General features: G+C 41.2%; 1 protein-coding gene, 1 long non-coding RNA gene and 2 pseudogenes across 2 annotated transcripts; 1 reads left to right on the forward strand and 3 right to left on the reverse strand.

Annotated features, from left to right (window-relative positions):
* Positions 1-16085: 16085 nt before the first annotated feature.
* LOC125399890 (uncharacterized) lies at positions 16086-26872 on the reverse strand. The gene is made up of 3 exons (XR_007231806.3): positions 26650-26872; positions 17353-17574; positions 16086-16969 (listed from the first exon to the last, which is right to left on the reverse strand). It is a non-coding gene; the product is annotated as an uncharacterized LOC125399890 (long non-coding RNA).
* Positions 26873-26897: 25 nt separating this feature from the next.
* On the forward strand, positions 26898-82695 carry Orc5 (origin recognition complex subunit 5). The gene is made up of 14 exons (XM_048433507.3): positions 26898-27094; positions 29944-30036; positions 32204-32404; positions 35772-35846; positions 39936-40047; positions 42999-43129; positions 47566-47614; positions 47694-47784; positions 49587-49639; positions 50744-50856; positions 52124-52171; positions 57546-57656; positions 73395-73507; positions 81844-82695. Exons 1-14 carry the CDS (start codon positions 27023-27025, stop codon positions 81887-81889), a joined length of 1308 nt encoding a protein of 435 aa, XP_048289464.1. The 5' UTR covers positions 26898-27022; the 3' UTR covers positions 81890-82695.
* A 44858-nt stretch (positions 82696-127553) lies between these two features.
* LOC148117578 (glyceraldehyde-3-phosphate dehydrogenase pseudogene) lies at positions 127554-128330 on the reverse strand (annotated as a pseudogene).
* A 75-nt stretch (positions 128331-128405) lies between these two features.
* Positions 128406-128636, reverse strand: LOC148117579 (glyceraldehyde-3-phosphate dehydrogenase pseudogene; annotated as a pseudogene).
* Positions 128637-144179: the final 15543 nt, after the last annotated feature.

The following is a 144179-nucleotide window of genomic DNA, read 5'->3' on the forward strand; positions in this document are numbered from 1 at the left end:
CCATTCTGCCTGGAGTTGCTTCATTGGAGTGTTTCATTGCAGCGTCAGGAGCAGGTAAGACAGTAATGTGCCTTGTTTAAGCCGTTCTGTAACATTTACACAAGTGAAGATGGATCCCAACTGTGGAGTGGGTCTAAAGAGAAAACTATCCCATCAGCTTCACTGCAGAATTCAGGACCCATTTCTTCTGCTGGGTTTGCTGAAGCAAAGAACCCCCTGTTTTAAGGACAGAACATCTACTGTCTTCAATTTCCCCACCGTCTGACTGTTCTGACTTTATTAACCTTTCGTAATTGGCAGCGAGGTGCCTCCAAGTGAGACATATTTTGTATTTCTCTAATTATGGAGCTATCTTGACAATGACAGTCATTGCCTGTAATTACTCATCCTAGTTTCCCGGGAATCTGAAAAAAAAGAATAGTCAAGGCTGACAAGTTACAGTAATATTTAAAAAAATAGTTATTTCCTTGGGTGTAAAAATGTCCCTCAGTCCCCACCCCCGTCTAGACTGCCTGCTTAATTGTCCCCATGCTCCTGCCTCTTCTCTGCAAAGGTCTTTCCTAACTGTTCACCAACAGAGACTGCACATCTTTCTTGCCCCTGTGGCCACTGCCTCAGAGCCCTCAGTACCCAGAAGAGATGGGTGTGTGCACTTTGAGGGTAGTGTTTGTCTCTGTGGCTCTGCCGGAACTGCTGCAGTTTCCACTAGGGGAGCAGTAGAGGAAGCAGAATGACAATATATTCAGAAACCGTCTTCCAGACAAAGGGTTTCAAGTCTGCCTGTCGTGTTACTGTTCTAGTGAGAAAAAAATGAACACACTAGTAAAGCATACTGAAGCATATAAAGGGGGAGATAGTCACAGATCCGCAGGGGTAGTGAGACATCTCTGTAGGTTTTCTTAAATTAGTGACAGAAATATGTGATCTTTCATACACAATGAAAATTTGGGGGGGCTGGAGAGATGGCTCAGAGGTTAAGAGCATTGCCTGCTCTTCCAAAGGTCCTGAGTTCAATTCCCAGCAACCACATGGTGGCTCACAACCATCTGTAATGGGGTCTGGTGCCCTCTTCTGGCCTGCAGACATACACACAGACAGAATATTGTATACATAATAAATAAATAAATAAATAAATAAATAAATAAATAAATAAAAAAGAAAATTTGGGGCAGGAGAAAATTACTTAAGAAAGATCACCATGCTTTGTATTATCACTTGTCTTGTGTTTCTAATGTGCTTTTATGCTCTGACACAGAAATGTGACACATCTGGCTGCGATAAATCTTGGTAACACACAGCAAATGGAGCCATGCAAGTTCCCTGCACTTCCCCCTTTGCGTCTGCACCACTCTCGTTAAACAACCGTACTACTTGAATAAAGTTTGTTTTAGTGCAGACCATCCTACCGGTGGCTACCTACACTGAGAAATTTTAACTCATTTATTAATGTTTCTTTTCTAGAAGCCGAATTTGGTAGTGATGGCACATATCCTTATCAGCCATCATCCCCATCTCTACTGCAGAATGAAGCCAGTCAGCAAAAAGAGTTCATACTCTACAGGTGTTCATTCTGTCAGTTGCTAAGAACTCAACCAACTCTGTGGTCTCTAGGAATGCGGTACTGAGCATTATTAGATGCAAAAACTCAATAGAAATGATATAGCTCAGACTTGCCCAGCTTGGATATTGGTCAGAATCACCTAAAATCATTTTTAAAATTACAAGTGCCTGGATGGAGAGATGGCTCAGTGGTTAACAGCATGGATTCTCTTCCAGTCAGTTCAATTCTGGGTTCCATTCCAAGCACCTACATGGCGGTTGTCAACCATCTGCAACTCCAGTTCTAGGAGAGCCGCAAACTTCTTCTGGTCTCTAAGAGCAAAGGGCACACACATGGTACAGAGACATACATGTGAGAAAAACACCCACGTGTTTAAAATAAAAAAATTACTGTAGGAACTTGCTTTAGCTACACACACATAACTATTGATTCAGAAAAGGCTAATATGGGGGTCTACGTACCTCTGTTCTTCTCATCTTCATTTTGGTTTGACAGGTAACTCTGAGAATGAGGACAGCGTACTACCAGCCTGAGACACATCCCTTGTTTCAGACAAGAAATAAACGGAGGGTCACAAAGACTTTTCATGGGTCGTGTGTCCATTGCATGGCAGTTAGGCCTAAATCTAGATTTTTCAGCTCCTTCTTCCATGTTCTTCAGTTGCGAAGGGGAAAGGACCCAAAGTAAACCATGGGGAGGGAGGGAGGGAGAGAGAGAGAGAGAGAGAGAGAGAGAGAGAGAGAGAGAGAGAGAGAGAGAGAAGAAGAAGAAGAAGAAGAAGAAGAAGAAGAAGAAGAAGAAGAAGAAGAAGAAGAAGAAGAAGAAGAAGAAGAAGAAGAAGGAAGGGGAGGAGGAGAAAGAGGAGGAGGAGGATAATACTTAGGACATGAATTATCACCCTTCTTGCCAAAATCTCTCGAATATATTCATGAGTAGCCTTAAATTTAGCCTAAAACTCACGTGTTATCATCTAGGTCACTGGTGGAAGGAAGGGGTTGGTCCTAATCCTCTCGTACTCAAAGTACATGAAATCCGAAGAAGGATTCTGGCTGGACGGACTGGTGTCTCATGTGGCTTCCTCAGAAGATGATTATGGTCCACAGAAGTATGTTCATATGTGGTTCTATTGCCAGAAATAAAATAGGACAAGAAATTAGATATACAACGTGAACAAATGTCTACTTAATGTGTAATCAATGCTGCAATCTAATTCATGGCCTTTGTATTAGTAAGGGTTCCAGAGAAATGAAATTGATACAAGTGTAAACACACTTGTATAAGGGGGGGGGTGGTATTAGAATGGCTATAGTGACAGAGGCTAGGTAGCTTAACAATATCCTACCTACATTCTAGAAGATCTGAAACCTTAGAAGCTGCTTAGTCCAAAAAGCCAGATGTCTCAGCCACGCCAGCCTAAGACGGAAGACTTGGGAGAGGCCAGAGAGGCTGCTAGTGTTTGGTTCACATGAGAAAGCTGAAGAAACTGGAGTCTGATGTCTGCAAAGGGGAGCAGCAAAGACAGTAGCAACAATAGAGATAGATCATTCACCAAAAAAAAAAAAAAAAAAACCAATAAATGTCGGTAAGCAACGCTGCTCTTTTCTTGGAACTCTCCCTACCTCTATATCCCACCCATTTGGGGGTGTTTGTTTCTCAGGGAATTTTCTCCATTCAGTTTATCCTTTCTGCAAACCCTTGGACAACCACCCAGAGAAGCGCCTCTTAGCTGAAGACTGATTCCATCAAGTTGACAATCAAAATTAACTGTCACCGCCCTCAAAAGTTTCATTTATGATCTGCATTATTAAAAATAGTTCCATCCTATGACTCTCAACATTTGTCATGAGTTTCATAAAGTATTCTGTTTTATGATACATGGTAATATTTTTTCACTCCATCACATCCTACTTCATTTTGTTAAAAATAAAAATTCACAGCCCTCAATCATTTAAACATTTTCAATACCTGTAACTGGGAACAATGTGAAATCTGATTTGGCTGATAAGATTTTCAATTTGTCAAAAACTCACTGAGTTGTCTAATATGTATTATAAAGATTTTAAAATGAATTCTATGTCAGTCTCTGGTCTCTAGGTATATAAGTAAGTCAGGAGATATTGGGCAGGTGAGAACAGCATAGAAGGCTAATCAGAGAAAAACCTAAAATGCAGTATCTTTCAGAATGATGACCAGGGGGGCTGAGGTATACTTAATCTGTGGAGAGATGACCCTGGATAAGAATCAGGGTTGTAAGAGGGATGTAAGGTGTCCCATTGCCAGAGAGTAAAACACAAAACAGAGGTGGACAGCTACCTCACGGTCTAGACAGCCAAGAGTAACAGAACAGCTAGAAGCAGAAAGTAATGATGTTAGCAAGATGCTGGAAGTAGTGTCAGCTAAGAGACTTGGTGTGGAAGGTCCTTCTGTCTGTGTGTTGCTTTTATTGGTTAGTGAATAAAAAACTGGCTTGGTCTATAACATAGGAAGAGGAAGGCCGAGTTGGGGAGCCGCCTTGGAGCCACCCTGGAGATAGATGTGCTGGAACTTTAGCTGGAAAGCCACAACCATGTGGCAATGCACAGGTGACTAGAAATGCGATAAATTAAGATGTAAGAGTTAGCCAATAAGAAGCTAGAGCTAATGGGCCAAGCAGTGATTTAATTAATACAGTTTCTGTGTGATTATTTCGGGTCTAAGCTAGCCAGCCGGGAAGAACAAGCGGCCTTCTCCAACAGAGCCTAGCAGCATGAGAAAGTAGACCAAGGGCCCATTCTACAGCTTGTCCTGGAAACCTGTCCTCTGGGGAGCTGGTAGGGCAAACACATTCTAGGTAGGAAAACGGAAATCTTATCTAAGTCTTACTCTGATCTGTTTAGCAAGTAAGCCTGCAATGGTTCCACTTCTTTCTCTGCCTGTTTTCATGGGCATTGTGGAGCTCATTTAGAATATGGAATTAACAAGAATCCCTACAGGGCAGACAGATTTCCAGCACTAAATGGTGAGGAAAGACTCTAAGCTAGTCAACTCTGTGGTGAATTTTTACAGATCATAGCAATGTTGTTACATAAGAAACATACTGAAATTTTCCAGAATAAGTTTATGGTAGATATTTTAAAATAATATTTGTTATCTATTTATGTATCTCTTGTTCCACAGGGCCTTGGAGCCAGGGGAGCTAAAAACTTTCTCATAAAACAGTCTTCACATGGTACATGAATGCTCAGGTGTGAAACTAATCCCCAGACGTCTTTCCGTGTTGTGATACAGCCATGAGAAGGACCACTCTGTCAGCCTCTTTCTTCTTGATTTTCTTGAATTCTTGTCTACATCTTGAAACATCTCTCTGAATGTTAGCTCTAGTATTCTCTATAAAGAGTAAACCATTTCTGATTGAATTGCAATCCTACTCAATTTTCTTCACAGACTTTTTTTTCTTCTAACTACTACTTCTTCTTCATATATAGTAACCTGTGGTTTGCTCACTAAGAGGCTGTGTGGGAAGCTGCAGGACCTAGATTTTTGAAATATTACTTTCTACTAATAAGCTGCAGGCTGGTCACAGTGACTAAATACTTGCTTTTTCTACCCTTGCCTTCCTCTTAAAAGTCATGGAATATTACCTCGGTTTCCATTTCCATCCCCAGAGCATGGACACAGTCTAACAAACATGCAGTGACCACTCTTCTGAATATATTGCTTCCCTGGTTGGTGGATTTATATGCTCCCTAGAAAGTCCAGGTTGCCCAACAACATATTACTTCCTGTCACAAGCATTTGTCCCCAGCTTACAAATTAACTAACCGCCAGAGTGATGATCCTTCCCCTCTGCTTGTATGCTTTGTTTTCTCTAGTTGGAAATAATGGTTTAAGTTTATCTGGAAAAATTATTCTATGTGTGATCTAATATGATAAAAGTATGACTCCACAATCATCTTCCTAAAATCCTTACAGTTAAATCTTTGGGAATTTGTAATTTTGAAGATTTTATAAAGAAAATATAGGACATAAACCATACTTGATTTCATCCTCCTAGCAAGTCTGGGTGATAACAAAGCAGACTATTCTTTCTTCTCTTCAGCAAGATAGAAAATCAATCACATGCCATAAATCAAATAAAGAACATTAATTGCTTCAAGTCACATTATTTGTTGCAAATTACAGAAAGTTTCAGTTTTCAGAGCTTATTATTGTTGCTGCTGTGGTTGCTGCTGTTGTTACTGTCTGGCCTGTATTAAATCATGGTAGCTACTAAGGAGCTGCTCACCAGTGCCCCTTGTGGTGATGGGTGATGTCACTAGCTTTGACCAATTGTCTGCCAAGATCTTAGCATTACTAACACTGGTAACTGGGCATCTTCAGCAAGGGTCTTCACTTACCCTTCAGTGTTTTGGAGTCTGAGACACATGAGTACCTGTTCCTGTGTCGTCTGTCTGTGACTTATTTATGGTGTTGAATCTGAGTAGGTCCTGCAAGATTTCTTTGAATTTGATGTTAGTGGTATTTCTGAGTTGTTAATGTATAACTTTACCCCGAGTTTTTCTCCAGTCCAATTCCAGTAAGGCTGTCAGCCCCCACATGTTTTATTCTTCTATTATATTTTTTTCTAAAAGCTTCAAATCTTTGGTGCAGGGGTATGAATTGGAAATAAATGAAACATGATGGTTTTCCGCTTCTTTTTATTTCTTCCATTATAATAGTCTCTTTTCTTGATGAAGAAGAATCATTCCCACAAGGTACTAATATAGCCTAATAGGATAATGCTAAATGAATGTTCAGAAGCCAGTATTAACCTTTTATAGCAAGAAACAATCCAGTAAGGCACACTGTGTACATTTTTACTTGAGGCCACCAACTACTGTTTCCTTTCTCATGTGGAGTTCTGATTTGGCCCGGAATGTGGCTTCAAGAATTGAGTAAGAGAACGGGCAATGGGGTAATTAGCGATTCAGTGGCCTTGTTAAGAAAATGGAGTCATGATAGGGAGCAGACCACTCATACAGAAGTTGAATGGTATGAAAATTTGTTCAACTGGTCTTCCCGGTTAACCACTTTACTCTCAGCTCTAACAGACCCCCTAACAATCTTGCTGCCTGCTACTTACTCTTGGTCCCTGTCTCATCAATAGACTGATGGCTTTTGTTTGAGAAGGGGTCAATAGTATCAACTGATGGTTATTGAGGTTCCAGTATCACCCCTTGAGCTCCTGAATAGACAGGACCCTTGGCTGAGTCCTTGGTCCTTGTGAAGGGGGAAAAATGTAAGGCCCAGGGCAACTTGGTATACACCTACCAAGACAGGTTCTAGAGATCAACAGGAGGGTAAACCTGAGACTCTGTTTGCCTAGGGCAATGCTAGCTCTTAGCCTCCCTCCTATTCCCATTTCACCTTGGGACCTGTTCCTTGCTGGAGAGAGCATTAATAGATAGATACAAACTTGTTCTGTTTTCACCCTCAGAATGACGACTTCGGTTTCTTTATTAGCTGCAATTTAAAATCCTTACAGAATGTAAAGTACCAGTTTTATGAAAGCTGCTAACTTATTAGGAATTACAAGTTAGTCAGTCATCTTTAAAGTACTGATATAAATAATTACAGGAATAAGCCTTATTTAGTTTCCTGTATGTGTTTTCGAAGTCAAACTTAAAACAAGTAACTAAAAACAAAATTTGTCTAATCAGATATACCTAGGCAGTCCGCATACTTCAGAGATCTGCAGAATATGGCATTTAAAGTAATGATTTAAAAGTTTTTTATATTAGACAGAGACTCTGAGATCCTAGAAGTAACCCAAGGTCTTCAAAGAAGATCATGAAACACCATGATGTCTCCACCTGGATTATGACGACACTGACCACTGGGCAAGGCACCCCAGTGCGACACCTGCTGCCAGGACCCGGTCCAGACTATGGACAAACAGCAGGCCATTGGAGAATTGATTGTGCCACTTTTTCCTAGACAAAATAAGGTAAGTTTTTTCCATGTCCCTCTTCAGCAGGAAAAAAAATTCACTTGTGGGCCTGGCTAAGACTGGTAAGACTGCTGTCCTGGATACTTCTACCTCCAATGCTATGGACACCTGGGTATGGCTAACTGTATATGGACTCTTGTTCCTGTCATTTTTAATAGATTTAGAAACTACTTGGTCTGTTTACAGAATTTTTTTTTTATCTTTCTGGGATCTCTGATAGTGTTAATGGTTAGGGCAGTTATAATGCCAGTTTAGCAGCAAAGGGTATCCAGATCCTTCCACAAAGCTATAGTCAGCTTGTTAGCTCATTATAGATAGATGATAGATAAATAGATAGATAGTAGAAAGATAGATAGATGATAGATAGATAGCTGATAGATAGATAGTAGAAAGATAGATAGATAGATAGATAGATAGATAGATAGATAGATGATAGATGATAGATAGATAGATGATAGATAGATAGATGATAGATAGATAGTAGAAAGATAGATAGATAGATAGATAGATAGATGATAGATAGATAGTAGAAAGATAGATAAATGATAGATAGATAGATGATAGATAGATAGATAGATAGATAGATAGATAGATAGATGATAGATAGATAGATAGATAGATAGTAGAAAGATAGATAGATAGATGATAGATAGATAGATAAATAGATGATAGATAGATAGATAGATGATAGATAGATAGATAGTAGAAAGATAGATAGATGATAGATAGATAGATAGATAGATAGATAGATAGATAGATAGATAGATGATAGATAGATAGATAGATAGTAGAAAGATAGATAGATAGATGATAGATAGATAGATAGATAGATAGATAGATAGATAGATGATAGATAGATAGATGATAGATAGATAGATAGATAGATGATAGATAGATAGTAGAAAGATAGATAGATAGATAGATAGATAGATTGATAGATAGATAGATGATAGATAGATAGATGATAGATAGATAGATAGATAGATAGATAGATAGATAGATAGATAGATGATAGATAGATAGATAGTAGAAAGATAGATAGATAGATAGATGATAGATAGATGATAGATAGATAGATAGATAGATAGATAGATAGATAGATAGATAGATGATAGATAGATAGATAGTAGAAAGATAGATAGATAGATGATAGATAGATAAATAGATAGATAGATAGATAGATAGATGATTGATAGATAGATAGATAGATAGATGATAGATAGATAGATAGATAGATAGATAGATAGATGATAGATAGATAGTAGAAAGATAGATAGATGATAGATAGATGATAGAAAGATAGATCGATAGATAGATGATAGATAGATAGATGATAGAAAGATAGATAGATAGATAGATAGATAGATAGATAGATAGATAGATAGATAGATCAAGCTTTGTTTTTCCTATAGCTACTAAGTTTCTTGAAAAAAATATTTTAAGGTCTGAGGATATAAAAGTTCATAATTTTTGAGGGCCTGAAAATGACAAGCTATAAATACAGGTTAAGATATACAAAATGTTTCTAATTTCTTTTCCCTTCTATGGTATAGTTCTAATAGGCTGTTAGAGCACTAACTACTTACTGTTTGAGTCACGAGCTCAAGATTTTATATTTATTCTAGTTGCCATTTAAATATGAATTAAAAGGTATTTCTCATCAGGCCAAAAGAATCTCTGCCCAAACCATACATAATTCTCTGAACAGCAGAAAAATATGCATGCTACTAACCAAAATCTGTAGTTTTTTGCTAGGACTCAAATGTATGAATCTATTCCTTCTGTTTTCAGATACCCTTTATCTGGTCTTTTTCTACAATATGGATTTCAATCATATATTATTTTTCCTTAAGTACATAAATTTTAAAATCTGTTCCTAGTTTAAGCGTATCTCAATGGGCTTCCACTTGGCTGGCAGATGGATCTAAGCATCAGTTCCCGACTACAACCTTCCCTGAATGACTGTGAGCCCTGGGCTTCCTGAACACTGATGTGGACCAGTCCAGCTGATATGAACACCCCCCTGTCCCTTCAACAGAGTCTGATGAGCGACCCTTTGCCTGAATTTTCTCCCTACTTTTGGCTAGCCTTTCAACCTACTTGGGTCCTGATAACAATGCCCCAATGTCAGCTTGAAGTAGTTGCAGAAAGGAACAGATCATCCCATGCTCCCTGCCCAGAATAGGTTAAAAGGCTGGAACAAAGGCGAACTCCCAGGCATGGGAGACAAAATGACTACCTATAGTGCCTGTTAATATACCAGGAAAATAGGCTCAGAGTTGTAGATTAATGAATTTATTAACTAAAACAGTTCTTAGGTCCCAATAATACCTCCTTAAAACCATGGGCAAATGGGACCTATGCGTGGGTCCTGTCATCAGTGCTTTTGAAGGGGGAAGTGTAGGACTCAGCCAACCATGATAAGCTTAATAAAAACAGACCACCCAGAGGAAGTTCTTAACTTCCAGCCATTATCATCCGCCAGTGTAGAACTCAGCCATCAATAAGTTTAATGGAGGCCTGAGTCTCAGTAGTTTACCGTGGAGCAATACCTGGTTGCAGAAAGAACCACAAACTGAGATTACCTGAGCACCACCCAAGAACAGACCATCCAAAGGAAATGCCTAATGTTCCAACCATCGTAGATAGGATCACTTTCCAGCACACACTCACCAGGACACCCCTAGACAAATGTCAACCAATCAGGGGCCCTGAATCTTCGAAATTCTTCATCCCCACATTTACTACTATAAAAACCCAACTCTAACTGAGCTTAGGGCTCTCCGATTATTACAATTCGTTGGACACATGAAGAGACCGAGTTTGCAAACTTATATAAAATAAAGGCTCTATGCTTTTACATATGCGACTTAATCTTCTTGTTGGTTTTAGGGAGGGAGGACTTCATGGATCTGGGCATAACATTCACACGCTGGCTGTTTATAGATATCCTCTGAGAAGCCTAACTCTTTAAATGCTCTTTGGCCCAAAGACCTTTCCTCTCACGTTGGAGGTAGCTCCCGTTCAAACTGGGGCAGGTGAGACGGACAGATTCCCAGAGTCACAGCTAAGTACCATGCAGGATTTCCACTCGCTAACTTTTCTTGTCACATATCCGACTTAGGAAGAAAGAAAACAGTCATTTGCGTTTAGGATTTTCTCCTTCCAGGGGGTGAGCTTCCACTACCTTGTCTTGGAGTAAGGACAGCTTCCCGGATCCAGGAATTGTATTTTGATTCCAAGAGCGACATCTAGAGACGGAAAAGTGCAGCTGCGAGACTACTCAAGCGTAAACTCCTCTCCCAGGTGACACGGACGGCTGACCCACAGTGGCCAAGGACCAGTTTCTGACTTCTTCTCATTTCAGACTGCATTTCTTCCAGACTTGGCCCTCCGTTCTAACAGCCGTTGTCGAGGAACCACGGTGAGTGTCACAGTTCAGCTAAAGGACTCCAAACTAAAACCGCTTAGTGAAGTTAGTATTACTTCCAGGAAGAGAACATCAGGATCTTAGGGATGTAAGTGGGGAGGGCAGGCTACCAGGTCCCATCTTTGTCTTTCTCTAGTCTGAACAGACCTGAGCAAGTTACGAATCCTCTGGCTTCCTGCTAGGAGTAGTTTGCAAAAAAAAAAAAGCACATAAGATCAGGGGTGACTCATCTTCCTGGAGTAAGGGACAATTTCTTGGGAAGCCAGAACAATGTGCCCTCAGCCAAAGGGAACAGATTTTTTTCGGTCTCCTTGACCTCCTTTGTGAAGCTCTTTCTCGGGCTTGGCTTTCTTTCCTCCTTCTGAAGGGTTCATTTGCTTTCTAAAAACTATCTTTTCTCTCTCTCATTTCTCCAGTCCAGCAGCACCTGTGGATCTGCCCACAGACATCTCCCAACCCTTTCAAGCTTTCCTTCTCTTTGCTACAGCTGTAGCAGCCTGGAACTATCCAAGGAACTCGGGTCAAGGCCAGAAACTCACGACTGTTTTCAACAATCAGCTTTGCCAAGGGATTTTCCTCCTCCACAAGCTGCTGTGGTCTTCCAACCTCTGGCTGGAAAGTTCCTCTGCCCTAGCTTCAAAACAGGGAGGGTATGCCTGCAAGCCTGCTTTGGTCAATCTAACAATTTATGTTGTAATGGCACACTCTGAAATCAGTTGGTGCTAATCTATTAAGTACTTGTCAGATGGTTTTAATCTTTTAAAACCTTTCTTATTGTATGAGAGCTTATGGTATGTTGGTTCTGGGAATGGAGTTTGGGTCATTAGGCTTAGACAGCAAATGCCTCTACCTGTTGAGCCATCTTGCAGGCTTTGATTTCGAGAGGCTATCTACTCACTTCTAACTAGAATCAGACAGCATTATGGACTTGTGACCACTCACCACATTTGAGATTGCGTCACACAAAGCAGAAGTCCCAGGTTTAACTAACTGTCATATTGATTCCCATCCTGTCCTAACTTCTCTTTGCATCCACTCTCCTCGAGCTAATTAACCCGCATGAATTTAATAACCACCTAAATGTAAATGGCTCAGATCTGAGTGTTTAGTTTAAATGGCTCTCCCTGAGCTCCAGAACTATTTAGCCAAGGAAGCATTACCATTTGGATGTCGTCCAGGTCCCTAAAATTCTGCCTGCCAGAAACACTCTTCCAACCTTGTCTTCCCCAAAGACATTCGCTTGGCATCTGCTCATCCAGTGATAGCCACTGTTATGCCCAGACCGTGGGGACCCTGAAAGGCCACCAGAGAGACCGACTCACCGAAATGCAAAAGCAAGGTTTATTGTGTGCACAAGAGAAGCAGTCAGGGACCTCGTCAGTGCAGCAGTTCCAAGAGGAGGTACCCTGCCCTTTTAGAGGGCATTATTTAAAGGTAAAAAACAAGAAGATTACATTAGCAGGGTGTATGCTGGCAGGTGATCCTATCTACAATGGTTGGAACACTAGGAATTTCTTCTGGATGGTCTGTTACTGGGTGGTGCCTGGGTAGTCTCAGTTTGTGGTCTTTATGGGAACCAGGTATTGCCTCAGGGTAAACTATTAAGACTCAGGCCTCTGTTGAGCTTGTCACGGCTGGATTCTGCAGCCACTGTTCCTCTCAGAGTCCCAGACATCATTCTAGATTCCCCTCTAAATAAATCTGTCACTTCTGCATTTTAAATAGCTTTCTGAAATGCATTTTTTCTTCATCCCCAATCTCTCCCTGGTGCTGAATTTTTGAATAACAGCCACACGGCATGGCTGGCAGAGTGTGGAGCCCTAAGGAATTCCCACCTCTTTGACTGCTTGTCATGTAAGAATATTACCTTCGTGTGAGGCCAGCCAGAGGGTGTGTCAGGTGAAGTCGCTCGCTGTCAAGCCTGACAAGCAGGCCAGATCTCAGTTGGTGGAGGAGACCAATTCCTACAGGCTCTCCTCTGACCTCCAAAAGCACGGATGAGTGTGTTATATACTTGCATACACGCATACAGGAAATAAGCAAATGTAATTTAAAAGTTTTTTAAAAGAGAATTTTAGTTTTATCTGACAGCAAGATAACTTGATAGACCAAAACCTGAGATCAAAATCCTGAAGAGCCTGCGTTATCCTCTTCCCAAGAAATAATTGACAAATAAATGTAAGCAGAAGACAGTCCTACACGAATGTTCTTCAGAATCTTTTTAACCTGCTTAGCCATGGAACCTTTTTGTGCTCACCTATATTTTGTTTTTTACTTTTAAAAGGGTTGGGGGAAGAACCACTTCGGGGTCCCATTCCACATTCAGGTCTCACTCCTCCCATTCCAAACCTCTCAGTGCGCCAGGCTGCAGCCCCTCCTTAGGAGCTGCCCTCCTCAAACTCTGCCCCTGAGAAAGCCCACTAAAAGTCAATCATTGGAGCTGTTGATCCAGTGTTGATCCTGTTGATCCTGGGCATCAGAGTCCTTGGTGCGAGCTTTGTTATCATTCATGATGCAGGGTGATCTGAGGCCGGTCCCATGAGGGGCAGCAGCAGGTGACTCAAGGCCTCCGTGGGAGGCCTCAGGCCTGGGAGGGAGACAGACAGATAAATCATGCAGAGAGAGCTTGGGGAGTTTATTTAGTGGGTATTGGGAACAGCGTAAGAGTAAGGGAGGAGAAGTGGAGACAGAAAAGAGAGAGAAAGAGAAGAAGGGGAGAGGGCAGAAGGGGAGAGAGGCAGCTGCTGCCTTTCCAGAAGAAAGGCAGACAGACAGAGGGGGATGTGCTGTAGAGGTGGCAGTAGATCTGCTTGTCTGGGGCGGGGGAAGAAGGGGGAGCTGGGGGTGGGCAGGGTTTGTCTCTTAAGGGGCAGGGTACCCAGGTGACAGACCAGGCCAACAGATTACAAGTTTGACTTTCACCATTAATATATAATTGGGAGTTGCAGGCCTCTAGTTCTGTAGCTAGGGACTAGTATCCTCTAATAGCAACTTATTAGAAGTCTAGTTAGAAATCTCGACAAGAAATCTATAAGGCAGGGCGCTACCAGTAGGATTAAGAAAGCAGAGAAGGGAGGTTAAGAAAGGCAGCATCCGATTCCAAATTGGACTGTTAATGATCCACTGGTTAGCAGCAATGAGATACTTCCTATGTCTTTAAAGGTGCTTCTGAAGTTGTTGAATCTTGTCTTTTACTGTACCTGACTAGTTGACATAAAAGCAACATTGCTCCCCAAGGAAGAGGTAAATACCATCCTTCTCCTCTGTTAGTAAGTCTAATCCTCACCAGTTCTGTAACACTGTGGTGGAGAGTGAGACTCTTTGACCCTGGAGGGTAAGGATTGTCTGAGTCACCAATTAGAGATTCTGGATAAACTGGATGGAAAACTGAGAATAAATAGGGAAGCAGTCAGTCGTACCAGGCTTTTTCTTTTGGGCCACCAACCAGCTCCCAAATCATGACACAGAGACCTCCTATTAGTTATGAATGCTTGTCCTAGCTTAGGCTAATTTTTGGCTGGCTGTAACTTAAATTAACCTCTTTCTCTTCATCTACATTTTGCTTTGAGGCTTTTTCCCTCTCTTTCTTTAATCTTACTTTTCTCTTATCTCTATGTCTGGCTGACTGGTGGCTGCCTGAGTTCTGGTCCCAAGCATCTCCCTCATTCTCTCCTCTCTTCTTCTCTTAAGCCTAGATTTCTCTTCCTATTTATTGTCTGCCAACCCCTCCTAACCCTCTCCTGCCTAGCTATTGGCCATTCGGCCAATAGCTTTTTGTTAGACCAATCAGGTACCTTAGGCAGACAAGGTGAAACAGTAACACAACTTTACATAGTAAAACAAATGCAGCATCCACAAAAGTAACACATCTTTGCACTGTTAAAAAAAAACAACAGGCAGCAGAAACAAATATAACACACCTTTACATAGTTAAAGTAATATTCCACAGGATAAACCATAGTAACGCATCTTTCCATAGTTTAATATTCCACAACCGTCAGTCCCATCATGCCAATGGTGATGTCAGTGGGCATTACCACGGCCACAAGAAGGGGTCAGACCTGAAGCACTCATTTCTCATCCTGTGCCACTATAAGGCCTGTGATGGGAATTGGCAAGGGTTCCTTGTCAGGTACCACTTCTAATTTTAGGAGAAGGTACACCAGTACACACACAAGTACCAAACCACCCACAGGGTAGACATCAATAGAGGATCTAGGTAGGCACTGTGAACATTTGGACATAAGGGCCGGCTCAGAGTCAAGGTATTATTATAATCTGAGGAATCCTGTGTGCCCAAAGTGTGTCCCTGAGAAGTTAAAACAGCCTCCAACACCGAAGAAAGAGAGATGGGAGAGATAAAGGTGGCAGTGGAATTTGGCTCAGAGCAATTAATAAGCAGGGAGGTAAGGGAGTCTGGTAGTTCAGTGGGTGAGGATACAAATGGTGACGCGGGAGGGTCCCACAAACAGCACTCTCTTAAGTGGCCAAACAGAGTGTTGTTTAGGGATTGGTAATCAGAGCTTAAGGTCAGAAATAACAGATGGAGCGACCATGAAGACAGAGGTGTTGGGATTTATGTCATCTAATAAGAATGATGTTAGGGATGTAAGGACATTTGAGTGCTGTGGACCATTTCTTCTGCCTTGTCTATACCTAAGGGTTGAGAGAATGGGTCGTAAACCCATTGTGTTTTGATCAAGCCAGATGGATGACTGTGATAGATGCTAGAGTAAAACTAACCCGTGACCCCCATCTCCCAGCTGGGGAGCCATGGGTTCGTGATTAGGATGCAAAAACCACCCATTCTGCATAGAAGGTAGACCGCCTTCCTGAATACACATCTTGTCTCCTACAGGACCAATATCTCCCTGATTCTCGGGCCAACATTGACAGCAATCTCAAGTTTGATCTTAAAGAAAGCAAACAGAAGGCAGGTGTTTTGGAAATCAATGGAGATGTTTTAAGGATTGGTACCTCCTTTTGGCAACTTGCTGGAGAGCAGTTTCCAGGCTCCACCACGTACATGGTCTGGACAAATTGTTGAGTATAAGTTTCTTGAACCTCTAAGTTGCATACATCAATCCTGTCACTGATGGGAATGTTAGGGTCCAAGAATACAGGAATAATCCATACAAAAGACCAGGTTTGAGCCAACCAAAAATTTACTTAGAAAAACTGATATCAGAGAGGCAACAGGATTTGGGCTACAAACTGTACCACCAAGGCAGGGCATCCACCAGTTTTAAAGGGGAAAACCACAAAGAGACAGCTCCAATCTTAATGTAATATGGAGAAGCCATTAGGAACTTTCCACAGTGATACCCTTTTAGCCTTTCAGGGAGTTCTGTGGTTTGGTGATTTGAACGGGCTCTGGGCCAACCAATCAGAAGGGAGTGGAATGTTCATGGTTAACACCTGTGTGAGTAACCTCAGAAAATTGTGGGTAGCAGCTCAGGGCAAAATGGACAAAATACTGATAACTAGGATCTAACTTTCCCCCTCTTCTAGTAGGTCATCAAATCATTGATGTCAGGGGTCCGGGTTCTGTGAGGGACCATATTGGGTCTGCAGGACTAGGAGCTTAAGCACATTGATCCTCCTATGAATGAAGTGAGAGATAGAGTTCAACAGTAGGGTGCACATATTATGATTAGTAGAACTGCAACGAAAGGCCCCACCGTTCCCATTATCAAATTTGTCAGGGAGTTTTGTTAGGATTCAGCCTTTCTCAGCATGTCATGGGTACAGGGACGATGTACTTTCTTCTACAGCTGCTTCCAGCTGAATTAGGGCATCAATTGTCAGGGTCCAAGAAGGCTGAAAGACTGGTTAAGGCTGGGCCATGGGGCATTTATCAGAAGCATCCCGTTAGCTGATCCAGGTGAAGGGAAGGGGAGCAATCATATCAGCTGGACTGGTTCAGATCAGCTTTCAGCAAGTCCAGAACTCAGCAGCTTGACACTTGTATGCACTCCCTGGACAGTGTGTCTGTCAACCAAGTAGAAATCTGCTGAGATACAGACAAGAAATAGAGGTTAAGATTCAAGAACTTAAAATCATTACATTCAGAACTTTTCATTTGACTTGTGACAGGTGGACCTAAGCCTATGACTTTGATTCCTTGAATATTACATAAATTTTATTTTATCAAAGTAGATAAAAGTTCTAGATATATGAGCACTACAAATTCATGTAGGTGGAGGTTTCCTGTCCTGAGTGCCTACTCCCAAACAACCGGCAGCCGCTTCTCAAATAACTGACTCAGAGACTCAGTATAAATAATTATAAATGCTCCGCCAATAGCTCAGGCTTATTACTAGCTAACTTTTACATTTTAAATTAGCCCACATTTCTTAACTATGTTTTGCCATGGAGCTGATTGCTTGTTACCTCATTTTCTACACATCCTGCTCCCTCGGCAGCTGACTGACTTCCCCTCTGACTCTGCGCTTCTTCTTCCCATCATTCTTCTAGTTTGGTTGTCCCTCCATAATTCCTGCTTGGCTACCAGCCAATCAGGTTTAATCAAACCAATCTGAGTGACAAATCTTCACAGTATACAAAAGATTATCCCACAGCAGATTCACAGTAGAAGAGGCCATCAACAGGTATCTGTAAAACACAACAGATTTACACCACGGAGTCACAGTAAAGGCTCTAAGAAGTGTGAACATTTTTTGACACTCAGAATTTACTTAAGTGTTTACATTCTCAGACCTTTATATACCATCAACATTTTTTGCAACATCAGAGCTGGAACCTTGTATGGACTTTAATTATTTATCAGAGACATAAGCACTTATTAGAGAACAGTCATTGTAAAGCATGCTACACCTGAAACCTATTTCTCCTTTAACAAGGAGCCTGTGAACAAGGCAAACCTGTCTGTCCCTTTAAAAATGAGAAACCTTGTAGCTTTACTTAATAATGGACTAATGAGCTAATAAGGTGACTGCAGCCTCGGGAACGGAACTGTTAAGCCGGAGAAGCCATCACTAGTATAGTCATCAAACATCATCAGAGATCTGCAAAGAACCAACTCAAATGTCAGAGACCTACGGGCTACCTAGACAGCTATCCCAGGTTCCTTTGCGTCTGTTGGGCAGAGGTCTGAAGGTAGTATCAGTCCTTGGCTGCCAGGTCCAGAAGATCTTAGAGACTTTCCCATGGAGCAGGAACTTGCAGAAACTGGCCTACTTGTGTAAGTAAAATGGGGAATAAATTTCTCTAGTGTCCTGTTTGACCACAGTCTGGATAGGGTCTTGGCAGCAGTTGAGGTGAACAGCAGGTGACAGCCTTGCCGCATTTAAAGCAAACTCCAGGTGGAGGTTCTTCTGTGCCCATCATTTTCTTTGGAGGAGTTAGGAGCTCTTCCAGGAGCCAGCATGTTTATCATGAGAGGGTATTTTACTAAACATTTTCAATGACATAGTCTCAGATCTCTGAATAATCCTAGGACCATTATCTATTAAAAGTAGTTATGAACGCCCTGAAAACATATACAAGAAGCTACTCAGAACATATCAAAGAATTTGACCCTTTATAAGGTGACTGACTATTAGTACTAAGACACGATATTTTTTAGCTCATAAACATAGTCCATAAGGAGACTGGGAACTTTTCTGGTACTTACATAGTGTACCCCCTTAGAACATAACAGTCCCCTGTATGACCCAGTTACAGCCTAACAATGCTAGCAAAACAAAAGGGTTAGACATATACCTTTATGCTAATGGTTTTCAATTTTTTGTGGTGCACTGCTATGAATCATGATTCAAACAACTGACATGCAGGCAACCTTAGACTATTCCTGTAAAAATGTCTTTTAAAACCAAAAGTTTACGGCCTATAGGTTAAAAAACTGCTCCATGTCCTCTTACCAGACTGTTTAAGGTCACCATCTTACTGTATCATTAGATTGGAATATCTCAATTTCTGTTGCTTAATAGTTGGGGCCCTAAGTTTAGTTGGCCATGATATCACTGAGTGTTTGGGATTCCAATGCAATTTTGAACCTTTTCAGAGTAGGACTTTAACCCTAAAAAGCATGTTTTGGGTTGACATATTTTAGTAAAGGAAATCATTTCGAAGCAGAACAAAGTTAGCACATTTGAATATTTCCCTAGAACTATCAACACTGATAGATCGAGTCTTTTCCTAATATTGCCCATGTAACCCTTTGACTATTAACCCTGTGTTTAAGTTTTGAGTTATTTTTGTGGCAAATATTATAGATTTTTAACTATATCCAGAAAACTTACACTTTACTCTTGTTCTTTCTGCCCACCAGTTTTTGACACTGGCCATGAACATAGAGACTTTAAAATCAAGTCTGGGTCTGAAAAATAGTGAGTGAAAACCCCATCCCAGAGCCAGCTGTTCAATAAAGCAGAATAGTGTAAAACAATTTTAATACTACCTATATTCAATTAACATTTGAATATCTATTACATCAGAGCCAATGACCAAAGAACCCAGAGATAAATTCTGAGCCTGTGTGACTGGCTGTAACAGCAACCGCTGAGCTACAGTGAAGACACACAGAACAGAGTAAACTCATACATTCAAGACTAGTCAAAATCAAACATTCAATGGCCACGTCCATGCATTCAGGCCTAGAATATTTGGCAGACTTTCTGTGGAGCAGGATATTCTGAAGGACTGCTATGCCTTGTCCTGACAATGTTTGGCAGTCACTTGCTTTTGTGTTCTTTTTGTCCAATTAGGATAGCATTCTGTCAACAGTCAAGGCAAGGACATGTTCTTGCCCAGTAGTTTACATTCACCACAATGAAAGTAAACTCCCTGTGGAGTTTCTTCGATGTCCATCATCTTCTCTGAAGTACATTGATGTCTCATTGTTATTAAAGTATTAAGTATGTTATTAAAACATCTTAAATGCCATATTCTGTATATCACTGAAGTGTTTGAAGATGACCTGTCTATTTAAAATATGTCTATGTTTGACTGTGAAAGCATATCTAATGTGACTTCAAGTTTGATTGTAATAGGTGACTAATTACTAACCTGAATTTCCTTATTATCCTAAACAGTTGGTGATAATAACTTTCAAAAGCTAGAAATTTGCATTACATTGTTAAATGAGCTGTATAGGTGCACTACCTTGAACAAAATTAGAAATGTAAGTACGGTACATTTTTAAAAATTAATCTCAATTTTATATCACTATATAAAATTTGTATGCCATATACAAAAACTCAACCCAATGTAAAATATTTGAAAAACAGTTGCTTTCTAAAAGTAGATTCAATAATCTACCTTTTCTTATATCATATCTATATCCTCTCTTTTTTCTTTTCAGGGTAGATTCAATAATCTACCCTTTTATCCTATCATATCTGTATCCCCTTTTTTCTTTTCAGAACAAGAACTCTGAATCTAATCTCCTTTGTTGAACTTTCTTTTGCTGACCATAGCCAATAACAGCTTGTAATCAATCTCCCTAAACAATGACAAATACCCATTAACCCAATGAATGACAAAAAACCACCCACCCCACCTCTTGGGAATGAATGTGGGCCTCGTATTCTTAAATTTATTTCCTGCTCTCTGGGGGTGACAGCATCTTTAGGGGATTCTCAAAAGAAAAATTTGCGTTAATTGACAAGTCCTGGGAGAGGTAGCTGTATCATTTGCTGTCCAATCTCTGTGTGATGAGGAAGTGCAGGGTTTTGTCTCAAAACTGGCTAGAGTAGTCTGCTAGGTTGGATCATCTCAGCTAGCCACCTCAAAATTATTCTGAGCATTTTGTAGTCAAAAGCCGATCTTTAGGTGGTGTTTTTCAACTTTGTGGTGATATAATCCTGGAGGAATCATTGTTGTGAGGTCCCAATCTCTTTTTGGAGAAGTCAACGATCACAGTTAGGCATGCTCATGGTTCACTGCAGAAAACTGATAGAGACTCAAACCCGAAATAATTATGTACAGGAAGGTAGATGAAACCTTTTTCTAGAATTAGTTAGAAACTACATATATATGTGTGTAAATATATATGTATATATACATACATATATTAATATATCAATACATATATATTAATAAATATATATGTATTGATATATTAATATATATTAATCTTATGAAATTTATAGCATAAAAAAGCTATTAAAGAGTCAATATAAAACCATAAGATTATGAAATTAGTGGGAATAAAGTAGTCCCTAAATATTTGTTTTTCTTCTGTCCCATATCAAGTGGCTCTTCTTACTTTAAAAAGCATGCTTGGGTTTAGAGAAAGGAAGAGCCACACTCCAAGTCCAAAGCCAACTGTAATCTTTAACTGGACTGGGACAAAAAAAGGATTTACATTATATGTCTGTAGAGAACAGCAGAAACAAACATTGGGAAAGATTTATGAAACTTTACCCTGTTGGAAATATGATATAACAATAAGCCAATTTACTGTTTTTCTTGGAACTTTTTTTTCTGGATAATTTGTTCTTTCCTTCAAATGCTTTATTTGTCCAGTTGTCATCAGATTCTTTAGCTGGATACCTTTATTCTCCTGAAAAGACAGAAACAGAACCCTTCTCCATCCCTAATTTTGGGGAGATTGTCTTTTGGCAAGTTACTTCTGATCAAATGAAAAACTTTGTTAGTTTTATAGGTTTGTTTAGGTTAAAAGACCAGGATGTTTGATGAACTATCATCTCATCTAACTAAGAGGTTCAAAATCAAATCTTTATCAGTTTTGATGGTATCCATAGCTTTTCTTCTCCTCTGGAAACAAAATGAAAACCCCTTCCCCAAAGTAACACATGCCCTGGTTTTCATTCTGAGGTCAGTAAATCTTTGTTTTGTTTTGTTTTTGGTTTTTGATTCAGGGTTTCTCTACAGCTTTAGAGTCTATCCTGGAACTAGCTCTTGTAAATCAGGCTGGCCTTGAACTCATAGAGATCTGCCTGCCTCTGCCTCTTGAGTGCTGAGATTAAAGGTGTGAGCCATCACCACACAATCAGTCAGTATATCTTTAAAGTATACTGACTGATTTAATTTTGTAGGTTTTTCCTATTATTCAATGTCTCTCTGCAGTCTTTGTTCCTTTATCATTACCATTCATAAAAATTCCAAGTTAATAAAGCTTTATGCAATCTATTTCTGGAGGTCTTTATCATTACTTTCTGGTGCTTCATGCCACGTGTGTGGTTACAGCAGGAAGATTAACATGTGCATACACAATAGCGAATCGTGAAATTTGTTAGTTTCACCAGTAAATCTGACAAAACTGATGGAAAAACATAGTAAAAACTTGATTGTAGACCACAAGAAATAACCAAGTTTGAAAAACCATAGACTTGCGAGTGTAGTTGATGAGATTAAGGTGCCGAAATGGAACATATTAATTATATTAAATAGAATCATGGTAACTGAAATTTCAGGAGGGAAGAGAAAGAAAAATAGAACTCTTTGAAGAGAGAATTGAAATTACCTGGCGTGTGTAAGAAGAAAACATGGAACATGCAACAAACCTGCTTAGGCATTCATGGGGAAGGCTGTACAGGCCTGGTAAGGTTGGTGTGCAGAGAGAAAGAGAGAGAGCTGAAGATGGCGCATCCAGCTTTTTAGGACTTCCCGGTGCACGTGCACAGGTGGATGATGTGGTTACGTCATACGCAGGTGATGGAGTTCATGCATGCGCGCGAGGGCTCATACAGCTACGTCATATGTAGGTGATGCAACCATGCCGTACGTGGGTCACACTTGAGGGCTTCTCTGCACATGCGTAGCCCTGGAGCCTGGAAGTGTCAGCCATGTTGTGGCTGAATCACGACAAGAATGACTAAGAATTTCTTTTCAAACATTGAAAAATCGAATTAAAGATCCCATAGCCTCTGAGAAACACTAACAGGGAAACAGAATTAAAATAGAAGTTATGCTCATCATATCCAAAATGCTGAAAACCATATAAAAAGAATATTTTAAAGGTGGCTTAAAAATAAATAAATATAAATATATAAAAATATATAAATATGTGAAAGGTGAAAAAATAATTAAGCATATATAAAAATAATTATGATCGTCTGTCCAAAATCATTCAACCCAGAAGTCAATGAAATGGTAATGTTAAGTGCTGGGGAAACAAAAGTCCTCTTCTCAAAATTTTAGACTCAGCTAAAATATCTGCTAGAAAGGAAAGTGAAAATGAGTTTCTTCTCAAACAAAAGCCAAGGGAGTGTGACCAATACATCTGTATGAAAAGAGACGAACCAAGAAAAAACTCAGATTTGTACATGAAACTTGTTAGGATTATACTGGCCTGCCTGTCCGCTGGCAGGATGAACCCAAGCAGTAAGGACCCTAGCCAGCCCAGGGACCTGTGGCTACTAGGTCATTATGCAGGTGCAAAGACCCCTTTAAGAGATAAGCTCCACCCATTCCTGGTCTTTTTCCCCACTGCCATTCTTCTGAAGAGACAGACAGCTCTCTGCCTCTTCTCCCTTCTCATTCTCCCTCTCCCTCCCTCCCTCGCTCCCTCGCTCCCTCCCTCCCTTTCCCTCCCTCCCTCCCTCCCTCCCTTATTCCCTCCCTCCCTCTTCCTCCCCCCTCGGTGTCTATCTGCCCCCCCCCCGTCTATCTCTCTCTCTCTCTCTCTCTCTCTCTCTCTCTCTCTCTCTCTCTCTCTCTCTCCCATTCTCTCTACCCCCACCTTTCTCTCAATACCCTCCTTTAAATAAAACTTCACATTCAAGGTCTGCCTGTTGGCATATTTGTCTGTCCCTCACGCAACTGTGGTTTGGACCCACCCGCCATGGGACCTGCAAAGGTCTCAGGCATGCCGCTTTCCAGCAAAACTAGCTGTGGAAGTAGTTGCATAAAGGCTAGTATAAGTGCATTTAATGTTTTTATTGTAGCCATTCCAAGATATTTAACTTCCAAAATCTGTGATGTTCAATGTGACATGACTTGACATTCAGCATAGGGGTAGTAATACAATTTAATTATATTTTCAAACTAAAATTTTTGACTACCAGCATGATTACCAACATTTAGATAGGCAAATGGAACCCATGAGCTAACTAGATATTTTAATTGTCCTGATTACAGAAAGTTTTTCACTACTGACACCGCTGATTTTTTTCTTAGCAAAAACGGTAGCAATGTTTTTATAGTATATTTTAAAATGTACTACAATAAAAGTACAAAATATGAAAGGGAAGACTGAATTCTTACAGTGTTCTTCAACCAATAAATGTGCATAGCTTTTAGCTAGCCACGTTATAAACTCTACGGAAAAGGCCTAAACTACTTTAAAGTGGGTATAAATCGTAGGCAGGGGAGCAGAGAGAGGGCTATTAGTTAAGCACTTGCTATGTAACTAGAGCATTGAGTTTAGATTCCCCAGCACTTTTGTACAGTGAGACTTCATAGTCATAATATCTCCTCATCACCTGACATTTCTGCAGACTACAGACCACGTGTTTCAGGGCAGCCCACGGAAAAACCACTCATGACATTGATCTCTGACTGTGTAGACACAGAGGAAGGAAGCATGTCTTCCGGCGGCCTTGCAAAGCAACGTGTGTGACTGTAGGCTGGGCATTGACGCTGGGTGGTGAAGAGACAAGACTGACGCCATTTTAAACCAAGGCCCCATCTTTGTGAGCATTTAACCTAGCAGGCACCTCACCCCAGGTGCCCCACCCCATGTACCTGTAAATTCAGAGAAAAGCCACGACCAGCCCCAAAATTGCCTGGGCTGCCCAGAGATCTGAGGACAACCAATCAGAAGCTAGACAAACAAGATTTTTTACAGTTACCAGGCAGTTTTGTGGAAAGTTACAAAAATCCCCTTTTGACTTGAAACCAACTATTCCCCTACCCAATCCGGTAATGCCAAGGCATGTAACTTCCCTGCTTGGGGGATTTTCCCTTTGAAGACCCCCTGGACTGTGACAGAGGCCTTCCTCCCTCACCCTCTGTGTATGGGACAAAGCCCCTGCTTGCAAACCTGTAAAACAATAAACAAACCTTTGCGTGATTGCGTCAGTAAGTCTGCTCCATGGTGGTTTCATGGGGAGTCTCGTTACTCAGGTATAACAGGTGTCTTCCTCAAGCAAACTTACTTTTTTCAGGCAGGGTCTCTCACTACCTTACTTTTTTCAGGCAGGTCTCTCACTGAATCTGGAGCTCACGATTCAGCTAGACTGGTTAGTTGATCTCAGGTATCCTCTTGTTTCTACCTCCCCAGAACTGGGAGAAGCAAGAACCATCTGTATTAGGCATTTTACAGGAACATCTAAGAGCCAAAGCCTGGTCCTCAAACCTGCAGGGTTAACAATTTAAGGCCTATCTCCAGTTCCTGAACATCTTTTAATGTGCTTATATCAGTGTATATTTTTTTTTCATGAAATAGCTGTTGAATCTCCAGCAATCAGTTTTTACCAAAAGTAAATAAACAAGCAATTTTAGGGTTTCTATTGCTGTGAAAAGAAACCATGACAATGGCAACTCATAAAGGAAAACATTTAACTTGGGTTGGCTTACAGGTTTAGAGATTTTAGTTCACTATCATCATGGTGGGAAGCATGGTGGTACGCAGTCAGGCATGGTGCTGAAAAAAAAAAAAAAGGGCCCAGAGTTCTATAACCAAATAGGCAAGCAGCAGGAAGAGGTAGAAACTGGGCCTGACTTGAGCACTTGAAACCTAAAAGCCTACTTGTAGTGACACACTTCCTCCCACAGGGCACACCCCCTAATAGTGCCACTCCCTGAGTCTGTGGAGGACATTTTCAGTCAAGCAACAGAAAAAAAAAAAATGCCCCAAATACCAAAACCTCTATTATTTATTTATTTATTAAATCTGCATTATCATTTTGGGAAAACCAGGTTAATTTTAACAAACATAATTCTTACAATGCAGTACAGTTGTTTTTAGAAATGTCTTTTTTATTGTCATTCAGTATTTTTTGTGTGTGTGTGTGCAGGCCTTTTTATTTGGTCCATTTTATTGGGTCCATTTCATTCTTAAGTACTTCACAGTTCTTCGTTGCCACTGTGTGAGGACAGTTGTCTTACACCTGGAGGCCTTGCACGTTGACTTGTCAGAGCTAGGCTAGCGTCTCTTTTGAAGAAGCAACTAGATTATTTCCTCCGTAGGCAGCTGTACTGTTCAGTAATACATAGTGAGCCTCTTTCGAATCTGGGTGCACCTTTTTTTTTTATCTTTTTGCACTGGCTTTAACATCTATCTGTAGCAGACACCACTGTGAACGTTACCTTCTATTCTTAGAAATAATCTACCGCTGTCCTTATTTTATATATAAGGAAGTTTAAATGAAAGTTCAAAGATCCTCCTAGCGTCTCAACGTTCATAAATAGTTGAGTCAATGCTCCCAGACCAATTTTTTTTTTTTCAGGGCCCCAAAGCCCTGTCTTTTAAGACGCATTTTATTCTATTTCTATCCTTCCTTTAATTTCAAGGCTCTTCAAATATCTTGCTTCTAGGTGTCCTACAGATAAATACAAATGTAAAGAAGGCGTATGCTGAGGATAGCATTATGTTGACTCCCATTGCCCTAACCAACACTCTTACACTTCTACATCTCGTTCCAAGCTTGCACAAACAAACGAAACATTACTTTAAATTTATTAAATCCCACAGAGCTCCCTTTCGCGCCGAATGTCATTCAGTTTCTACCAGGGGGAAGCCTCTGGGTATTTTTTTACCGAAGCCACCCGAGGCGTGTCGTGAGAGGCCCCCGCCGTTCACCCCGTCCTCCCAGGATTAGGGCTGCACAGCTGTGCGTTTGCAGGGCGCCGAGCATTCGCTGGGCGCCGAGCATTCGCAGGGCGCCGAGCATTCGCAGGGCGCCGAGCATTCGCAGGGCGCCGAGCACTGAGAACCGCCGCCCGGGAGGCTAGAGCGGCGGCCTCGCTGCGCGGGCTTGTGACGTCACTGCATTGCGCCGGCGCCGCCTGCATCCCAGCCTCCGCGCTTCCGGGAGGGAAGCTGGTGGTTGAGCATCGTGAAATCGGCCGGAATAGACTGCCGGCTGACTGGCGGCTACCCACCCTGCGGTTTCGGGTGGGACCCGTCAGAATGTCCCACGTGGAGAGCCTGGTGCTCTGTCGAGAGGCTCAGGTGTCCACCTTGCAGTCCCTGTTTGGAGAGGTATTGTGGTCGCACCGTTTCCCCAATTCCCGAGTTCAGCGCGTCCTGGGTCTGTTGCAGGAGTAGTGTGTGGATGGCGAGTCGGCAGAACATCTTCTCTTACCCAGAGAAACTTCTCAGTCCATTTTAGAGACATCAGAGGCAGGGCTGGCCTGCTCCCCGGGACATTGCCTAAGAGGTCCTCCTTTCGATGGGGCCGTGCTTTGGCGAATGTGTGAGCCCCAGACAGCTTGTGCAGGTTGCTACTGCACAAGCTTTATGTAAGAAGTCTGTTTGCAGAGTGTTCATAAAGTGAAAGTTCACCCCTTGCAGTGAGGTATAGATTAAGTCAAATACAGAGAGGTGGTTGGCTTCAAGATCACTTAGGATAATGCTGTATTTTAGCCTTTAAAGTCCTGCAGCTTTTCCAGAATTATAAAAGCCAGGGGCGGTCTCATCTGGATTTCCCTCCCTGACTAGCAGATGAGATGCTTTAGGTGGGAGAACTCCACTGAAAGGAACACACCTAGAGATTGCTTTTCATAGACAGGGGTACCGTTCATTTCTCGTGTGCCTTTTGCATTGTTCTCATTAGTTAGAATTAATTTCACTTGAATCTTTGAAGCACGATTAAAAACTCAGAGAAATTGAGGTTCAACCTGAAGATCCAAAAAGCAAAGCAGCCAGCCACTGGCTCTTACCACGACCTCATTCCGAATTGGCGATCCAGACTCCAGGAATCTCATAATGAGACTGTGTCTGAGAGCTGTCTCCTCCTGTCTTCTAATCCTCTCTAGGGCTGGTATTAAAGGTGTGCACCTCTGGGATTAAAGGCATGCACTGCCCGTTTTCTGTGGTAACTAGTGTGGCTACTGGGATGAAAGATGTGCATTACTACTGCCTAGCTGTAAGGCTGACCAGGCTGCCTGTTTTATTTTCCCAATCCCCAGGCAAGCTTTATTAAAATCCAGTTGGAATGCCACTACAGATCTTATCTACATTTAATTGGCTTTTAAAAATGTATTTTCATCCAGCTGAGTGTTAAATTGAGTCTAAAGTGACCTATCAAAAGTACCTCCATCTAAAGGGGTCACATCAGTTAAGCTAGAGATCAGCTGCGTCGACTTTTCTAGTTTTAGTGCATTCAGTTAGAGTTACCCATATTATTGAAATACAAACTTGGTTGTGCCCTATACATTCCTTCACTCGACTTGATACACCCAGATTACTCCAACCAAAAGTACTCAGAAAGAGGAGTACTTTTAGCAAATTATGTTTAGCAAAAGCAGTGTTTTTCTTCAAGGAAGTTTGCGTGTGGAAAATACAAAGAGCCACTATAGCAAATAAATACCAAACAACAATAACAATCCCAAAATAACAACAATAAGCAACTAGCCCATGATGCTTAGACGATGATCATTTGTTTAGCAAGTGTATATTTTCTGAGCACCTTCTTTATGGAAGGCACTGTAGCAGATTCTGGCTTGTTATTTGGGAAGGTTTGTGAACGTGAAAAGTAACAGTGTAAGAGATCTTTTTAAACTCTAGGTAACAATATAAAAGTTGTTATTAAGGGGGAATGTATTGGTTACTGTTGTCATCTGGGAAGAGAGAACCTCAACTGAGAAAATGCCTGCAACAGATTGTAGGCAAGTCTTCAGGGCATTTTCTTAATTAGTGATTGATGTGTGAGGGTCCAGCCCACTGGGGAAGGTGGTCTGAGCCATAAAGAAATGAAACTGAGCAAGCTATGGGGAGCAATCCAGTAAGCAGCCTTCCTTCATGACTTCTGCATCCGTTCCTCCTCCCAGGTCCTTGCCTTGAGTTTCTGTCCTGACTTCTCTTCATGTTGAACTATGACTGAAGCTGAAATAAACCCTTTCCTCCCCAAGTTGCTTTTAGTCATGCTATAACAGCGATAGAAACCCGGTGGGGCAGGGAATATTGTATTAGGCACCAAATAGTAGATGTAAGCAAGTGTGGAAGCATAAAGGAGATTTCTTCTAGCTTTGAAAAAAACTGTTGAAGGTGGCCATAAGCTTCCTTTCTGCTTATGAAATGGTATCTGAAATAATTTCTAAAATTTAGATCTCCCCAGTAGATTTTAACCCTCCAGAGTCTCATCTGTCTTTAACTGTTCAGTATCTTATAGTTATCAGCAATTAATGGCTATCTCATAAATATTGATATTATTTGATAGTTTGCTTCTGACAAAGCCATCTCTGCATATGCGTTTTAACTTTTTCGTGGTGTTAGGGATCAAATCTAGGACCTTACACATTCTAAGCAAGGGATATACCATGGAACTATACACCTGTATCTGATATTACTATGTAGATTCCATCAATGTTTGATTTGAGGAAATATATACACTTATGCCAAGATAAATGATTATGCATAATCAGAAGTATTTGAGATTTCCTAGGAATAAGACTTCAAAAATGTCTCTTGTTTTCCATTGTTTTAGTTTTAAACAATAAAATGTATAATGAAATTGTAGCCGACAAAGACATTAGATTCTTTGAAAAATATTTAAAATATAGTATAGGTGAAATTGCCCGTGAAAAAAAATCTCTTAAATCTCTTAGAAAGTTGAGAATACAGGGGTTTGTATGTGCAAACCCATGTAATAATAAAATTACGGTTATATGATACATGGCTAATAATGGCCACATATAAATTTTCAAGATAATTTCATAAGGGAAAGTGTTTTGAGTTGAATTTAAGTTTAGAATACTAAGACTTTACCTGCGTGCATCATTGAAATAACTTGGGCTTAGTATTATACTGTACCAATAGAACTTTCTTACCGGCGGGTAAATGCTCATTTCTGGGTTCATCCAGACATAAACTGGGCCTTTCTTTCCTAGAGACATCATTTCAGCTTTCCATCTATCTTTATCTACGGACACACTGCCAGCGGGAAGACCTATGTGACACAAACTCTGTTGAAGGCATTGGAGGTAAGGACGCCCCTGAGCCTGATGTTAATGGGCCTTCATTCCTGCGCTGCTGGAGAGGGGTGGATCCGTGTGACTTACTCTGATTTTCCTTTCTCTAGAGTATCATCAGCTATAGAAAGCATGTCTACCCAAATCTTGTTGGAATACTTTGAACGTATATAAGCCTCAAAAGCTATTAGTTAGTAACATAAATCCTGATGGTAAAAAAGTTCTAAGTTGGGCAAGAACTCTCTTTGGTGCCTAGTAGTTAGTAGTTGGATAAACAAGTAATAGCTTTTAAAAATGTTAAAATTTACTTTTTAACATAAGATGCTTCCTTTTCACTCTTGACTTGTAGTATTGACTCTGATCTTTCTGATGTTCGCATATGTAAAGCCGCACATACCCTCCTCCTGCTCTTTTCCTATTTCCTGTCTGAATGACCTTCACCATTGACACTGGATTTAAAAACAAAAACTTCTTCTTATCCTTAAACAGTTGGATAAGTACATTCCCTTGTGAAGACAGGCCTTCGTCTGTGTTTACTCATGGCCATGGCTCTCTCAGTTCCACTTCCCTTTGTTGTTCCTAGGATTTCTGCACAGTGGCTTTCCTGTCTGTGAACTGGGGCAAGTAGACAACCTTTGGGATAGTAAATGTTAACCCATGAAAAACGCATTCCTGTATAGTATCATAAGCAGTTAGTAATGCTTAGATGCTGTTTATGAATATCATCACACAACTGTTCATTTCCTAAGCTAACAGTAAGCAGTATCTATTGGAATGGGCAAGGCTGTGATCTTCAGCAACTGAGTACAGAGAAACAGATGTGCAGGCCACAAGCTTTGGTCTTACCTCAGCTCCGAGGACACGTGTGAGATGGCCTGCTGAAATGCATAGGGTTCCTGCTCTGTTTCGGGCTTTGGCCTGTGTTGCTCTACTCCTTGGAACAACAGTCCTCTACTCACTCGCCCTCCTTCTAATGTGCTGTTGATTGACAAATGATTATTTAGCCGTGTTTTTTTCTACTTCTAGGAAGTACTTCCTGACTTCCAATGCTATGTTAAAATACACCCCTGTTTTGTGACTTCAACATTTTTTAGCTATAATTTCTTTTTTGTATTGTGTTTCCTGGATGTGATTTAAAAAAAAATACATGTACATACATATAGATACACACACACATGTGTATCGTCCTCACAAGCACAGTGCTTGGCACATTTTCAGTTGTAGATACTAGTCTTTGATCCCAGAGATCAGCTGGCATTTTAAACACAAAGATGTTGCATTTCATATCTGACTTCAGAATCTGAACATACAAGGTGTTTGGTCGCCATTTTTTTTTTTTTTTGAAAGCTTGTGTATGACGTATCCAGAGAATACATGTTGAATAAAAGCATGAAAATCCAGTAAGGAAGTTTTATGTTTAAGGAATGTATTATGTTTTTACCATTTTGTTACTTTCGCAATGACTTAATCAGTGTTAGGTATGACTATCACTGCTTCTGTTATAGATACCAAAATATGTGCTTAGAAAAAGAATGCTGTTATTTGAGTCAAGGATAGCACGGAAGTAAGCAAGATATTATGAGCGCTGTACCTAAGAAATAATGATGGCACCTCTCTAATAAATAAATGTGACCCACTAGGAAACAAATTCTTTAGTAAGGAAAATTCCCACTAGGAATTTTAACTTTTAAAAGTAATTTGTTTCTTTATACTAATACTTAAAGAGGAAAATACAAGTTTACTTTGGGTCTTAGAGGAAGACAAATGACAAACTCAAATCACAAAAGTGAGTGTAAGGATGTTTTAAGGGACAGCAATTCATCATGGCCTTTATCACCCCTGAGACCTCGAGGAACCTTAGAGAACACTGTTGCCAGAACCCAGCAAGAGCAGTAGCAGGAGCTCGGGCCTTTGGTAGCAGAATGTAGACACTGCCAGCGTGCAGTGTCAAGGGAAGAAATGCTGAACTTCTTTCCTCAGCAGCTCTGCTTCAGTCCCTAGCTGCCTCTTCCTGTTGGCTTTTCCAGCCACAGAGTGATGATGTCATTTATACTGGCCAGGAGGATCCTGGGGCCCAGGGTGGTGGAGAGCAGCAGGTGTAGAGTGATGGAGGTGATCAGGGACGATCAGTAGAAACTTTATATGCTTTTGTTTACTCTGTTTTGGTTTTGGTTTTCAGCTCCCACATGCCTTTGTGAACTGTGTTGAATGCTTTACTTTGAAGCTACTTTTGGAACAAATTCTAAACAAGTTGAGTCATCTCAATTCTTCAAAGGCAGAATGTCCTACAGAAATAACCTGTGAAACATTTAATGACTTTGTTCGATTGTTTAAGCAAGTGACCAGTACTGAAAATCTCAAGGATCAGACTGTATATATTGTAAGTAATTTAACGTGATTACATCATCTTTCATTTGAAAACTGATTGTGCCGTAGATCCACTTCCATGTATTTATTTTGAGTCTTATTTTGTGTAGTACTCCGTGGAAGGTGCTTTTGTGATACAAACATGTCTTAGAACTACTGCCAAAAGGGGCCTTTGCTTAACAGAATTGCATATCCAGAGGGCCATCTCTGTAGAAGTTGAAATATCGAAATGTAGTGTATAGAAGTTGTCTCAGGGAAGGGTGGCTACATGATGTAATTGATAGATGAAGGATTGGTTCCAGAATATACGGCTGCCTTTAGCAAACACAGAATTTGTAGGCTTAGTGAGATGGGGCGGGGGAGAGAGAGAGAGAGCGCAAGTGCTAGCCCATACTCTGAGGTAAGTACCCAAGAAGCATTTGTTATTGGCTAAACATTAGGGTAGAAAAGTATACAGATATTTGGTACAGAACAAGTTTAGACTGGTCTGTAACTAAAAATCTGAAAGCTTTACTCCTTAGAAAATAATGTAGAAAGTTGGTTAAGAATTTTTCTATTTATTAAAATTTTTCTGCTTATTGTGGCTTACAAATTGAGAATCTACTAGAATACCTTACTATAAATCATTAAGAATAATATTTACATCTCAGTTTTCCTTTTGAATCATAGTTGTCTGATAATAGCTTTTGAAGAAGGATCATAAATTAGAATAATGAAGTCATTAGTTATAACAGTTAATCTTTATCAGATTAAAACAATAGACTCTTAATTTGCTATTTCTGCTTTGTATTTTTTCACTGAAGTGGACCAATTCTTTTGAGTTAGTTTTCTAGCCTAGAGAGTTGTTTAAATGGAGATTGATGAGAAATTTCCTAATGAGAATGTATAGTCGAAAAACTACTTTATATCTTTATTGTAGTAAATTGTACCTTTAGTTTGTCAAAACTAAGAATTGAATATTTTAAATATAATTTTTCTCATACATTGTTGCAAGATAAAATATCTGGATTATTCAGGGAACCTATATATCCTGCATCTTAATTTTATTTCTAATTTAAATGATTATATAATTTGCAAGAAGATTTATTATTAAAGTGTGAATGTTTATGGTATTAAAATGGGTTCTTTTTTAGAGAAGAGGACTCTAGTTCCCACAGGTAATGCACTAGATAACACAGAACGTCTTGTCACATTTTAAAGTTAGGAGACTCTCACTGACTACTAGGGTTGTTATGGAGAGCGTGTTTGAAGAGGCTCATACTGCCCAGATGAGACAGTCTGACTACTTAAGGATGAGTTAAGTCATGCTGGTTCTGACCTGGAAGCTTCCCCTCTGCCTGGCTCTCAGTGTCACGTGCTGGCAGGCTGCTGGAGGAGAAAAGTCATCAACCATCTTACCTCGCTGTGAACCCTGTGAGCTCCAGTAACAAGTAGCCTGGCAGGATATGGCCATTGGTGTAATAGTAATGCCTCGGGGGGGGGGGGGAGAAGGTCCAGTCACCTTCTGGTTAGACTTAAGGCCTATTCCTTAGGAGGAAACTGCTGTAAGCGTGGTCAGAACCTGTGGCCAGAGAAGTCAAAGGCCCAAAGGGAAAACCTGGTGTTGTTCCTTTGCTTAATGGACATAGTATCAAACTGCCTTCTAAATAAATGCTTGTCTTCCTACCCATAGATTAGCATAGCTAAGAGCTCACTAGAGAAGCTTCCTTTTCCCCAGGAGATGGTTATGAATACAGACACGTAGAGTTGGTCAAAAGTACAGAGAATAAGTGACTGTGGAATCTCAGCCCTAAATAGAATCTGTATCAGTATACCCCCAGGCAAGCCTCAGAGAACAGTGGGAGAGAGGACAGAGATTGGGCAAACCAGGAGCAGACAGTGTCTTCTGGATCTAGGGGTATGAAGCCATGAACAAGAGCAGCTGTGGCTGTCTGCACAAGGAGGAGCTCATGAGGTCCCTACCCCTCATTGCGAGCTGTTGGCAGTTGGTGACCACTAAGGAAGGAAGGGTTGGTTTTCTGCAGGGTGTGGCCCCTGGGAGTTTGCCCATACTCTGGTGGATGCCCTCACTCTCATACACATACAGGCTGCCCTAACTGGGAGTTTGCCCTCACTCTCATACACATACAGGCAGCCCTAACTGTACTCAGTGAGTTAGTTAACAGGACAAGAAGAAAAAAAGACATGAAGTTAGAAGCAGGGTGTGGGTAAATGCAATCCAGGAGGGGTTTGAGACAAGTGGGGTGCCCATGGTTAAATACATTGTATACATATGTGAAGTTCTAAAAGAATTAACTCTAAAATTTTTCAATGAGTTGAATGAATAGGAACATATTAGATAAATAGTTAAAAAATATCAGTTTATTGATTACCTAGAGAATGTAATTTACTACTGCACTGCACTGCAGTATGCAAGTAATAGCCCCAAGAAGACACCAAGTCCTAACCCTGAGCCCTGGAAATACTACTTCATTTGGGAAAAGGCTTTTAAGGTGGAGAGATCCACCCAGATTATCTGGGAAGAAGCAGACTTTAATCCTAAATGTCAGTAGATAGAGATACCTAAGTGTGCCACACAGATGGACAAGACCAGACTGTAAAAGCTGCAGGAAATCAGAAGGTTGAGGATATTTGCCTTTAGGACTGGAACGATGTGGGTAACAAGCCTCGTTATTCCAGTACCACGGCTATCGAGGCTGCAGAAGACGGAAAGGGCAGGAGCCACTGTGCTTACCATAGTGCTGCTGGTAACTCTAAGTTTGGCTCGGTGAAACTGTCTTTAAGGTTTTGGCTTCCAAGAACTGTGAGAAAATGCATGTGTGAACACATGCATTCATGAATCTTGAACCATCCATGCTATTAATGAGGCATTTTTGGGGGAACAAGTATGGAAAATTTTGAGTATTGGCTATTTGATGATATTAAGAAATAATGCCAAATTTTAAAGTGTGTGATAATGTGACTGGTTATATTTTTTAAGGAGTACCCTTATGACTTCATTGGTCAGTTTTAATAGTTATTAACGTGACCAAACTCATCACCATTCGACTGTTCTATTTTACATGATGTTACTCATAAATGTCCACTGTATATATCTAGTGTCTGTATGTTTTAGGAAACATTATGGCAAAAGCATTATAACTTTGAACAAAACTTAATCTTAGAGTTATCTAGCAGTTTAAACAATTAGCAATCTGTTTTTAGCTTAATCTCTTTGAAACATGTTTTTAATTTGTAAATAGCCTTTTGAAAGTAAATTTAAGCTTACTTTAAAATGCTACTTTTTTTTCTTTGTAACATGGAAAGTTTAAAAATCTTACAGTATGTTATTCTTTATAAAATACGTTAAGAATTTATTTTCATGTAAACATCTTTTTAAGGTTCTGGATAAAGCTGAATATCTAAGAGACATGGAAGCAAATCTTTTGCCTGGGTTTCTTAGGTTACAAGAATTGGTAAGTAATATACAGAGTGGGTTTCCCTCAATAGATCATATGTTCCCTACCCAATATGTTGTATTGATGATTAAAGTTCAGTCTTTTCCCATAGTGGTATTTATTTATGATTTGGTAGACTTAATAAATTATTTTAGCTTTCAATTATAAAGTAATTTGCCATCTATTAAAGAATTTCAAGTATTTAGTCATTAATGAGAGGGGGCTAGACATTGAAATCTACAGCGTTCCTTCATTTTGATCTACAGAAGTCATGATGTAGTTACTCGGATCGTCTGGTTTGCTATCTGCCAGTCACTCTGTCAGCGTGCAGCTCTTCACTCGGCTATTATGGTCTATCTGCCAGCCACTCTGTCAGCGTGCAGCTCTTTACTCAGCTGTTGTGGTCTCACTGAACTGCCTTAATTAAGACAACTGCAGTTGTTGTGATAGTAGGAGAGATTGAGTATGCACATTATCAGTGATTACAGGGGGAAAGCACAGTGATTTGAATAGTTGGAAGAAAGAAAATTGATGAGAGAATTCAGTCCTCAGTAGTATCCATCCAGGAATGCAGGGTGGGGATAGTTATACATAACCCGTTAGGGTTTTACTCACCAAGACAAAGAACTGTCTGAGCAGAACAGTACCATTGTCTTCTTCAATTAAGAGTAATTCAGACCTCATTGATTTTTGTGGCTGATTATATGCTTATTTTGGTTTTATTATTTTATCAGTGATTAGAACATAATTAGATTATACTTTCTAGCTATATGTTCATTTGTACCAAAGTGTTTAGTAGCATTGTACTGAGAATCAAGGCAAAATCTCCCATAACCCTCCCAACTGTAAAACAGCCGGGGACCAGTTGTTCACAAACATGAGCCGACTGGGATAGTTACAGTGCTGCAAGTGTAAGAGACTTCGCAGTGCCGGTGAAGTCCCTGTGTCCCGCGAGAGAGCAGAGCTAGAGAGAGCAGTGCAGCGAGGCCGCCTTGGGGTCCGTGGCTCACTCTCAGTGATTACTGCTGTTACAAGGCGCCTGTCTGTTTTCAGTCCTCATTTTGGGTTTTGTTCATCTGTTTTGTTTTTGTTGGTGTTTGTGTGTTGTGGAATGCCCTTCTGTATATGTGTTACTGTTATTGATTGATGAATAAAGTTGTTTCAACCAATGGCTTTGCAGAGTAAAGGCAGGTGAGAAATCAGAACAGAGATACATAGGGAGAGTAGGCGGAGTCAGGGAGATGCCATGTAGCTACCAAAGGAGAAAGATGCCTCCTGGTAGGCCACAGCCTTGTGGGGATAGAAATGGGTTAATTTAAGAGGTAAGAGCTAGCTAGAAATATGCCTGAGACATGGGCCAAACAGTATTGTAATTAATATAGTTTCTGTGTGATTATTTGGGTCTGGGCGGCTGGGAACGAATGCACAGTCTCCGCTTACATTTGTGGTTTTTTGTAGGCCTTGACTCATTGTTTCCCACACTTGCTACCCTAGACTTTATTCTTACCCTTCCTGTTTTTCTCTTCATACCTACTACTGGTATTGAGTGACCGTGACAATAGTAAGGACTTTTACTTTTGTTTCAGTTATAGAAACTACTTGGAGAAAATTTGAAGTTTTATTACAATCTCTACTGGGAAAGGGAACCATCAGTTTAACATTTCTGAGAGGATACTTGATTTTGAATTGTATTCCATTTCAGAGGAACTTAATAAAAGCATTTCTATTTTTTACTTTAAGTGTCTGAGTCAAAGGAAATTTAAATTGTGATAAAACATTGTATACTAGAAGTATTTTAAGATAAACAGTTAAAAATACTACAGATTTCAAATTATTGATCTTGTTTTTTTTTTCCAACTTCTGGATATATGTTTAACTTTTTATAAAGTTATAAGCTGTCTTTTTGAGCTGGCAGGATGGCTCAGTGTTAAGCGCACCTGCCACCGAGCCGGGTGGTCCACATTCGCTGCCTGGAACCCTGATGATCACAGAGATTCAGCTCCAGCAAGTTGTCCTGTGGCCTCCACGCTCGTACTGTGGTGCTCAAGTGGACCCACGCATGTGAACACACTAGATAAATAAGTAAAAATAAATCTGACAATTTTTGCGTGAGCTTTATGATCAGGAATATGGATAGAGCATACTTTTAAGTCTAAATAAACTCAGAATTATTTTTTTTTAAATCAGTGAGTTTCTAAGATAAAGGCATTCAGAAAGTCTTCTTTGGGGCTGGTGTGTAGCTCAGTGGTAGAAACTTGGCCCTGCAGGTCTCCAGGCAGTGACACATTGGGAAGAGATCATGAAAACCTAGGTAGAGCAGCTTTCTCTACCAGATCAGACTTCAGGGAGTCTAATGAGGCGGCTCATTGTCAGCTTGTTTAAAACAGTACAGTCTGGGGAAAGGATTAGGTAACAAGAAGTCCAGTCCCTGTTTAAAGTGTCATGTAGCTTTCTTGTCAGACTATCCGTGGATCACCAGCCCCCATATAGTGACACAGAGACTTATCATTATTAATTATGAAAACTTGGCCTTTAGCTTAGGCTTGTCCTCAGCTAGCTCTTATAAGTCAAATTAACCTGTTTCTGTTAATGTATGGTCTGCCTCGTGGTGTGGTTACCTCTGCTCTGTTCCTTATGTGCAACTTCTCCCTGGCGTCTCTCTGGCATCCTGCTCCTCCTCTTCCTCTGTCTCCCAGAAGTCCTGCCTAGCTGTTGGCCTTTCAGCTCTCTATTAAACCAGTCACAGTGACACGTCTTCACAGTGTAAACTACAGAGAAACTCTTGCACAGTACGTGTGCCCAAGAGGGTGGGTTCTGTAACTACAAGGCCTAGAGTCTAGTGTGGTCTCTGACCGATAGCATGGAGGTAAGCAGGTCATAAAGTACTTGTGATGTCTACTCTCAGGGTGGGTAATGATCTCGGGAGGGAAGAGTCTGGGATAAGCATTCTGGGGAATTTGGGGGAGGTCTTCCTCCATGGATAGCAAAGGATCACCAGGTCTTAACAGAATCTACTCTCAGCTTTCTGGATGGAATGCAGGTATTTTATCTCTTGCACTGCGGAGACACCCTGTGTGGTTAACATTCCTGGTTCTTTTAGTGCTTCCCTGTGAGTACAGGACCTCTGTGCCCCCCATATTTTCCTTTCCTTCATAAAGATGACCAGTTTCTCTGTGGAATTATTTATCCATTAAATTCAGCTGTTTTTGTTAATCAAAGGAATTATATTTCTAAGTAATGCAAAAAGCACAGCATATAAGAAGCACACTTGCTAGAAATCAAATAGTAAATTATCCCCAAAATGTAGTACAACTTACATATGAAATTGGGTCCTAAGAATGCTTACAGACCAGAACAGATACCACATCTGCATTGTTAGCCAAAAAGAATATGGGAAAGTTAAGGAGCGTCAGGATGAAGTCTAGCTGGATGCACAGGCATTTGTGACGAGTCTGCTAAAGGATAAAGGGCACATTCAGCTTTTATTATTGCTTTTGGTCAACTAAGTGAAATTTTTAAATATGTTTGAAAAGATAACCTCTTTTACGTAGCATTGATGATTTAGAGGAATATTATTAGTCATAGTTATTTGCATTTTTAATATATAGTGGCCATTAATGTCTCTCAATAATTTGAAAACAAACAGAAAGCTTTAGTATTTCTTAATAATATGAAGTTATACAATATGACAGATCTACTTTTATCCAAATCCATGTTTCTTTTTCTCTGAGTTGCTGTAAATATTTTAATGATGGGAAATACCTATCAAGATTTTAAAAAATTCTCACAGGATTTTGTCTTAATTTTTCCAAGCAGATGTGTTTCTTAGTATCTACAGAATACGTTCTTGCGTGACTGCTCTGGTGCTCATGAATAACTGAAATGTTGATTAGCCTACAGTTTTATGGAAATTCCAAGCAATTATGTATGAAAATTTGCAAATGGTTGAGCTCTCTGATTAGGTTTTCTAAATACAGTTTATTAATATGCAAATAATTTATTGCATATGTTAAGCTTTGCTGAATTCAATTGAAGATAAATCTAAAGGGAATTACTGCCCTCAGATTCTTAAATACTAAGTTAACTTTTCTTCCCTTTTCTTTGCAGACTGACAGAAATGTGACTGTTATCTTTCTCAGTGAGATTATTTGGGAAAAGTTTCGTCCAAACACCGGATGCTTTGAACCATTTGTCTTGTATTTCCCTGATTATAGCATAGGTAAGTTTTAATTGTTTGAGCCTTGGTTAGCCTGAGATACTTTGGTATCGGTTTTGTTGCCAGTCTCAAAATGCCTGCATCTGCATTTTTTGAAAACCTGAAGGTACTGTTCTCATAATCACTAAATGAGCAGGTCTCATGTGTTTGCTGAGGGTAAGCTTTCATCATTAATTCGTTCATGTGTGTGTATACTGTGATTATAACATCCACACAAGAAAGAAGCAAACTAGATAGGTAACACATGTTATCACTGTAGAGAAATCTTTATCATATACCTGGATTCCATGTATCTTGGGTCTATAAAATTTTGTTGTTGCTGTAACTCTTACTGTGCCTACTGCTAGTTCTTTTATTTCTTGCAGTTTATAGTTAATCTTAGATTTTATAGGGTCTAATAATTTATTGCTTTGAAAGAACACAGTACTTTTGTATTGTTTAATGGCCTTGTAGGTTAATGAATTTGAGCTATGATTATACAGAGATGATACCGCTGACTCGGGTTGTAGCTGTGAAGCATAAGGTGCCATAGCTGTGAGAAAATAGCATCCCGTGATCTTGGCCTTATTAACACTGTTCTCTCGGCTCATGAGCTATAAACATTCATTGCCAAGAGCAACACAGTTTTGCCTGTTTTCACAAGAATGGAAACCAAATAACACCTCCTGCTTTAACTAATTGACTGTTTTTTTTATTTAAAGGAACTCAAAATAGATGAAAACCTTATTTCTAATAGCTTCTCATCCATACAAATCACAAAATAATAAAGGAAAGGCTTATTCGAAGGATTTTAGTAAACAGTTGCTTTTGGTCTGTCATTGCTGACCTGACCTTTCCTGTTTTCCATCTTAGTTTCAAATATTGGAAAACTGTTTCAAAGTTAAGAAAATTATGGAATTGCACAGGTTTTTCTGTATCATGAAGGTAAAAGTATGATATCATTGTAGAATCTGATTTTTTTAAGATACAAAGCAGCATGGATGGAATTTCAGGAGAATATTAAATATAGCAGTCTTTCTAATTTGTCATGTAGGAAAACAGACCTGTTAACCGTATGATAAATGGAGCCATGTTACATCTGTTTATTAAGTTCTAGGGCCTTTCTAAGCATAGCAGAAGTACTCTAATCATAATTTCTCTCTTCAAAACCGAAACATTAACTGGTAAACCAGATCATGTGCAGCTCGGAATGAAGGCAAAGGATTGGCAGCTGGCGGGCCTGTCGTGTCAGCCTGACAGCCGTGCGTTTCTAAGGACGTGGCTTTGGTTTCAAGGGCACCTTTCCAGTTGTAGCCACGGCTCCAGTTCCAAAGCCTTTATTACGTGCAGAAGATTGTCTTTTAGCAGGGGCTTGTTTGCTTTGTCCTCCCTCTGCTTAGGTGTGGCTCAGTTGTTGTCAGCATAGGTTAAGTCCTGCTCTGATAACAATATGAAAAAGTCAGGGACTTACAATTTCCTACTGCACAGACTGTGTGTTCCACATGTGTCTTGTGTTTCCCTTCCTCCTGTAAGCCCCTTGGTACTGTTTATTAGACACCTGCAATACTCTTTTTGTTTTAATAAAATAGAAAATAGCTTTTATTGTGTAGTCTAATGTGTTTTTGTTATTCTAGATCTATGAATTTATAGTTTCATCCAAGTCAGTTCTCAACCTTCCTAATGCTGTGAGCCTTTAATATAGTTCCTCATGTTATGTTGACCCCAACCGTAAAATTATTTTTATTGCTACTTCATAATTATAATTTTGCTACTATTATGAACCATAATGTAAATATGTGTGTTTTTTAACTAATGAAGAACATTTCCTAGATTGTTGCGAGTTTTTTTCTAGTTGATAATTCTTAATAGGCAAAAGCATAAACTAAACCCATATGGCGTTTCATCTTTGCTTTTCTTTGCCCACAGTGAAAGTCTCGTGCTTCGTTCTCTGCGTGTTATTGTTTTGTATTTGGTGTCATTATTTAGTGACTCTCCTTAAAACATTTATGGGATTTTTTTAGGTTCACTTACGTTACTCTTTCTGGATTATTTCTACTAAAAACACTTCTGATAACAAATGTTGTGGGCTTTGTTTTGTTTTTCTCCATCCAACAATCAGTTCTTTACTTGCTTAGTTCAGTTTGACAGTTGTTTGTCAATTCCGTTGAAGCTTCCAGAAGTTGGTGTGGAGACCTTACAGGCTAAAGTGTGTGTCTCACAGAGCTGCTTCTCCTGCAGATGCTAGCTCCAAGTACAGAACTGACTTCTGAAGACTCTGGGAAAAATGGGGTTCCCTTGGTCCTCTCTTCTGGATTAACAGTTTGCCTGTAGGGCTCACAGAACTCAAGAAATCATCATACTTTCTTACCACTGTGTTTGCTGCTGTCAGATCATTGTAAAAGGTTAAAAAAAAAAGGGGCAGATGTGAACAGTTGGATGAAGAGATGCAAACTGAGGTTCAGGGAGGCCCCAAGCCTAGGAACTTTTGTCCTGCAGAGTTGAGGCGTGTTCCAGCATGTGGACTCATTTACAGTCTGTGCTGTCTCTGAACGCCCATCATTTAGGGGAGTTGCTGAGGCTTCTTTTACATCAGTACAGCTGACTAAATCATCATGCATTGGGGATGAACTTGGCCCTCAACCTTTCTCTTCTCCCTGAAGGCCAAGAAGTAGGAGCTCTAGCAACTATCTCTCACCTGTTAGCCGTGGAGAGGCCCCAGTCAGATCACCTTATTAGTGTAAGCTCAGGTATGTTTTGGAGGGAATTAAGCCTCCATTTAAGAAGTTTTGTGCCATGAAGAAAAAGAAATACAAGTTAGTCTATCATAGAGTTATCCTTTTTTAACTAGTAATCACTTATTTTCGCTAATTATTGCTGGACCTAAATGTTTGTTTTCTTAAAAACTATAACATCCTGGAACATGGTGATTATGTTTCCATGCTGCTCATTTGAGTTAGTCTGTATTCTGTGAACAGGGAACCTTCAAAAGATCCTGTCCCACGACCATCCTCCAGAGTACTCGGCTGACTTTTATGCTGCCTATATTAATATTCTCCTTGGAGTTTTCTACACTGTGTGTCGAGATCTGAAAGAGCTCAGACATCTGGTAAGTGAGCCTTTGTGTCCTTTAATATTTTCCCATTTAGAAAATTTTAAGACAAGTCAGAAACTGAAAAAATATTTCAGAAATTTGGATAAGGCTTTTAAAAGGATGATGTCTGTGGGTTAGTGTGTACTAAACCTGACGAGAGAGCTTGCATCGATTGTCAGCTCCATGTTTCAATTGTTAGGAGTGTGTGTGTGTGTGTTGTATCTGTTGGTGCACATGTGTGTGGAGTTGTGCATGCAGAGGCTTGAGGAGGCTGATAGTGTCTTGCTCTGTCGCTTACTATTTTGAGGCAGGGTGTCTCAGGAACCTGGAGCTTACATTTTCCCTCTGGACTTACGGTGAGGAAACTCCTGTAATGCTCTTACCTCTTCCCTCCTCATCACTGGGGTACAGGTGTGTGGCACCCACCCTGGCTCCTTACATCGGAGCCAGCATTCAAGCTCTAGTCCTCAAAAGAGCAAGTACTTTTAGTTACTGCTTCTATCTCTAGTTGTAGAAGCTGCAGAAATCCATTAAAGTAAAAATGAAAAATAGCAGGGAGACATAATAACAGCGATTTAGTATCTTACTGCTAATTATATCACCTCCCTCCAGCTTTTATTTACATAGTGACTGGCCTAGGAACTTACCATCTGAGTATGGCAAGAAGCTTTAATTATAGACCTTCACTGGCCAGTTAGTGATTTTGTATAAAAGGCTTTAACTTTGACAAAGACTAGAATAGTTGTTTGTATTTTGCTAGAAGTTTGGGAAATGACCATGCCTAACTCTTTTCCCATTGCTTGGGTTTGGAGTTGTGAAAGGAAGAAGGCAGAAATGTCTGGTTTCCTTTTAGAACCCTCCAGTTAAGGGGCTGAGCGAGGCGGCTGAGCGGGTGCCGTGCGTGGCGCCCAACACTGAGCGGGTGCCGTGCGTGGCGCCCAACACAGAGCGGGTGCCGTGCGTGGCGCCCAACACAGAGCGGGTGCCGTGCGTGGCGCCCAACACTGAGCGGTGCCGTGCGTGGCGCCCAACACTGAGCGGGTGCCGTGCGTGGCGCCCAACACTGAGCGGGTGCCGTGCGTGGCGCCCAACACTGAGCGGGTGCCGTGAGTGGCGCCCAACACTGAGCGGGTGTCATGTGGTGCCCAACACTGAGCAGGTGTCGTGTGTGGTGGCCAACACCAAAGGTGGGGACAGGGCCTCCTCTGCCTTCCTTAGGAAGTGACCTGTGTTCTCTGTGCAGGAGGAAAAAGTCAAGGGAAAACCTTTAGGAAAGAAGGTGAAGCGTGGAATTATGGACCTAAAGATGGAAGTTTTAAATTCCCTTGTGCTTTCCTGGAGATTAATTTTTAAGAACATTACAACTTTTCTGAACATCGTTCATCAACTTTTGAAGTGTGGTTTCAGTCTTTACCACTGGCAGTGCTAGCACATGTAAAAAGTCCTCACACATTGAAGAAAATGTTGCACAAAACAAAGTGTTCTTATTTTCTTTCCATATCTAAAACATAAAGGAGTTGAGACACTTATTTTCCATCAGATGCATAGTGTTACTTATTTCAAAGTTTGTAAATGGTATATTTCTTGAAAATGTCATAAATAACCTACATAAAATTCTTTTCAAGCATTTTTTTCTGTGTGTGCATTTACATCTGCATTAGGAGTTTCTATTGTGTAAGTATGTTTTAGAGACTACCTATATAGGAAACAGAGACAGGAGGAAATAAAATACCATTCTGAATATTCATTTAGCTTTGCTTTCTCTGGAAATGGTAGTCCAAAAGTAATTATAATTGTTAGAAAAGCCAGCTAAAGAAGTATTTTATACTTACCTAAACACAGAATAGCCTATTTGCTTAACTGTAGCTTTGCATATTTTTAAACATGTCATACATTTTGAATTTCTTATATTTCAAACCTTTGCCCTTTAAAATAGCAAAATGAGACTTAGAATAATTAGAAATCACTCAGAGATGCTGAACTGTTAACCAGGAGGTGGATACCCTTTTAAAATGCAATACTAGTGTTTGCTTAGTCTGTCTTGTTTCCTTTGTCCCTTTGGGTAGTGGAAAGAGCTAGTGACTTAGTCAATAAGAGGGTACCAAAATAATAATTGGTAGAGGTGACCAGCTGTTGATAAAATGTAGTTCACGACTATGTTTGATGGTGTTGATATATGCTGTAATTATTTTACAAGATAAAGTATTCAATAATTTTAAATTTTAATTTATAGAAAAGTTGTAAGCCTTGGAAAATAACTCGCCCCTTTAGAGTAAGTGTTTACCTGATACCTTACCATTTCTGAATACTTTAGTGTTTCCCAACAGAGACATACTCCCACCTAACTATAATACCACAGTGCGTTCATCTGTTCCTTTGGGCTATAAGAATGAAGTTTCATGGTCCTGGCAACTGGATGGTATAGGTCTCCCTCAGGCCTCCTGGAGAAGCTCCATACCAGCAAGCGGCAGTGCCTGGGTTCCCTTGTGCCCACTGACTTCTGTGTCCAGCCAGAGGGAAGGCTCTCCCGCCTGACAGTCCTCCCTGTTGGGACTCTTTGGGTTGCACGGCACTGCCCAGATTAGTGTTTGGTTGAACTGGGAGAAGGTGTGGGCACCCTGCGGGACAATTTGGGGTCTCCTTAAAATTCTTACTACAGTTTACATGGCTCAGACTATCTTCCAGCAAATGATCTTGCCTGTCCCAGTGAAACCATGCTGGAAATCTCACTGAGGCAGAGTTGGAAAAGCGTCTTAACCTGGCAGCCCTACCTTCGCAGCCTTGTCAGTATTTATAATCAATGCTTTTACCACCTAAAGTAACAACCATGGGAAATATTCTCTTTAACTGAATTGGTTTAGAAATACTTTCTCCGCTCACCTCACAGATTGACAGTTACATTTTAGGTAAACAGAATCTTTTGTGCTTGTAGGCAGACTGTACTTGGCATCCTCAGCCACCAGAGGGCGTGCATTGTAAGTGCTCTTCTCCGCAGTCGGTCAGGAGAAGACCGACTTCAGGGAGCCCTGACAGTTGTGCTGATGCTCAGCTTCTCTTACTGTGGTGGACACGCATGTTCACTGAGCATGTCGTCAGTTCTTAATAAAGTTACACTTGATAACTGGCATCGGGGGCATGTGAGGAGAGATGCAAAACCAATTTAAAATGATTTTTGCTTGGTTTTGGAGCAGTTTTGTGGTTTTTATCAGCAGCCTTGTAGTTTTGTTTTTCTTGGAAACTAGCAATATTGCTTAAGGTACTAGTGAATTTGAATTCCTGTTATGCCATAGTGAATCTGTGATAGTTTGAATGAGAATGGCCCCAATGGGTTCATAAGTTTGAATATTTAGTCCCCAGTTGATGGAACTGTTTGGAAAGGATTAGGAGGTGTGTTCCTGTTGGAAGAGATTTGTTGCTGGGAGCAAGCTTTGAAGTTCTAAAAGGCCCACATTGCTCCCATAGCTCTCTCCGCCTTCTGCTTGCCTTAGCTCCCACTCCAGTGCCAGCCTCCCCACCATGATGGTCATGGACCCTCCACAGTTATGATCCCTAGGTTAAATGCTTCCAGCTGCCTGGATTATGGTGCGTTGTCACATTCATAGAAAGTTAACAGACAAAATTCTAATACAAATAGTAGAAGTGTACGGATATTTGAGAACTAAGGTAGGAGAATTGGGCACGATGCTGGAGAACACTGCGGAATCTGCCTAGGCTGGTAACTGGCCTTGTTAACGTGAGACTCTAAGTCAGTGTAAGAACTTGGGTCTCTCTGCAGTCACTTGCAATACTTAATATTGTCCTCTGAATTTGAATTTACACTATTATTATGTCTGTCTCTGCTCTGGACTCCAATATTAAATCATTTCATCATAAAATGCTTGAGATCAGATTCATGTTAGCAAATACACACATCTTACTAACGCTGCATTTCAGTAGGATTCTAGCATGGAAAATACTAAGTAGTTGGGTTTAGTTAGTTCTTCTCACACTTCCTTATGCATAGTATTCCTGGAGAGATTGTTAAAACATGTAATAGATTTCGGGAATTATTCTCTGATTTTAGTACACCCCAGATAATGCCAAGAACTCATGTGTAGCAACCAGTGCAAATACTTTAACTCATCCTTAATTAGGTGATGCTTAATTTATGGTGGTGTTCACATGCTGGAAAATAGCAGTATTGTCTGACTTCGATCTTTTTATTCATCATTATTGCCAAGTACAAATTATGCCTTATTATTTTATATGCACCTAATACATTAGGTAAGATTTAGCCAATAGTGTATATGCTACCGTTATTGATGTTTTGTTGATTTTTTTGCAGTAATAAGTTAGAATTACCCTGTACTTAAAAATCAATTTTAAAAAATTGCTTAATTTTTAATAAAAAGTTTATGTGAAAAATTCTTAACTAATATTTCTGCTTTTTGCTTGTCTTTTTAAATTCATAGGCAGTGCTTAATTTTCCCAAATACTGTGAACCTGTAGTTAAAGGAGAAGGTAACTAAATATAATCATTAATATTTATTGGAGAAAATTATACAAGATTTGAATTATTGAAATTTTCTCCTGGGAGTAGCAGGTGAACGTGATACTCGCAAACTATGGAGAAATATTGAGCCTCACCTGAAGAAGGCAATGCAAACTGTTTATCTCAGGGAGATATCAAGGTAAAATGTGTTTAACATGTTAGATATCACTTATCCAAAGTGTGTTACAGACATCAGGTTTTTTTGATTGTTTTGTTCTGTTTTGTTTTGTTTTGAATATATGTATAGGATTTACTGATTAAGCGCCCTAATTCAAAATCTAAATTCTCAAATACTTCAAATTTCTAAACGATTTAAACTTCATATTTACGCTTTTCTTCAATTAAACTAAAGTATACATGTTTTCCTCCCCTTCTTCATGTAAGAGAAGAGTCAGCATGTCTAACTGGACCTCACGGGATAGGAAACACTGAGTTGTGCAAAGGCCAACACTGGAGTAAAGAAAGCATGTCCGAAATAAAGAAAGCCCTGCTTTCCTGCACCAGAAGTGCTCACAGCCCCGGGTTATTCAGAAGGTTCATTTGAGACCCTGCTAGTATGCTATGTTCTAGTAAATCACCCCAGACTCAGAGATGTAGAACAATACAGTGTCTTAGAAATCTGCACCTTGCCAGTCTGAAACAGTTCACAGGGATGCGTTCTTGCAGGTCTGGCGGTTGCTGTCTTCATGAGACTGTGGCTCTTTACTGTATCCTAAGTCAGCAGCCAAGCACGGTCTCCTCCCTCTGGCCTCATCTGGAAGGGCTTGTTGGTTTTACCCAGAAACTTTCTGTCTCAGTATCTGGCTAGGCTGCATGTTTTTTTCCCACATAAGGCAACATGATTACTTGTTAGCAGCTTTGACAGAAGCATTATTAAGTCTACCATTGAGACGTGTAAACTAAAAATAAAAGAAAAGCATTTCTAGGCTTCCAAGTAAAAAGTTACTTACAAAAGAAAGTTTAATAAAACCTTAAAATTGATTGGCATTTTCAAAGAGAAGTAAAGCCAAATATTTATCTTTTCAACCTGTCAATCAAGTAATCAAAGCTGTAGAAAACAGATTAACCAGAATTGAACAGAAAACACTATTCATAAGGCGTCTATGAGTGATGACCCAGGAAACTAGCCAAAGGATTATTAGTAGACATTGAGATTAATTTTATGTTTAAATGAAAACAAAGGTGAGTGTAAGTGAACAGTATGTGAGTGTATATCTCTTGCTTGATAAACTGAAGATATAGCTTTGAAAAAAATAACAAGAGGGCCAGGCATGGTGGTACAAGGTTTGAATTTCAGCACTAAGGTGGCAGGAGCAGACACATGTCTGTGATTTTGAGAACAGCCTGGTCTATGTAGTAAGTTCCAGGCCAGTCAAGGCTACTTAGTGAGCTCCATCCCCTGAAAAAAAAGACACAAGAGAAGTGTGGGGGGTGGGTGGACACTTACTGCCCTGTAGGTAAGAGATGGAGACGAGAGATGAATGTGCATGCAAACGCCTTCCTTATCCTTCTAGCCTGTACCTAACCACCTGTACAGTTTCTGATTTTTCTTCCCTTTCTTTTTTGAAAAATATGAATTCATTTATTAGTTCTGCTTTTGACTGTGTGTTCTTGAAGGACTTAATCTTTGGGCCTCAGTGTTCTGATCATCAATCTTTCCAGAGTAGAGTTAATGTACAGTTGTATCCAGTGCAATGATTAGAACTATTGGGAGCTTTACTGAGTGGCTGGTGATATTTATTGTAATTAGAGTAAAAAAGGTAATTAAAGAATTAATGGGGAATTTTGTTACACTGTTGATATATATCAAATGTTTTTGTACAGGTACAACATGTGTGTATATATTATTTTTCTAATTCCTATTGAATGAAAATATGTTCTCTAGGGCTCTTTTGATTTCTTGTGTTTTCAGTCTAACTTTGCTGTCCTGTTTTACTTTAGTTCCCAGTGGGAAAAGTTACAGGAAGAGGACACAGACCCAGGACAGCTAAAAGGTATCAGAGAAAGCCCTGAGAACCAGGACACTGTTTAAACCATGATAGACAGCAAATGGAGTCTGAAAAGAGTTTGTTTAGCAAGATGGATATTTTCGCTAATGCTTTTCCTTCAACTGAATGTCAGTTTGGTGTTTCCTTAGATTCTTTCGTGATTGGCTTCTACCATGTGAAAAATCAATGAATATTCTTTAGTGTTTTCACCTAAGTAATCCAGGTTTATGGTACAACTTTAACTTAAAATAAAATCCAGCTTTATATTAATTTAAAGGGTCCTCTTCAGTACTTATATTGTCAAAGTATATTTGTTTCCTTTAAAGAAGGTATTATTTTTGCATTTTTATCAAACTGACTAGATTTTATTACTCAGAATATCTAAAATGTAATTTTTTTCTTTTCAAAAATGTAAAGATTTCTGTTTAAGCAAGGGAATGATGTGATGGTTTCCGAACACTTCAGCTGATTTACAGGTGACCTTCTGTAGTATACAGGAGAGAAGACAATGACCACAGTTGGAGAAGTGCTGTGGTTTATCTGTACTACTTCCTGTGTGTCTTCAAACTGAGCTCTTTATTTGTTTAAAAAGTGAGAAGTAGTAGTTAGCTTTAAATTACAGCAAAGAATATAAATAGTACTCATATAAGGCCTCTCACAATGTGTGACACACGTTCTTGTGTGCATAGAATTGTAGGCATGTAGTATGCTAGCTATGGTGTCTTCCATGGAGAGTGTCTGTCATTAGGGGTTATTATCTTTATCTATGTAGCTTTTAACACATGATATAATATTACATGTATGAGCTATGTATGTGAAAAATAAAGAATTAGAGTAGAAGTAAAATCTCCTATTTTGTGGTCATAGAAGACCTTCAGGGAAAGTTTAATGTAGAAAATAATCTTAAAAGTAAAAAATAATAGGGTTTGCACTTCAAATTGGGAGGAGCTGATCAAGTAGATCAAAGTATGTCATCAACAATATTCAGCTCTGTGGTGCCGGTGTCTGCAGCAGTAGCAGGGCACAGCTGTGCGTCAGAAGGTAGGGTGTAAAGTACACTTAACACCTAATGGTAGCCTGGTAGATAATATCGCGCTGTTCTGTGCACAGGTCTCTCGGCGTACACCCACGTGGAGCTTCCCTATTATTCTAAGTTTATTCTCATTGCTGCATACCTTGCCTCCTATAACCCGGCGAGAACTGACAGGAGGTTCTTCCTTAAGGTAACAGTAACTTCTTGTTCTTATGAAAATCCCAGGAGTACAGTTGGTCTTGTGGGTTCAAACATATGAGCTTCAAAAATATTGTATGTGTACTAAACATGTAAAGACATTTTTATGGTCATTATTCCATAAATAATATATTAATGAATTTTAGAGCATTTAAATTATGTTAGGTAATCTAAGATAATCCAAAGTTCAGAGTATATTATACAACTATCATACTTATTTTTTAGTGAGGAACTTGAATATCCATGGAGTTTGGTATTGTCTGAATGATCCTCAGTCCTCTGTGGATACAAGGAATGATTGCTTTGAAGTTTCTCCGTAAACTTCTGCAGGACACAGATTAAGATCACCAAGTACACAGTTAGGACCTGTTTGCTAAGGGCCCTACACACACAGTTGAACCTTGGGAGAAAGTAGCTGCTTTACAGAAGACAGGAAATCAGGAATAAATTGTTAGTCCAAAACCTTCCACTTTTTCTTTTCCATTTTCGTATGTCTATGAGCATCTTAATGTTTGTGTGCACATGTGTGTGGGCAAGGTGAGCATGCCTATGTCTGCACATGCATGTGGAGTTTGGTGTTGGAAATCATCTTGGGTCTGTCTCTCCATTGAGTCCTGAGCTCTCCAGTCTGGTTAGTTCGGCTAGCTGGCTTACTGTGGGCATTGCTGTCTCTTTCCAAGGCTGGAATTACAGGCAGGCTGCCACACCCATCTACATTCATGTAAGCTCTGGACGTTTGAACTCCAGCCCCCATGAAACCCTCCTTCATTCTCTGGGCAGAGAATATTTAGAAATCAGGTTTTGTTGCTGTTGTTTTGTTGTTTTCTTCTGTTACTAGTCTTTGAGGGGCAAGGACAACCCCATTCTGGCTTCTGAGTCTTGAGTGCTCAGATATTCTCAGCCAGTGTATAATCCATGAATTACTGTCCTCCTTTAAGGGACAAATACACATTTGTTTATCTTTGGAAGTTCTGTTTTTGTATCAGTGAATATGTGGTTTTAAGATCAATGTAACAAATTCTTTTAAGAATTATCACTATTGTCTATTGTATTTTATAAACTTTATGTGCAAAAGTAATCCTTCTTCCAGTCTAAGTCTACCCTAAAACATATCATAGTAAGTAAAATAACATTTCTGAAACTCATATTTATATATACAAAAGATGTATATAATTAGCATTATGTATGGCATCTTTTCAACAAATTGCCTTTTCTAATTGAAGCTTCTTAATCTAAAAACTTATTTTCCTTACTTGCAGCATCATGGGAAAATCAAGAAAACCAACTTTCTAAAGAAACATGAGAAGGTATTTATATTTTAAATTCCCTTAATTTTTAATTTAGACAAACTTATGATTTTAGGATAATTAAGGAAATGGATGAATGTGTAATTATGTTTGCATATGAGAACTTTTTCTGTTGATAATGTTACCTTTTAATGTAATGATGTTTTGTTAAGTACTCTGTCCAAAAGCAAACTGGAAGAAGTGGGGGCTAGAGATAAAACTGAGTTGACCGAGTTTTTAATAACTTACTTAATGAAAAAGCTCTTGCTGTATTGTTTAGTTAAACACAATGGATTCCACCTCCTCCCATTTTCCTCCTTTCCCCCCCACTCTCCCCCCTCCTCCAGTCCTAAGAGCAGTCAGGGTTCCCTGCCCTGTGGGAAGTCCAATGTCCTACCCCCTCCATCCAGGTCTAGGAAGGTGAGCTTCCAAACAGACTAAGCTCCCACAAAGCCAGTACATGCAGTAGAATCAAAACCCAGTGCCATTGTCCTTGGCTTCTCAGTCAGCCTTCATTGTCAGCCACGTTCAGAGAGTCCGGTTTGATCACATGCTCCATCACTCCTAGTCCAACTGGCCTTGGTGAGGTCCCGTTAAATCAGTCCCACTGTCTCAGTGGGTGGACGCACCCCTTGCATCCTGACTTCTTTGCTCATGTTCTCCCTCCTTCTGCTCCTCATTTGGACCTTGGGAACTCAGTCCAGTACTCCACTATGGGTCTCGGTCTCTTTCTCCATCCATCGCCAGATGAAGGTTCCCTCCGATGGATCTTCTGGTACCTGGATTAAACTCTTTTATCTTCTTCTTTTCCACTCTCAAATACCTACAAAAATTCTATTGATGAAATAGAGAAACCCATATACACTTAAGCAGGAAAGATTTTTCTACAATGAAACTTGAAGTGCTTATATAAAACTATGGGTCTTGACCCCATATGCCAATAATAAAAGATTTCTAAACATTCAAGAGCCAAAGTTAACTTAAAGTCAAGCATACATTGGCCTGAGGAGTCATGCCATCATGCTATGTGAAACACACATGTTGTTTGTTGTCAATCACCGTGTTTTTACTACACATACGAAGTTTCCTACTCTTAAAAAAATATAATAGATTAATTAAAGATAAATAAAATTATTACTATTTTTACCATTATTTTACCATTATCAGCATATAAATATCAACTTAGTTAATTTTTAGGTCATTTTATTTTAAAATACTTGATTTTCAGAATTACTATTTGACATTCTTGTTTGAGTTAAATGAAGGTTAGATTAGACATAGGACAGAATTTCAAGTAATCTTTGCAAATACCTTAAGCCTACTTATGCCATTCCGTCTGATGTGTATTTGCAAACTGATAATTCTCAGCACTGATCTGTGTAAAATCAAAATATTGATCAACTTTATAGAACATTGAAGCTGCTCTACATCTTGCTTCGAAAGATGTAGTTACTTATGTAAACAAATATATCTCATTAGTATACAAATTAACTTGCCTCTAATAAATGGCAAGATTTCAGCAAAGAATGCTTTTAGAATAAACTTATTTATGATTTGTGTACCTTTTTATATATTTAATCCCAGCACTCACGAGGCAGAGGCAGGGAGATTCTTTGAGTTCAAGGCCAGCCTGGTCTACAGGGTGAGTTCCAGGCCAGCCAGGGCTGCAGAGTGAGACCCTGCCGTCCATTGTGAAGAAGGGGATCACAGGTGGGAACATTTATGAAATTTCGCAGAATAGATGAATATTCAGGTCATTAAGCAGATGGAAGGATGGAAGTTCTGGAGAATCTAGAAAAGCTGTTATTATACTTACTGGGTACTTTTAAAGTAAGTTAGTGAGTCCAGGTTAAAATCAGTGCGTTTGGAAGGTAGACAGCTCCAGCTACGTGGTGTACCCAGCTGCTGCTGACTTTGAGCTGGAAGTGGAGAACTTTGGACTAGAGTCTACATTCTTAATGCTATGAGTGGTTTTTCAATCTTAAAAACAAGTCAGTATACACTTCTCAGTTACTGGTGTGTTTTCAGGACTTGAAGAAGCAAACACTTACTTTACTGTCTTTTGCCTTTTATTGTGACTGCTATAAAAAGTCTGTTCCCTTTTTCTGGTGTCTGTATGCTCTACTGTTCATCAGTTTGCTTCCTTTGTTATTGTTATAGTTGTGCTGGAGTGTATCTGGGATTAAATTTCTTTTTACCTTGAGTTAGTTTTGCTTCTGACCATTAACTTTTCCCATGTTGCCACTTCTCCCTTTATCTGTCTTCTTGAGACATTGAGTAGATACATTAGACATTATTGTCCTTTTCAAAGCCATTTGCATTCTTCATTACCTTTTGTCTTTTTATTCCAAGGGTATTTTTTTTTAGCTCCATCTTTTCTTTGGTTTTGAGGAAATTCAGTTATTTCCCCACCTCTTCATAGTTTATACCGTATCCGATTCTAGGCCTACACTAAAGCCTTCTGCTCCCTGCTCTATTGAACTCATAGGCAAGCGATTAGAATATGTGAGTATTTTTACAAATCAGTTACAAAACGACAAAAGAGTAAATGATGTAAAAAGAAACTTGAATACTAACAAGCGTGGTATAATTCCTGATTCACTAATGCGGTGCAGATTATAACAACAATGAGACATTTACACACCTGCACTGAAAACACTGACAGGAACTGATGATTGATTCTTAATACAGATGCCCCATAAATCAGGATAGAACAGAGTCTGCCGACTCTGTAGGTTGACAATATCTAATTAAATATGAGTGAAATTTGTATATTGGTCAAGGCTAAGGCTAGGCTTCATTGTAGAAGGAAACAAAACAAAATTAAAAGAAACTCTTGAATGACTTACCACAACAGAGTTTTGCTTGCATAATAGCTGAATATGAGTTGTACAGCTCCGTATATCCAACTGTGATGTCAGATGAAGCACAGTGACCTCTGAAGTTAACAATGGAGAGAGCAGTGGTTGGAAAAGTTCTTTCTTGGTGAAGTCCCTGTGTCACTTGTCCTCAGTTAAATGGCCTCTGTCCGTCTGTACCGATGGAACAGTCTTCCTGTGTGCCCAAGAACAAAACAAAACAGAAAGCACTGTTAACAAACTCCCAGCAGTGTCTTGTTCTCCTGCATAAATGCAGGTGTGCACAAGGAAAGATTGCAGGATTTCAGTCACAGCATATTTGTAGTAGTGATTGTTTTTGTAACTATCTGTGATAATGATATTGTCATAAAAATGGAGAGGTTAAAAATGGATTAGGGCTGCATTTAAAATATAAATAAATCTCAGAAAACATAATGTTAAAGGGAAAGGGGAATGTGGTAAAAGTTGCATCCAAAATAATATAATTAATATGGAATTTAAAGTCATAGTTCTGTACACTGCTGGTAGATATGTAACCTCTAATATTGGAGAAACCTGCGTGAGATAAAAGCATCACATTTTAGACTGGAATTCCTTCCAGGGGCAGAAAGGGATAGTAAGATGGGAAAGACTTCAGTGGGTTTCAGCTTTACTAGTAAAGTGGTCTCAGTTTTGTTTCTTTGCATATGTAACATCTGGATTTGATATAATTTGGTAGTTACTCTATTAAACCTCTGTACATTTCTAAATGTTTGAAGTATTTGATAGAAGAATCACACAAGATTTAAGAACAGGAAATGATCTCTGACCCATCTTTTAGCTGTAAATAACTAAGTGAATGCTGACTGCATTTTATACTTTGATCAGGTGTAGGCGGAGGCTGTTTGTTCGTTCCCAGCTGCCCAGACCCGAAATAATCACACAATACTGTATTAATTACAGTAGTTTGGCCAATAGCTTAAGTGTATTTCTAGCTAGCTCTTATATCTTAAATTAACCTGTTTCTATTATTTCGTATGTTGCCACAGGCCATGACTGACTAGGTAAAGTTCCAGCATTGGCTAGATCGCGTCTCTCTGACTCTGCCTTATTTCTCCCAGCATTCAGTTTAGTTTCCCACCTAGCTCTATTATGCACTGCCACAGGTCCAGAGCAACTTCTTTATTAACCGATGGTAACAGAACATATTCATAACATACAGAGGGGAATCCCACATCAATCAGGTCTGGGTTTTTTGCTTACAGTTATTCTTCTTTTAAATACTAAATATACTCCCCTGCATGCGCTTTCCTAGTTTACTTTCCACTGTTAATAGGAAGCCCTGAAATTCTTAACCTGCTTTTAAAATTATCTGCTAATAGAATGGAGTGTTGGTTATTGTGATTTCCTAATGACGTGATTATATGTTACGAATATGAACGTTTACAGTCTTTAAAGTTTTTATAAATATTAAATTATTTCAGGCTGGCAGCTTATTCACTAATTAGACAGTTTTATTTACTAAATTAAGATGGTATTTCTAATTATTGATCATTTAAAAACTATGTTGAACTTTTTAAAACTGTGTTGAACTCTTCTGAAACCATGTCAACTAAATGTTTAAATTTTCGAGGAATTAGTCTGAAGAGGAATGGTGGGAATTAAATAGTATACTCTAGTCCAGAAATTAAGACCCTGGATTGGAGGCTGAGATAGCTCAGCAGTTAAGAGCACTTGGTGCTCTTGCAGACCATGTGGGTTCCATTCTCAGAACCCGAATGGTACACACAACTGTCTGTAACACAGCTTCACAGAATTCAACGCCTGACGACCCTCTGCACACAGCTGCATGCCTCTCTCTGCTGCAAGTGCATTTATTCAGGCATGCACACACATGCACACACACACATTACACATAAAATTTAATTTAAACAAAGAAAAGTCTTAGCTGTGATTATACATTTTCTTGAAAAATCATTTGGCAAAGTCAGCAGCTCAAGACTGCAAATGGCTGAGTTCTTTCCTGTTTATTGGAACAGAGAAAACTTTAAGTCATTTAGAAAAGATTTGGGATTATCTGCACAAGATGGGCCCTTTAGTGTGGAGTTGTCAGCGATCTTGATTGTCTTGCCTGGGGACTTACAGTCAACCGATAGTTGCTGGAGGAGGGAGACGTTTCTTCAGTGGTGCAGCCACTGGACATTGCCTGTGCCTCTGCCACCCTTTGCCTGAGCTCCTGTCCCCAAGTAGTGACAGTGAGATTCACTGAGTTAGCACAATTGCAGCTGTAAAGGAAGCTAGATAGGAAGAGAGGTGTGTGTGTGTGGGGGGGGGGGGGGTGCGAAAATGATCAAAGTCATAACGAAACCCGTTATTGTGTATAGTTAATGGGTGCTAATAAACATGGCAAAAAGACAAATCATGATATTGGGCAGTGCTTAAGGCCCATAGGTTAAATTTGTTAGTATATTTGAGAGAAAAAGTATATTATTACTGGGAATTTATATTGTAGAAGGCATATGGTATGGTATAAAAAGAGTCTCATGTTCTCGTTACAGACAAGCAATCACCTCCTTGGACCCAAGCCATTTCCCCTGGACAGATTGTTAGCAATACTGTATAGCATCGTGGACAGCAGAGTGGCTCCCACTGCAAATATCTTCTCCCAGGTAGGCCTCATTCTGGGGTCTTCCTGCCATTAGTCAGTTCTTCAGGTGGTGTGGGTGGTGCAAATCTGTAGATGTTAGTATTTAACTGGACAGTGAGTATTGTTGTTAATAAGTACAGTTGGCCCCTTCGTATGGCTTGATTTGGAATTCACTGAATCAACCAGCTCCAGTCAGAAAAAGAAGAGTGACTTGTTCTGATTCAATACACAATGTAATGTAGTGTCTGATTGTTGCATTGACATTAAGTTATGTTTGATAAGGAATAGAGAGGAGATTTAAAGTATCCCGAAGATGGGTTCATTGTTTGTAAGTATATACTATTTCATACATGGGACTTGTGTGTCCTCAGCTTTGACAGCTATGGGGTCCTTCAGCCAAGCCTCCTGAGGAAGCTGAGGGGCAGCTGTATTGAAAATTCCAAGCCCAGCCTCCTTGGCGGGGGGGGGGGGTAACACAGAATTTACAAGTATAACTAATGTCAAAAGCAATTTAATGTTTCTGGTTCTTTTTCTGTTTTTAGTAAATTGTTTTTTTTAAAAAAATCACTGCTGATTAAACAAGTATCTGATTAAATTGATGAGTTATAATACATAAGCATGGTTTAATGAAAATGTTTTAAGTGTGTACAAAACTGTTCTATAATGTCTTTATTTCTCATAAGTATACTTTTCAGGTTGATATGCCCTTTTTGTTATTTGTTCTGATTTCCAGAATTAACTAAACTTTTAGTATTTCACTAGGTGGCAGAATAAGCCCAGAAGTAGAAGATGAGGATTTTGGTTTTAACTAGTTATAGTGTCTTTTTTCTTCTTTCCATTGACATTTAAAGAAAATTCCTAAGTATAGTCATACTAGATTTCTTAAATGATTCAAAAAGACTTGGCATGGGTCAGGAGTAGAAAAGGCGAGATAATGTAACTAGCATCCCGGCGTAGTCGTATCAGAGATGCGGTGGTCAGTTTGTGTTATGGCTGGTAATATGTAAATAATTATTTACATCAAAATTACTTCACTTTACCTCGGAATGGAGGTCACACTTTGGAACCTCTGATGATGGCTTTTAATTCATTAAAGAATAAAGTACCGGAGCTAGATAACAGTCTCCACACTCTTGACATTGGGTTTATAGCATTGTGATAAAGGCGGCATTTATAGACAGTTTGTGTGCATAGTGCGTGTGCAGTTGAAGAAAGGAATTCTAGCCGGCTGTGCGCTGTGGGTGTTACCAGGTGCTCATCATTTTAAAAGGCTGTGTCAGTGTCTCCCTGCTTGATCCTTCTGCTGAGACGAGGTCTTGCTGTGCTGTCTCCACTCCCAATCCTGAGTGCCACACATGTCCTGGTGCCCGCCACACGTGTCCTAGTGCCCGCCACACGTGTCCTAGTACCACACATGTCCTGGTGCCCGCCACACATGTCCTAGTACCACACATGTCCTGGTGCCACACGTGTCCTAGTGCCCACCACACGTGTCCTGGTGCCCGCCACACATGTCCTAGTACCACACATATCCTAGTACTACACATGTACTAGTACCACACATGTCCTAGTGCCCGCCACACATGTCCTAGTACCACACATGTCCTAGTACCACACATGTCCTAGTGCCCGCCACACATGTCCTAGTACCACACGTGTCCTAGTACCACACATGTCCTAGTACCACACATGTCCTGGTGCCACACATGTCCTATTACCACACATGTCCTGGTACCACACATGTCCTGGTGCCACACATGTCCTGGTGCCACACATGTCCTGTACCACACATGTCCTGGTGCCACACATGTCCTGGTACCACACATGTCCTGGTGCCACACATGTCCTAGTACCACACATGTCCTAGTGTCACACGTGTCCTGGTGTCACACATGCCCAGTCTTTCTTACTGCTGGTGACTGTCTGCATACAACACACAAGGTGCTACAGTGACTGAAATGAGCTGTTGCATTTTGAGAAAGATGACTCATGATGGTGTGTGTGTGATTATAATTCTTAGATGTCCCCAAATTACCTTTTGAAAAGTGAATAAGGATAATTAAGGGTGAATTTTAAAAGATTTGGGGGATTTGCAACTTTTTTCTTGGGGATGCATAAAATAGTATTAAAAGGCTGTGAGTACTTGGCTCTGCTTTTGAGAGGCTTAAAGCAGCAAACGATTACTTCTGCCCTGGGCAGGCTGCGGGAAAGACGTGGAGCTGCGTGCAGAGTGGAGCAGGCCTGGAAAGGGGAGCCAGGTTGTTGTTGTTGTTCTTGTTGTTGTCAGTGTGTCTCATTTACTTAAACAATAGTCATTGTGCACAAAGGAAAAGGAATGAAATCAGTTGAGATTTGGAATGGGTACAGCCTAGAGATGTAGAAAGAGGGGACAGTAGGGACGAAGTTATGGAACTAATCAAAACTAAACAGTGTCACTTGTTCTAGAAGCCTGATTGGCAGTGGGTGTGGCCGTGTCCTAATAGCAGTGTTCACTGTGGCCATCCCTGTAACCCTGGTGCGGTGTTCACAGTGCCACCCCGCCTCCCACATCCCTGTAACACTGGTGCTGCTGTTCACAGTGCCACCCCGTCTCCCACACTGCATACCTCATAGACTGTGCCTCAAGTTGCTGGGGCACCTTACTTGTTTAGAAATAGACTCTTCAAGAATTTTACTGTCTAAGGAAAAATAAAACAGTTACAGTTGGAGGTTTCTGATATAGAGATTTATCAACTTTTCTGGGTTTTGACTGTGCTAAACAGTGCACACCAGTCTTTGTGTGCATGTTACTGGGACTAATACAATTAGAAACAGCTTGGCCCAAGGTCTGTCTTTATTTAACAAGAAGTAAAATTCTTTTATTCTTAGCAGTAAAAGTAGTTAACCATCTTGTTATATCTTCTCATTAACGCTTGGTATTTACATTGTTTCAAATATTTAAAGCATATAATTGAATGTGCACATGGTTGCTTATAAACTCTTTTAGGAACTTGGTCATTGCAAATATTAGGATATAAAGGATGGAAGAGAGCATGGGATAGATATACCTTCACTTAGGATTTGACCTTTGCTTCTTAGTCAGTAGATTATCCAAGAAAAGAAAAGAAAAAAAAATGTGCTATATTTAAAAATCTGGCAGGTGGGAATCACAGCCCAAAGGAGGTTGTCTCACATTCCTCTCGCATTGGTCAGCAATGACTCTCAACGCCCTGTTCTGTTTTCCTTTCTCTTTTTATTCGTCTGTCAACTGTGCACAATTTAAAATGACCTGATACACAGGTAGTGTTCTTAGGACAGCTGTGCTGACTGTCTTGTTTGGTGTGAACACTAGGTGGCAGTGTTGTCGCACTGTAGCTATGTTGCAGTAGAAAACCAGCTGTAACTTAACATTGCTGCTGATACTTAAAAAAAAAGCGATTTTAAATTTTTCAACATTTGATTTGTTTGAGTGAAGGCAGAATGACTTGAAAAAATTTAGTATGTGGTGTGTGTACTCATGCATGTGAATACCCTTTCATGTAAAGTAATATGATTGGTAAGGAATTAGGTTGCTTGTCTATATGAAATGATACTACTTTTTGGTTTATTATCTTAAAGAGTTGTCTTACAGTAAGATGCTATTTTGTAGCTTGGTTTAACACTTTATATATAAAATGTTCATATAACAATTGATCATTTCTGGTGTATACATTTAAAGTTACCACAAAATTTATTTTTATTTTATTTCATTTAAATTATTTCTATATTGAAACTATAAATATAACGTCTTAAGGGACATATTTTTGATATATGAGAATAATTCATAATTCATGATCTGAGAATAAGTTATCTTGGGTATTCTGGGTCCACTCACTGATGCTTTTGTGTCTAGAGGAGCGGACAGTAGTAGCAACCCTTGGACGTCTTAGAACGTGTGAATGTTTAGCTTGACTGAACTTTAAGAACAGTTTAGATATTAGTCACACCTAATTTTTATCCTTATATACCTTTAATCCTTGTCATGAGTCCGTTTTTAAGTTTTCACTAAGGTCTGTGGGCTTTCCCCGGGTGAATGCTGTGGCCGACAGACTTACCCTGGGGTTTTCTTATGTTCTCCCTCTCTCTGCTGCACAAGTGTGTGAGTGTGTGCGTGTGTGAGTGTGTGTGTGAGTGTGTGCGTGTGTGTGTGCGCGCGCATGTGTGTGCCATACCACAGCAAACATGTAAAGTCTACCTACAGGCATCACCTTCACATTTTGAATTGGATGAGTAGGTGGTTTGAAAACCACCTTCAAAGATAAAATACAGTTATCTTTTTTTCCGAAGCATATTAAATCAACATTATGATTCTTTAATGTGCTTATTTTTTCCCCTTATTTGAGGAAAAATGATGAACTTGTTTGAAAAATTTTGAATACTTTGTTTTTAAAGCAGGAATTCAAGTGCAGGTCTCTGCGTTTGTCGCGTGTCCACTTATGTTAGAATATTAAGCCACGTTGCTTTATTTTTTCCACAAGGACGACATTGCTAGTTTATTTCTGAAATCGTTGATACCAAGCTGTAAGGTGATTTTTGAAGAGGAAATTTTTTAAGAAGTATCGAATTGTAAGCAACTTATTTTTATATTGTTTAACATGACAATTATTTTATCATTATAAAGATTTGCTAGAATAAATAGTGAGAAACTGTTGAAAGGTAAAGAAGCAAATGTAATTGTTATGAAATAGTTTCATGTACCATGCTGACAGTTGTATTTTCAGTTGTGTGCAATTTCTGAGTGATTTCATATTTAGTTATACAGAATTTAATAAAAATATTTAAAATCCCCTGTGCATTTATTTTACTTATGTGAAATATTAATGAAAACATTTTGGAGCGTAAGTTACTATACAAATTTTATTTTCTTAAAATAGATGTTTCTACTCTCTGTTTTTAATTGACATTATCCTATGTAATAGGATATATTTACATTTATTTGCTTTTTTATTAAAAGTTTAATCTTTTCTCTCACATGTTGGATTAATTGTATGTAAATAACCTTAAGATTTCTTCTCATCTGACTTGTTTTATTAGCTAGAAGGAGCTCAGGAAGCAAAGTGGTGTTTTCCTTCTCATCAGCAACGTATGTAAAGCAGGTGCTCCCTCCTCTGCTCACCATAACTGCAAGGAAGGACTCCGCTGCTTAGAGGAGCTAGCGTGTTGTTTTATTAAGCCCAGAGTTCTGACATTTTCCTTCAAAGACAGATAGACATACAATTACTTCACTTTCCATTTTTTAGAGATGGGAGTTGTTTAATACATTTTTCAGTCCTGAAGCATATAAAGTTTATTTTAATTGAATTAGATTTCAGAGTCAATACTTTCCCCTGCTTGTAATTGAATTTTTCTTTCTTTGTTTAAAATTCTGTCTTACAGATATTTGTAAGTGTCAGCTACACTTCACTGTGTTGTAGAAAACAATAGAGGAAATAAGTGCGTCTGTGGCTTGTGTGTGTCTGGTGGAGACGGACGTGTTTATCTGAGAGCACAGATATTATGTCTAACAAATTCCGTTGGTACTCAGGACTCTTAAATTATATATAATAAATTATAGACAATATAGACATACAAACAGTATGTTTTCCATGGTTTATTATGCACTTGATAGCTTTCCTTACAAAGCTGCATTGCTGTTTAACATAGCTTAGAATGAAATTTAGACCCTCAACCTCATTTGCAATGTTCCATATGTCTTTAAACTTAGCAGAAGGTCTTTAACCAAATAATTGACTTTTTATAAGTAATTTACTTTCCCTGAAAAATTAATTTATAGATTATATGGTGGGTCTTAGAATATTTCTACAAATAAATACATTTATTAAATGCTGGTCAGGTGACACTAGGAATAATTGATTAAAAGACCATCTAATACATATATTGGTTATATGAAATATGACCTTATACTTAACTATAACATCCTAAAATCTTGCTGTCAGATAGTCATATAAATTGTTTTGAGTGAGGGCACTATCTATTTAGACTTTAAGTGGAACTTGTCTTTAAGAAGTGATTCTGTTTGGTACTAGATGACTGTAAACCTCTCTTTGTCACTGTTCCACTTCACCCGACTTGTGCAGTATTCCGCGTCTCAGGAATAGCTCAGTGCTATTCAAGTGAATTTACGTAAATCACAAAAAATCTAAAGGGTACATTTCCTAATCTTACTATATCTTTTTCCCCCTCTCCTGAGCCCCAGCAGATTTGTGTGGCATTCCACTTCATTCAGGGTAATGGAGAGGCTTAGCAACTGTCCACTTTGCTGATGAATAGGTCAGCAGGGATGCTGTTTGAAAGAGGCTGGCTCCTCTGCCTCCTCTGGGGTCGCAGTTCTGAAACCACTGCTTCCCTGCTGTGACTGTGTTATCATCCCGCCACCCATCCCACCGCCCTGCAGTAGGTGCTCTTGTTTGGGTGCTGTGTGACCAGAAGGATGAAGCTGGTGCATGATTCCCGCTAATGCAACTAACCGTGTTCGTACCACCATGCTGCTGGGCAGGATAAAGGCTGCTTTTCTTGTCTTCATTTGTAAAATTGCATTTCACATTCCTTCAGCATGGCCACTTTAACCTTTGTGGATGTGGCAGTGTGACTCCAGGTGTTTTTCTGATCCTTGGAAAAGTAGAGCCGGAGCTTGGGGATGGCGTTTGAGATGCTGCCCGAGGGATGAGAAGCATCTCATCAATTAACACTCTCTGCTCTTTTGTAGTTAACCATTGGTACCTTGTTTCTTGTAACCGATAGTTTATGACTACTTTATCCAAAACATAGCATTACTTCTAATAAGCATGCCAAATATGTATCCATTATTTTTATCTGGTGGGAGAATGTATTCAACAATAATAGATGTTATTGATCATGATATATTTTTGGCCGAAAACATGAAGTTTGTATGGGTATTTTTTCGCAAATGCATATTTAGGAGATTCCACACTATTGCTATAGTGCCTGTATAGGCAAATCTACTTTAGAACTAGTCAGGGGAAAACTTACTGGTGATCATCTCTACTGTGGAAATGTGTGTTACACTTTAAAGTACTTGTAAGTATGTGATTGAAGAATTGGTGCTGCATAAGGGAGTTTCTCATGACAACTTAGAATACAGCTCAGCAGCATTCTTTCTTTGGAGGAGGGTGGCCGCACCAGGCATCTGTAGTCGACCACACGTGCTCATTCACCGCCTGCTGCTACCTGTTCGTAGACACGCGACTGCAGCGAAACCATCCTTTCCCCTGGACAGAAAGCTAGGTTCTGCCCAAGTCAGGTGTGGAGCGTGATTGCTGTCTCACCTTCAGACAGTTGGCATGTTGATAGTAACTTGAGTTCTTAGAATGGTAGCTAAACAAGTCCTGATTGTTCAGAATAAGAAAGACGACTTCTCCAGAACTGTCTTAATTATTCCCTGGTGTCAAATGCGGCTTGCACATTGATGGTGTACAGACTATGTATTTATACTCTTATCTTCTTATATGCCTGTGTCTCACGTTCTCCATCCAAATTGATGGCTGAATTTGAATTGATCTGGATATCCCAAATGTACCTTATACTGGTATAATAAATCTTTTCTGTGGAGTTTCAGCCTTAAATCTTAAAACTGGTCATAAAAAATAACCACATTTGCACGTTAAAAAAAAATAAAGTAAAACTAGTAATCTCTTTACTGTCTGTCTACTAAGTGTGTGTGTGTGTGTGTGTGTGTGTGTGTGTTAATGTGACACACAGCTAGGAAAAAAATTAATATATTTCTAGATTTTACTTTAGCAAATGGAGAAATAACTTTTGAGTTTTTCTTTTATCCTATTTAAATGACCATATGCAATATGCTTTTTCTCCTAAATATTAAATGTACGTTATTCTTTTTACCACTGCTACCATTGTCCTAGGTCGTTGGCTTCACCAGATCTTAGCCCTACACCAGCTCCTCTCTGGGCTCTCTGTCTCTAGGCTCTTTCTGATAAAGGCACCAGTTTGGTCTTTTCTTCTTCTTCTTTTTCTTTTCTTTTTAATGAGTTACATTATCTAACAAACCAACTCTCCATTGCATGGCCTTTCTTGTAAGGCCCTGCTCAGTCTAACCCAGGATCTGCTGCTTTGTTTCTCCTGCATTTCTCACTGTAAACTGTTTGGGATGTCACACTAACTTCCCGTCTTTGTCTTGCTGCACTGTTATCACTGCTGATTCCTCGTGGTCTGCCTCCTTACTTTGGGACATCCCAGTAAGTCCACACTGAGCCCCATTTGCTATTAGTTCAGTCCCTTCTCTAGAATCAGATCCTTGTGTTTATTCATATCCTTAAAAGAACACTCATCTCACACTTAATTGCTGCCATTTCTTGTGTATTTTTCTCCAGCTTCCCTGAATGTGTAGAATTTTTCATACCCAATGAATGACTTCCTATTCTCCTTTTCTGGACTTAGGATCTTTCCAGCTACTAAAGATTTCCAACCATTTCCAAAAATTCAAGCCATTTCTGTTAGTTCTTTTGTGTAAAAATACACCCCATTTTTTGGTTATCTGAGCATGCTTCTCCTTTTGGAGGTAAAACAAATAAAGAAGCAAAAATAGCAGCGGTGACAGTTTCCATCTGAACTGCTTTGCTAGCGTCTGCTGTCTGCCCATCTCTTTCTATTGCTCCCATCCACCTCCTCTCCCCACCCCTGTGTGTGTGTGTGTGTACGCGTGTGTGTGCGTGTATGTGTGCATGCATGTGTGTGCGTGTGTGTGTGTGTGCGTGTGTGGTGCGTGTGCGTGTATGTGTGCGTGCGTGTGTGTGCGTGCATGTGTGTGCGTGCGTGCGTGTGTGTGTGTGTGTGTGTGTGTGTAAAAGTCTAAGCCAAACAACCACCACAACGATTACGGTATTTGCTGAGTTGTGTGGAGCTCACATACTGGCACTTCGTGTTAAGTTTATTTAAATAATTTAATATGTTGTGGATCATACAGCTTTTCCAGAACAGTTAGAATAGGGAGTATTTCGTAAATCAGTTGACCTATATACCATCCTATAAAAGTACAAAAATAATGAGCCTGTTAAAAATTAATTACAGTTGTAAATTGATTTCCCTTTGTTGGCAGAAAGAAGAGTTTGTTAGCCCAGGAACAGGTTCACACTGTTTTTACATTAAGCATTTCCAGCTGAGGCTTGTTAGTGACTGCCTCTCGGATTATGAAAAAAAAAATCCTCACTGTGGTACATGAACTCCTATTGTTAAGATAGAAATAATCAGCTCATCTCCACCGTGGATGAGAACAAAGAACACAAGAATAACACAGTGAAGATGAACTACACAAATATTGTACAGCTCCATTTAAGATATAAGCCAGAAATAATTGTGTGTCTATATATATCTATGTATGTGCAGAGAGAGATTTTCATTTTTAAATTTTCTTTGTGAACGTATGCTATCATAGGAGCTAGTTAAAGGAAAAGAGTATATATTTTAGTTTTTTAATAGTAAATATTTTATGTTTAGTTGACACATAATTCTGCATATTTATGAGCTGTCGTGTAGTAATTTGTGTATACAATGTATAATCCAGGCAGTGAGCATCTGTTTCCTACGTGCTGGCATTAATCTGTGTTAGGACCCTGTGTGTACATCTCTTCCTGTCATCATGAATGGCCTGGTGAGATGATTAGATCTTGGTACTTGCTATGACTTTCTCTGGCCTTTTTTCCTAGGATCATGTGACTTTTATTCTACATTCCACTTCTCAAAAATCAAATTTCTAGCTTTTTTATATGATGAAGAACTTAACAGTATTTGTCTTTTTGAGCTTGTTCACCTAATATTCTTTAGTTCCACCATGACACAGCAAATAACAGACTACTTCAGTTTTTAATCAGATTACTTTAAGCTAATGTAAAATAAAGTAGAAACAGTGCCCAAATTCCAAAATAGGCATCTTATTAGCAAGATGCTTCTAATTTATAGAAATTTTTTTGTATCCCTGAACTGAGGGGAAAAGACAGAATTACTAGCCTAGCTGTTTCTGAATCTGGACAAAGGAGCTGTTTTTCGTACTTAATTAGTACTAAATTGTGTACTAAGTACTAAGGAAATTGTGAGGCCTAGAGAGATTTAGGTGCCTGGCACAGGGGCTGTAGAGAGCCTAGATAGGTGACACATCCTGTTTTCCACACTGATGTCACATGGTTGCTAGTGTTGGTGGGTAGTTGTCATAGCTCTTTCTGTGTCTTTATACATGACATGCCCTTGATTCGGCCCTGAGGGATGAGTCGTTTACTTTAGGAAGAGTGAAAGAGAAGAAAAGATGAAATGGGCTAACACAGGGCATTTTTTTCTTAATTTCTAACAAAGGTTGTATTTTTGTTTTATATGAACTAAAAATTGCAAGATTTTTAAGTCTATTCAGCATTTAACACTTCTAAATAAAGAGTATAAATTCTAATCACTCATAAATTATGTATATATTTCCCTTTTTTAATGGATAAGGAAAATGTGGTACATTTACACAATGGAATACTACACAGCAGAAAAATGATATCTTGAAATTTGCAGGCAAATGAATGGATCTAGAAAAATCATATTGAGTAAGGTAACCAAGACCCAGAAAGACAAATATAATATGTATTCACTCATATGTGGCATTTAGACATAAAGAAAAACCAGCCTACAATTCACCATCCCAGAGAACCCAGACAACAAAGAGCACCCTAAGAGAGACATCCATGGATCTAATCTACATGGGAAGTGTATAAGGGGAGGCCATTTGTTTGTTCCTGGCTGCGCAGAACCAAAGTAACCACACAGAAACTGTATTAATTAAATCACTGCTTAGCCTATTAGCTCTAGTTTCTAATTAGACTGGCTAGCTCTTAGATCCTAAACTAACCCATCTCCATTAATCTGTGTATCACCACGTGGCTGTGGCTTACCGGCAAGGCTCCATCACACCTGTCCCTCGTGGCCGCATGGCATCTCCCTGACTCCGCCTACTCTCTGTATTTATCTCTTCCAGCCTGGCTATATTCTGTTAAGCCATTGGGCAAAAACAGCTTCTTTATTAACCAATAAAAGCAACACATACTCAGAAGGACTTCCCCAGAAGTAGAAAAAGACTAGCTCTCCTGAGTAAATGGGGATCGTGGGAGAGGGTGGAAGGGGAGGGGAGAAGGGAGAGGAGCAGAGAAAAATATGTAGCTTAGTATAACAGGGCTCTTAAAAACAAACGTTAGGTGACTCACGAACCGTTCTTCAGTGGTCCCAGCACCTAGAGCCAGACATTGTTTTGGCGAAGCACTGGTAATATTTAAAGTGGTCTTGACATGAAATGCTCAATTTGAAATTTTGTTGTAAGAACTCTAAAAAGTTTCTAGTAAACCTCCAAGATGACACATTATGTAACTGTGAAACTTAAATACTAGTAAGCTTTGAGGGGCTGATTGGGGACTGAGAATACCCATCATCCTTTATGGTGTTCTGTCTAAGATTTCCATGTCCTGTGAGCTAGTTCAAATTTTTCTTTTGAAAGACTTATTTTGTGTGAATGCACACTGCTGTGCATACAGAAACTAGAAGAAAGAATATGGTCCCTATAGCCAGAGTCACAGGTTGCACATCGCCCAGTGTGGTCTTGGGAATTGAACTCCGGATCCTCTGTCAGAGTAGCAAGTACTCTGAACCTCCAAGCCATCTCTCTAGTGCTCAGAATTTTCTTTTTCAATTATTTTTACCCAAGAATTTTTTCTTTTATTATATACTTGAGTGTAAGTGGTGATTATAGCTCCTAAACAAAAATAAAATTTTTGTCATTTTGAAGGCTAGAAATAAAAGGTAAGAATTGAGGGGAAACCAGTCAGGGTGGGGTTGCGCTGTAATCCTCCTACAGTATGAAGAAATAATGTTTGGCCTGCTCCAGATCTCTGACAAATTTGTGCAGACAGTATGGGCTCACAGCATGGAACTGTTGACTTCCTACTTAAGGTTGTATTTCATCTGAATGTTCCAAGAATCCTGGTAAATATGGACACAGGATGTTGTAATTTTAAAAGATTTTTGTAGCTTCATAGATAATTTAAAAATTTTGAAATGAAGATAAGGGTTTTTAGAGTTTCTGAGCACCTTATTAGTATTTATCTTTACTTTGTTCAACTTTTTCTTTTCTGGATAATTATGCATTCACCTACAGTTGTAAAAGTTGAGCCAGACCCTGTGTTCCCATGTGTCCTTCATTAGCTTCCCCTGCCAGGAACATTTTACAAAATACCCAGCTAAAAGTATCACAATCCACCAAAACAAAACAAACAAAAAACAATAAAGGGCCAGGTGGTGGTGGTGCACGCCTTTAATCCTAGAACTTGAAAGACAGAGGTAGGCCCATCTCTGAGTTTGAGCCCAGCCTGATCAATAGAGTGAGTTCCAGGAAAGCTAGGGCTACAGAGAGAAACCTTGTCTCAAAAAAACAAACAAATCAAAAGTATTGCCATCAAGAAGTTGGCATTGATGCAAGTCTACTGATATTATTCCAGTTTCCTCACTGTATATATAATCATTTTCTGTGTATTTGGGTTGTTTTTGTTTGTTGCTGTTGTTTGAGGGGCAGGGGTCTTGCTCTTTAAAATATGTCTGTTTTGTTTTGGTACTAAGGATCAAACCTTGGGCACATTGCCACTAATCTACCCCTCCAACCCCCATCTCCATTCATCTTTATGTACATCTCTATCTCTGTATCTTTGGTTAAAGAAATTTTTCCCTCTGTAGCTTTGCAGTTTATCACCACAATCAAGGTACAAACCATGTTCATCGTCATAAGGATCGACCTCCCCGGTTTTCCACAGGTAGCTGTGAAGTCTTCCTTTTCGTCCCCACTCTTTGGGAGCAGAGGTTCCCTTCATGTTGCAGTCGTGTGTGCAGGTGTGTGTGCTTTTGCATATCTATGCAGATGTGCGTGCCAGAAGTTGATGTTAGGCATCTTCCTCTGTCAGTCTACCTTACTTTGAGGCAAGCTCTCTCTCCAGTTGACTGGACTGGCTGGCCGTCAAGCTCTTGGGGTCCACCTGTCTTTACATTCCCCAGAGATGGGATTGCAGATGCATATTGCAGTGCCGGCTTTTTTGTGGGTGCTGGAGAATACTAACTAGGTCTCAGGTCCCTTATGCTTGTTAAGCTTGTGTCCCCACTGAGCAGTCTCCCCAGCCCTTTGTTTTCATTGCTTAGTACTCTATGATGTGCCAGGACCATGGTTTAAATATCAGCCTATTGGGCATACAAGTTATTCAAATGTTTTAGTTTGGAAGTGGTTGGTGGAGGTTGTTGCTTTGGCTCTTATAAATGAAGCTACTCTAAAATTTGGTGTGCAGGTTTTATATTTGTAAATGGAGACTGTCCTTTCATTTCCCGGCCAGCTGCCCCACAGTGGGCACCATTACGTAAATGGAGACTGCCCTTTTGTTTCCTACCCACCCAGACCCAAATAATCACACAAAAACTATATTAATTACAGCACTGTTTGTCCAATGGCTCAGGCATGCTTCTTAAATTAACCCATTTGTATTCATCTGTGTATCGCCGTGAGGCTATGTCTTACAGGTAAGGGTCTGGTGTCTTTGTCCTTCGGCAGTTCCATGGCATCTCTCTGACTGCACCTTCTTTCCTTTTCTATTTCTGCTTGGATTTCCCCCCTTTCTGTAGTCTGCCGAGCCATAGGCCAAAGCAGCTTCTCTGTTAACAAATGATAATAAAAAGATGTTCACAGCATACAGAGGGGGATCCTACATTATATATGAAGCAGTTCACTTGCTCTTCTATGTAGGTCTTTATGTTTACACTTATTAAATAGCGTTGCCTTGAGCATATGATGTTGTTAAAATTTTGTTGTGGAATGGAATATTTGTTTAACTATGTAAAGATGTGTTGCATTTTGCCTGCCTAAGGCACCTGATTCATCTAAAAAAATGCTCTAAGCAGCCAATATCTAGGCAGGAGGTATAGGTGAGACTTCTGGGCAGTAGTAGAAGTAGGAGGAATCTAGGCTTGAGAGAGACAGAGGGAGATGGAGGGAGAGAGGAAAAGGCCAGGGTCTAGCGACCCAGACATGGAGGAAGCAAGAAAACAGGACATGGTGGAATGAAAGATTTTTTAAAAGCCTTGAGGCAAAATGTGTATGAGTAGAAACAGGTTAAATTAAGTTAAAAGTTAGTGGGACAAGCCTAAGCTAAGATCAAGCATTTATAATTAATAATAAGTTTCTATGTCATTATTTGGGAGCTGGTTGGCAGCCCAAAGAAAGTTCCAACTACACAACTTTAACCAATATCAGACTCACGAGGAGGTGCTGCATTTTCCGGCCCATCCGCTCTGTTGTTGTTTTTTCTTTCTGATGCTCAGTGCTTGTTTTAGACTTTTGTTTAAAGACTGTCCCTTGGCTTTCTTTAAAGGTAGGTCTCCCAGTGGAAGATTCTCTAATTCTCTCTTGTTTAAGAATGTCTATTTCCACTTCATTTGCAAATGATAGCTTTGCCAGACACAGACTTATCAGTTTATTTCTCACAGTTGTCTTCCATCCATGGGGAGATTAAGTCTGGCCATGAATCTTGTTCCTGGCTTGCACACCAGCTGTTCTAGACCTGACGTCCTTTCTACTGTGGAGACAAAGAATTCCCAACTTTGTCCCTCTGTGTTGCTCCTTGAGCCTGGTGTCCTTGCATGGTCCACGGTCCTTTCCCTTTCCCAGCCTCCTTGGTTGACCTCACATTATCTTCAGGAGGTTCGTTGTGCTCAGTCCAGAGAAGCAGTGCATCTGAATCTGCCATTTAGTTGAAACTGGAAGTTTCTTCTCCTGTGGTTATTTTCCAAACCTGTAAGACTTTGTTAGTATTTGATTCTGAAATATGTCCAGGGCAGTCCGAAACTCAACTGAATGACAAGCCTTCCATAAACCATACTGTGGCAAAAATAGCGGGCAGTGTTCAAGTCGAGTATGTGTTGTTGTTGTTGTTGTTGGAGCTTTTCTTCCACTAGATTAAATCCTTCTAAGATGTTAATTTATAGTCTACACCCTTTCCTCTTTTACTTTTCTTGCTATAAATCATTTTCTGCATCCAGGAGTGTAAGGATAGGAATGGCTCTCTTGTGTATCTCCTTCTTGGGTGTCAGATTTGTCACTGACTTCTGAAGAGCAGGATGGGAAGTCTGTTTTCCGCACACCTATATATGTATGCTGGAGCAGTCAGATACGCTTCCCCGTGTAGAAACGTCTGCCGTTTGCAGCTATCTCTTCCATGAAGACCTGGATTTGATCATCGTCACACACATAGAAAGCAGAGCTCGGTGACATACATTTGTGATCTCAGAGCCTAGGAGACAGAAACAGGTGGAACCGTGGAGCTCATTAGTCTACCAACCTAGCCAAACTGATGAGCCTTGGGTCTAAGAGGAGAGACCCTGTCGTAAAAACAAAACAGAACAAAAAGCTCTTGAATTTATCCTTGGCCTATGTATATACACACATACACATACACACGCAAATCTGCCCACACACAAATGATGTCTACATGAGAAAATACTATAAATATTTTGAATCATATCTTAACAAACTAGGCTCTTAGTGAGTACTCTTCATTGTAACTAGGTTTTTAAACATATGTACAAATTTGGGTATACAAATTTTAAATTACTTGTATTCATTGTGGATTCATTTATGTCTGTATTACTAGCATTGTAAATAAAGGTATCATTTAATGGCATTAAATTTCTCATAAAAATATCCTTTCAATTTTAGATTACTTCCCTGGTGACTCTGCAGCTGTTGACCCTGGTTGGTCATGACGATCAACTTGATGGACCAAAATACAAATGCACAGTTTCTCTAGATTTCATCAGAGCCATTGCGCGGTAAGTTTAGAGTATTTATTAATGCAAAATGTCACCATTATGCAGATGATATGCTAAATAAGAATGCCCTTTCTAATATAATGAAAAGTCATTTAAAAGAAAAGATCATTTAAGTGCCAAGAACGAATAAGCTCCACCATAACATCCTCTAGTGAGGTTACCAGTGATGTAGACTTAGAAGTAGTCAATAGGAAGTTAGATGGTCAGAAGTGAAATTATTGAAATACTTTGGAAGGTGGGATTTAAGAGATCACTGGGTATGAAAGCTCATATGTATGAAAGGTGACCTTTAAACTGTAAGCATATCCTCTTCCCACATCTGCGGTCTTTATTCTTGGGTAACATTTTTGTTTCTTTTATGCTGACTTGACCTGTTTCTCTCTCCATTCGTGTAAGACACCTGTCTTCCAGTTCTCTTCCTTACTTCCCTAATGTAAATGGAGACTGCACATTCGTATCCTGGCTCCCCAGACCCAAATAATTGCACCGAAACTATATTAATTCAACACTTTGGTCAATGGTACAGGCTTCTTATTAACCAACTCTTACGTCTTAAATTAACCCATGTCTATTAATCAGTGTATTGCCACGAGGCTGTGGCTTACCAGAAAGATTCTGGTGATGTTTTTCTCCTTCAGCAGCTACATGGCATCTCTCTGACTCTGCCTAAAAGCTGTGTTAAACTCTCTTCTTTTTAAGCCCTCTCAGGTTTTACGTGGAGTTAGTAGACCACGTTGGGTGCCACTCTGTTGTAAGGAGGAGCGGTGGGCTGCGTTCCCGCTGTCACCGGCAGCCTAAAGCGGAGCCAGAAGCAAGAGAGCAGCAGAGGGCTGCCGCTCTTTTTTTAAAGAGAGAGAGACCATGCCCCAGTGGGCTGGTATCTCAGCGGCTATTGACTGAAGGAGCAGAAGGAGCTCCCGCAGCAGCCTACTCTCTTTATGTATCTCTCTTTGGATTTTCCATCTGGCTTTACTCTGCTAAGCCTTTGACCAAAACAGCTTTATTCATTAGCCAATAAAAGTAACATATGTACAGAAGGACATCCCTCTCACCTTAACTAACACCTGCCTCTGGGTATATAACCACTGCCCCTGCAGCTGTGTAGTGGCAGCAATTTCTTCTCTCCAGACCAAGTCCTTCAAGACTGTTTTGTTTGACAAGATCATTTCAGCAGCCTCCGTGACACCACTTTCATACTGCACTGCCCCCAGCTTTGAAACTGGTTATCTACGTCTGCCTCTTTAGTCTCCCCAGGAATGATTACCCTCTTCCAGCTCCCAGCCATGACAGTTTAGCTGTTGAGGAGTAAAGCCTGCGGCTTATACCCCTCTCTTCTGCCTACTAGAGTCTTGATTTTATTTACACCACACATCCGAATGTCTGCGTTCCCTCTTCTGTGCTCCATTCCCCCCAGGCTGCTTGTTTCTCAGCGGCACTTGGCACCACCGACAATTCTTAAAGCTCTCTTCTCCTGGGTACCTGGATCCTGTGGTGCTGGTGTCTCTGTTCTCCGCTACCTTTGCTGAGGCTCCTTTGACCTTTAAATGGAGCTGTTCCTTGAGGCCTGATCCTGGCAGCTTTCCTCATCACACCCTTCCTTCCCAGGCAGTTCTAGCTGCACTGCTTCAGCCACCATCAATAACTCCCCATTGTTTAGGGCCATTTGTTTGTCATGTTCTGACCTTTATTGGACATAAACAGCCTAACTCGAGACTGAACTCAGAAATTCTAACTTGTTTCCACACACAAATAAGAAAAGAAGGATTCGGCTTTCCTTCCAGCGTTTCCTGTTTCAGCACTGGTCCTGTAGTCGGCCATGTTGCAGAGGTCTGGAATTTGAAGATGATCTTATCATTTGTCTCCTCTCTGCTGTCTTAGTTGAGTTTCTGTTGCTGTGACGGACACCATGACCACAAAGCAGGTTGGGGAGGAAAGGGTTTGTTTGGCTCACACTTCCGAGCACAGTTCATCACTGAAGGAAACCAAGTCAGGAACTCAAACAGGCAGGAACCTGGAGGCAGGAACTCATGCAGAGATGGAGGAAGGGTGTTTCTGCCTTCCATGAGTCATTTATTGCTTTTTATACCACCCAGGATCAATTAATCATTAGTCAAAAAAAATGACCCTACATACTTACCTATGGACCAATCTGATGGAAACTTTTGTCAGTTGAGTTTTCCTTTTCCCAGATCAGTCTAGTTTGTGTCAGTTGAGCAAAATAATGACAGCCAACCAGCAAAATAACAAATTATTAAATTGGTCAGTAATTTATTTTCTTAGGAAAATTACTGTGCAGTTATTAAGCATTTTATTTTCGAAGGAAAAAATGTGAGGAAGAGATCGTGGTAGAACAATCCCAGAGAACCTAGACAACAATGGGGACCCTACGTGGTAGAGTGAATGAGGTCGTTCTGTAGAGTTACACGTGAGGAACCTTCACATGGCTGTAAAACTAAGGAAGGGAGGGAGCAGTCAGAGCACACGAGGATCATAGTTGACACTTGCAGCTGTGCGGTGGGTGGAAGTCACCCCAGTCCATCTTGATAGTGTTGATAATAAAGACGCCGCTTCATAGCAGCTTTGCTTGTCATAGCCAAAGCCTGGGAACAACCTGAATGCCCCTCGACCAAAAAATGGATAAGGAAAATGTGGTACATTTACACAATGGAGTACTACACAGCAGTAGTACTGTTGCTCAAAATAATGGCATCTTGAGATTTGCAGGCAAATGGATGGATCTCGAAAATATATTGAGTGAGGTAACTCGGACCCAGAAAGACAAATATCACATGTACTCACTCATAAGTGGCGTAGACATAAAGCAAAGAAAACCAGCCTACAATTCACAATCCCAGAGAACCTAGACAACAATGAGGACCCTAAGAGAGACATCCATGGATCTAACCTACATGGAAAGTAGAAAAAGATAAGATCTCCTGAATAAATTGGGAGCATGGGGACCATGGGAGAGGTTGGGAGGGGAGCAGAGAAAAATGTATAGCTCAGTAAAATCAGTTAAAAAAAAAAAGTTTAAAAAAGAAGAAAGAAAAGAAACCATTTCCACCAGGAAAAAAAGGGATGGATGTGTAGACAAATAAACAGGTGTATTAATCAATAAAAATGAAGCCACAAGAGCATCCCAGCTTTTTTTTCATTTTGTTTCAAGACATACCCAAAGACTGGTGTATATACGCACATACATATATATAATTCTATAGTCTTATTAATTTAATTTCTCATATTATTTAATCCCTTCTGCTCTTTTTGCATAGAATTTGCCTCTGTTTACAGCCTTTATAATATAGATTATAGTGAATCAACTATTTTCTGCTATAATTATTTTTATTTGAAAAATCACTAGCATTTTATTAACAAAGTAATGGGTTTCATTTTGATATTTTCATATACATACCTTAATATATGTTATTATACGTGTTCTTATCCCCAACTCCCTCGCCACTCCCTTCTACTCCCTCCCCATTCCCCTGATTTGCTAGTCCCTCACCCCCCCACTCCTCCCACGTTGCCTTTGCCTTTGAGTCATATACACTCACATGCATTCAGTTGTCATCTCTTTCTTGTTCTTCCTTCTTTCTCCCACATTAGATGTCTTTCTCCTTTATCTTAGTCCCCTCACCGTGTGTGTGTGTGTGTGTGTGTGTGTGTGTGTGTGTGCATTTAGATGTTTGCTTATGTATACATAAAGTTAAACCATGATGTTGTGATGTTGCTACATGGGAAATAAAACATGCAGAAAGAAGGAAAGTGAGAGAGAGAGGTGGATGCCGCAAGCACAGGTTTAGCTTCTGCTCTTTATGCACTTAACATTCGTGATCCCACTGTCAGCAGACATTGTCTAGGCTCTTTAGAGATGCAGAAACAAGCATGGTGAAGCCGCCGCATGTGTGTTTATGTCGTCAGTGTGGTTTTGAAGATAGAAATATATTTAAATGCTGAGGGAAAGCAGAGGAAAGTTAATGACACAAAACAGAATAATTTGAAACACAAAAATCTTCTCAGTACTGTGTAAGGACGGGATGCCGAAGGCAGATGAAAGAGCCCATGATGGGGCAGCAGTGTGCTCTGGCCTCAGAGCCGATGGGGCAGCAGTGTGCTCTGGCCTCAGAGCAGAGCACCATGGGCTCGGCTGCTCTTTGGCAGCAGAAAGTTGAGGGATTCTCACCTGATTCTTCTGCTTTCTCCATGAAGGGGAGGCAGGAATTGTGACTGAAAGCAGAGCTAGAAGCAGCTTGAGAAAAGTGTGTGGTGTTGGAATCCACGGCCTGCACATGGCAGCCGGTGCCCCCTGGGAAAAGCAGCATGCTGAGAGGGCTTGAGATTCTTGACCTTGAGTTTACAGTGGCATCAGTTTGTGAGCCCTGCGATCTTTTCCAGCAGTATTCCATATGCTAGACTACCAGGGCTGGGAAGAATAGTAATTGAAATCACATAACATTGGGGTCTTGCCAGATGAGTTCAGTAGATGCTAACACATGAGCTTGTGATGAACCATGGAGTCTGAGCTGGACAGTAAGAAAGGCAGACCAGCCAGGAACCAAGAGTTTTTATCTAGCAATAAATACTCAATATTTGTAGGTCAAAATAAAATGAAGGGGTTTGTAGCCTAATTATCCCTAGTGTCCCAGATACCTGAAATGGAACGAATAATATCTCAGAGGGTATGTTCTGAGAGATAGAATATCTCTGAGTATATTTAGTAGAGATGAAAAGACCAATATGCAGACAATTTATTAGGTCACAGGGTGCAAAGCAAAGGAAACTAGGTCCTAAATTTATTCAGTGGCTAAAGGATGGTAACGAAGTAGAGAGAAGGCTGCTGTCTGGGATTGTCTGGGTCCCAAGGGCAGGGTTTTCACATAAGGACACTAACTTCACTTGACTGAACCGCCTGGCATACAGTAGAGAGATGGACCTTCATTAGCAAAGACTGAAAAGAAAACTGCCATTCATTGAGCGCCATGCTTTAGTCAATGCCCAGAATGAGAGAAAGGGAATTCATTGAAGACAGAGGACCAGAACAGTAGAAAGCTTTGCTTAGAAAAGCCAACTGCTTCCAAAAGGAATTAGAACGTGGAGTAGAAAATGAAGAGAACCAACCTGCACGGAGCCTGTGGGGGCCATCTCTGGAGTGACCTTACTAAGTGAGGTGAAAATAGGCTTTCCAGTTTCCATAGTGGGAGACACCGCAAGATACCTCAAGGTTGTAAAATAAAGTTGCCTTTTGGTTTTTGTTGTTGTTGTTGTTTTTCTTTTTTTTTTAAGAAACATATTTCTAAAGAAGCTGATTCAGAACTACCCACAAAGTATGAAATCATGAGTAAAAAGTCTTCTGTGAAAAAAGAATTGATAAAGTGAAATAAAAAGATACAGATAAAACTAAATTCTTATAATTAAATGTTATATGGTTTGATTCTGTTCTCAATTCTGACTTAAGAATTACCCCTAGGAAGGCGAGAGAGATGGCTCAGTAAATAAAACATTCCTATATAAGGTTAAGGACAAGAGTTCAGACCACCAGAACCCAGATTAAGGCCAGGCAGATGCACTCGGGAGGCAGGCCCAGGATGTCTGAGCAGAGCTGGCTAGCTAGGCTGGATAGCTAGCATTGGTAAGGTCCAGACTTAGCAAGTGATTTTGCCTCAGTAAGTAAAGTGGAAACTGATCAAGGGAGACACAGTGTCCACCTCAAGCCTCCGTGTGCACATGCAAACATATGTGCACTCGTAAACATGCAAGCCTACATACACACATACATCCCACATATACATACATACGAAAAGAATTACTAGAAATTGTCATCCACATTGTAGTTTCCTGTTTTTTTAACTGCTTACTTTAGAAAATAGTTTGTGTTTCATGGGAATCAGACCTTCCTGCACTCACTAAATGTTATCTAGAGTCAAAGTTATATGTGTCTAGTATGTATCTAAGCTCAAGAAAGGCCAGAAGCGAGTACAGGTGGACAGGTTCCACAGAGCAAAGCTTCCTGTAAAGTGGGTCGTTTGCCCTGTAAGCAGTCCCTGTGGTGGCCTGCAGTGATTAATACTGCCTCCATGGCTGTGCTGGTGAGTTCTGACTTCCCTCAGAAAATGTGTATGGGGCCAGCTGACGGGTTACCTGTTTATGGAGGGCTGGGTGAGCCATAGAAGCGTTTGCACAGCTTGGTTGGCAAATGCTGTACAGAGTAGTTCCCTGGTCACTCAGTTGGTGTTTAAGCGTAGAGTTCTTACAAGGGCAGTGGCTCAGTGGTTAAGAGATTTGCTGCTCTTGCAGAGGACCTAGCTTTGGTTCCCAGCACTCACGTGGCTAGCAGCTCACAGCTGTTTCAGTGCCCTCTTCTGGACTTTGGGAATCCTACATTTCAATCTGGATCTCCCTGAAACCAGGAATGCAGGCGGTCGTGCGCCAGCAGGCATAGGTGCTGGAGCTCTAACTCGGGTCCTCTGCACAAACGCTGGGCTGTCACCCAACCCTCACTCAGTCTTCAAGGAAAAGAAATTACACAGTCTGATTTGATTTCTGGTGCTGGCTTACTGACATGAAATACAGTTAATATTCTGTAATTGCATGTTTGTGAGTTGCTTAGGGTGTTTAAAGCCATTCCATTTATTAACATTTTATTGTATAAACTGCTATAGCCATACAAATAATTACTGAAACATATAAAAGAATCCTATTAACCAGTTAATTTGTTTTCATTTGTTTATGAATTTTTCTAGTCCTAGCCCATTAGACAAACATTTTCCAGTGGATTCTGCATTCTCTTTCTGCATTTTTAGGGTGTAGATGTATCTTCATATTGATCATTTTATACTACTATTGAGTAAGGCTTTGGAATATAGAAGGCCTCCCAATGGATTCAAGTTGTTTTTAACTTAATGTCTTCCGTACTTTTGCTTTCACATACAAAAAAAAAAGGCATTAAATCCATTTTACTTTGTTGCTTCATAATCTTATATTGTAGGCCATCAGAGGGAATGTCTTGAGAAAGGTGTACTAATAGAACTCTAGTTTGTGGTGAGAAAATGTAGCCTACTGTATCTAGTTTCTCTTAAGACCCTTGGTAAGTCAGCTTACTGGCTGAAGGGTTCTTGTTGTTTCGTCCTAAGGTTATTTTTATAGGACTTCACGGCCAGTAGATCTGAGAGGTCAGTGAAGGAACGACTTGAGAATCTAGCAGTGTTGCGATATCAGAGCCGTGTCTTTGCTTGGGAGAGCTTACCTGACGTGATCACCCGTGGCATCCTCGTCACTGCTGCTGCTGACAGGGTCTCTTTCTGCTGCTTAGGAGGCTTTGGTGCTTCTCAGGGAGCCGCAGTTCTGATGAAAGACATTCTTGAGTCTGACGTTGGGTCCACAGGAGCCAGAGCGTTCCCCAGTTTGAGCTATTTTTAAGTGTGTTTCCAAAAGCAGTATCTATACTTTCCTGTCCATATTTTTAAAAAATATTTGGTATGTCAGTCATTTCTGTAGAAACTTTTTTTAGAAAGTGTATTATAAAATGATAGACAAAAAGAATAATTGGTGTTAGTTTAATAAATAAGAATGTGCAATTAGTAATTCTAAAAGGCTGTTCTCGCATGGATAATTATTTTTGCAGAGCTGAATATTTAAGGCTTTAATTTTATACTTATTGCTAGATCATTATATCTAATTATTTTGACCACTTAGTCAGATAATAAACCTCCAAGTCTGAATATTTATAGTGAAGAATGAGTTTGGAGAAAGAAAAATAATTATATGTCTCTTCCTCTGTTATTTTATTCTGCCTGCCGTCAGAGTATAAAAATATACATCTACGTTGTTTGTTGTATCATATTCTTGGCTCATACAGATTGAGTTGAAATGCGCATACAGGTCAGCTGCTGTTAAAGGCTGAAGATAATGAAAGCCAGAAATGGGGACAGATGAGCTGTGCTTTATGTGATGATGAAACAGGTGTTTGGGAAGACAAACAATGTTCTGAGGCAAACAAGATTTAAATACTTTTGCATCTCTAATTACTTTATTCCGGTTATTAGGCAGAAAGCAAATGACTTTTAAATAAAATTCAAACTTTCTGCAATATAGTTCAAATACAAGATGTTGAGTAGCCTAACTTTGTTTTTGTTTTTGAAAAGCAAAGTAACTTTCTGTGTGGTCAAAAGTGGTTTGAAAGTTATGTTTCTGGTTGTGTTTTAAACCCGTGCCACCCCTATCCTGGCACAGCCGACAGCATCGTCCAGTTGTAAATTACGTCCCACGTGCTCTGCAGTCGTTCAGAACCGAGCAGCGGAGGGCGAGGATGCTAACGCACTGTCTGTTTTTGTTTCTAGGACCGTGAACTTTGACATAATAAAATACTTGTATGATTTCTTGTGAAAACAAACCTCAAAGCCATATGGACACTGTGACAATGACTAAGCCAAGCTGTGTTCATCCAACTACTTTGCTGGCCAGGGGAAGGAGTTCTTTGGCTCTATTGGATTTGTCCAAACAGGTGCTGGCCCAGCATGGACTCTGATGGAAATACTCTGATTGGTCTGGGGAGATGTGAGCAGAAGACTCTTTACCAGGGGCCCAGGAGTATTTGGAAGCAACGTGTTAATTATAAACAGCAGGGTCTGAGCACAATCTGTTCTGCTCTTAATGATGTTATCTTAACACTGAAATTGCCTGAAGCCCATTTACTTAGGTCTGTGTTTTGCTCTGTGAAGTATCCCCTGTGCTCTGAATGTGCCAGCAGTCCTTGTTTGTATGGCCACCTTTTCACTTCCTCTCCACAGGAGCCTCTGCAGTCTCCTGCCAACGCAGATTTCCTAAGGCCACAATTTTCAAAGATCATACTTGCAAAATATATGTTATTTTTTAAAAATCTAAGCTCTCTATGCATATCTTTTTACCCTGATTTTCTCAAACACAAGGCAGCTTGTTCAGATATACACACACCAGCTTTATGTCTAAGTCTGCTTGCTGCTAACCTGACAGACAGTGCTTGTGTAAGAAAAGCTTATCTGCTCACTCTCAGCTAACCGCCCCAACTGGCTTTATTGTTTTCCTTCCCTCCTTCCTTTCCTCCCTCCCTCCCTCCATCCCTCCCTCCCTCCCTCCTTCCTTTCTTTCCTTTCCCTTTTCTTTAAGTTGTTGGCTTTTGAGACCTCCACAATAAAATCCTTCCTCTTACATGAGTCCTGTGCTTTGGTTCTGAGTACCTTATCTGTTCATATTTTTTAAAGTAGTTTTCTGTTACTGTTGAATACTTGAAAACTGAACGGCTTTAAAGTGCTTGATTATATCTAGCTTAAATTTTGGTGGCATTTTACTCCATTCCATTTTTTTGAAGAAAAATTCTCACAGTCGGCATTCCTAGGTAGGAAGCTTTTCCTGTAACGATTTTCTTGCAATCTCTTGTTTAGAGACAACCAGTTGTTTTCCTCTCGCTCTTTGAGGGAAAGAGTAGAGAGAGGAGGAGTGAAGTTGTTTTTTGCCTTCCTGTGCAAGATGGGAACTTTGGAGTCAAAGGGCACCACCCACGGCTACTGAGTGTGTCTGCATCATCCGTCTTCCAGGACCAGGGAAGAGCTGACTACAGGACAGACTCACACTCGGGTTTCCAGATGTAGAGATCTATGGAGAATAGACAGTCTTGTAGGTAACCATTCCGAGCAATGCCTCCAGGGATAGATGGTTTTGGCCACTCCCGTTCTGCTAAGTGACCTGTCCTGATCAAACTGAAGTGTGAGGTGGAAGCTGAGAGACCAGAAAGGAGAGCAAGTGGCTGAAAGATGTTGAAAATGAGAAGAGGAAGGGGCGGAGTTTCTGGTGGGAGACACCATTGTTCCTCACAGCAGCTGGTTACCTGTCTCCTACAGAGCACATCTCCAGGTCATCTGACACCACGTTGCCAGTCCTAGAGGTAGCCTTTCTTAGGACAACCCTAATTACATTCCCCTGCCCTGACTGGGCCCTCAGAAGTCTGCTGTTTTGTAATTTACTTTCTAATAGCTTTGCTAAATGACACAATAAATGTGATCACTTTATTTAAATGAAGACTAATAGAGCTTAGTACACATATTAGCATTTTAACAAGGGTCATCTACAAGTGAAGTCTTCCCTTTGGAAGATATGTATATTTCTCCAATTAGAGGAAGAAATCTAACAGGGAGAAGAATCATGCTAGCCGGTAAGTCGGATACTCCTGTTAAGAGAGGAGGCCACCTATACTGTCTACTCTGCCTCAGTCCAAACGTATTGTGGACGGTATGTGAGGGAAGTTAACAAACTGGGGGTTTTCAGGTTTCCCCACTGCATTAAGCCTGAAAGTCATGAAAGGATCAAGTCTCTATAGTGATAAAGCAGTTAAGACTTGCCCTGAACTCATGAAGTCTGGCTTCCTTGGGTCACACCAACTCTATCACTGGCTTTGTGGCCCTAGTCAGGTTATCCAACCCCTTTGTTCCTCTTGTCTTTTCATTTTGTCACAGCATGCCTTAGAAGCTTAGTCTCCAGGCGGAAGCACTGTTAACCTTCAGCATAGTAGGAGGAAGTTAGGTCACTGAATGTGTGATCTTGAAGGTGATACTGAGATTCTAACCCCTTCTCTGTTTTGGGGCCCTGGTTATGAGTAAGTAGCTTCCTTCACCACACATTCCCTTCCTTTGTCTACTCCTCAACCACAAATCCCAAAGCAGTTTGTCCACCTGACTTGAACTCTGAGCCCAAACTCTCAAACTGTGTGCCATGACAATTTTTGTTTTCTTTTTGATGGGCCATTTCAGGTGTTTTGTTACAGTTATACGAAGCTGACTGATAATGATTGGAGAATATTGTTTACCTCACAGAGTTGGTTTCCATGATTAAATAACTAGATGTAACTAAAGCGGCTATGTCCAGTGGAGTCAAATTTACCTGCCAGGAAACATTTAGCATTTCTGGAGCCATTTCAGTTGGTCTAGGTGGATCATGTGTAGGAAGCAGCGAGGCTAGAGATATTGCTAAATGTAGTAAGACACACTTTCTATAGCAGAATTGTCACCAAATAATGGGAGAGACAAAGCCTCAGCCTGACCACGTGAAACCAGGAAGGGTTACATCTAATTGAGTTACCAACCAAAGAGATTCCATGGAAATCCTAAACAGCCTAGGCTATTGCCAAGGCCCTTCACCAATAGGTAGGCCCTTCAGTAGGTAACGCCCTACTCCTGAAATTAACATTTACATCAATTGTTAAACAGAAGTTGAGCTGTTGTCTAGAGCCTCCACTCCTACTAGTGTTCATGGTCTTGGGAGGTATTCTGCTAGCTACCAGAGGAGAAATGTACACAGTCGCAGCTACAAATCCTTCAGTCTGCAATGCTGAGTTACCTGCGAGATACACTGGTGTTCTAGTGGCATGGAGCTTATGGGAGTAACCAACCATTATCTGATTGGATTTAAGATCAATTCCATGAGATGGAGCCTGTGCCTGACACTGCTTGTATGGTCAAGAACGTGAGACTACAAAGGCTATGGACCTTGGGGGATCAATGCTGTTGTTCTGCTAAAGGAACATAACAATAAAATAGAATGACTTCTAAAGACATTCTGCTATACTCAGATCAGTGGGTTGTTCACCCATTAGAGAAGCTTCTGCCTGCAGTAGATAAGAATAAATACAGAGACCCACAACTGGACAAAGCAGAGAGTGAGAGACGTTGGAACACTCAGGCCTAAGTTGATGTCTCCATCAGATCCCTCCCGTCAGGGCTCAGGGGACTATCTAAAAGAGGTGGAAAGATTGTAAGAGCCAGTGGAGATGGAAGACACCAAGGAAACAAGGTCTTCTCTACACAACAAAACCGATACATATGAACTCACAGAGACTGTGGCAGTGTAAACAAGCCTACACAACCCTAAGACAGATGGGGCCCCAGAATCCAGAAACTATCTCCAAATGATAACCACTCGCAAAGGAAAACTTATTTTTCTTCAAGGGAGCCTCACTGGGTATAAACCACACGTAAGGGCAGGCCCCAAGCTCAACAGTTAAATGGCAAACACAAAACAGAAACAAACTCAATGGTATTTTGGAAGGGTTGGTTTTTTGATCTTGGGGTGGTTTTTGTTGTTGTTTGTCTCATAATGCTTTGGTCTCTCCAGCCCCCACTGCTTTACATGTCTTGTTTATATGGTAGAGTTTCCAACTTTATGTCTTGTGGGGCAAATGTGTCTCTGTCAGTATGTTTCTTGCACTTTTTCTTTGTGTTTGATTTTTGTATTTCTATTGATATGTTTTTATTTTATTTATATTTTCTCTCTTTCTCTTTCTTCTTCCCTTCCTTTCTTTTCTTTCTTAGATCTATGTTTGATGTTTGATAGTGAGAGCAAGAAAGAGTGTGGATCAGATAGGAACTAAAAGAGTTGAGGGAGGAGAAACCATAACCAGAATATATTCTGTGAAAAAAAATTATTTTCAATAAAAAAAAAAGGTTGTACTTAGGTTGGAAAGTCTTGATCTGAGCAAGTATCAAGCACGTGACAGGTGGTCAGTTAAGTCTTAGCTATCCTCATACAAGGAAATATTATACCTCAAGAAATTATTTCCTAAAAGAATGAGTTACTCAGATGGTCATGGTATCTGTGTCTTTTAGAATTGAAATTATCCACTTCATGTGTAGATGCGTCACTTGTTTTCAGGATCCAATGAGAACATCAAAAGTTTAGCTAAGAGATCAAGTCAGAGAACAAGCAACCTAGGATTTACATTGTTTGCCCTTAAGTGTTGTGACTGAAAAACTAGGGAGTGTATGTCCAATAGACTGGATTAGCCAACTACTGATGTCTATAATTAATATTTTCTAGAATGTGAAAAACTAACATAGAATAGTCTATTCAATATGCACCACCCTGCTCATGCCGTGCAGAAAACAAACAACATACCGAGTTCATGAATTTCCTTTATCCATTAAGCACCCAGGAAGTTTTGAAAGTAGTAGTAAGCAAGCCACGACTTAAACCCCAGCACTTGGGAGGCAGAAGCAGGTGGATCTAGAGTGAGTTTCAGGACCGGCACCAAAGCTATACAGAGAAACCCTGGCTTGAAAAACAACAACAACAGCAACAACAACAAAGTAGTAAACAGAACACAGCAATGGCTGTGTGCAGAACACAGGAATGGTTGTGTACAGTCAGCTGGGACCCTGCTACCTGAAGCCTCTCCCTATCCACAGTTGTTTGCATTTCACACCTCATCCTTGAGCAGAGCTTTGGAGTGGAGCCTGTTAGTTAGGCAGAAGCCGATACCCAGCTTCCTCTTCTGCGTTTTTAAAACTTTTCCTCTTTACATGTGGCTGCCTATCATATGTGAATAGTGTCGATAATTTTGCATATAATTTCAGTCTGCTGACACAATTTGCTTTCAGAAATGCTTAGTAGAGCTCAGAGAAATCTTTCCCATCAAGATAGCAACACTTTGCTCAAATTTGCCATTAACTGCCCTGAATACACAGTTAGCGCTCATTTTCCAACAGTGGCGTGCATTCATGAGGCACAGTATGAGGCACAGGATTTGGTAGAGCAGAGAAAATTGTAATCAATTCATTCATTTAACTTCATGTTGATGCACAGTAATGGCAGGACTTTTCAAAGGCATTCCAACTGTTTGAGCAAATAGCAGTAGCTTTGGGATAGTGCGAAGAGCCTGGGCTTAGAGGCATTAAAGATTTGCTAGGGTTTGGGATAAACTAATCCCATTGCATTTTCAAGTAGTTGGGGGTCCGATAGAATGGCAACTTCCATAATGTGGCATGTATGCATAAAACTACCAGCTACATGCCACACGGGGTGTTACATACAAGGGTGCAGTAGTAAGCAATGGATGCATGTCTGTGAACAGCAGTTGATGCCAGTATTGGTAGAGCTGTCCTTTGGGGCAGGACTTTCTGGGGACTTAGAGGTCAGTTTTGGGCATGCTGCCATTGAGAGTCTTGTGTGAAGTGGGTACTTGGATCTATGTCAGGGAGGCACCACTAGCATAGATGCAGGTATTTCATGATTTACACGTGTTATTCCTCCAAGTAATACTCATGCCATGTTTAGGGGAAACCATATAGAAGGTAGCCGTGACTGTCCTTCAAGAACTGCCTGTTACTGATACTTTTTGAGCTAATAATTCTGTACTGATTGTATCATTCCTCGTTCCCTTCAGCTCATGAAGTAATGATAACCTAGTAAGGTCTATTTATTGATGACCCCCAAAGTAAACAAACCCAATTGATCTTAGATCCATGGAGAATCTTAGATCATATGTTTGTTCCCTATACTTACCTTTCTTAGGACTGGGGGCTGGGCTAGGAGAGCCTGTGTGCTAGCTAGCACAGACACTGGGCTTCAGAGGCATGCAGCACTTTCAGCACTGTTTGCCTAGGCCGTAGCTAAGGCTTACCCTTGCATGGAAGGAAATGAAGTAGATCAACTTCTTAATGAAGAGGATATAAGTGAATCTGTAGACATACTGGGTTATTACTGCATAATATATGGAAAATAGAAACGTGTAAAATAGCATGCAATCTCAAAACTGCAGTTAGTATGTGGAGGAGGCAAATTTCCACCACAACCACCAAGAGTTGGAAAAACTCCCTGCTTCCCAAACACAGGGGATACAGACTGAGTGTAGGTAGGACGCAGAAACAAGGGCAGTGGGTGTCAGAGCAGGTTGTGAGTGGGGTTGTGAGGTGTTTGCGTCTGGGTTCCGGTTGTGTGAGCTGAACACAAGCAGAGGCGTCACGTCATGCTTAGGTTTTCAAAAGGATCACCACGTGCTGTGAAGAGATTGGGCTGTAGAGAGACAAAGACAGCAGGAGAACCGGAGAGATAAAAGTGTCAGCAGCGGCTGTGGTGAGATGTTGGATTCCGGACATAATTTGAATGAAAATTGGATGGAACTTATTACATAATTGGCTGTTAATTGTGAAGAAGAGTAACTGGTAGCTCCAAGTGTTTGGCTTGGTTGACTCTAGCTGAGATGGGGAAGACTGGAGGATCCGTTTAAATAGAAGAGGATTAAATATGGGCTGAAAGAGGCTTTATCTCTCCCAAAGTCACACGTTGAAACTGATCACCAGTGTGGTGAGCTGGGCTCCAAGAAAGCTTTCCTGTTACCATAGCAGCGATGCTCTCGGGTTTATGGTTATCTGCCCTGAACACACAGCGTTCATTTTCCAGCAGGGGCATGCCTTCATGAGGCACAGTGGGAGAAGGGGGAGGGGTTTGTCAGAATACGAACAAACATCGATGCAGAGTTCTGTTAACGTAAATCATTCCTTCAGGAAATGGTTAGTTGTCGGGCCTCCATTCTCATGAGTGGATTAGTGACATTATAGAAAGGGGGTAAGAAGCTCCTCACTCCGCTTTGGAGGATGTAGCATCTAACACAATCCTGGAAGTGGACAGCATCTCCCACCAAAGACCAAATCTGCTGGGACCTTGGTATTGGACTTCCCAGCCCCACAAATGGTAAGAAACAGACTTATTCATAACTGCCCAGTACTGGGTACTTTGTTAGAGCAATACAAACATATTTGACAGAGTCTCTAAATGGAGCCTCAAAACAACATTGAGGTTCAGAAGAGAAGCACATGGGAGAGAGAAACTCATGGGGTTACGATCACTGAAATGGAAATATATAAGGAAAATGTGTGCATAAATGACTGGTTCTCTTGGGGGAAACGGCTTGTTTGCTCCTGGCTGCCCAAACTCAAATAACCACACAGAAACTATATTATTTAAATCACTGCTTGGCCAATCACTTAAGTGTTTTGCTAGCTAGCTCTTATATTTTTGGTTAGCCCATTTCTGTTAATCTGTATATTGTCATGTGGTTGTGGTTTACCAGCCAGGTTCCGTCTGGAGTCTGTCTCTGGCGGGGCTACATAGCTTCTTACTGACTCTGCCTTCTTTCTCCCGGCATTCAGTTTAGCTTTCCCTGCCTAGCTCTACTCTGCCCTATCACAGGCCAAGGCAGCTTTTTTATTCATTAGCCAATAAAAGCAACACATATACAGAAGGACATCCCACACCATGGCCCCTCTGGTTAAAAAGCAGCACCTATTTGCTGGGAAGGGTCAGGTGTGGGGCAGGTAAAACCCTGCACTCTCTGAAACCCTTTTACTAAGCGCTAAAACCCTGCTCTCTCTGAAAGGAACCTGTGGTCATTCTTTTCCATGGATAAGTGGGACTCAACTACAACTGGAATTTTAAATATAAAAGTTTCGAGTATAAAGTTAATATATACTATAATTATAATACTATAATTTGAAGTAGTCCTTGTGGAATAAAGGGAAAATGGTAGTGGAGATAAGAGTAGATCACATTCTTAGATATATCAGTGTGCACCATGCCCAGCCCAAGTGAGACAGCTTCTAAATACTGAATTCACAGATTAAATGTGCTAATAAAGTCCAAATATTCGCTACTATTTACATTATTCCCATTCCTAAAGTATAAAAGCATTAAATTTTGCCATTACATGTAAAGATTTCCTCTAAGTAGATTTCACATAGTGTATTTTTGTTACCAAGCCCCTTTCTTCCCCTGGTTGCACCGTGTGTTGCTGTTGTTTCTCCAAATCATGTGCTCAGTAGAGCACGTGCTTCAAGTCATGTTGAGAGGTTTGCAGTGGTAAGCTGGAGAGCTTTAACGAGACCTGGCATCTTGCCTCCACACAGGCCCACACAAGTGTGCCCACATACACACATGCACACATGTCCACTTGCCCTAGCACACCTGAAAAGGAAGGCTGTCCGGAGCATCTTGATTCATCAAATTCAGAACTGAAAGCAATCAGATATGCATCGAATGCATTTTAAATCCTCTTCTGACAAGTCTGTTAGATAATGTAAGTTAAGTCTCCTAGGCATTATGTAGAAGTAAAAGAAGCCAGAAACTGGAAAATTTAACCTATGGTCTTCCTCTAGGTAGAGTTCTTTGTGCTGGTGCCAGTGCTGCTGGTGCTGGTGGTGTTGATTGGAAGGGAATCTGATGACAGCTTTCTGTTACTGGTGGTACAGTGGAATGGTGCCATTGAAAATTCAGTTGAACTATACATTTTAAATGTATGTATTCTACATTGGACTTCAAAAAAAAACCCTTAAGTGTAGCAATGGTTCTGTGGTCAACAAAATATTGAATTATCCCCTTGAGACAGTGAGTGAAAACAAAAAACAGAAAATCTTGTCATTTTTTAAAAAGTAAAATAAAGACAGAAAAGAGTGTGGGAGGTGCTGGTCTGTTTACACCAGGCCTGTGTTTTTCCTTCGCTGTACATGCACGTGGATCAGGTGAGCAGCTACAGATGAAGCTTGTAGCCCTGCAGTGTATCTCAGCTAAGACCTGAGCAGCAGCAGGGACCCTGTGGGTGTCAGTTGTTATGGGAGTCCGATTTTCAGATGCTGACAGAGATGGGAAGAAACTGTGTTCATTAAACATACTCCTTTAAAAACCTCTGGTTCATAATCCCAAGAGAACATAACAGACTTACTAAGAACACAGCAAGACCTAAAATTATGCCCAGGATGTCATAGCTTTATCTCAGTAGATTCACAGATGTAATGAGTGGGAATTGGTAGCTACGTGTCAGGATAAAACCATGTGGAATAAAGGCTCTTGTACATTCATACATCTACAAGTGTACTGATTAAAATAGAAAATCCACCAAAGAACCCCAGTGTCAGCAAACGGAATGGTGAGGTGTGCGCTGGAGGTCGAGGTTCAGGGCAGAACTTGACTGAAGCAGTTTTGTAAATGCTTCCCGAGATAAACAGTGTATTGTAACTTGACCATTCTGATTGTAAGCCGGGCCAGCAGCGGTGAAATTACAAACAAGGAGACAAGAGTCCATAATGTAGACACTCCAGTGAAAAGCCAAAGAACAGTAGAAAAAAAAATGGTACTCATCAGACAGAGTAAGTATCATCCAGCCGTGTCCTCGATGATTTCAGGCATGTCACTTACAGACATTGTCTTTATAAAAACCAGATTCTACTAAACATTTTTATTGGCTGAAAGAGACCCAGGAACTGAAATGCCAGCATGCACGTGTTTGGGGATGGGGAATTCGCACACAGCAACCTCCAGGGCATACTTTCTGTCTCAGTAGATGGAGCAGGGGCATGGAGTTTTGAGTGGATGTGCATAATCATTCCACTCAATTCCTTCCTTCAGGGTTTCATCTCACGTCAGGTGACTGTATATCAAGCCCAGTGATGAAAGATTTAAATGAGGATGCTTACTTGCAGTTTTTGATTATACCCATAGAAGCCTAAACAAAATACAGAATTACGGCAAGCAATTTTGATGGAAACTAGGGACTGCTTAGAAAAATCAGTCACATTAGGTGACAGGGCCTGAAAGCAATCTGATATTGTCAAACAGCATAGGGCTCCGTTACGATTTGGGATTAGTCAGGTTTGGGTCTCTCTGTGTTTGACTTGGCCTTACCACACTGTGTTGTTTTTACAGTGGTATTGCTGGCAAAATTGGGAGCCAGCAATAGACTGGGGAATTATCAGTTTGTGGGTTGTAAGGACAATTATGGCCACCAGTGACATTCTACAGAAGGAAGTCGTGAAATGAAGAGAAGACCAAAGCATTTCCAGAGGTACACCATGGAAACCAGTGAAGAGATCGGTCTCTCAAGGCAGGCATGTACACAGGTGGTACACACCTGTAATCCCAGCACTTGGAAGGCATCTTGCATAGGGTTTCTGTTGTTGTGAAGAGATACCACGATCACAACAACACCTATAAAGGAAAACAATGAATTGAGGTGGCAGTTTACAGTTTCAGAGGTTTAATCCATTACCACCTTCTCGGGGCGGGGGGAGGGGGCAACTTGCAGGCAGACATGGTGCTGGAGAGGGAGCGGCTACATGTTGCTATCCAGGCAGCAGAAGTAGACTGAGGCACTGGGTGCCCAAAGTCCTCCCTCACAGTAACATACTTCCTTCAGCAAGGTCATACTTACTCTAACAAAGCCACACCTCCTAATAATAGTGCCCTTTCCAATGAGCTTATAGGGGGCAAATTACATTCAGACTATCACACTCCATTCCCTGGTCCCCATAAGCTTGTAACAATATCATGATGCAGAATGCATTTAGTCCAACTTGAAAAGTCCTTATAGTCTATCACAGTCTGAACAGTGTTTCAAAGTTCAAAGTCTCTTCTAATAGTCAAGCAATCTCTTAACTGTAATCCCCTATAAATCAAAATTAAAAAGCTGGCCACATACTTCCAGCATATAATGGCAAGGATATACATTACCATTCCAAAATGTAGGGAAGGGAGCATAGTGAGGAAACACTGGACCAAACCAAGACAGAAAACCAGCTGGGCAAACTCTAAACTCTGCATCTCCATGTCTGATGTCAAAGCGCTCTTCAGATCTCCTCTGTTAGCTTTGTTGGCTGCAGCACACTTCTTTCTTGGGCTGGTTCCAGTCCTTGGCAGCTTACCTTGGCAGGTATTCCGTGGCTCTAGCATCTCTAACACCTTGGGTTCTCCAATGCAACCCAGGCTTCAACTTCCAGCTTCATGCAATGGCCTTTCTTGGCCTCAGTGGCTTTCCTTAGTCATGGGGGCAAACTCCATAGCCCCTTTCTTCTGTCCTTAACTCTAAAGCCAGAACCACATAGCCAAAGCTGCCAAGTTCTGCTGCTGGGAATGGGACATGGCCCCCTCATTCAATTACATCACCAGTTTTCTGTTTTTCTCCCTTCACTGCCTAAGCTCGGCTGTCCTAAAACTGGATCTGTAGGCCAGGCTGGCCTCCAATTCAGAGATTCACCAGTCTCTGTCTTCTGAGTGCTGGGATTAAAGACATGCGCCAGTGTCACACCTGGTTCTAAACTTCTCTTTAATCCCTTTTTACAAGTTGGAAATTTAGCTGGGTGGGATCTTGCCCTGAGGTTACCATTTTCTTTATAATATTTTTCAGTTCTCAATCCGCTTATCTTCTTGAATACAGGACTTAGCACCATTCCACTTTCTGATGCTCCCTTTTTTCTGAAATGCTTTTCCCTGCTCAGGTCCTTTTCATTAAGTATCTTCAATAGAGGGAACACTAGTAACCACGCCACAGAGTCTACACTAGGCTGTTTTGAGATTTCCTCTGCCAAGGGGATTAATCCAAAACTCTATACTTTAGCCTCAGACAAACGTTTTGGACAAAGGCAAAAAGTAGCTATTCTTCACCAAAATATCACAAGAACAATTTCTAGGCAACGTACTAAAATTCTTCTCTAAAACCTCTTGAGCGAGACCCCCATAGTTCAAGTCACGCTTAGTACTCCTGTCTTCCATGTTCTACTAGTGTGGCCCATAAGTAGTGCTTAAAGAATTTCACTGCTTTCCTAATGCATAGTCCCAAAGTTCAAATTCCTCCACATTTCAAAGCATGGTCAGGCCTTTCACAACAATACCTCACCCCTGGTACTAACTTCTGTCTTAGTTAGGGTTTCTGTTGTTGTGGAGAGACATCATGACCACAGCAACTCTTATAAAGGAAAACATTTAATTGAGGTTGTGGCTGACAGTTTCAGGGGTCCAGTTCCTTGTCATCACAGTGGGACTTGAATGGCAGCATGCAGGCAGACATGGTGCTGGAGAGGGAGCTGCTACATGATGATAGCTAGAGATAGGAAGGAGATTGAGGCACTGGGCATGGCTTGGGCACATGCGACACCTCAAAGCCCACTCCCACAGTAACATACTTCCAATAAGGTCATACTTACACCAGCAAAAGCTGCACCTCCTAATAGGGCAGTCCCCGTGAACTACCACATTGAACTGTGGTGACACACTTATAGTTTCGAAGTTTAGTCTATTGTCATCATGGCAGGAAGCAAGGCGGTGTGCAGGCAGACGTGGTGCTGGAGAGGGAGTTGAGACATCTTGATTCACAGGCATCAGGAAGTGGTCTGAGGCACTGGATATGGCTTGGGCATATATGAAACCCCAACAGTGACTTTGCTTCCTCAAACAAGGCTATACCCACTCCAAAAAAAAAAGCCACTCCTCATAGTACCACTCCCTATGAATGTATGGCGGCCAATTTCACTCAAACTGCCACAGAAGGCTTAGGCAGAAATAGCCCAGTCTTGAGGCCAGCCTACAAAAGGACACTCTGTCTGTCTCTGTTTCTGCCTTTGTTGTCTCTGACTCCTCCTCTCTTTCCTCCCTTTCCCTGTGTGTCTCCCCCTTCCTCCATCCCTCCCCTCCTCTTTTTGTGTTAATAATGACAAAATGCATATATTAAACCTAGCAAGTAGGTTAGAGGAATGTAAGAACGTTCTGAGTGTAAGTTGGTTAAAAGACGGACTGCAATGATTTGAAGGGTGAATTCCAGATAAGGGAATAAATAGTAAAGATTGATTTCACATTCCAGAATTTTAACTCCACGAGGAACACAGCTGTTATCAGCTCCCGTGTCTCATCCAAACGAGTCATACATCAAATTCCCGAGTACCTCAGAATATAACTTTATTTGGAACTGGAGCTATCAGATACAAGTAGTTAAGGTCTTTAGAGTGAAGTATAGCCCACTATGACTAGTACTTTTATACAAGGAGAAATTAAGACATAAGCTTGAATTAAGAGGAATATTGAATGAACACAAAGATGGCAGCCAGCGCCCCAAGAAGGGAGGCCCGGGCATATTCCCAGAGCACTCATAAAAAGCTGCCTGCACTGACTTCCACTGCAACTCCTGATGCAGAGCCATTGTTTTACCTTACCTGCAGCCCTAGGGAAGAGATACAGTGGTGAAGAAGATATTTAGAAAAACAGAGGGTTGAGAAGTGCCAGGGAGAAGAAATTGAATGCATTTTCATTTTAAGAATTAAAGAAGGGAAGGGGAGAATAAAGGAGACTACAACATAGTCACACCACCCTGAGTCTGGGGTAGTGGATGGGACACGGTGCTACAGGAAATGAGCTTTAGCCAGGAGTGGTAACTATGAGTATTTTGTGGGCTACAGGTGTTTGTGGGCGATGGTGTGGATGCTGGGAACCTGCTCTGCAGGGGCAGGAGGCACTTTTAACCTCTAGTCCGTCTCTCCAGCCTCTACGGCCAGGGGTTCTTAAGCTCACAGTCAGCAACTCCCAGTAAGATAGCATGCTGCATGCAGGTTCAGTAAGATAGCATGGCTGCATGCATGTTCAGTCAGATAACATGTTACAATGAAAGACCCCCGATATTGGAAGACTCTCACTCAAGCCTCGGGATAATGCGACTCCCCCAGTAACTCACGAGAGACCGTCCTTGCTGCAATCACACGAGGTTTAATGACAAGGCGACAAGACCGGAACCAGTGCACTGGGGCCGAGACTCATAACCCACGCAGGGGAAGAGTTCAACCTTGAGTGACTGGGAGAAGTAGCTTTTATAGGAAGAAACCACAGAGCCCAGTAATCCAAAAGGGGGGCAGGGAAGGTGTCACAGAAAATTCCGAAAATTCCAGTGATGATTACAAGGGGGCAACTCCCTGCCTCTCAAGATCATTCTCAAGGTCATAATCAGCTAGTTCCTATTCTAAAAGTACCAATGATAATTACTAGAGGGTGATAATTACTAGGGGGAATGTCCCTGTTTCTCAAGATTACTCTCAAGATTACAATCTACCTTTATCTTCAGCTAGTTCCTGAAACCCTGAAACTGGCTAATCCTAGATTTCTGATTCTTCTCTTCCTGCTAGATTTTTGGCTCTATTTTCCTGCTAGCGTGATCTGGATTTATCCAGGTCTTTCAACAGCATGGCTGCATGCACATTCAGTAAGATAGCATGTTGCAGCATGGCTGCAGGCACTCCGTATGTACATAATTTATACTAAGTTCCACCTACTCTTCCTATTTATAATACAATTGAAAGTAAGATAGAAGTTAATAGAAAATACAGATGACTATTTAACATAATATATACTCCATGAAATAAAAGAAAGGTGAAATTCTGGTTAAAATCAATTATGTCAATACATGGTATAAGGGATGTCTCTGGTCTTATCGATATAAGTAAGAAAAAAGACCGTCACTCTCAAAAAGAGCCTTCCCATTCCAATGCAAACATGTTTCAGGACCCAGCACACACTGCTCCTTACAGGATAGTGAGGATATTCAGAACTGTGCTCCTTGAGGGTGCCCTGAGCAGATAGCATGCACTAGTGAGTGGCGTAAAGCCACAGGGATCTGTTACTATGAAATTCTGGCAGGAAGGAATCCATGGTACACTGTGCTAAACTCAACATGTCCTTAGACCTGAGTTCTTCTTTGAGCTTTCGGGAGAAAGCGGTTTCCTTTCCTTCTCTGTGTCCTAGAGGGTCCCTGCATCCCTTGCCTTGGCACCTTTTTTATATTTTCAAAGTCCCCTGCACATCATCTTCAAAGCTCCAATTCTGACCTCTTTTATTGCTACAAAAGGTAAATTCCTCATTACTGCCTCACTGCCTCCTTTACCTGTTTAGAAGACTTGGAATTATATTGAACTCACCTGAATAACCCAAGGTATTTATGCTGTTTTTCTATATTTGATTTAGTCACACCTGCAAAGTTCACCTGTCCAGGTAAGGGAACCCCCATGTTCATCCTGGGGTGAGCGAATTTGAGGTCTATCCTCTTCGTAGAGCAAAGTAACTAGTTTCTAAAACACCAGTGTTCTTCAAGGACCTCACCTGGTCCCTAAGGCATTCTGCATTTGATGCCAAGGTAAGTGAGCCTTGTCCTTTCCTGATAAGTCTTCTAGTGATGGAGGCGGACTCAGGAAGCACACACTTGTGCTGTGTCACCATCAAGCAGAGTCCCAATGGTCCAGGAGATGGGCGATGTTGATTCTGGTTTTGTAATACTATGATAGAGGGACACAGGACTGTGGGGTGTGGAAATGGAGAGACGGTGCATGCAGCCTAGGACCCAAGAACTAGTAAGAGTTGATTTTTAAAGACTCTCTCTCTCTCTCTCTCTCTCTCTCTCTCTCTCTCTGTGTGTGTGTGTGTGTGTGTGTCTGTCTGTCTGTCTGTCTCTGTCTGTCTCTGGGTGTGTGTCTGTCTGTCTGTCCGTCTCTGTCTGTCTCTCTCTCTCCCTCTCTCTCTCTCTCTGTCTGTGTGTGTCTGTCTGTCTCTGTCTCTCTCTCTCTCTCTCTGTGAATCTGTGTGTGTGTGTGTGTGTGTGTCTGTCTGTCTGTCTGTCTGTCTCTGTTTGTGGGTATGTGTACCTGAGTGTAGGCACTCAAGAAACTCAAATATGTTTGGTCCCCCTGGACCTGGAGTCACAGGCATCTGTAAGCCACCTAACATGGGTGATGGGATCTGAACTTGGTTCTTTTAGTAGAGCATTGTGTACCCTTTGGTTGTTGTTTTCACGTCCTAAGGGTATTTATTTAGTTGATTTTTAAAATAAATTTTGAGACTATAATATAGTTACATCGTGTTTCCTTTCTTCCCTCTGATTAATACATCTACAATATAACTCCTGCACCCAAGGTCCAGGGGTCATTTCAGAAGAAGGGATGGGAAGACTGTAAGAGCCAGAGGTAGAGGGAGTTGGCTGTGAGACTGTGTCTCCGAGAACTGTCAGAGTTTCACCCGTGAAGTCTCACCAGCATGGCTGCCTGAACAATGAGCTGGACGAGGACAGCACCAGTGCACACTCTTAACCATTGTTAAGCCTTGAGCAGCGTGTGGAGGAGGGTACCCTTGTTCAGAAAGGGAAGGTGTTGGCAGGGGAACATCTGCCAACTGGAATTCTGTCTCCAGGTTCCTATCTCTCATGCCCCCTCACGTTACTGCAGAGACGCTCAAAGCAGCCCTGGCCCTGCCCTGAGTCATCCCTCTCTTTGTCCCTCTGACTTTCTCAATTGCTGTGTCTGCTCTCATTTGCTTTGCCACTTTTGGGTGAACATGTGCCTTTCCATGCAGACATCTGGTCTTCAGGGTGACTGACTCACATAACCAGGCTCCTTCTCAATGGTGACCACACAGGTCCTGCAGGAAAGCCTCTATTATATTCTACCTTGTTTAGTCTTCACTAAATCTTGACACATCACTTCCAGTCCAACCTTTCTAAGAAGTCCATCGCTCAAATGTGATAACATTAGAGGACTCAAAAGATGTGGCTATGGAATTAAAAGGGAGGGTGGGCAGCTGCTACAAGAAAATGATGCAGGAGTCACATGGCCCATGGAGTTCTAGCTTCGATGGTTATTTAAAATTAAGCAACTTGAAATTAAATTAAAACCTCACTTATTTAATTTTACTAACTACTTTTCAAATGCTAACTAGTGAACCATGGTTAGTGGCAACTTCATGTTGGAGTCCACTGCATTTAAGGTTGCAGTTCACCAAGCTCGGCATGACATGGAGGGCTCACTCCCACCCTACCCTATTTCAATACTTTATTTAGGCCGAGATGCCTGACCTTATTTGAAAGCTGTCCCTGAGCCTGGGTGCCTAACTTACCTTAAGTATGTGTGACTTTTGACATAGTCCCTGCAATTGCTCCCCTCTGCTGTCCGTATGATAATTAGGTATTGTGCTCCAACTGTATGGTAGGACCCTGCTGCCTAATGCCAATTAGGTGATGCATCAGCTTCTGTTCCCATCCTATATATTCCCATTACTCTGAAATAGAGCTGAGCTGTCTGACTGAAGCAGACCTCTAGAGGACTATTTCCATCCTAAGCACAGGCCACATGAAGCCTTGCACACTGACTGTGTTCTCATAGCCTGGTGACCAGTGGAGCATGAGGAAAAAGGAGACCCCACAACTCAACTCCATTAGACAGAGTATGCAGAAAACATTTTCATTAGCACGTAACACATAGAACACAACGTTGATACACAGAGCTGCCATGGTCACAGTCTCCTTGGCTGTGTGAAGAGGTGTGTCTTAGTGTTTCCAGTGCTGTGCAAAGGCACCATGACCATGGCAACTCATAAGGAAAACATTTAATTGAGGGGACTTGCTTAGAGTTTCAGAGGTTGAGTCCATTATTATCATGGTGGTATGCAGGTAGGTGTGGTACTGGAGAAGTAGCTGAGAGTCCTACATCTTGCAGGCAACAGGAAGTCAGCTGAGATACTGGGTGGTATCCTGAGCATAGAAAACCTCAGAGTCTACCCCCATAGTGACAACTGTCTCCCAACAAGACCACACCCACTCCAGCAAAGCCACACCTCCTAACAGTGCCACCCTCTGAGATTATGAGTTTATGGGGGTCAGTTACATTCAAACCACCACAGGATGGCTGTCTTCTGAGACTTGCGGGAGCTGCACATGGAAATGGGAGAGTCTCTCATGACGCAGGATTACCCCGTGTCCAGCAAGGTTTTGAAAGTCCTGAAATTTAGTAATTGTATTAATAGAAACCTAGTCATTGTAGCCTCAGACGAAATCCTGTTTCTCATGTAAAGTGATATTTGCAGGGTTTTACTACATACTGAATCATCCAACTGTTTGCAGCTTTATGTGTGATGCTCATACTTTTCTGCTCAGAACTCCTCATGTGCCACTCACCATTGCAGAAATTATGGCATCCGCAGTGATGGTGCCCATTTAAATTGCCAATAAGGTACCAGTTTACTGACATACAATGATCTTACGTGGAGGTACAAGTATCCAACTAATCCATCATAATTTTTTGGTACAGCTGAAAGACGCATAGTATAATGTATCTTTCTATATTTTTTTCCTGGAATTAAGGCCTTATATTATTTTTATAATATATATTAAGGCATTATATTATTTTATTTAAATTGTTGCTGAAGGTTATATCACCTATCCATTTTAATTACAAGACCAGTAAGGGGCCATTATAAAATATTTGTGGTGTAGAAGGACCTTGTCCCATTGAACAGGGAGTTCCCCTGAGTCCCTGTGCAGAGGAGTCTTCCTCTCTCACCTGCTGCCTCAACCTCTCTCCACTGGCCTTTTGCTCTCTCTGAGGCCCAGAAAATAATCAAGCTCCCGTTCAGTACCGCTTGCTCACTGTTCCCTGGCTGGAACACCGTTTCCTCGTGGGCTCGGTCTTTCCTTCTACTTGACAGAACCCCTTCCCCAATCTCTCCCACGCGCCCTTCACTCTCCAGCCTCAAATCTTTCATCCCTCACCCCGGCTTCTCTCACACAGTCTGCACTGAGTCTGAAGAGCCACTTGCTGTTTTTCTCCTTGGCTTTCTCCACACAGCACAGATCTTGCCTTGTTCACCGTGAGACCCAGTGTAGACGCACAGGTGTGGTGCTCTGAGGAGATGACGTGGTGAAAGTCTACAAGCGCTTGCCATGCAGACGTGAGGGACTGAGTTTGACTCCAAGCAACCACATGTAAAAGCCACCTGTGATAATGCGTGCCTGTCACCCCATTGCTGAGGGGCGGAGGGCAGAGACAGGAGGGTTCCCAGGACTTGCTGCCAACGTAGTCTAGCTGGATCCAGTGAGAAACCGTGTCACAAGAAAATAAGGTGGGGAACAATTAAGACACCCAGTGTCAACCTCTGAGCCACACACACACAAGCACCTATCCTATACCCACACATAAATCACCATTCATGGGAAGGAATCTTGAAATCTTCAAACAACATATTTAAGATGTTAAGAACACGTATAACATGGGTAAATACTAAGACTGACTTTCCTTTAAAGAGAAGAGAACACCTTTTATGACTTTCAGATGCATTAAATATTCCAGTGCAATGAATACAAAAATAAAATAAAATACTGTTGATTTAAAAAAATACTCCAGGGCTAGCCGTGTTCACCTTCCTTGCTTTTCAGTCAGTATTCCAGGTTTGCTATGTCCAGATCACTTCCTTTACACTGGCTGTCCCAGATTTTGCCATGGCCAGCATCTTTTCCTCATGCTGAACAACCCACGTTTGAGTTGCCTGTTTTTCTTGGGTCTTCTCCCCAGTGAAGCTGCAAGGCAGTTTTGGGTTTTGCTAAGTTGTACCCGGGAGCGGCTTCACAGTTACCTTATGGCTTGTAGCCTGCGGTGCCTACAGGGGCCTCGGCTCCACTGTAGATCCTGTCAGGCAGTTGTCACATCACTAATTAAACTGGAAGAAGAAAGGCATTGCTGTCATTTTCTATATCGGATGCCTGCGTGTTATGGGTGCATCTCCATGGAGAATTCATACATAAACTGACAACTGCCTGGGAACTCTACAGACGCTCAGGCAGGATGCTGTAAATAAGGAAACTGCAGCACACCGAAATGTGAGCTCTGTCCCATGCACTGTATTTTTAACAATAAATAGGAGTTTACTGCTTTTCTTGTTCTCCAAGTTATACTTTCCTCCCACTAAGTGTCAGGTGTCTGTATCTGCTTTATGGATATGGTACTTGTTGCTCCTATATCCAGACACTAGACTTCACTGCTATGGAGACATATCTACTGTGTTCATACATATTGATACAATTTTAGATTTATTTCACATGTGCCCAGCTATCATACACATGAACTTTATTAGGCATGTTGCATTTTAATACATATGATATAAGCTAAAAAGCAGGGCTCTTGCTGGTCCCCAGTGGAAGAGAAGAAAGCAGACTTTGCAGAGATAAGGCTTTATCCCTTGTGCCAAAGGTCAGTGAGCCTGTGGACAGCTGGGCTTTCTGCATGCCTTGCCCTGAAGGATGCTGGGACCAGCAAGGTAACAAAGAATGGGGGTGACAGGAAGAGCAGGCAGAACTAGGAGGGATGTCGAGAGTCCAGGGCATACAGACACAGAATAGAAAATAGAACTAGTGTCAGTTGTCACAGAAGTTTAACGGTGCAGTTGCATTTCTGTTGAACACAGCACAGCATTCTGCTCATTCTGTAGCATGTCTATTTATATATTTCTGTAGTCACTGCTTGCTACAAAAGTGTGGAAAAGCCCCAACTTGTTGCAGAGTATAGAAGATGGGAGAAGGTCCTTCATCATAAATAACCTGAGAAGCATTGAATAAATACTATAACGTCTGTATTAGCTTTTTTGATACATTAAGCAACTATGCCCAATAGGTCTACCCAAAGCATGTGCTCTTAGCAGCCCTGACAAAGAGTGCAACTTGCAAATGCACAGTTCATGCAGAAGCATCTCTGGTGCAGGAGAATTGTCTGTATTCTGTCAATCATGTTTGACGTAAGTGCTGATTGGCCAGGCAGGAAGTATAGGCAGGTCAACCAGACAGGAAGTAGAGGTGGGGCGATGAGAACAGGAGAATTCTAGGAAGGAGGAGCCCATTGCTCCCAGTCCTCCCCAGACACCAAAAATGTGACCTGCCCCGCTGAAAAAGGTACTGAGCCATGTGACTGACATAGATAAGAATAATGGATTAATATAAGTTACAAGAGTTGATAAGAAGTCTGAGCTAATGGGCCAATCAGTTTATATCTAATGTAGACTTTCTGTATGATTTTCTTTGAGGGTTTACTGGCTGTGGGAACTGGGCAGGACATAAACCCCAATGTGCAGGCCCTCATGTTACACGTCTCCACATTCTGAAACATTACACTGGGAGTCAGATCATTTCTAAATTATCTTCCCATCCTGCTATGTCACTCCTTTATTTAGTGAATTTGTAATATTAAATGGTTCAGAAGGTGGGGGATAGGCAGAGTCCGGTAACTAAAGCAGCAGAGTCAACATTAACGTTCTTTTAGGAGGAGACCGAGAATAAATAAAAACCATGATGAGCACATTAAAGAACCCAGTAGAAGCACCAGAGTGCCAGAGTCAGGAAACAACAGTGGTAGCAAATCCTGCGGTTGGTCTCATAGCAAAAGTGATTTTTGAATAAAAGTTTGACAGTCATGAAGGATTAGTTACATGGCTTAATGAAGGAAGGCTAGTCCAGGCTAAGAGTAAAGCCCAATGCAAAGGCCCTGAGGCACCATGTCTAGGAAAATGAGATGCCAGAGACCATAAAGGAGGCCAGTGTAGTAAGGTAGTGTAGTAAGAAGAGACAAGAGGGGATGAAATCAGAACACAAAAGAGCCCTGATGTCTTAGAACTTCCCATGGCAAGGAGTTGACCTCTATTCCAAATGAATTAGGGCACCATAGTAAAGAGGCCTGAGCACGGGGGTGGTCTCTGTAAAAATGGTCTCTCCAAGTGCCCTGTTTATAAGATGGTGAGGGCCTAGTTCTGAGTGAGAAGTGATAAGGTATGATTTACCATGGTCAGGTGGTGAGGAGCGGGTGGGGTGGGTGTTTTCATAGTGGACTTCAGGACCCATTGCCTATGACATGGAAAAGCACGGAATCTGTGCTAGGATCTCATTTTTTTATATGCATTCTTAGTTGTAGGCATTGTTCTACACAGTGGGTTTCATAATGACATTTTCATATCAAGTTCCTTGAGCAAATTTACTCCCTAATTATTTCTCTTTGAATTTTATGATTTTGGTTTGGTTTGATCGTATGCATGAGATACATCATGGGGTTCTCACTTTGAGTCTAGCTCATGTTGCTTGATATGACGATCTCTAGCTCCATTCGTTTTCCCGAGGATGATTTTGCTACGGTTTCCTTTCCAGTTGAAAAATAACCCATAGATGCCATGCTTTCTGCATCCATTTCTCATTGGCTGATGAACGTCAGGACTGATCTCTTTGGTTCGTGACTTTGCTGTCATGAACAGTCACCGTCAACATGAATGTGCAAGTATGGAATGCTGACTTTGATTCCTCCAGGTTTTATAGATAGGGATATGTTGATAACCACATGATGGCTGTATTTGCAGTTTAAGGTGCTCCGTGCTGTTTTCACGTGGCTGTGGTGCTCTACAGCCCCACTGCAGTATAAAGGGTCCCTTACCCCTGAACTCTCACTAGCATTGCGGAGAGTCTGTGTTATTATAGATCCGATAGGGCTGACGTGGGTCTCAGGGCGGTTTGATTTGTACTTCCATGCTGTCTAAGGAGGTTGAATAATTTTTTTCCATGTATTTATTGGGAACTTGTGTTTCTTCTTTCCATTAATTGTTTTTGTGGTTAAGTTTCTGAGTTCTTGCTTATTCTGGACAATAGCCCCCTATGAGATGAGTAGCTGGTCTGTTTTTTCTGTAGGACACCCCTTCACTGTTTGCTATTTCCTCCGCTGTATTGACGCTCAAGTCATATTTTCTATCCTGACATCTTCTGAGATGTGTTTTCTCAGAGAAAATACTCTGTCATGTATGGATACTACATGGAAGAGGCCAACATTCTAGTAATGAATTGTGGCCTTCTTTGGAGCAGAGGTTGTGAATTTGCCTGTGTCCGAGCCCAGGACAGCTCATCACTCCATATAGAGGACGATCTTTAAACATGATATAAAAAGGGATTTATGCTTTCATTTCCACTCAGGCTGTGTGCATGATCTTCCCATGCCTTGTCTTGGACATTAATCAACCCTAGCACCCTAATTTACTATCTGTTCAATATCTATGTGAGTCTAAATAATATTGTTGGCCATTGATTTTTACCTCAGAATGGAACTTGAATTTGACCTGCCATTCTGGTTTAATTATTATTTTTGGTTAACTGTGACTTTGTTAGAAAACCCACTTCCGAGAAGTTCAAGGATTTTCTTCAGGTGTGTCCTAATAACAGAAACATAGCCTGCCTTATTTAACAGTAAATACCCGTAATTCAAGGGGCAAACCCTGGTGATTGATGGCGAATTGTTTTGAAGCAACAACTGACTAAAGAGCCAACAGAATAAGCAAACCTACAGAGCCACATCCACAAGAAATACAACTTTTATTTTAACTATGTCTTCCCACAGTCTGAACTTAAGAACGCCGTTTATCACTTGAGCCCTGATGTGAGCAAGTTCTTGCATTTTGCACTGGAGGGTTCTCTGATCTTAACATAATTCTATCAAGAAGCCATGAAGGTAGAACTCAGAGCTCTTCTCATGCAGCGCCTCCTTGCTCCCTGACACAATATCTTGAGGCCTACAAATGACAGCCTGGTGAACACCATTGAGTTTATGCATCTGGCCCAAGTCATCCAGGCCGATACAGTGGGGTTTCAGCTCGGATTGCTGGATGTAAAGCTCTTGGGTGTTCGTCACCTTGCTACTCTGCCTCTTAGTCTAAACTTGTCCAATGATAATCATATTCAGTCTCCCAAGTTTTCAGCTTCCCCTTGTACAAAACCCTGTCGGAAGATAGATGAGGACAGAGTATCTCACCCAGTTTCCATAGTTTACAAACCCTGGGCAAATTTGTCCAGTCTGCAGTGAACTTCAACCAGCTCATTTCTAGCCAAATCTCTCATTTGGACAGCCAAAAGTTGAAGATACAAACATCGCCCTGTCAGAATCAGATGAAATACAACTGGGGATTCTTGGCATAATGATGGAACAGGGGTTCCAAGTCCCTTGCTGGTGTTGTTAGTGGCCTCTTATTGATACAACAAAAGTACCTTCCTGGCAGAACTCACCAGAACAGTGTGCTCGGTGGACAGTCAATCATCACAAACCACCTTTTGGGTTTTCAGATAGAAGGACAGAGTTTCTGCAGCCAAAATTGAGCAAAGTTGTATCCTTTCCACCTCGATATCATAATAGTGCTTGGCACTGGTACTGGGAGCACAGTAAATACTAACTCAACCAAAATCAATTTGTTCAACTGTGAGACTCAAAGAGGAATACTAAAACTAATTGTCTGGAAGGGTTTTGTCTGTCTCCTGTGTTCATCACCACCCTCAGCCATGGTTTTTTTTTTGTTGTTTTTTTTTTTTTTGTCAACTCTTAACTACTGGGAATGTCATAGACTCTTCAATCCTGAGACAACCCAAAGGAGGGAAGGGTTGTGGCCACATGCTGGATCTCTTCTCCCCTAGAATAAGAATCTGTCCTGAGAGAAGAATCCAGAACATATTTCAGGCAGGTTTCCAACTTCAGAGGGCAAGGAGATCAAAAGGGAGAAGGAAGGAGGAAATGGGAGAGATATGAGATTCAGAGACGGCCGGAGGTAGAAAACATTAAAAAGTAGAAAATTGCCAGGTGGCGGTGGTGCACGCCTTTAATCCAGCACTGAGGAGGCAGAGGCAGGCGGATATCTGTGAGTTCGAGGCCAGCCTGGTCTACAGAGTGAGTTTCAGGACATACAGAGAAACTCTCTCTCTCTCTCTCTCTCTCTCTCTCTCTCTCTCTCTCTCTCTCTCTCTCACACACACACACACACACACACACACACACACACACTTAATTAAAAGTTACTAAGAGAGAAAAGTAAAGGAAAAAAGAAACAGTGGATGGGAGATTCTAGTTACATAAGGAGTTGCTTCTGTCTTTTTTCCTTTTGCTGAGTATGAATTAAAATCGCTTGCAAACTATGTGACAAGCCTCACCAGCATCCCCCAAACATCATTACTCCATAGCACATTTTATTTCACTCTTCATCAGTCATTCATCCTCAACAGATCAACGCGTCTGTACGCATGTACACATTACAATCTAATTAAAGAAATCTATGGTATCATGTTTGATGCTATTGATTCCTTAAAATGTGTGCTAGGAGGGAACAAAAAGATTTCTGCGAGTCAATAAACACTCAAGATGTCAGGTACTGAAAAGTGAATCGTGCCTCTGTTTAATTGACTTTGATAATAATCATTTTATTTATATAGAGACCTCGCCAAGGCATTCGGGGAGCTATAAAGTGAGCCACAGCCCATGATTAAAGCGTGATACACACAATATATAACCAGCCTCCCTCCCAAAGTAAAACAAAGGGAAGCGATAGATAGGCTGGAAGGTGCAGGTACAGGAGAGGGTGGGCCATAGATTTCTTGTCTAGATGGTGATAGATGCTTCGTTGGGAAGAGGAGAATTTCCTGGGATTGGCCAAGGCCTGTAATTTAATAGAGTTGCCCTGAAATACGGGTCCGTGGGGAGTCGGTTCTCATCATACAGAGATACACACACTTCCTTCTTGCAGTGCCTGGTGGCAGGAACTCAGATAGTAATAACATCTTTCCTGCGAGCTACATCCCAGATATGAGTGGGATTTTTTTCATAATGATCCAAGCAGCAGAAGTTAAGGAAATCACTATAAATTATTCCTCACTTCTTGATGTGGCAAAAAAACAAAAAGGGAAACCTAGATAATTTTTTTTATCAGCTCTTGGTGAAACGCGCGATAGTGTAAACATATTTTTGAAAATGCTTATGAGGGTGCTTACAAATGTGGCAGCCCTAACAGAGCAGCAAAGGCACTGTGAACTAGGCATGACTAGCAGTGGCTTTTCCTCTGGAAACCTTTCCCACCCACCTTACCCTTTCTGTTCCCATGTTCCAGCACCTCATCCATGTAAGGTGGCTGACAACGTGATGATTATCTATGATGTAGACCATAAAGGAGGGTACAAATGGGGAGGAGGTGAACAGGGAAAGCCCCGAGAGGAGCAGGGCTTGTCATGCAAGCCACGGACCTGAGTTTGATTCCTAGAACCCATGCAAAAAAGCAAGATGTGGTGCTCACATCTGCAACCCCAGTCTTCTACAGAGAGGTGGGAGATGGAGAGAGGAGCACCACAGAGAGGAGGGAGAAAGAGAGAGAGAGGAGGAGGAGGAGCACCACAAGGAGGGGAGATGATGGAGAGAGGAGTACCACAGAGAGGTGGGAGAGAGAGAGAGGAGCACCACAGAGAGGTGGGAGAGAGAGAGAGGAGCACCACAGAGAGGTGGGAGAGAGAGAGGAGCACCACAGAGAGGTGGGAGAGAGAGAGGAGCACCACAGAGAGGTGGGAGATGATGGAGAGAGAAGCACCACAGAGAGGAGGGAGAAAGAGAGAGAGAGGAGGAGGAGGAGCACCACAAGGAGGGGAGATGATGGAGAGAGGAGTACCACAGAGAGGTGGGAGAGAGAGAGAGGAGCACCACAGAGAGGTGGGAGAGAGAGAGAGAAGCACCACAGAGAGGTGGGAGAGAGAGAGGAGCACCACAGAGAGGTGGGAGAGAGAGAGGAGCACCACAGAGAGGTGGGAGATGATGGAGAGAGAAGCACTACAGAGAGGAGGGAGCACCACAGAGAGGTGGGAGAAGAAGAGAGGAGCACCACAAAGGGGTGGGAGATGGAGAGAGGAGCACCACAAAGGGGTGGGAGAGGGAGAGAGGAGCACTACAAAGAGGCAGGAGATGATGGAGAGAGGAGCACCACCAGGAGGCAGCTAGTATGCCTGCTTGCCTGGAGTACTCAGCGCAACAGCCACGGCAAAAGAGAAGGCAGAAAAGAGAACTGGTACTGGAAAGGTTGCCCTCTGACCTCCACAGGCCTGCAGCAGCACCCACACAGCAGTGAAGGAAGAAAATGGAAAGACAGAGCTTACTAAAACCAACTATAGGCAGCTGTTCATAAGGCTTTTAAAAATACTGCATTAAGTGTTTGTAACACACATGCACGCGTGTGCGCACGCGTGCGCACACACACACACACAGAGAGAGAGAAAGAGAGAGAGAGAGAGAGAGAGAGAGTCTTCATTGTTATGCACCAAAGCATTGGCAATTGGTTTTGAATGCTAACATTAATAGAAATCCTGAAAAGAAGACAATAACGCAGGAAGAGTCCAATGGAATAGTCTAATTCAGCAGTTCTCAACCTGTGGGTCACGACTCCTTTGGGGGTCAAACGGCCCTTTCACAGGGGTCACCAAAGATCACCTGAAAAACACAGATTTGCATCATGGTTCATCACAGAAGCAAAATGACAGTTACGGTGTAGCCACGAAAATAGTTCTATGATTGGGGGTCACCACAACATGAGGAACTGTATTATGGGTCGCAGCACTAGGAAGGTTGGGAGTCACGGCTCTAGTGACTTTGCTTAGCCGTTGTTACACGTTACCTAGCCAGCTTTTAAAGACGGAACAGAATGAAAAAATGCAGCTGCATGCAAGGGCCGTGGCAGTTGCTGAATACATTCTGGATAGGAAGCGAGGGTTGGAGTTCTACTCCCTGGGACCGCAGATTTCATGCATATATAGTTCAGTCATCTGAACTAAACAGAAACATGGAGAAAGATGCATGACAGGAAAGGTAGGGGAGACTTACAATAATCCTTAAGACTGATGGTTCAAGGTGGCACCACCTCACTACTAAATCTACATAGATGCAGCTAACCAGAAAGATAAAGGGCCACCGCTGCTAAAGGGGACTTTCCTCCAGTTAGAGCAAGGGCAGGGGATTCCTGTTGCTAAATAATTCCACCTAACCTCCAGTTAAATACAATCTTTATCTTAATGCTAAGTAGATACAATGACATCAATACCCGACAGATCCTATGCCGTGTGAAATGAAGCCGACATTTTTTTTTTTTTGTACAAACCTTGCTGTCTAGCTTGGCTGTGGTATCTGGGTCCTTGTTTGATGAAAGCTGAAAAGATGTTCTGGCTGGAAAGGAAGGGGAGCCAGAGTTTACTGGGAATCCTTGGGCTCTTGGTGATTGATTGGTGGGTGAGGAGTCAAGAGAGCCACTGCCCAGGGTTGAATAAAAGAGCTCCTATTCTTCAGAGGGCTAGAGAAAGATGGAAGAGACAACATGGAAGGCTGCCATCGGTCTAAAAGAAAAGCCACTCTCTGGGAAAGAAAGCAGACATTTGGGTAAAGAAGGCAACCATATTACACCCACTGAGCATAAAATCTGACATTAGGGAGGACAAGGGGGAAAAGTCAAGAGAAAGGGGGGCTGTAAAACGGAAACTTGGCATGTGTTTCCTCTTTGTAGAACGGCTTCTCCAAGATTCGCCCTTGTTTTGATTGCAGATTTAACCACCACCAATTTAAGGATGGCTGTGCTCAAAAAAGATGCTTTTTGTTTTGTTTCGTTTTGAAAAGCCCACACCATACTCCAGCGCTGCTGTCTTCTCTTCGTGTGCGTCTGTTTGCCTGCAGCAGCTGGCATTGGTGACTGTCACAGGGGAAAGAAAAACCAGAGGAATGCAAAGCGTAGAGTTCACTCAAGGTGGAGCTGAGTGCGAGCGGGGTCAGCAGGTGGCAGATGGATTGCCTTGCTTGCGCTAGTTCCTCCGATACGAACAGTGTTGGTCCAGCTATACCTGTGTACCGTCACAGTTAGGAAGACAGTGGGCAGACGACTCATACAAATAAAAGACATAGAATAGAAAATATCACCTGCAGTGAAGTGAAGGTAGTAAAAAAACAAATTATTTCATAAAACTTCTGTTATTATATGTGTATGTTTATATACAAGTGTGTGCATTAAGCACAAGGCTATATGTATACATACATACTTACATACATATAGTCGAACTAGAGTTAAATCTCTTTGCTTTCCTTTTCCTCTATCCAACCTCCCAATTACCTTCCCTCAAACCCCTTCTGTGCCTCCTCAAGTTGATAGTCTCTTTTTTCTTTTATTATAGTTATGTGTGTGTGCACAAATATATATAAATAGAACATGCTGAGTCTGTTTTTGCTGTTTGTGCGTATATGGCTTTAAAACCAACCATTCTGCATTGGGAAAGCAAGAAGGCTCATCCCTGGGATCTTCTAGGATCGACACCTCAGACAGAAAGCCTCTGTGTGAAGCTGTATTTGACTTCACGTGTAACCCTTTCCAAAAGCCCAAATACTGTAGATCTGCATGTGTTAAACTTGTAGCTTTTGTACACCACAACTTAGCTTTAGAAAATGCTTCTTGATGTCCTCTTTGGCATGCAGCTCTATCAGGGTGCTGTTCTTCTCTGAAAACATTCTCTGTGGTGGACGATGCCTGACACAGAGAGGACCCAAATAACTGAAGGCTGCCACTGCCGTCCTGGACTCTCAAGGTAATACACAAAGTAGGCGTTATTCCTAAGGGATGTGGCAGCCGCCAAAACTCACATTTACAGAGCACATATTGCAGTGTGATCTCCTTTAGTGTCTGGTAATCGTCAAAGCAGAATTTCCATTGATCTGTTTCAATCTTGAGTCTGATGGAAATGAGTGTCTTAGACTCGTTTTTACTAGAAAATTGTACGTCTAAGTCTATGTAAGTATGCAGTTGGTAGACATATTGTACCCCATCTTATCTCATCCATATACCCATCAACAGAAAACTGTACATCTAAGTCTATGTAAGAATACAGTTGGTAGAAACATTGTACCCCACATTATCTCCTCCATATACCCATCAGCCAGGTTTCTGCATTTTCTCAAGGTAACTGAGAAATGTGTCAAAAGGAAGTAGGACAAGTGATGAGAAGAAAAATCAGTGGTGGTGGTGGGGGGGTCATTTGCAAACGTTAAACATGAAAACTCATAAAGGGGAGCATCCTACTGAAGCCCTCTGCAGTCAGATCTCTCTGGAGGAGGGCCAGAGGGCCTTCAGGGCTGCTACCTGAAGTGTGGTTGCTGAGTTTTGAATTTCATTCACTGAAAATTCATCGTTTCTGTTCCTCACGAGCTCAGTTGTTACACTGTGTAGTACTCTGTTTAATAATTAGCAATCAGATTTCTTCAAAAGGAAAGAAAAAATTCCCTTGCAAAGATTTTTTTTTCTCAATTTGCTGATTAAACAGCCCCTTTTCTTGAGAAGAACGCTATGGATTACTTGACAGCCCACATCTTTCTTCATGAACACTTTGAAATTCGGTTTCACATCTGGTTAATGTCATTTTTTTTCTGCAAAATGAATGAAGTTATTTTAAAATGATAATGGAGAGCCTGAATTCAGTTCGTCGGAACAATTCAAACCGTTACAAGTGGGTTTCTTGAAGGCCCCTGGGTAGAGGACCCTATTGGCTCTTAGCTATAAAAACAGCGAAAAGTTCTTATCAGAATCCTTTAAAAAAGAAGTTGGCAAGTTGATCTTAAAATTCATGTGGGGATAAGTAACAAAATGGTCTTGAAAAAAAACAGAGCAACCCTGAAGGTCACATGCTTATGAATTTCAAACTTGCTGCAAAGCCACCGTAATCAAGACCAGTATAAAATGGCATGAATAGAGATGTATAAATCAATGCAACAGAGCTGGGCATCCAGGAATAAACCCGCACATCTCTGCGAAATTGATCTTGGCAAGGGTGCCAGGAAAATTCAACGAGGAAAGAATAATCTTTTCAAACACTTAGTGCTGGGATTTCAGGATATTCATATGCAAAAGGATAAAAAGTTGAACATCACACATCATACAAAAAACCACCACAAAATAATGACAGACTTAAATGCAAGGTACAAAACTCTTGAAACCAGATATGGAAGCATAAATCTTTAATCCTGGCACTCCAGTGGCAAAGTCAGGTTGAACTCTGTGAGTTCAAAACCAGCCTGCTTTACACAACTATGAACTCAGAGACTCACCCGACTTTGCCTCCAAAATGCCAGGATTCAACGTATCATCAAACCTGGACTTTCAAAGAGTGAGGACAGCCAGCCCTTCTGTTTCTGCGTCTTTTCAAGCTTCTTCCACTGGGCTTCAAATAGACCTGTGCCCCAAGCTGTGAGTTACTGTGGCTGATCAAAAGTCTGCTCTTGACAATTAGTTACCTAGAAGTTTGCTCTTGACAATTAGTTACAATTAGTTACCTCTAGACAATGGTTACCAACCATTTCTCTTTCTATGACGCAAGTCTCCCCTGTGCCTCCTTTAAAGTGGCCCTGATGAGCCCTCCTTGCCTCTGGTGACAAACAGCCCAGGGAGAGGCTGGTAAGTCAGAAGAGGTACCAAAGGCGGGTCCCGGACAGCTTTCTTTCCGAGATTGTATACTCTTTCTTTTTTCCCCCGTCTGTGCCAGCCATGTTCCTCAGAGCTGTTTGACAGGATCACCTTAACCGAGGGAGGGTTTATATGGCTAAGAGTTTAAGGAAGTAGAATCCATCATGTCAGAAAGGTGTTGGCAGGCGCGTGAGGCTGATCATGTCGTGTCCAGGGACTGAGGGGGATGAGTGCAGGCATTTGCTGTCCCCCTTTTTTTTTCTGTCTGGGGCCACAGCCTATGGGATGGCACCACCCACATCCAATCTGAGTCCTCCCGCCTTAGGTAAACCTCTCCAGAAAGGCCCTCATGGGCACACCTGGGGTTTGTGTCCTGGGTGATTGTAAATCCAGGCAGGTGGACAATGAAAATTATCTAGAAGACATTTTTAAGAACCCAACTCACAGGATAAGGTCTAAAATTCATTCACAATAAGATCCAAGTATCTTGATTTAAAATGTCTCCTATCTTTAAGTTTATTATAGTTCAGCATCTGGGGAAGTGGAACTAAGAGACATCGGAGGGCTGGGTATTTTCTGGGTAGCCTGACTCCTCATCCATCGTAACACACACTTAGCTTTTATCTAAAGTCCACACGTTCCTTACAAACTGCGAGTGCAATCTTCCTTACTGGTGACTACTTGAGTTTTTTGTGTAATGGAATAGTAACTTCACTTTTTGATGCTCTACAAAGATTCCCCAGTGAATAGGCTTCATCCCTCGGGTTTCTACCGATAATTAGCACCCTGTAGGAAATCAAACAGGAGGGACTGAAAAACCTAGTGGGAAATACTTCTCCATAGGAGTTGTTGTTGTTTGCTGTTGTTTGTGCTGCTGGGGACTGAAGCCAAGGTCTCCACAACCCAGGCAAACACATTGCCGCCGAACTTCACCCACCAGTCTTTGACGCTTTCTTTTGAGTAAATGTTGGTGCATCTTTCCACAGAGAGGATGGACCAGGAAGACAACATTCAACTTTCCACCCGGGGATAAACCAAGTAAGCATTGAGATTCGGCCAACCCTGGCTTTCTAATCACGTCAAGAAAACAGCTTATGGGTTTAGCATGAATTTAGAAGTTCCTCACAAAGAGAACCAGGTAGTACAGCTATTTCTCTGATTTACAGCTGCAATCGCCTGCCCTACATGCACTCCAGATGATGTGATCATATTCTGCAAACTGAATGCTCTTGTGTGAACATTGTGTAGTTCATCCACCGGCTGTTCTGATAATAAACACGTCAAAATATGCACAATTCTCCTGTGAGAGCCTAACAGACAGACAGTGTATGTAGCTAACTCGGTGACTGTAGGAGCTGAAACGCTGTAGTCAATCACCCAGAATAACGGGGGCAGTGTGCACATCAACTTGGATTCAGGCAATAAACAGAAGTATTTAAAGGCAGAAAACTGAAATCAGAGATTAAAAGTATTGAATGCAAGGGATGGATCTTCAAGGTTACTGTGGTATATTGCCTTTTAAAGAAAGCCCACACCTTAGAATAGGAATTTAATCACAGTACCAGAAACTTCCCAGGTCAGTTCCTCTCAAATCCTGCTGCTTTCAAGGCGACTTACTCAAGGTTACACACTAACTCTGTGGTCTCAGAGGAGCTGCTAAGCCCTCTGTGCTGCAGTTTCCTCATTTGGAAGGCGGCAACGAGAATGGTCCACACCCCTTAGGACTGCCGTAGGGCCAAGTGGATTGTCACATCCACTTGTTACTGAGGACAGCAAACAGCTCTTGGCTCCAGTTTCTGGCTGCTTTTTAATCTGTTACTGAAAGTAAACTTTGCGTGATTAAAGTTTATTAGTGTATTTGCCCGTGATAAAAGGAGAAGCAATGCATTGACTTCTGAAACCCAAGGAAAGGTTGAACAGTACAAGTCATGAAAAAGACCCGGATGCTTCTGCTCTTCCCAGACCTCGGGAAGCAGAACTATCTGATTCATCTGTTCTCAGGGGGGCCAGTGAGAGAGGGTGTTATTAAGGTGAGATGTAAAAAGTCTGCCATTGTTTGAACTCTTGGCCCCAGGCTGAGGGCGCTGATTGGGGCAGCTGTGGAGCCTTTGGTGGGTGGGTCCTGGCTGGATGATTTGAGCCACTGTGGAGGGCAAGCCTTCATGTTAATTTCTGGTCCTACTGTGTGGTCCTAACGTGTCCTCTGTTTCTGCTCCCTTGTCTGCCAAGAGCAGCTGTAACAAGTTTCTCTCACCGTGGAGCCATGCGCTACCATGCCAACCCTGCCATGATGGACTGGTTCCCTTCAAACAGAGTCCCAGCAAATCTGTCCCTGATTTTTCCTCACTTCTCGCTCCATGTTTGGTAACAGGGATGAGAACATTGACCAATACTGCCAGGAAATAGTGCTTTCTAGAGACGTGGCCGTCCGGCGTCACCATGATGGTAGAGAATGAGAGAGGTAGAAGAGAGAAGGAGCAAGGCTGCTGGCGTGAAAAGTGGGTATTCACCACAGCGGGGAGGGGTTGTCTGTCTGTCTGTCTGTCCATCTTTTCACATGTCAGAAACTCACCCTGTCATGTAATTCAATGGATTCTAGTGTATCCGTAGCATCGGGGAAACATCAAAGTGCTCATTCTTGATCCCCCTACCACCCCCTAAACGAATCCTTCAGCAGTTACTTGCTAGTCTTCCTCTGTGGGCCAAACGTTTCCCATCTCCACGCATTTATATATTCTGGGCACTCCATACACATGGAAACGAATACTGTGCCACCTTTTGCATATGGCTTCTTTAACTTAGCCTAACAGTTTGCAGGACCATTTCCATTGTAAAGGGTCAGGACATCTTCACTTTGTAAATGGGATAATTCACTGACTTATTTTTCAGAATATTCACTGGTGGATAGGAATACAGTTGATTTCTGAAAGTTGACCTTGGATCCTGAAATCTTATTGACCTTATTATTTATAATCAATTGGTTTTTATTTCTGTACATAGATTCCCTAGGACTTTACATATATATAATATCTGTACATTATAGCATAGAGAGAGTTCCATTGTCTGGGTGCTCTTTATTTCTTTTTCTTGCATAATCTCTCTATCAGGAAAGATTATTGATCACAGTTTATACACGTCAACTGAGTTCCAAGGACAATATCCAAAGGCTTTCATTGGTTCGGTAGTTTGAGTTTTAATTTCGATGATGATTTCTGGGATGCTCAGTTATGCCCTGGACTTCAGTTTCTCAACTGAAAACTTTAGGCCCTGATCAAAACCAATCAATAAACACACAGGGACAGCAATGTGTATCGCGGAAGAAACCAGCAGTGCTCTGTGATTAGATATAATCGCTAGGAAAGGCCTCTCTGAAGAGGTTACAGTAAAATACAACTTAAACGTTGAGAAAGAAGCTCCCTTTTAAGGTCTTTCTGGGTGTCTGTGAAGAAAAAGGGGCTCGGGAGAGCTTGTTCATTTCTGCCACCAGGCTGAATATCAGGGCTGAGCCCGGCCCCTCTGACTGATCCACCTATCAATCCCCAGAGTATAGAACCAGGCCTGTGCATTAAAAGTAGCTATTGAATGAATGGGTGATTAAGTGAGTTTATAGTCAGGTAACACATGAGGCTCCAACACGGAATCTTTTTTCAGCTGCCCCGGTTTCTGACTTCAAATTCGTGTGCCTAGTAAGTGCATTGTAGTTCATTTTGTTTCTCAACAAGTCAGAATGGGGTTGAGGAGCTGAGTGTAGCCTGTGAGTGACCTCTGGGTTCTTTGGTTGCCAGGCTTCGGTGTCGGGGATTTTCTTTTTGAGGTGATCAGAAACCACTTCCCCGATGTGAGTGACAACACTGTGGAGGGCTAAGGGGGCAGGTGGCGTGGAGTGTTGGGATGGGGACAGAGTGAAGGAGATCATAATGACGGGTCCTGAGTTGGCTCAGGTTCGATGTTTCATGGCACTTCTAGACTAAAATCAAGACAAAAATAGAAAGAATTTTCTTCCTATCTTCTATAGAATAACTTAGAATTCTCTTTGTGTATGAATCTTGAATGTCTATTTCTGGTCTTACAGTACTTAGTGCTAACTTAGTAAATCCTTACTCCTGCTTATATTTCCCTATAAATATCCAAAGATGGCATAGATTACATTTCCCCAATAAGAAAATGCACTTCCAACACTTCCCCTTGGTGACTCCTCATAGGTCCCTTTCTCCCTACTGTGCCACCTCTGGATAATCATGACGTAATTTTGTCCCTTGTCACGGCCCAGTATAACTAAACAAAATCAACTTCCCTGTGCTCCTTATCTTTCCGTCCTGTATCTTTTCACATCTCTCTCCCTATTTGTCTGTCTTTCTGCTGCAGGTCAGACTGCCAGTGTATTTCAGTAGCAAACTCTGAGACCTACAGGCCGGAGACCATTTCACACATTGTTTCATATAAATGATCGATCATTTGATTATTAAATTCAAAGTCAAACATTGTTCCCTTTTAGTTCTTTGAAGAAAGTGTATCTGTCTTCTTTCACAATTTTACTATTCCCCAAATCTGATTTTTCTTTCTTTTGATGTATGAAATTTTCATCAGATTGCATTTAGAGTGTGTTATTCTTTTTTAAAAATTATTCTTATGTGTCATATTCAGCACAATGAATCTTTTTTTTTTACTTTTAGAAAGTAATTTTATTAAATTATAAAAGTTTCCAGTTCCGCCCCTCCTCCCAACACCCTCCCACTCCCCCCACTCCCTCTCCTCCTCCCTAAGGGCAGTCAGGGTTTCCTGCCCTGCAGCACAATGAATCTTATCCAGTAATGTCTTCAATTCTGGGAAGTCTTTATCTTTTCTCTTGTTCCATTTCATCTTTATCTGAATCTACGGCGCCTGCAAGATGATTCTCACCTTTCTGTCATAGCTAGCTGCTGTTTACTCTCAGGCTCTTTGTCCTTTCATGGAGTCTTCAGAAAGATCCCTTGATGTGATTTTCCAGCTCACCAATGTGTTCTTGGGCATGCTCAATTCTCCTGTGTGGCCCACTGCGTTCTATTATTCTCTCTTGCAAATGTCCCATCGGCTTGGATTTCAGAATAGTCTTTTTCTGCCTCACATTTCAAATATCCCTTCTTGTAAAACTTTGAAATTCATATACTTATCTGTTTATTTAGCATTTTAGTCTATTTCTCTAACCCGATTTTATGCATATTCTGTTTATCTATATTTTGTAGTGTTTCAGCTCATAAGGTCATCATTAGTCATTGTTGGGGTCATCTTCTGATTTGGTCATCGGGAAACCTTCTGAATGCCACACAGAAGTTCTTAGTATGATCTTGCACCTGCCCAGTGCTTGGACGCCAACCTCTATGTGCACCAACACCGGCTTCCTTTCCCTTGGCCTTCCCACTGGGCTCAGTCACAAGGAAGCCTTAGGCAGAGACAGTCAACCAGGAAGTGGATGAGGTCAGGAGCACTCATCCTTGCTCCTTCCCTGTGCTGTCAGATGTGACCTTGGCTGTAGACCAGCAGCCCCATCCAGACAGCTTCTGCAAGTGCTTTATCCTTGTGGCTTTGATACTATTTCCAGCCTACTTGAGATATTGTAACATGCTAGCCACAAAACTGAAAATAGTCTTATAATTCATTTCCTCAAATTGTCAGCTCCAATATTGCACTGTTTCTCACTGGGACCCTGACTAGTACACTCATTTAATAACACTATCTTAGAGAGAAGAGACAAAGATTGTCAGACTTGGGCTGGTGCTTCCCCACGTGAGGTAGGAGATGAGGAAATCTATACTACATGATTTAGGGAGGTGCCTGTGACAGAGTCTCTTGTAACAAAATCCAGGACTCAGATACTCCTACATCCCTCCTACATCCTGGAATTCAGACCCTCTGCAGGAGCAGCTGGAATGAGATAGACGCAAAGATGTTGTCAGTGTTCAGCTGCCAAAAAGTTTGCAGAGGAGCAAGATGCCCAGTTGCATGCCAGTCCCCCTGCACTTCTAGCTACTCTTGACCTCTGTGACTTCCAGATGTTCCAGGATATAGCCTACCTGTCCCATGGCAGGAAGAGAAGAGGCTGTGCTGTGCTGAGGGCAATGCTGGGAAGATAACAGAACTAGAATTTGCCCTACCAGCCTCTCCTCATTTGCAACCTGAAAACTCAGTTCTTCACCTGCCCTGTACCAGATGTAGTCACCTCCTCTCAAAGAGTTTATTACAAAAATTATCAAGGTACACAGTGAATTCTGAACTTTTCTTCAACTCTTCTGGGGTTTGGTTAGGCAAAGAAAAGCATCAGTAGGATTCCTTCGGTCTGTAATTAATCATGGTTGCTCAACAAATATTTATCTTTGGTTAGCATTGACAATGATTTTTTGCCAGGACATCCTCTTAGCTGCCAGTGTTTAATGGGTTGATAAGGAACAAGGGTCAACTCTCAGAAGTCATTCAGACTGTCTTTCCTAAGAAGAAAAACACTCACTACTATCACAAAGGGACAGATAGGAAATCTCCATCTGCAGCCAGGAAGGATTGGGCTGCCTTCTCAGCTTAGACCTACTTCTTGCTTCAGCATGCCAGTGAACACTCTGATGTAGCAATCAAGAGATTACTGCCCATTGATGGCTTTTGGCTACTAGTCTGTGAGTGTGTGTGTGGAGGGGTGAGGGTGTCTTAGCTAAGAAGATAAAAAAAAAGTCATTACAAAAATGGACTCAATGAACTATTGTATGAATTTTCTATGCTTAAGTAGCTTACATTCTTGCTTGAACTTTAAATGATAACTTGAAAGAAAAATGAGAAAGTAAACACAAGGAAGAGCCACACGACAACTACAGGATGTTAGAAAATACTAGACGTCCTTTTGATAATGTCTGATGACTGTAGATCCTATATGTTGGAGGTACTAGTAAAGGGTCTTGAGGTTGAATGGAATTAGCTAAGACATGTTGCAAATGTTACTCTTAGAATTTCTTATCTACAAGATATTATTTATCCTATTTCAAACAATAGTGACATACATCTGGGAGATCTATCCAATTACTGTGAGAATAATCAAGTAATAGCTGGATTTTATTTAAAAAGCGCAACTCATCTTTTCAACAGACCTCTGAAATAAGCATTGTTGTTATTCATACGTTTCAAATAAGAAAGTGAGACTCAAGGTGGCCCAAGATCACACAGCTAATGAGTGCTTGTGTCAGGACCCATAGCCAGGACATGTGAGTCCAACCATACGTGTTCTTGTTTCCAAGACAGACGCCACTTCCCTCTGAGACACTACAAAATGTGGTTAGATTGAATCTGTTTATGGGTTTATGGGCATGGCTGAACTACCACACCACTTGCAGTGGCTCACACTATATTATCAATAAATCAAATAGGTGTTCATCAACCCTAAATGTTCATTATAGAAACCTAACATCATTTTTATTCATGTAGAGTTCATTAGCTCAGATTTCTTTAACAATGCTTTTAGGACCTGAGTAAAAAAAAATCCTTCTAGGAGAGCAAAGATGAAAATGGTGTTCATTTTCTAAGTAGTGAAAAAGACCCCTGCTCTTCTGTAGTAGTATGTGGTATATTTATCCATAAACTCTTTTTTTGTTTTTATGGAAAGTTAATCAAACTACATATTTCTGAGATGACATAACATGTTATGATTGAACTACATGGAGTTCAGCTTTTGAGGATTTGGTGAGCAGAAAAATGTGGAGAACTGTGAGGCCTCTGAGCAGAAGCCATCCTGGCCGCAGAGGAGAACTGTGGTTCTTTTCAGGGACATCTCTCCGATTCTCTGCTGCAAACTTGCCAGAAGGTAGACATGGGACCAAAGTTCTGCTTCTCCCAGGATTAATCATTTTCTTCTTTATCTGCATCAAAGTTCTTTGATATCGGAGAACTTCCTTTCCCAGTTGGACTTGCTGTGTGTTCAGATTTCAATCAATTATAGTAAATATTGACTTGGAAGGTCATTGCTTTCCTGACAGAAGACAGTAATCATGAGAAAAAAATCGGACGTGCAAAATTTTTACTCCTTCAAGAGAAAGAAAGAAACCTTAAACCTTACTAAGAACAGAAAGATTTGGATTTTTTTTCATTTTCTTCCTTAACAATATTTAAATGATTTTTCTTGTTTCTAATTTGGTTTTGCACTGCAATTGTTGTGAATATAGAGTTTGAAATCAAAATTCTGAGCTGGTTTGTGGCCGCAACACTGTCTGGTTGCCTAATATTGCGTAAAATATCAAATTCCATAGAAGAAGATAATAATAAGTTCTATATATTATAAAGAATTTAGCTCAGAATGGAATGGAATGGAACTAGTCCTAGCCCTAGCCCTAACCCTAGCCCTAGCTTTAACCCAAACCCAAGCTAGCTCACTTCCAGGAAGGAGTGATTTATTCTTCCTCCTTGACAAGCTGTATACTTTGTTTTTTCACGCCATATTTGTTGGCAAAAGGTTCTGTTTAGTGACAGGAGAAATGATTCAGTTAGTAGGGCACTGACCTTGCAAGTGAGGACCTGAGTTTGGGTCCCCAGAAGCCACCATGAAAAGCAGGATGTGGCAGTGCACGTGTGGAATCCCAGTCACGTGTGGAATCCCAGTCACGTGTGGAATCCCAGTAATGGTGAGATGGGCAGATTCCTGGAGGCCAAGTTCCAAGGCAACGAGAGACCTGGTCTCAAGCAAAATGTGGAAGGTACCTAAGAAATAACACTGAAGTTTGTATTCCTACATCACCATGATAGACATGTGTGTATGCATCTGCACACATATGTGTAACCCCCAACCACATACACACACAGAAATAAATCAGTAAATAAAAGACGGTTTAGAAGAATAGTATTTCTCTTCAAAGAACCAAATCCAGAGTTGACTCTGAGGTTTTGTTCCTCTCTTTAAGGTATTTGTTTTATATATGGTTTTAACTCTTTTTTATTATTCATTTTTTTTTAAAAAAAAAGAAAACAAACTATCTTTTGATGTGGGAGTTGGTGTATGCTGTGAATATGTTTTATTGCCATTGGTTAATAAAGAAGCTGCTTTATACCAATGACTAAGCAGAATGTAGCCAGGCTGGAATATATATTCCAGAGAGAGAGAGAGAGAGAAAGAGAGAGAGAGAGAGAGAGAGAGAGAGAGAGAGAGAGAGAGAGAGAGTAGGCGAAGTCAGTAGTGAGAAGCCAGGTAGTCACCAGAGGAGAAAGACATAAGGTGCTAGCTGAAACCTTGCCAGTAGGACATGAACCTCGTGATAAAATATAAAATAGAAATGGGTTAATGTAAGATATAAGTTAGCCAGAAATATGCTTAAGCTATTGGCCAAACAGTATTGCAAATAATATAGTTTCTGCCTGATTATCTTGAGTAACAAAATGGGAAACAAATGGGCAGTCTCTGCCAACAGATTGGCACACCAACGTGTTCCAGCTAAATCCACATAAAACCTGAGAGAGCTAAAAAAGGAAAAAGGAAAATTCAAAATGTCATTATTTTTTTACCGCTGAGTAGTACTCTAACGTGTATATATTCCACACTTTCTTTATCCATTCTGCCATTGAGGGGCATCTAGGTTGTTTCCAGGATCTGGCAATTAGAAATAGTGCTGCTATGAACATAGTTGAACAAATAAATGCTTTTGTAGTATGATTGGGCATCTCTTAGGTATATTCCCAAGAGTAGTATTGCTTTATCCTGAGGTAGATTGATTCCCAATTTCCTGAGAAACCACCACACTGATTTCCAAAGTGGTTGCACAAGTTTGCATTCCCACCAGCAATGGATGAGTGTTCCCAATTTTGCAAGCAAATGGATGGAAATGGAAAACACTATCCCGAGTGAGATAACCCAGACCCAAAAAGATGAATATGATATGTACTCACTCATTAGTGGACTCTAGTCATAAACAAAGGACATTAAGCCTATAGTTCGCAAGCCTAGAGAAGCCAAATAACAAGGCGAACCCAAAGAAAAACATATATAGATCCTCCTGGAAATTGGAAGCAAGCAAGATTGCCGGACAAAAGTTGGGAGCATGGGGGTGGGGGTAGGGGTAGGGGTGGGGTTGGGGGAAGGGGAGAGGGAGAGAGAGAAGGGATAAAGGAAAGACTGGAGAGAGCTTGGGGGAGTGGGAGGGTGGAGATGGAGGAAGGGCAGATATAGGAGCAGGGAAGAAGTTATCTACATTAAGGGAGTCATTTTACGGTTGGCAAGAGACTTGGCTCTAGAGGGGTTTCCAGGTGTCCTCTGGGATGTCCCAAGCTATGTTCTTGGGCAGCAGAGTAGAGGATGCCTGAACTGGCCTTGCCCCACTATCACACTGATGAATATCACCATAGAAACTTTGTCTAACGATGAATGGAGATAGAGACAGAAACTCTCATCAGAGCAACGGACTGAGCTCCCAAGGTCCAAATGAAGAGCAGAAGGAGGGAGAAGATGAGGAAGGAAGTCAGGACTACCAGGGGTTGGTCCACCCACTGAGACAGTGTGCCTGATCTAATGGGAACTCACCAAATCCAGCTTGACCAGGACGGAATGAGCATGCGATCAAACCGGACTCTCTGAATGTGACTGGAAATGGGGGCTGACTGAGAAGCCATTGATAAAGGCACTGAGACCTGTTTCTACTGCATGTACTGGCTTTTTGGGACCCTAGTCTATTTGGATGCACACCTTCCTAGACCTGGATGGAGGGGAGAGGGCCTTGGACTTCCCACAGGGCAGGATTCCCTGCCCTCTCTTAAGGAGGGAGGGGGAGGGAGGAGGGTGAATGGGGGAGCAGGAGGGGAATGGGAGGAGGGGAGGAAGTGTAAATTTTTGAATGGAAAAATAAATAAATAAAAAAACAAAACAAAAAATTTTAAAAAAGGAAAAAGGAATTCTAGACACAAAAGAACAGAGTTCAGCACAGCTTCTTGGTAGCAGGCAATTTTTTTTTTTTTTGGATGGGCTCTGTTTACTGGTGGTGATCAGAACACCACAGCTCCTTTAAGAGAGGTCTTCCTGACTCCGTTTTGGCAGCAAAAACTGCATAGCTCCTTTAAGAAGATTCCTGGTTCATGCTAGTTGAACAAACAGTTCTGGTTCTTTCGGGAGGCCGAGCACTTACATGGGATTTGTGAACAGTGTGTTACAAATTGCTTAATGGCATGACATAGAGGTGATGCATACCTGGAACTGGGGCAGTGTGCATGGCTCTGCCGTGTTGGACTGGGAGGAGACAAAAGGCAAAGCAGCCTTAGTCCTAACCATGCTGCTTAGAACTTTGAGAAGTGGTCCTGGACAGTATGACCCAATGGTTCTCTGGATTTCCTCAGTGTCTGTTGATATGTCCCTCTTTTCAGTTCTGATTTTGTAAATTTGGATGTTCTCTCTCTGCCTTTTGATTAGTTTGGATAAGGGTTTATCTGTGTTGATTTTCTCAAACAACCAGCTCTTTATTTAATTGATTCTTTGTATTGTTTTCTCTGTTTCCATTTTATTGATTCCAGCCCTCAATTTGATAATTTCCTGTCATCTATTCCTTCTAGGTGAGTCTGGTTCTTTTTGTTCTAGAGCTTTCAGGTGTGCTGTTAAGTCACTAGTGTGAGATTTCTCCATTTTCTTTATGTAGGCACTTAGTGCCATGAACTTTCCTCTTAGCACTGCTTTCATTGTGTCCCATAGATTTGGGTATATTGTGCCTTTATTTTCTTTGAATTCTAGGAAGTCTTTCATTTCTTTCTTTATTTCTTCCTTGACTCAGGCATGATTCAAGTGAGCACTGTTCAATTTCCATGAGTTTGTAGGCTTTCTACAATTAGTGTTGTTGTTAAATTTGAACTTTAAACTATGGTGATCTGATAAGACACAGTGGGATATTCCTATTTTTTTTTGTTGTATTTGTTGAGGTTTGCTTTGTTACCGAGTATTTGGTCAATTTTAGAGAAGGCTCCATGAGGTGCTGAGAAGAAAGCATATTCTTTTGTGTTTGGGTGAAATGTTCTCTAGATGTCTGTTAAGTTCATTTGAGTCATGAAATCTGTTAGTTTCCTTATTTTTCTGTTAAGCATCTGTCTGGGTGACCTGTCCATTGATGAGAGTGGAGTGTTGAAGTCTCTTGCTAGTAGTGTGTGGGGTTTCATGTGCGATTTAAGCTTCAGTAATGTTTCTGTTATATATGTTGATGTTCTTGTATTTGAAACATAGATGTTCAGGATAAACTTCATCTTGATGAATTGTTCCTGTGATGAGTATAAAGTGTCCTTCTCTATCTCTTCTGATTGATTTTAGTTTGAAATCAACTTTGTTAGATATTAGGATAGCTACACGCACATGTTTCTTAGGTCTATTTGATTGGAAAATCTTTTCCCGACCCTTAACTCTGAGGTAGTGTCTATCTTTGAGGCTGAGGTGTGTTTCTGGTACACAGCAGAAGTTTGGATCCTGCTTTTGTATCCATTCTCTTAGCCTATGTCTTTTTTATAGGTTGAGTTCATTGATATTAAGAGATATTAATGACCAGTGATTTTTAGTTCTTGTTTATTTTTTGGTGATAGTGTTTGTGTGCTTCCCTTCTTTCAGGTTTGTTGGTATGAGGTTATCTGTTGCCTGTGTTTCTGTGGGTGCAGTTAGCTTCCTTGGGGTGAGTTTTCCTTCTAGTACATTGTGCAGGGCTGAATTTGTGGATAGGTATCAATTAACTCTGGTTTTGTCATGGAATATCTTGTTTTCTCCATCGATGATGATTGAAAGCTTTACTGGGTATAGTAGTCTGGATGTGCATCTGTGGTCTCTTAGTGTCTGCAGCACATCTGTCTAGGACCTTCTGGATTTCATGATTTCCACTGAGAAAGACTATCAGGTGTAATTCTGATACCTTTAGACGTTACTTGACATTTTTTCTTTGCAGGTCTTAATATTCTTTCTCTATTCTGTATGTTTAGTGTTTTGATTATTATATGGCAAGGGAACTTTTTAAATTCCAGTCTATTTGGTGTTCTGTAAATTTCTTGTACCTTCAGAGAGATATCCTTCTTTAGGTTGGGGAAGTTTTCTTCTACGACTTTGTTGAATATATTTTCTGTGCCTTTGAACTGGAGTTCTTCTCTTTCTGTCCCTATTATTCTTAGGTTTGTTCTTTTCATGGTGTCCCATGAATATTTTTTGTTAAGAATTTGTTGGATTTAATGTTTTCTTTGACCAATTAATCTCTTTCCTCTATAAATTCTTCAACGCCTGAGATTCTCTCTTTCATCTCTTGTATTCTGTTAATTATGCTTGCCTCTGCAGTTCCCTTTTTTTAACCCAGATTTTCCTTATCCAGAATTCCCTTGGTTTGTATTTTCTTTTTTGCCTCTATTTCAGTCTTCAAGTCTTGAATTGGAACTGTTTGCTTCACCTGTTTGATTATTTTTCTTGGTTTTCTTGGGTTTCTTTGAGAGATTTATTGATTTCTTCCAATTTTTGTTTATCTTTTCCTCCATTTCTTTAAGGGAGTTTTTCATGCCCTCTTGAAAGGTCTCCACCATCATCATAATGTTACATTTAAAATCATTTTCTTCTGCTTCTTATGGGTTAGGCTGATCAAGACTTCCTGTTGTATGACCACTGTGTTCTTCTGTTACCATGTTGCTTTTTAGGTTGTTGAATGAATTCTTGTATTGGTGCCTACCCATATATACCTCAAATTGGTGCCGGCAGTGTCTTTGCCTCTTGGTTCAATCTTTGCAGTGATGGTTTGTGTCTTTGGAAACTGTTCTTGGGCTGCTCTGTATTGTCACTGTCTGTGTCTCAGGGAGCCACTGAGGTCTCTCTTGACCTATTTTCTTGGTCTGCTCTCTTGGTTCACTCTCTTGGTCTACTCTGTGCAGTCACAGCCCATGCTTCTAAGTTTCTCTCTTGGTCTCTGTGTAGTCACAGCCTGTGCTTCAGGGTTTTGTTTTGTTTTGTTTTTTTGTGGGTTTTTTTTTGGTTCTCTCTATGTAGTTGCAGCCTTTTTTTCTCTCTGTTTATTTACATCCTGAGCTCATGGGTGATAGGAGGGTTTAAGGGGTGGAATGGGAGTTGTAGCTTCCAGGGTCTGATTGATGGGATAGGGGTGTTGGAGCAGCCTACCTGCAGGAAGCTTGCCTGCTGACTGGCTAGAGAAACTGAATGTGGTTTTAACTCTTAATGTGTCAATGTGTATTCCAGGTTTTCTAGGTCTCAAGAAATAAATAGGTCCAATTAGACAACCAATTTCCTGTGACTTTTTTTGAGAACTTCTAGCTTGTGAATTTTTTTTTGAGGGGATGCAGTGAACTTTATTGATGGTATTCAAGAGAGTAGGGCTCCCTAAGCCCCTCCTGCTATCTGGGGGTCTGGGATGGAAACTGTGAGGGAGAGCTCAGTGTCAAGGGTTGAGTTAGGACAGGGACTGCTCAGCAGCCGAGGGCTTCTCTCTTGCTGTGTCCTTGCTGGGGTGGGTGGTCCAGGGCGGGCTTCTTACTCCTTGGAGGCCATGTAGGCCATGAGGTCCACCACTCTGTTGCTGTAGCCGAACTCATTGTCATACCAGGAAATGAGCTTTACAAAGTTGTCATTGAGAGCAATGCCAGCCCCAGCATCAAAGGTGGAAGAGTGGGAGTCACTGTTAAAATCGCAGGAGACAACCTGGTCCTCAGTGTAGCCCAGGATGCCCTTTAGTGGGCCCTCGGATGCCTGCTTCACCACCTTCTTGATGTCGTCATACTTGGCAGCTTTCTCCAGGCGGCATGTCAGATCCACAATGGACACGTTGGGGGTAGGAACATGGAAGGCCATGCCCGTGAGCTTCCTGTTCAGCTCTGGGATGACTTTGCCCACAGTCTTGGTAGCGCCAGTGGATGCAGGGATGATGTTCTGGGCAGCGCCACGGCTGTCTCGCCACAGCTTCCCAGAGGGGCCGTCCACAGTCTTCTGGGTGGCCGTGATGGCATGGACTGTGGTCATGAGTCCTTCCACGATGCCAAAGTTGTCATGGATGACCTTGGCCAAGGGGGCTAAGCAGTTGGTGGTGCAGGAAGCATTGCTGACAATCTTGAGGGAATTGTCATACTTGTCATGGTTCACACCCATCACAAACATGGGGGCATCCGCAGAAGGGGCGGAGATGATGACCCTTTTGGCCCCACCCTTCAAGTGGGCCCCAGCCTTCTCCATGGTGGTGAAGACACCGGTCGATTCCACAACATACTCGGCACCGGCATCACCCCATTTGATGTTGGCGGGATCTCGCTACTGGAAGATGGTGATGGCCTTCTCGTTGATGACAAGCTTCCCATTCTCAGCCTTAACTGTGCCTTTGAACTTGCCATGGGTGGAGTCATACTGGAACATGTAGACCATGTAGTTGAGGTCGATGAAGGGGTCATTGATGGCAACAACGTCCACTTTGCCAGAAGTGAAGGCAGCCCTGGTAACCAGGCGTCCAATACGGCCAAATCCGTTCACTCTGACCTTCACCATCGTGTCTCTGGAACAAGGCTGGCACTGCGCGAAAAGAAGCGGCTGTCTCTAGAACAGGGAGGAGCAGAGAGCCTAGCTTGTGAATTTTAAGCTAAGAGGATTATCTCAGCTTATCAGAGTAACTGTTCAGCTGAGTACTGAACTGTTTGTGTTCAGTAACACAAACCTATGTTTGGAATTATGACAGATGTATGAGTTAAATATGGCTGTTGCTTCAATTCACTAACTTGCAGAATGCTTGTCAGACCACTGTGAATTGCAGCACTTACGTCTTCAGTTGATATTGCTGCCATCAGAAATTCCTAGGGTATGTCCTCAGCTTTCGGACCTAAGAGAGAAGACACAAAAGGAATGCTTGCTAAAACTGGAGGGCTTTGGGAATATCTCTAAAATGTCCCAATGAAGTCGTCACAGAGGGCCCTAAAAGGCATTATTGGAAAGTTGAGGAAATGGGGTGCTTCTTATATGACAGCAGAATACAAAATGTAATAAATGGATGATTAGGTTAAGGAAATGTCCATGGAAGGGGCTGATGTTGCTACATAGGATATTTTAGTTGCCTAGAGTGAAAATGGAGAAGAGATGAACCAAGTGTAATGTGGTGGGCAGAAAGCATGGTAGGTAGAATTCTGAGCAGATGCAATGATCTCAATAAACCCCAGCACTGCACCAACCAGCAGGATGCATTTCAGTGAAGAAGGAAGTTTACAGGTGTAACTAAAGCCCCTAATTCGTAACTTTGAATTAATTAAAAAAAAACAACAAAGATTATCCTAGGTGGGCATGGCCTTCACAGGTGAGTCCTGAACAGGGACTTTTCACTTTTTATGAGGGGTGAACAAGAGAGACAGCTTAATTGAGAAAGAGCTTGTTTTACAAGCTTGAGAACACAACACACAAGTAAAAGTCCAGTGTAGTATATGTTGTAACCCAGTACTGGGGTACTGGGGAGGCAGTGTCAGACAAATCTGTGGCTCTCTGCCAGTCAGCCTGCTGGTCAGCTAACCCCGGGTCCTAGTGAGAGACCCTGCCTCAAAATACAGATGGATGGTTATACACAACATTGACCACTGACTTCCATGCACACGCATATACACAAACACAGACACACACATACCTGCATCCATACACACACCTGGGGTGGGAGGAAGGATTAGTCCCATTTTATGAAGAGACAGAAAGTGACTGCATGGCAAGAATGTGCAAGTAACACATAAGATCAGAGCGTAAAGAGAAAGGGGGACAGCAGTCACCGAGCCCAAGACCATACTTTCTCCAATCAACATGCAGGATTTGGGAGCAGATCCTTCTTCAGCTGAGGCTGCAGATGAGGCTGCAACTTGTTAACATGTTTCTGGGAAAACCACCCAAGTCACAGCTGACTCATTATTCACAGAAACTGTCAAAAAAATAAATGTATGTTTTTAAAATTGTTTGTATTGAGTTATATATTTTTTATTGATTTTTGTTGAGCTCTACATTTTTCTCTGCTCCCCTCCCCTTCTATCCTCTCCCATGGTCCCTTTGATCACAATTTACTCAGGAGATCTTGTCTTTTTCTACTTCCCATGTAGATTAGATCTATGTATGTGTCTCTTAGGGTCTTCACTGTTGTCTAGGTTCTCTGGGATTGTGGTTTGTAGGCTGGTTTTCTTTGCTTTATGTCTAAAAGCCAATTATGAGTGAGTACATGTGATATTGTCTTTCTGGGTCTCCCTTACCTCACTCAATATGATATCTTCTAGATCCATCTATTTGCCAACAAAGTCTAGATGTCATTATCTTTTGCGGTGCAGAACTCCATTGTGTAAATGTACCACATTTTCTTTATTCATTCTTCAGTGGAGGTTGCTGGCTCAGGCCTGCTCTGGCAGAGGTTGCTGGCTTGGTCCCTGTCCCGCAGAGGTCTCTGGCTCAGACCTGCTCCCTTAGAGGTCCCTGACTCATGCCTGGTCCTGCAGAGGTCTCTGGCTTGATCAGCTTCCTTGGCGGTTACTCCCTTATATAAATTTACGTTTTAAACTGCTGTGTTTGTGACATTCTGTTACAGTCCTGCATTACTTAATGGCAAGTGTTCATTCTGAGAACTGCATTGCTTTGTGATTTTTGCTATTATGCAAAGTCATAGTCTATTTGCATAAATTAAGATGGGTCTAGTGTCACTAGATGATATAATATTATAGGATCATTGTTTAATGCATAGTCCATTACTAAAAATTATTGCAATGTGATATAAAAACTGTGCATACACACAAACACAAAACATACATACACACATGTAACACACACACATATATGCACACACACCTAACACACACACATACATACACACAAACACACTCACACCTAACACACACACACACACAAACACACACACATGTAGCATACACACACACACCCCTTACACTTCAATTTTCACAAAAAACAGGAAATATAAGAAGTAATTTTTTATGTTTGATAACAAAAAGCATATCTATTTTCTTTTTTAAAATTGTTTTTATTGAGCTGTACATTTCTCTCTGCTTCCCTCCCTTCCTTTCTCCTCCTTTTCTATCCTCTCCCATGATCCCCATGCTTCCAAATTACTCAGGAGATCTTGTCTTTTTCTACTTCCCATGTAGATTAGATCCATGTATGTCTCTCTCGGGGTCCTCATTGTCTAGGTTCTCTGGGATTGTGAATTATAGACTGGTTTTCTTTGCTTCATGTCTAAAAGCCACTTATGAGTCAGTACATATGATATTTGTCGTTCTGGGTCTGGGTTACCTCACTCAATGTGATGTTTTCTAGATCCATCTGTTTGCCTGCATATTTCAAAAAAAGAAAAGAAAAAGAAAAAAAGAAGAAAAAAATAATGACATCTTGAAAGCATACCTATTTCCAACCTCTTAAGCTTAGTTAAATATTCTGTAGAAGAGATACAGTATCTGGGGATAGTGAGATTCTCAATAGTCACGGCATCTACTGCCAGGCCTGATCTCTGCTTGAGTCCCCTGGTGGAACGGGAGAACTCCGTAGCTACCCTCCGATCTCTAGATGCACACTGTGGCATGCATGTACACATGTACACAAAATAAATAAATAAAATGGAAATGGGTTTAACACGATTATATTTCATTGATACAGATATGAAACTCTCAAGAATAAAGAAAACTTAATGAAAAAGACAGCTTAGAGGAATAGCCAAACACTTAGGAGTACTTGCTGCTCCTGCAGAGGGTCTGCCTTCAGAGTCCCTGCATCCAAGCTCACGAGTACCTGGAACCCCATTTACAAAAAGTTTGATGCCCTCTTCTGGTGTCCACAGGCACCAGCTATACACAGGATGTGCATATATCCATGAAACACGCACACGTACACATAAAATAAACGAATCATTTTGAAAATGAAAAACATTTGTTTCTAAAGAAAAGAAAAATCTGCTCAGCAAGTATTTAACCCAGAATGCAGAATGATTTCATGTGGGCGCTCACCAACCTTCTCAAACAGCTGCAGGCCCTGTGAATTCTCCCAGGTGCTCTACAGGCACTGAGGCTTCTTGGCATTAGGGTGTTGTCATGCACATCTTCATAAGGACTCGAAGCTGGGAAGGAATCTATCCTGATAACCCGAGGCTGTTAAAAATCTTTTGTAAAAGGACTAAACTTTAATACAACTCATTTAAAACTTACAAAAACGTTAAGAACAACCAAGAACAATTGATGGTTTTCAAGGAGGTCGTATTGGATTTCTGTTGAGCCATTTGGTGACATGTACCAGATATTCCCCCAGAACTGCTCTGGACCAGTGGATGTTATTCACTTTCAACCTTTCTGATATCTTCCTGATGTCTAATTCTTTCTCTCCTCTCTCAGGCCTGGCAAGAAAGAAAGGAAGGAAGGAAGGAAGGAAGGAAGGAAGGAAGGAAGGAAGGAAGGAAGGAAGGAAGGAAGGAAGGAAGGAAGGAAGGTCCAATAGCTTGTGTCTTGCTTCAAAGCTCTGATGAGTCCATGCCACTCTGCAGGGTAAACATTTGCACTCCCGATCAATTTTCTGACTTAGGTCCTCCCGACATCTTTACGGAGTTCTCCAAACATGAGGGCAATAAGGAGGGAAAGGCAAGGCTGGGGGGAGGGGAGCTGACCAATCGCCTCCTCGTTATACACTTGCCACCATCCTCAGGCTGAAGTACATATATGTAAGATGAGCGGCGTGTGAGCCTGTACGTGTGGCTGTCATTTTGACTTGCTTGAGCACGGGCATATGCCTCACACACGTTTTATGGGGGAATTAGATGTCACCCAAACCTTTAACCACTTAAGCAATCATCTGCTTCAACATCTTTCTTGAAACGCTATTCCAAGAAGACATTCAAGTCATTTTCTTCCTTAGCTGTTCTTCTCTGAACTTGTACAGAATTCTTTTCATTGGAAGAACGTTGTTCTTTTGTAAGCAGACCACTTCCCGGTTTAAAAGAAAAATACAGAGAACTCTGTTGCCAAGTACAGAGTTATGAAGAAAGGGAAGTACACTCTGGACACTGCATATAAACTGCTCACAAGCTGTGCCCTCAGTGTGGCATCTGTTCAATGCTTCAGCCACTTAGCAGCCCCCAAAGAGCCAGCGCACAGGCAATAGACTTTTGCACGTTCTTACCAGCATGGGCTCAGCCTCTGTGCCAATGGAGACAGAAAGGAAAGAAAAGTATTCCATTACACAGATGCATTTCTCTCAGAGACAGCTCATAAAAGGAAATGTTCATGTGGGCTGCACAATTCCCCTCTCCCACTCCACCATAAAGTGCACACGTTCTTAAAATGAAGGTGCCAAGGAGCGTTGTCTAAAGTGTGTGTGTGTGTGTGTGTGTGTGTGTGTGTGTGTGTGTGTTCTTTCTCTGGGGGAAAGCCTTCTCATCTTTGGGTTTTCACCACTCATAAATTATCGAGTTATTTCTCACTTATGGCATAAATATCAGTCTGCTTGGTGTATGTACCCACACATCAGCTGAGACTGAGGAGAGCTAAATTTACAAACATTAAATCAATCAGCAAGTGTGAATGGGTGAACAGCGTGGCACCCCGTAACTGAATAAGGCCACAGCATTCCTGTTAATCATCAGTTTTGCAACTTCCAAAGTTTTTTTTCCTTCTAGTTTTATAGTGTTGCTAGAAGCCAGATGACTAGCTTCCTTCTCTCAGAAGAAGGGAACAACTACCTCAAAATAGGAAATGAGACATTATCCCAGGAGATAATTCCAAGTGCTGCAACCATTGGAAGATATCAAGTTTGTAAAGAGGAAATGATACTTGCGGTTCATTTAACTTGTTATTAGTGAGAAGTCCTGGAACAGACAGGGCTGGCAGGTGTCTCGTGTGAAAATATCAGTTCTGCAGATGGAAAATGGGAAAATACGCAGAAACAAACAGATAAAAATACATTTCTTCTCTACTTCCTGTCCCAGGGCTCCCCTAAAACAGGCATTTCAGGACTAAGTACTGAGGACAGATTGATAATCCCCTTTCATTAGGAAGTGTCTTCCTGCAGACACTTACCCCTAGCATTGACCAGGCAGGAAGTATGGGTGGGGCAATGAGAACAGGAGAATTCTGGGAAGAGAAAAGACTCAGTCTGCAGTCATGACCCAGACACAGAGGAAGAAAGATGAGAATGCCTCGCTGATAAAAGGTACCAAGCCACATGGCTAACACAGACAAGAATTATAAGTTAATGTAGGATGTAAGAGTTAATAAGAAGCCTGAGCTAATAGACCAACCAGTTTATAATTAATGTAGGCCTCTGTGTGTTTCTTTGGGACTGAATGGGTGCAGGACTGGGCGGGACAGAAACCTCTTTTCAACATAGCATGAGAAATCATTTTATTTAACTAAAAACAAGTATCATGGCAGATAGACTGATAGCCTCAGTTGAACTGTCAATGCCCAGAACTTTTCCTAAGGACTGTGTATTGTGTGAACCACTAGCAGATGAGAGATGTTCGTGATTACAGTGACATTGTTGAGGCTGTGTCCTGGGTATTACTGTGCAAATGCAAACAAGGCCACGCATGAAGGAATCCAAGCAGCCGGGAAACACTCACAAGGTCTCTGTAAATGGCACTGGCCAGGGTAGAATGTGGAGAAATTCCACAATGAGAGAGGAGAAATGAGCCTTTAACGGGAAGATAGAGGAAATGGCCCAAAGAGGAGTGAGGATCTGGTGGGACTGGTTCATTTCCCCACATACCGACCAACTCTCCACCCCCTATTCTGAAATAAACACCATGCTGACCCCACCACTCTATCTTTCTACCACCGTTACCCTGTGTGGAGATATGTCTTTTCTACATATGGGGTGAGAATAGGCAAGAACATACAGAAATTACACAAGGAAATTTGTATCAGAAAACTAGAAAAAAATTGCACAGTCCATTTTTACAAAGGAATGGATAACGTAGTATATGAACAAGACCAGAAACTTGAAGTACGAAGTCCACAATGAGGAGACTATGTGATCCTAAATAAAAAAGAATTGATTTAGGAAAGGCAAGGACATAAAATGAGAACATGAATACCAAAATAGATTGTGCGAGTGTATAAAAATGTCAAAAATAATAAAAGCAAAACTCAGATTACATTTTCAAAGAATGATCGTGAATGTATTTAAATGCTATGCCTGTCTTTAAAGTCATGATTTGTCTCTGGAAGAATGCATTGCAGCTTCTACAACTACTGGGTCTCTAGGACTGGGAAGCAGATAAGCGAGAACTTCGTTTCTACTCCACATTTCTTTATGCCATCTTTGTCCTGGAGTGTACACCACACCTAAGTGAGTATTAAGCTGTCTGTAAATTAAGAACTACTCTTGTGTTCAATAAGGAACAATCAGAGAACAAAAAGATATTATGAAGTAAAAATGTTATTCATCAATAATAGTTTTGTTAAAGAAAATGTGCAAGGAAACAAAAATTACTACGATTTTAAAATTGATTTTTTTGAAAGACCTGTGGGCCTGGAGAGACGGCTCAGTACTTAAGAGCACTTGCTACTCTTGCAAAGGACTGGAATTTGTTTCCCAGCATTCCCATGGTGGCTCACACAAGCCTAAAACTCCAATTCCACGGGATCTGATGCCTTCTCCTGGCCTACAGTAGTCACCAAACTCTCTCCCTCTCTCTCTCCCTCTCTCAGCACATAAATACATGCAGGTAAATAATAAAACACATAAAATAAAATTAAATAAACTTGTTAAAAAGCAGGTAAGGAAGTGGAACCAGACGGCAACTGGGTAAGATCCAGTCCAAGTAGAACAACTATTCATGCACCAAAATCCTGCTAAAGAGATCAACAAGAGACCACAGTGCCTGCTTCAAGTGAAGCCAAGTAGAAACTCATGCTGTAGAAGACAGGAGAAACGAAGTTTCCCGGGCCACTCCTCCTCTCATCTCAAGCAGCAGCCTCCTGCTTCAGACAGGCAGAAATAGGAAGTCTAGGCTTTGAACCTGAGCCTCGGCACTGTGCCTCCTACAGCGAACACCAGTGTGCCCTGTGCTAGCGGATACCTGCAGACTGAGCTACTGACTTCCTCCGTCCGCTGACTGACAGCTTTTTCATTCCTCTAACTGTAGGTAGCAAATCAGACAGCAGCATTCTGCCTCCTCAGGACCATGGCGTGCACAACAGCACAGGGCTTTGTCTTAGGGCCCAATGTTGACCTGGTAGAACCGGAAGGGCAGAGCTCCCAAATGGAGCTTCTCAATTGCTCTGAAATACAGACACCTGCGTTGCCAATGGAGCCGACTGCTGTCTTTCCAGCCTTTGAGTGGGTCTGGAGTACACTCACGCCTCCTCCTGAAACTGTAGCTCTTGCTGCCGAAGAGATTCAGGTGTGACTCGGGTTAGCATCAACCTGAAGGTAGCATGGCCAGCACAAAACCAGTTCTCAGGCACAGGACTGTAGAACCATTTCCCCGCACAGCAGACAGAGCTCTGAGCTGGGTGGGATGGATGCCTACGTTGGCTCGTGTTATCACCAACTGTGACCTGGACCACAGTGTGCCCCTGAAAATGTTCAGGTCCTCACAACTGTGAGACTCAGGCACAACCCACTTTAGTACTAGCCCAGGAGGGCAAGAGGTTACCATTACCAACACTACCCTAACCCTGGTGACATGAACATAGCAGAAGACCCCATTGATTGGGAGTAGAAAAGGGTTAGAGTTATAGAGTCTGCCAGGAACCTAGTGTCAGGCTTATGAGACCTAATTTCCATGCATCAATGATGCCATAAAACAATCCCACACCAGTTGAGAATTAGGATAATAAAAGGGTTATTTACTTAAGGGGAAAACTTACAGATCACATCCTAAACAATAGTCCTCCGAGCGCAAACAGGAACAGAGTCTAGCAGCTGGAACGGGAGCTGGAAGCAAGACAGAGCAGGCACACAGTTTCCCTGCTGCTTTTTAAACTATCAGAGACCACGCCCAAGTGGGCTGGTATCTTAAAGGTTATTGGCTGAAGGGGCAGAATGTCAACAACAACAACATCCCCTCTATTCATGGAGAGACAGACTCCGAAACAGGTCTACACTCAGGAATCCAAGTGGCTTCAGCCTTCTTTTGGCTAGGATAACGTGATCTGTGCTCACAGACCACAAGTGACCTAGGTCTCTTTTTACAATATTTTAGACCCATTCATCTACTTCATTAGTATACCCCTCAGAAGAGCACCACCCTTACTTATATCCAGATTTTGTGCTGGTCTTGGTGAGCTGTTGGTTCTGGGTCACATCTCAGTGGCGTTGGTGGCCAAAGGTGACAGGAGCCTGAGGCTGAACCAGGATCCTGCGTTGACCAATCACAGGCCAGTAGCCACAGGTGAGGAATCTGGACCTGCCTTGGCTTCAGGGAGAGGAGCTTGTATGGATAGTATAATCTTTCTAGATATTCTCCTGGCCCTTTCTGAAACACATACAAGCAGCGTATTTGAGAAAATCTTAACTCGGATTGCACTCTAGCATTGGAGTAGTGGTAACACGCGAACGGCAGACTATCAGCCAATCTGTCTTGGATGCTATCCAGTACCGCAGGCCTCTGAACATAAGCAGCCTTCTTAGAATGTCTGGTAAGACAGACACAGAAAAGTCACACTAGGGAGACCTAATGAATCCCTAAGCCTTTCATGACCAGACTTACTGCATACCAACAAGTAGGAAGTGTTTTTATGAAGTTATCACCCTCTCTCATACTTGAAACAGGGTGCCCCATATTGACCAAGCAGGAAACAACATGGCAGAACTCTCACTCAGTACACTGCTGGGAAAAGACAGAAACAACATGGCGTTAAACGGAGAAACTTAACGAGGAGGTTGAAGCATAATAAATCAAACAGTCTTGAGCTGAAAAACTCATTCAAGTGAGTCTGGAAGTGATTGGAGTCATCGGCAGAAGGCTGTACCAAAGAGAAGGAAGAATGCCTGGGCTCAAAGAAGCCTATCTGAGCATACATAACTGGAAGACAGAAAAAGAACAGCAGCAGCAGCACGCCTACAGGAACTTTGAGACAGCATTAAAAGGGCACATTTTCAGGTCGCTGAGTTCAAGAAGGACTTGCAAATGCCAGAGGAATCGGAAGCTTCTGTGGTGAAACAAATACCTTCCGTGCCATTTTCACCACGTCCCATGAATTTGTATATTATGCATTCATTTTCATTGAATTCTAGGGCGTCTTGAATTTCTTTCTTATATTTCTGTTGTTTTGGACCAAAGTCATTCAGTAGAGAATTGTTCAGTTTCCACAAGTTAGCAGGCTTTCTGTTATATGCATAAATTTGTCTTACTTGAGTCTCCCTTTAAATAGAGTTCTCTAACTACCTCTAACTACCTGTGGAGAAGCACACTTGCGTTCTCACAACTTCGGTTTTTCATTTGCCCTGTTGTTATTTATTCCCCCCTTGGGGCTCTTGGACTGGTCTTTGGTGAATTAATTGCCTATTTTTTTGTGGTTCTAAATCATCTCCATCATTGACATATGAGGTACATATTTTTCTTTGTTTTTACTTTGATATCTTTAATGGGTTTCCTAGTTTCCTCTTTAAGGATATCTATCATCTTCATAATAGGAACAGCTTCCTGAGCAGAACACCAATAACACAGGCAATAAGAACAGCAATTAGTTAATGGGACTTCAAGAAACTGAAAAGCTTCTGTATGACAAAGGATGCCATCAATAGGACAAAATAGCAGTTTAAGAATAGGAAAAAGATCTTCATCACCTCAACATCTGACAGATCACTAATTTCTAAAATATATAAAGAGCTCAAGAAACTAGGCATGACTAAACCAGATAATCCAACTGAAAAATGGGGTGCAGATCCAAACAGAGAGTTCTCAACAGAGGAATCTCAAATGGCTGAAAAACACTTAAAGAAATGTTTAACATCCTTAGCCTTTAGGGGAATGCAAACCAAAACTATATTGAGATTTCATCTTATACCTGTCAGAATGGTTAAGATCAAAATCACAAGTGACAGTTTATGCAGGAGAGGATGTGGAGCAAGGGGAACACTCCTCCCTTGCTGGTGTGAATGCAAACTTGCACAGACACTTTAGAAATCAATATGGAAGTTTCTCAGAAAACTGGAAATCGATCTACCTCAAGGCCCAGCTATAGCACTTTAGGACATATGCCCAAGAGATACTCTCTCTTTATACAAGGACACTTGCTCAACTATGCTCATATCAGTTTTATTCATGATAGCCAGAAAACTGTAAACAAACTAGATGTCCCTCAGTCAAAGAATTGAGATTGAAAATGAGGGATATATTCAATTCCACAATGGACTATACTCAGCTATTAAAAAAAAAATGACATCATGAAATTTGCAGTCAATTGTATGGAACTAGAAAATAAAATCATCCCGAATGGGATAATCCAGACCCAGAAGGATAAATAAGGCATGCACTCAGTTTTATTAGCTGTTAAATAAAGAATAACCATGCTACAATCCACAGACCTGGAGAGTCTAAGTCACAAGGATTGCTCCCAGATGGATCTTCCTGGGAAGGGGAAATAGACTAGATTTTGAGAGTGAACTAGGGGCAGGTGGGGATGGCAATGGGAAGGATTAGGTGGGCATGGGGTGACAAAGGAAACAGACCTGGGAGAGACTACTGGAATGGGGGATTTCAGTGAAGATGATGTAGAGACCTAGTGCAGTGGAAACTCCCTGAAATCTATGAGAAGGACTCTAGCTAAGTCTCCCAGTAAGGGGACCACAGAATCCAAACTGTCCATCTTCTATAGCCAGGCAAGGCTCCCAGCAGTGGGACCAGGACATCAGCCCAGCCACAGAAATCTTCGACTTACAGCTGTCCTGCCTGGAAAATGTGCTGAGGTAATGGCGGCATAGAACTTGTGGGAATGGCCAACCTATGATTGGCACAGCTTGGGGCCTAGGCACAAGAGGACGCCCATATTTGACACTGCCTGGATGGTCAGGAATCAGAGACTGGACAGAATAGAACCAAATACGACCGACAACACCATCATCAACAAAAATCAGTGAAACGATTCCTAACAATAGATCGGTGCCTAGCCCAATTGTCATCAGAGAGGCATTTTCCAGTAACTGATGGGAGATTAGGGACCCACTGTCAAATACTAGATCAAGGTAGGAGAACGCCCCAAAAGATGGGGAGGAAGGATTACAAAAGAGTAAAGAACAGAAGAGGAACACAGCCCATAGAATCAACTAAGCAAGGTTCACAGGGGCTCAGAGATTGAAGTAACAAGCAGAGGGCCTCTATGGGTCTAAGCTAGGTCCTCTGCATATATGCTATGGTTGTGTAGCTTGACATTTTGTGGGACCCCCAATAATGAGAGTGAGGGTGTCTCTGGCTTTTTGCCCATGATTGGGACCCTTTTCCTCCTACTGAGTTGCCTCATCTGGTCTTGATATCCGGGTTTGTGCCTAATCTTATTGTAACTTGTGCCATGTTCAGTCAATATCCCTGAGAAGACTACTCTTTTTTTTCCTGTTTTATTTTTATTTCTGATGAGAAATGGAGGAAGAGTGGATCTAGGGGAGAAGTATGGTAAAAGGAGGGCATGGGAGTGGTAGAGGAAGAGGAAACTATGGTTGGGATGTGATGTATGAGAAAAGAATTAAAGAGAAAAAAAGAAAGAAAGGAAAAAGCAAGATAAACCAAAACAAAAAACAAAAAATCCCTCCGCTGCCTAGAAAGGTTACAAAAGGTACAGGAAAATCAAAGACAGTAGTCACATTTAATTCAAGGACGTCTACCCTAAGACAGTTTAAAATCAAGCTTTTAAGACAAAGATGAAGGATTCTGTAGTCCTCCACAAAACAATAATACAAGGATGTTCCATTAACCTGAAAGTACATTTGTTAGCAGAAACTTTGCAAGCCAGGGTAAAAAGGGAGTGAGATTTTTCACAGCTAGGAAGAAAAAAAAATCTGACATCTGAGAATATCTTAGCCAACAAGATTATAACTTTAGAAATGAAGACATTCCCAAACAAAAGCCAAGAGCATATCTCCACCAGATCCATTTCTTCTACAAAATTCTAAAGTATATCTAATATCAAGGAAGTTTTAAAATGGAAACAATTACGTTGATAAATGAGATTAGACTCTAAAGTAAAAAAGAAAAATCTACACAGAAAAGAAAACAGACAATAGAGCGAAAAGTGCAATCTACTGGAGGAAAATATGCTCCATCATATTTGACCAAGAGTTAGAATCCAGAATATGTGAGAAATCCCCCAAACTCAAGCATAAAATACTAGAAGCAAAACAAAAAAGATTAACTGATGGCAGTAGCTGTAAGTAGAAATTTTTCAAAAGATGATCTGCAAATTGACAGCGGGTACATGGGGGAAATGCTCAGAATCACTTATCACCAAGGAACTGCGAATCAAAGCCATAACAAGATATCGCCTTACCCCAGTGAAATGGCTACTGTCGAGGAGATCAAGCCAGGCATGGTACACTTGGGAGGCGGAGGCAGGAGGATTTCTATGTTTTAGGTTAGTCTGGGCTGTAAAGACCCTGCCTCTAAAAATAAAGAAATGGAGTGAGGGGAGGATATGGGAGGGAGAAGGAAGAAATTAAAAGGAAAGAAAGCCCATAAACAAGCAAACAAGTTAACAAATGGCCATTGAAGATGTGGAGAAAACGGAGCTTTTGTATGTTAATGATTGCAATGTAAGTTAATTAATAATTACTTAGTGGTTAAAAATCTACTTAAGTTCCTTTAAAAATTAAATTTAGAGCTGCCATATGACCAAGGAATGCTACTGACTAACATATTTCACAAAGTAACAAGATCAGTTATATCCAAGGGACATTTCTCCTCCTGTGAACATTCAAAACGATAGAGAAATGACTAGGAAATGTAATCCACCAACCATCAACCGACGAACAGATAAAGGAATTAGTACATACAGATAATGGAAGATTATTTATCCATAAAGCGCATGATATCCTGCTATTTGTGACATGATCTAAACCAGAGAACCATGATGTTAAACAAAATCCCGGCACAGACAAGGGCTACATGATCTTATTCCTATGTGGGATTTACTCTTTTTAAAGCAAGGTTTTACCATGCACTTCCTTTGCCAGCATGTAGACTAGATTGACCTCACACACACAATCTAACTCTGCCTCCCGTTTACTGGGATTAAAGCTATATGCCTGACCTTCTGTAAAATGTTAGGCAGCTTCTAACATAGAAATTGAAGGTAGTGTGGTGGTAGCCAGAGGCTGGGGAGAATAGTGGGGGTGCACGGAGACAGGAAGGTCAATGGGTACTAAGTAATGGATGGAGCAGAAAATTCTGATGCACTATTGCACGACAAAGCGGCTGCAATAATAAACAGATAATACAGATAATAATATATGGTAAGTATTAAAAAATGCGAAGAAGAAATTTTGAAAGTTTCCACCATAACGTAATAATGTGAATTATTAAATAATATGAATTATTTATCGTTGAGGAGATAAATATGTTTAACCTGACTTAAATGTTATGCAGCATATACATGGGTTGAAATGTAGCAAAATGTCTTAGAAACATGAAGAAATTAGTGTTTTATGGATTGACCAATAAAATGGAGAACGCAAAGAAAAGCAAGGGACATTACTAAAGATACTAGAAGAAAATTTTCCAGAGCTAAAGAGAGACAAATCTTTACACAGAAATTGCCTTTGGGGATGGAAATATAGCCCAATGGCAGAGCACTTGCTTAAATTTGTGAGGCCCTGGGCTTTATCTCAGCACAGCCAAAAAGAAAACTACTTTAGAAAAAACTCCTTTTCTGTGGTTCTGAAATATAGAATTATGTGACTATAATTATAAAGCTATTACTACATATTATATCCTTACATATTATGTGTAAGGCTGTAAATTCTATGGCACTAAAAGTACAGAGAGAAAGATTAGATAGGGAGAAGCTGAACCAATAAAAACATGAGTTAGAATGTCTTCTGTAACATGAGGAGGTCGGGCCTGCTTGTTTGTGGGTTTTGTTCCACCCCGTCCCCCAGCTATTTAGTCCCAGAGAAAAATCACACAAGAGATCTCTATAAGTTACAATGCTGATTGGCCCATTAGGTCTAGCCTCTTACTGGCTAACTCTCACATCTTGATTAACCCATTTTTCTGATCTATTTTAGCCATATGGCTCAGTACCTTTTTCAGTGGGGCAGCTCACATCCTGCTGCTTCGGTGATCTGGGCAAGAGAGGGAAGAATCAACTTTCTCCTCCCCAGAGTTCTCCTGCTCTCTTTGCATCATTTCCACTTCCTGTCTGGTTTTTCCCGCCTATACCTCCTGCCTGGCCAATCAGCATTTATTTAAAACATGATTGACAGAATACAGACAATTCTCCCGCACCAGTCTTCAGTGAAGGTTGCTCTTAAGAAGTTCTAATTTGAATGGAGAAAAGGCCGATAAATAGATAAAAATCAGAAACTTTCAAACTCTGAAGACGGAGAAAAGATCACAAATACTTTCACATAAGAAAAAGACACTAACAACTTTTGAAAAAAATGAGACTCAGATTGGCAACAAAAACAAAAAATGCCTTTAGATATGTAAAAAAAATATGAAATACCGTGTGGTCTGGGGGCGTGCAGGAAGTATGTAAGGAAATACGAAATACCGTGCGGTCTGGAGGCGTGCAGGAAGTATGTAAGGAAACATGAAATACCTTGTGTACTGGAGGTGTGCAGGAAACTTGCCTACAAGGACAGCAGTGAAGAGGGCAGGGAAAGGGCGAGCCTGGAGGGAGCCCTGCTGCTTCGTGCTCCCAGTCTGCCATTCCCTCCTGAGGGCCACAGCCATTTTTGTCTTTGCCTTGATCCTTTGAACCATTGTCCGCATACAAACCAATCTCCCCACCATTTCCTTCTCTTTCTCTTCCTCTTACACTTCTGCCTCCTTCCTCTTCTCATTCTCTTCCCCCTTTTTCTACTCCTCGTTCTTCTCCATCTGCTTACAGTAAACGATCACAGAGAACCTGAAAACTTCACAGCCTG

Source organism: Myodes glareolus, chromosome 27, assembly GCF_982192425.1.
Source record: "Myodes glareolus chromosome 27, mMyoGla1.1, whole genome shotgun sequence".
NCBI lineage: Eukaryota > Metazoa > Chordata > Mammalia > Rodentia > Cricetidae > Myodes > Myodes glareolus.

What these genes read in the sequence shown, in the direction of transcription:
- Orc5 (XM_048433507.3), top strand. Translation starts at nt 27,023, where the DNA reads ATGTCCCACGTGGAGAGCCTGGTGCTCTGTCGAGAGGCTCAGGTGTCC. An exon ending in CTCTGTTGAAGGCATTGGAG is followed by an intron (nt 30,037 to 32,203) that starts GTAAGGACGCCC and finishes TTTGGTTTTCAG; the next exon opens with CTCCCACATGCCTTTGTGAA. An exon ending in CTGCAAATATCTTCTCCCAG is followed by an intron (nt 57,657 to 73,394) that starts GTAGGCCTCATT and finishes TTTCAATTTTAG; the next exon opens with ATTACTTCCCTGGTGACTCT.